The sequence below is a fragment of the Erinaceus europaeus genome, chromosome 17 (assembly GCF_950295315.1).
Source record: "Erinaceus europaeus chromosome 17, mEriEur2.1, whole genome shotgun sequence".
Classification (NCBI taxonomy): domain Eukaryota; kingdom Metazoa; phylum Chordata; class Mammalia; order Eulipotyphla; family Erinaceidae; genus Erinaceus; species Erinaceus europaeus.
Genome location: NC_080178.1, coordinates 5956488 through 6100666, shown reverse-complemented (window position 1 = coordinate 6100666; position 144179 = coordinate 5956488). Strand labels below are relative to the sequence as shown.

The 144179-nt window shown below is 39.0% G+C and overlaps 12 protein-coding genes across 13 annotated transcripts; 1 reads left to right on the top strand and 11 right to left on the bottom strand.

Moving 5' to 3' along the window:
* Positions 1-3320: 3320 nt before the first annotated feature.
* On the bottom strand, positions 3321-4265 carry LOC103110269 (olfactory receptor 8K3-like). Its single transcript, XM_007519444.2, has one exon. It carries the CDS (start codon positions 4260-4262, stop codon positions 3321-3323), a length of 942 nt encoding a protein of 313 aa, XP_007519506.1. The 5' UTR covers positions 4263-4265.
* Positions 4266-16928: 12663 nt separating this feature from the next.
* LOC103110355 (olfactory receptor 8K3-like) lies at positions 16929-18264 on the bottom strand. The gene has a single exon (XM_007519530.2). The coding sequence runs from the start codon at positions 17880-17882 to the stop codon at positions 16929-16931; it is 954 nt and encodes a 317-aa protein (XP_007519592.2). The 5' UTR covers positions 17883-18264.
* Positions 18265-24631: 6367 nt separating this feature from the next.
* LOC103110354 (olfactory receptor 8K3-like) lies at positions 24632-30813 on the bottom strand. 2 transcript variants are annotated; one of them, XM_060177431.1, is made up of 2 exons: positions 29894-30813; positions 24632-24935 (listed from the first exon to the last, which is right to left on the bottom strand). In XM_060177431.1, exons 1-2 carry the CDS (start codon positions 30811-30813, stop codon positions 24788-24790), a joined length of 1068 nt encoding a protein of 355 aa, XP_060033414.1. In that variant the 3' UTR covers positions 24632-24787. The 2 variants fall into 2 exon arrangements, with proteins under 2 accessions (XP_060033414.1, XP_007519591.2); XM_007519529.2 differs by lacking the exon at positions 24632-24935 and having other exon boundaries at positions 29863-30813.
* An 8141-nt stretch (positions 30814-38954) lies between these two features.
* On the bottom strand, positions 38955-39908 carry LOC103110353 (olfactory receptor 8J2-like). The gene has a single exon (XM_007519528.1). It carries the CDS (start codon positions 39906-39908, stop codon positions 38955-38957), a length of 954 nt encoding a protein of 317 aa, XP_007519590.1.
* An 18473-nt stretch (positions 39909-58381) lies between these two features.
* LOC103110351 (olfactory receptor 5T9-like) lies at positions 58382-67472 on the bottom strand (the record flags this gene model as incomplete). The annotated part of the gene is given in 3 exon segments (XM_060177369.1): positions 58382-58406; positions 66509-67451; positions 67454-67472. Coding segments are annotated over 3 exon segments (987 nt in total), but the record flags the coding sequence as incomplete, so codon positions are not given.
* A 15970-nt stretch (positions 67473-83442) lies between these two features.
* On the bottom strand, positions 83443-84456 carry LOC103110350 (olfactory receptor 5T7-like). The gene has a single exon (XM_007519525.2). It carries the CDS (start codon positions 84454-84456, stop codon positions 83443-83445), a length of 1014 nt encoding a protein of 337 aa, XP_007519587.2.
* A 7664-nt stretch (positions 84457-92120) lies between these two features.
* Positions 92121-93065, top strand: LOC103110268 (olfactory receptor 5T9-like). The gene has a single exon (XM_007519443.1). It carries the CDS (start codon positions 92121-92123, stop codon positions 93063-93065), a length of 945 nt encoding a protein of 314 aa, XP_007519505.1.
* A 5514-nt stretch (positions 93066-98579) lies between these two features.
* On the bottom strand, positions 98580-99515 carry LOC103110267 (olfactory receptor 8H1-like). The gene has a single exon (XM_007519442.1). The coding sequence runs from the start codon at positions 99513-99515 to the stop codon at positions 98580-98582; it is 936 nt and encodes a 311-aa protein (XP_007519504.1).
* A 6236-nt stretch (positions 99516-105751) lies between these two features.
* On the bottom strand, positions 105752-106684 carry LOC103110349 (olfactory receptor 8I2). The gene has a single exon (XM_007519524.1). The coding sequence runs from the start codon at positions 106682-106684 to the stop codon at positions 105752-105754; it is 933 nt and encodes a 310-aa protein (XP_007519586.1).
* A 7249-nt stretch (positions 106685-113933) lies between these two features.
* Positions 113934-115061, bottom strand: LOC103110265 (olfactory receptor 5J3-like). Its single transcript, XM_007519441.2, has one exon. It carries the CDS (start codon positions 114870-114872, stop codon positions 113934-113936), a length of 939 nt encoding a protein of 312 aa, XP_007519503.1. The 5' UTR covers positions 114873-115061.
* An 8137-nt stretch (positions 115062-123198) lies between these two features.
* On the bottom strand, positions 123199-124158 carry LOC103110348 (olfactory receptor 5J3-like). The gene has a single exon (XM_007519522.2). It carries the CDS (start codon positions 124135-124137, stop codon positions 123199-123201), a length of 939 nt encoding a protein of 312 aa, XP_007519584.1. The 5' UTR covers positions 124138-124158.
* A 6714-nt stretch (positions 124159-130872) lies between these two features.
* Positions 130873-131811, bottom strand: LOC103110347 (olfactory receptor 5J3-like). The gene has a single exon (XM_007519521.1). It carries the CDS (start codon positions 131809-131811, stop codon positions 130873-130875), a length of 939 nt encoding a protein of 312 aa, XP_007519583.1.
* Positions 131812-144179: the final 12368 nt, after the last annotated feature.

Sequence of the window (144179 nt, the reverse complement as noted above, 5' to 3'; positions counted from 1 at the left end):
CACTTCTGGTGCCTTTCCTCATTTTTTTCCTTTTCATTCAATATGGCAGAGATAAATTGAGAGGCAAGGGGATGGGGGAGAGAGAAAGATAGAGACCTGTAGACCTGCTTCACCACTTCTGAAGCTTCCCCGATGCAGGTGGGGAGAGGAGACTCAAACCCCAGTCCTTGTGTGTAGTATTACATGTACTTAACCAGGTGCCTACTGCCCAGACCCCTAGTAATGATGTTTTATGCATAAATAAAATGCTGTGTCCTTCCTTTATTATCATTTCCTTTATTATCATTTTTGGTGTGTTGTGGGAATGAGTTACTCCTATATCAAATTATTATTTCACAGTGAATTATCACTCCGGTGTGTTTATAATTACCATTTAATATATTTGCTCATAATACATCAAACAACTTATCTTACAACATTGTCCCATATAAATGTTCATTTTCATTGTGCAATTTTTATCATAAACCACACAGTCTATAAATATTATACAAAAACTTGGACCCACCTGCAATCAGATTTCAGGCTCAGGGAAAAAAAAAACTAGGACCTTTGGAATATAACTAAAATATGCCTATTAGCTATCTACAAAAAGGAGGACCCCCCAACTCTTCATCTCCACTATTCCAGCCTTTAGGCTCATGACTGTTCAACAATTTGTCTGGATTTGTGTGTTAACTCTCTTTTCAGCCACCAGGCACCAGATGCTAGCATGATGCCCACCAGACTTCCCTGGACAGACAACCCCACTAATGTTTCCTGGGGCTCCACTTCCCCAGAGCCCCACCTTACTAGGGAAAGAGAGATCTTCCACCTTCTGCACAATGACCTTGGGTCCATACTCCGAGAGGGTTAAAGAACAGGAAAACTATCACGGGAAGGGATGGGATACGGAGATCTGGTGGTGGGAATTGTGTGGAGTTGTGCCCCTCTTATCCTATGGTTTTGTCAATGTTTCCTTTTTATAAATAAAAAAAATTTTTAAAAGCTACAGATCAGTATCTCTGATGATAGGTGCTAAAATACTGAATACAATTCTAGCCAACCTGAAACAACAGTATATTAAAAAGATTGTTCATCATGACAAGTGTAGTTTATCCCAAAAATGCAAGGTCAGTTTAATATATATAAATATAACAATGTGATCCACCACATCAATGAAAGCAAGAATAAAATCTACATGATATAATCAATAGATGCAGAGAAAGCATTTGACAAAATCTCTTCATTATCAAAACACTACAAAAAATAGGAGTAATGGGAAATTCCTTCACAGAATGGAGTCCATATATAGAAAACCTATAGCCAACATCATACTCAATGGTGAAAAACTGGAAGCATTTCCCCTTCAGATCAGATACTAGACAGGGATGTCCATTATCACCAATACTATTCATCATAGTGTTGGAAGTTCTTGCCATAGCAATCAGGCAGGAGTAAGGAATTAAGGGGATACAGATTGAGAGAGAAGATGTCAAACTCTACTATTTGAAGATGATATTATAGTATAATAGAAGAACCTAAAGAATGTAGCTGGACTCTTTTGAAAATTATCAGGCAGTATAGTAAGGTGTCAGGCTACAAAAGTAACATGCATAAGTCAGAAGCATTCCTCTATGCAAACACTATGATAGTTGAGAAAGAAATCCAGAAATCAATCATTTTACTGTAGCAACAACAAAGAACAAAGTATATAGGAATAAACCTAACAAAATATGTGAAAGACTTGAAAAACTGAAATTGAGTCATTATTTGAGGAAACAGGAAAAGATACATGAGTGGAAGAATTAACATCATCACAATGAATATATTACCTAGAGCCATATACAAATTTAATACAATTCTCCTCAAGATGCCACCCAACCTTTTTGGAGAATAGAACAAAAGCTACAAGTGTTTATCTGGAACCAGAGAAGACCTAGAATTAACAAAGAGATCTTGATTAAAAGAACAGAACTGGAGGCATCACACTTCCAGATCTCAAACTGTATTATAGGGCCATTGTAATCAAAACTGCTTGGTACTAGAACACAAATAGATACACTGATCAGTGGAATAGAATTGAAAGCCCAGAAGTAAACCCCCTACACTTATGAACAGCTAATCTTTGACAAGGGTTCCCAGACCATTTAAGGGGAAAGGAGAGTCTCTTCAAGAAAGAGAGAGACACCACAGCACCACCCTACCATTTGCTCCTGATCCCCCACTACTCAGCTCCACTACCCCATCCAAGGCACTACTATTTGGTTAAACCCAGGTCTGTCTATACATGGTGACATCTTCATTCTACCATGTCGTGTAGAGGCTATACAGACTAAACCTCTTGACTTCTTTGATGGAAAATTCTGCCATAATTCAATATATTATATTATAGTACTTCCTTCACTGTCATTGTATTTAATACCTGCAGAGATAGTACAGATTTTTCTCATCATTAAATTTCTCCCCCTCTCTCTACTATCTCTCTCTCCATATATATATATGATAGTAATGGCCAAAACCTGAAAGAAATCCAGGTATCCAACAACAGATGAGTAGCTGAGCTGTTGTGGTCTATATATATATACACTGGAATAGTACTCAGCTTTTAAAAATGGTGAATTCAGGGAGTCAGGCGGTAGTGCAGTAGGTTAAGTGCACGTGGCACGAAGGACAAGGACTGCTGTAGGGATCCCGGTTTGAGTCCCCAGCTACCCACCTGCAGGGGAGTCGCTTCACAGGCAGTGAAAGCAGGTCTGCAGGTGTCTATCTTTCCCCCTCTCTGTCTTTCCCTCCTCTCTGGATTTCTCTCCGTCCTATCCAATGACAGCAACAACAACAACAATAATAATAACCACCACAATAAAAAATGAATTCACCTTCTTCACCTCATCTTGGATGGAGCTTGAAGGAACCATGTTAAGTAAGATACGTCGGAAAGAGAAATATGAATATGGGGTGATCTCATTCATAGACAGTTGAACTATAAGAACAGAAGGGAAAACACAAAGTAGACCTTGGACTGGGTTTTGATATATTGCAACAGTGTAAGAGACTCTTGAGTGGGGCTGGGGATTCAGGTCCTGGAACATGATGTTAAAGGAAGAGGCTGAACTGTTATGTGGAAAACTGAGAAGTGTTATACATGTACAAACTATTGTATTTTGCTGTTGACTTTAAACCATTAATCCCTCTAATAAAGAAAAAATAATAATTACTGGAACATGCATGACATTTTCTAAAAGTAGTACCAGGATTTTTTTTTTAATTTCTCTGTCTTAAGGCAGGTACACAAAGCACAGAAGATTAAAACCTAACACCCAGTAATTGAATTACAGGAAACATTAAGAAAAGGCACTGTATATCTTTTTCCACATCCTTTGTAGAGCATACTTTACATCTTTGTTCCTCAAACTGTAGATTAAGGGATTTAACATGGGAATAATGAGGGTATAAAAAATGGAAGCCATTTTGTCAGTGTCAAAAGAATGACTGGACTTGGGTTTCACATACATAAAGATCAAGGTGCCATAGAACACAGTCACCACAGTCAAGTGGGAGCCGCAGGTAGAAAAAGCTTTGTGTCTCCCCTGGGCAGAGTTCATCCTGAGAATGGCAATGAGGATAAGTGAATAGGACACAAAAACTATGGAAAGAGTGAAAGCCAAATTAAAAGCTGAGAAAATCATTATCAGATATTCAATTTCATAGGTATCTGAGCAGAGCAAAGTTAATAAAGGGAAATTGTCACAGTAGAAATGATTGACCACGTTAAATCCACAGAAGGTCAAGTTAAAAAGCTTTATGGTGATCAGAAGAGAAACACAGGTGCTGTAGAGATAAGAGATGCCTACTATCACTAGGCAAACCCTTTGCGACATGATGACTGTGTAGAGAAGAGGGTTACAGATGGCCACATAGCGGTCATAGGACATGGCTGAGAGGATAAAAAGCTCATTAATAATGAACATGATGAAGACAGCCATCTGTGTGGCACATAAATGATAGGGGATTGTATTTTGATCTGTAACAAAGTTGACTAACATTTTGGGCCCCACAGCTGTTGAGTAACCAAGGTCGGTGAGAGCCAGGTGTCTGAGGAAGAAATACATGGGTGTGTGCAGCTTGGCGTCCATCTTGGTGAGGATGACCAGGCCCAAGTTGCCCACCAGTGAGGTCATATAGATGAGGAGGAACAGAACAAACAATGGAGCTTGGAGCTCTGGGCGACCTGTGATGCCCAGGAGAATGAATTCTTGCAGAATTGTTAGATTGTATTTATCCATCCTAGTGATATAAAAATATATTCAGAATGAAGATATTGTCATAATAAATAGATGTCAAATATTAAAATCTTATTTTGTAGCCAATAAGTCTTTTATAAGTAAAATAAATCTAAATGTGTAATGAATCAATTTGAAATTCATACCAATACATGAATCAGGCAAGTTAGAATTAGAACAGATTTAAGGTTGAAGATGGATTTAGCTTTGCACTTTTCTTTTTTTTTTTTATATTTATTCATTCCTTTTTGTCCTTGTTTTATTATTGTAGTTATTATTGATGTCATTGTTGTTGGATAGGACAGAGAGAAATGGAGAGAGGAGGGGAAAACAGAGAGGGGGAGAGATACACACCTGCAGACCTGCTTCACTGCCTGTGAAGCAACTCCCCTGCAGGTGAGGAGCCTGGGGTTGGAACTGGGATATGTTTGCATAACCATTATGCTATGTCCCCTGCCCGACCCCAAAAGTTCTAATTCTGTGTGAATATGTTTAGAAGCATTTATGTTAAGCATATTCCTGTGGATTTCCTTGTGCCTCCAACTAGTACCAGATGAAGTTTCACCAATAGGACAGCAAGACATGCAGAATTAAGGAGATTCTAATAAAATAAATCAGTACCTATTTACATTTAAATGAGAACTATCCCATAACTTGATGAGTAATGCAAGTAAAAACAGCAGGTAGGCAGCAGCTCACCTCTGAGACCAAGATGTTCTTTCCCAACACCTCACAAGCCAAGGTAGTAACTGTGTCTTTTATTATTTATTCTTGTGAATTGCCACCTGGGTTTAAGATTTGGTATCTTGGAGGTCAGGCGGTAGCACAGTGGGTTAAGCACACATGGTGCGAAACTTGAGGACCTACTTAAGGATCCCGGTTTAAGTCCCTGGCTCCCCACCTGCAGGAGGGTCGTTTCACAGCGGTGAAGCAGGTCTACAGGTGTCTGTTTTTCTCTCCCCCTCTCTGTCTTCCCCTCCTCTCTCCATTTCTCTCTGTCTTATCTGGCAACAACAACATCAATAACAACAATAATAATAACCATAACAATGATAGAAACAACAAGGGTAACAAAAAGGAAAACAAACAAATAAATAATATATATATATATTTGTAATTTTATTTATTTATCTTCCCTTTCGTTGCCCTTGTTGTCTTTGTTGTTGTTGTTGTTGTAGTTGATGTCATCGTTGTTGGATAGGACAGAGAGAAATAGAGAGAGGAGGGGAAGACAGAGAGGAGGAGAGAAAGACAGACACCTGCAGATCTGCTTCACCACCTGTGAAGCGACTCCCCTGCAGGTGGGGAGCCGGGGGCTCGAACCGGGATCCTCATGCTGGTCCTTGTGCTTAGCGCCACCTGCGCTTAACCCGCTGCGCCACCGCCCAGCTCCCAAATAAAATATTTTTAAAAAGAAAAGATTTGGTGCCTGCACAATGAATCCAATGCTGCAGGCAACCATTCCCCCACCTTTTTTTTCCCTTTCTTTTTGATAGAAGCAGAGAACAGTTAAAAGGAAAGATGAAGGACAGAGACATGGGTACTAGGTCAGATAGCTGAGGTTTACAATTAATGGTATTTTTATACTCTTCCATGTTTGGGAGCTACTCTCTGTCCTGATGCAGCTTTCTAGTCCTATTCTCAACTCTGACACATCTCCCCAGACAATATTGTCAGCTGACCTGCATGTTAGCTGTCTGGCTCAGATAAAATTAGTGAAGTCATGGTCCCTTTATAATATACCTAAAATAGAATTCCTAGCTTCTTCCAACATGAAGACCCAAAATTTCATCTGCTATATTCGCAACAATGATGCCAACCTGACTTGGCTGGACAGAAGATCTCACCAATGTGTCCTGGAACCCCGCCTCTCCAGAGCCCCACCCCACTGGGGAAAGACAGAAACAGGTTGGGAGTACAGATTGACCAGCCAATGCCTGCGTCCAGCAGAGAAGCAGTGACAGAAGCCAGACCTCCCACCTTCTATATCCCATAAAGATCTTTGGTCCATACTCCCAGAGACATAATGAATAGGGAAGCTTCCAGTGGAGGGAATGTGATACGGAACTTGGGTGGTGGGGATTGTAAGGAATTGTACTCTTCTTATCCCACAACCTTGTCAAGCATTATCAAACCATTAATAATAATAAAAAAGGAAATATCCGGGAGTAGGGTGGTAGTGGGACTGGTGTAAGGATCCCAGTTTGAGCCCCAGCTCCCCACATGCAGGGGAGTCTCTTTACAAGTGGTGAAGCAGGTCTGCAGGTGTCTCTCTTTCTCTCCCCATCTTTGTCTTCCCCTCTTCTTTCCATGTCTCTCTGTTCTATCCAACAATAAAGATAACAATAGTAACTACAACAATAAAAAGAAACAAGGACAGCTAATTAATGAATTAATTAAATTTAAAAAACTTAAAAAAAGAAATATCCATAGTTTACAGCATCAATATATACATTTTTTTTCCAGTAGCCAGAGGAGGTGGCTCAGTAAGAAGAGTACAGGATTTGACCATGTGGCCTCCAGTTCTTTTTATTTAAAATTTAATGTTTGATTATTATTTTATTATTGCCATGAGAGTTATTGCTGGGTCTTGTTGCCAGCACAATCATCACACTGTTACTGCTCATCAGTTATTTTTCAATTTCTTCCTTTTTTTCTTTGTACTTCCTAATATCATTTACTTTCTTTGGGGATTAAATTCAAAGGGGATTATTTTTACAATTATTTTATTAGGAGAGGAATGACTTACAGGTCCCAAGTCTCATGGATATAATTTCTCTTTTCACAATACACATCACTCCTCTCACCATCATTCAACGGCTCACCACGTCCTTGGCTTAGCTGCGACAGAACATGACTGGCCCTCCGATCACCCTATATTTTGTCTTTCCTTCCTTGCCACTAAAATGATTTTTGCAAGGGGTTTCAAATATATGAGAATGACCAGGATATGTTAATAAGAAGAAAAAAAATAATAAAGACAGAAATGTTAAGTATTGCGACAGAGAACTGAAAGCAATATAAATGATCCATTTATTAAGATCAGGAGTCCTGGAATAATTTTCTTTCTCTTGTGATAGGGAGAGAGAAAGAGGCATATTCGCTTGTGAGTCTTCACCTCTCCCAGGTATTGACGGAATTGAACTTTTCTAGGCCTGCCACTTCCCAGCCCTTCTGCTGCCTTCAGTTCTATTCTTAGGAGCCTATATGTCACAGAAGTGCAATTATCTCTCTTTTTGATAAAAAAAAAAAAAAAGATCTTAAGTGATTATGAGAAAACTACTCTTCTCACAGAAAACATATTCTAAGAATGCAAATTTCTGATAGCTACACCTGTTCTAGGTAACTACCTTTTTTTGAATGAAGTGCTATTGTTGTTGTTGTTATTATTATTATTACTATTTTAATCACTGGAACAAAAGAAGAAAGACGCATCTTAGGAGCAGAACTCAAATGCTAAAGATAAAAATCACATCAGGAAGTACTGGTGTTTGATAAGAAAAACGGAGGTGAAAAGTACTTTATGCCTCCACAAAACCATCAGATTTCAAAAGGCTTTCATACCTGAGGTTCTGAAGTCCTAGATCCAGTCCCTAGTACCACCACAAGCCAGAGCTGAGCAGGGCTTTGGTTGCTCTCTCAGTATCTTTCTCTTGGCATCTATTAATAAAATAAATGAAATATATATATATTTTTTAATTTTTTTAATTTAATTTTATTTATTTATTCCCTTTTGTTGCCCTTGTTGTTTTATTGTTGTAGTTATTATTGATGTCGTTGTTGTTGGATAGGACAGAGAGAAATGGAGAGAGGAGGGGAAGACAGAGAGGGGGAGAGAAAGACAGACACCTGCAGACCTGCTTCACCGCCTGTGAAGGAACCTGCCTGCAGGTGGGGAGCCGGGGGCTCGAACCGGGATCCTGATGCCGGTCCTTGAGCTTAGCGCCACCTGCGCTTAACCCGCTGTGCTACAGCCCGACTCCCCAAATGAAATACATTTTTTAAAAAGCGTAAGATTACTTTTTTCATGATTGAATATGCATGTTGATAATGGGAAAAAATATATATATATATTTTTGCCTCCAGGGTTATTGCTGGGGCTCAGTGCCTGCACGATGAATCCACTGCTCCTGGAGGCCATGTTTTTCCCCCTTTGTTGCCCTTGTTGTTGTAGCCTTATTGTGTTTATTATTGTTGCTGTTGATGTCATTGTTCTATTGTTGTAGTTATTATTGTTGTCATTGTTGGATAGGACAGAGAGAAATGGAGAGAGGAGGGGAAGACAGAGGGGGAGAGAAAGACAGACACCTGCAGACCTGCTTCACCGCGCATGTAGGGACTCCCCTGTAGGTGGGAAGCCAGGGGCTCAAACTGGTATCCTTATGCCGGTCCTTGCACTCTGTGCCATGCTTCCCTTTTTCTTACCTGGGACTTCCTTCCTTCCTTCCTTCCTTCCTTCCTTCCTTCCTTCCTTCCTTCCTTCCTTCTTTCTTTTTTCGTACTTAGTGCCAGAAGGTATTTCCCTAGATTTTAGGAATGAAAGTCATTTTGCAGAATCACTCTGTTATTTTCCACAGTGCCCTCATATTTTTTCTTACATTTTCCCCATTGTGTGGGTGTGAGAGACAGAGAGCTAGCACAGCCCCACCACCCCTGCTTTATTGTTTGCTTTTGCCTGTCTTATTTCCAGGAACCCGGCACTTCAGGTAAGGACGATGTGCACTCTACCTCCACCTTTTCTACTTGGCCTTTCAGTTTTTTTTTTTTTTTTTTTTTTTTAACCAGAGCACTGCTCAGCTCTGGCTTATGGTAGCATAGAGGATTGAATTTAGGACTTGAGAGCCTCAGGCCTGAGTCTGCCTGCATAAGCATTTACCTACCCTGCCCTCTCAGATGTGTTTTTCAGATCAATGAATATATATATTCATTGAATATATATATGTGTATATATATATATATTTGCCGTTTGTTGCCCTTGTTTTTTATTGTTGTTGTAGTTATTATTGTTGTTGTTGTTGATTTCATCATTGTTGGATAGGACAGAGAGAAATGGAAAGAGGAGGGGAAGACGGAGAAGGAGAGAAAAGATAGACACCTGCAGACCTGCTTCTCTGCTTGTGAAGAGACTCCCCATGCAGGAGGGGAGCCGGGGGCTCCAACCGGAATCTTTATGCCGGTTTGCGCTTTGCGCCACCTGTGCTTAACCCGCTGCGCTACCGCCCGACCCCATATATGTATATATTTATCCTTTTGAAGAACGGGTTCTCTGATAAGGCATGATTTTTTCAGCCTATTAGCCGCTTTTTCACTCTGAGAGACACACAGTGAGAAACACAGAGAATAAGAGAGAGAGAATCCACATCCCCAGAGCATCCTCGGGCGCCATGGTACCTCTGAGGCGCTGCCAGGCACAAATCTGAGCCACACTATGGCAAGACACACATACCCTGTCCAGTAGACTAGCTCTCTAGTTCCGAGCATAATTTCTCAGAATAATACACTAAGAAATTGCATGTGATCTGTCAGATTTTACCAGACTCAGCATAGCTTACACTGCATATCCTCATTCACCTTACCTTCTTCAAAACATTGTTTTCATTTCTTTTTCAAATTGGAAATCCCACTTTCCCCCCCAGAGATGAAAAGTCATTCACATTCATACCTTGGATGAGAAGCTTGCTGAGCAGAAACAAATGTTGGTGTTGCTAGGCAACTGGCACCTTAGAAGTGCACTAATAAAGACATCACCAGCTGGGAGGTGGTTGGTAGTGCAGCAGGTTAAGTGCATATGGCTCAAAGAGCAAGGACCAGCAGAAGGATCCGGGTTTGAGCCCCCGACTCTCCACCTGCATGCTTCACAGGCAGAGAAGCAGGTCTGCAGGTATCTGGCTGTCTCTCCCCATCTCTGTCTTCCCCTCATCACTCTATTTCTCTCTGTCCTGTCCAGCAACTGCAATGGCAACAATAACAACAGCAAGGGTAAGAACAGAATGGGAGGAATGTTCTTCAGGAGCAGTGGATTGGAGGCACCGAGCCTCCAAAACACACACACACACACACACACACACACACACACACACACACATATATCTCAGCTGTGTCATAATCCTGGTGATGATATGTGTGTGTTGAAGTTTTTTTAATTTTGTTACATATTTATTTATTTATTTATTCCCTTTTGTTGCCCTTGTTGTTTTATTGTTGTAGTAATTATTATTGATGTCATTGTTGTTGGATAGGACAGAGAAAAATGGAGAGAGGAAGGGAAGACAGAGAGGGGGAGAGAAAGAGAGACACCCGCAGACCTGCTTCACTGCCTGTGAAGCGACTCCCCTGCAGGTGGAGAACCAGCCGCTCCAACCGGGATCCTTATGCTGGTCCTCGCGCTTTGTGCCACCTGCGCTTAGCCTGCTGCGCTAGCGCCCGACTTCCGTGTGTTTAAGATTTATTTTCATGTATATTAATGTAGGCATTGAGCAAGAAATGGGCACTACATTAAACTATTGCTGTGTTTCTGGTAACAACAAGCTTTGTAAAGGAAGGGAAGGTACATACTGTTCTTTATTTTTTTTAATTTCTATGCCACCAGGGTAATGACCTGGTATTTGCACACCACCACCATTCACAGTGGCCTTTTTAATTTTCATGTTGCTAGAGAGTGAGACAGAGAGAGGAAGACAAGGAGAAGGGCAGGGGGGAAGGAGAGACACCTAAAGGACCCGTCACCATTTGTGAATCCCTAGCCCCACTTTCAGCCCAATGGCCACTCCTATTTAGACTGAAGCTGGGAATTGAACCCAGGACTTTTGATTAGGTCATGTGATCGCTCTGCTGAGTGTGCTATCACCTGATCTCCTGAAAGAAATCAATTCTATTCTACTCATTTCCCCTCGAAGAATGGACATAGCCATGAATCAGATATCTTGGCGTTTGCCATGTTACCCACAGATTCATAGTGTTATCCTATAATTGACAGGCAAGCTATCAGGATATCAGTAAAAGACAGCACCGCAGAAATAGTCTAGATGGGAGTCCGGCTGTAGCGCAGCGGGTTAAGTGCAGGTGGCCCAAAGCACAAGGACTGACATAAGGATCCCGGTTCGAACCCTGGCTCCCCACCTGCAGTGGAGTCACTTCACAGGTGGTGAAGCAGGTCTGCAGGTGTCTGTCTTTCTCTCCTCCTCTCTGTCTTCCCCTCCTCTCTCCATTTCTCTCTGTCCTATCCAACAACGACAACAACAATAATAACTACAACAATAAAACAACAAGGGCAACAAAAGGGAATAAATAAATTAAATAAATATATATATATATATATATATATATATATATATATATATATATATAAGAAATAGTCTAGATGTTTACCTGTGAGGACATCTGTGCCTTAGCTGTCTCCATGTGCTTCATGCCATGGCACAGTGAGAGCAATTCATGGAGACTTTAAATCCATTGAGACTTTCCCTGAGGAGATGAGGTAATTCCTTGATTGTCCCTGAACCTTAATTTGAAACCTTAATAGAGGTATGTGTGTGTGTACTTGTTTGTTAATAGTTCAAAATAATTTGTATTCCCCAGTAAGGGGGTTAGATTTGTTTATTTACTTTTTTATTTACATACCTTTTACTATCCACTGGCTTCCTCCATTTTCTTTCCATTTATTATTATTTTTATTTATAAAATAGAATATTGACAAGACTATAGGTTAAGAGGATTACAATTCCCACCACCAGAACTCCATATCCCATCCCCTCCCCTGATAGCTTTCCTATTCTTTAACACTCTGGGAGTGTGGACCCAGGGTCATTATGAGGTGCAGAAGGTGAAAGGTCTGGCTTCTGTCATTGCTTTTCCACTGGATATGGGTGTTGGAAGGTTGATCCATACCCCCGGCATGTCTCTCTCTTTCCCTAGTGGGGCAGTGCTCTGGGGAGGCAGGGCTGCAGGACACACTGATGGGGTCATCTGCTCAGGAAAGTCAAGTTGGCATCATGGTATCATCTGTAACTTGGTAGCTGAAAAAGCATTATATATATTATATATATAAAGCAGAAAAAAAATGTTTAATAATCAGGATTAGATTAAGGATAGATTAGATTAGAGTAGAGTAGATTAGGATAAGATTTGAGGTCTCCATTTTAGAAAAAGCTAGTAGGTCTTTTTGATGACGAATTCTGTGTATCCACTTTTTTATTCTAATGGGCCTAAGGCATTGATAAAAGTTCTGCTCTGAAGAGATCCCTTAGCTTTTATTGTTGTTCTTACATTACAGTGAATCATCATCCCCAGTCTAAGACTGTGTATGTTATCTGTATTCCTGTGTTAAATTCCCATAATTCTTGTCATTCCATAATATATAGTACCAAATACCTACTTTTTTTCTTTGTTTAGAACTATGTTTTCTCTTCATTTTTATTTACATCATCATTTATTTATTAGATAGAGACTGGCAAAAAATGAGAGGGAAGGGAGTGATGGAGAATAATAGAGACAGAGAGAAACCAGCAGCCCTGCTTCACCACTCACAAACCTTTTCCTCTGCAGGTGGAGACTGGGGGGCTTGAACCTGGGTCCTTGTGCATGGTAACTGTCTGCTCAGCCAGATGAGGCACCGCTAGTCCCCCTTTGCTTTATTTTCCAATATTTTTATTTATTTACTTTTGGTTAAAGACAGAGTGAATTAGAAATGGAAGGGGGAGATAAAGAGGAAGAGAGAGAGAGAGAGAGAGAGATCTGCAGCCCTGCTTCACCACTTGTGAAGCTTCCCCCTTCCTGCAGGTAGGAATCAGGGACTTGACCCCAGGTTCTTTCTCACTGTAATATGGGCATGGATTTAAATCTGGTGTGCCACCACTCACATCCCAATTTCCTATTTTTTTCCACTTTTATGCATCATCTTCTGTTTGATATATTTCACATTCTCAAATATATATATATATATATATATATGTGTGTGTGTTATTATTTAGCATATTGTTTTTAATTGTTTTTCTATGAATTATATTGGTGATGGGTCAGGTGGTGTTGCAACTGGTTAAGCACACACATTACAGTGTCCAAGGATCCAGGTTCAAGCCCCTGGTCCCCACCTTCAGGGGGAAGTCTTTACAAGTGGAAAAGCAGTGCTGCAAGTGTCTCTCTGTCTCTCTCCTGATCTATCTTCCCTCCCCTCTCAAATTCTGTTTCTATCCAATAATAAATAAGTAAATAAAACAAACAAGAAATCTAAATTATATTGGTGAATATAATTACCCTGATTTTGGGGCTGTATCTATGTTTATGGATTCCTTATTTTAGTGAATAACGTACAAGTTGTTTTATGCAACCACAGTCTATAGTTAGGTATTTTCTTGATTTGCAGGATCCAATTATCTCTTAAACCACTACAACACAGAGACAATAAATTGTCAGGGTCTCTGGCGGGGTGATCTCCAGGAGAAAGGTAACGGACCGGTTCTTTCTCACTCATGCAAGGGATGACACGAAGTAAAGACACTGGGGAGACTGCTGCGTGCTCAGATCTCATTTATTAGCAGGTGGACATGAGTTAAATAGAAAACCAAACAAAGGAAATTATTGAAATATGTCAGAAATTACAGGTTTCTTAAAGGTCAGCTTGCCCCTATGGTAGGAGGCTGGTATGACAGGAATTGATGAGATACAAGACAGTTATTCTCCATGATGCAAGCAACTTAATTATAGAGAAGCATAGGGGTTAAACCAGTAGGGTGAGACAGAGAGAAAATGGATATCAAAAGGCCATATAATTTCTCTTGTCTGGGGTCTGAGGTGTATGATGGAGTGTGTGATAAGGTGTGTTCTCCTCTGTGATCAGAAGGTAAGGTGAACTTTGAGTAAGTGAATCTTAAAATAGGCGGCCATGTGGCCTGCAGTTAATGGGGAGAAGTATTGGGGTTTCTGTGGGCTTGAGAGTCAAGAAGGAAAGAACTAAGTCTGGGAGACAGTTTCTCCTCTTTGCTCACCTCGGTTGAGAGAGACTCACAAGAGGGTATCTTCTCAGACCTCCATCCAAGGGTGGGGGAGTTCTCCCTAAGCTCTATCAAGCTTACACATAGCCCCGACGATAAATTATAGAGCTTGTCATGCTATTATGTCATTAGCAAATTTAATATGATATACATATCACTTAAAAGATTATATTTATGTGCATATAGATGTAGGTATGTCTCACATGTGCCCACACAGGAAAATAATACATGCATACACTGTTGTGAGATCTCTTGGTTAGAAAAGATAGAAAAAAGTAACTACTATTGATATATGCTATAATCTGTAAAAATTCACTCTTAACCATAAAAATATGAGGTTCCTCATAGTTTCACAACCAATAGAATTGCCTAAATTAATATGCTTCCTTGTTAACTGACATTTCAATAATGTGTCTTTCCAATTTGATTTTTCTCTTATATCTTTGCGTTCTTGGTATGTTTAGTAATTAAAAAACAGATTGTCTAGGTATCATTGAAATAATAACCGTAAAATTCCATAATTTTAATGATGTCTGCATCCATATTGAGTAAGATTCTCAAGAGAGGGAACTAGGTAAGTCCCATGGTTCAATTTCTTTTACACTCTACAATGTCCCAGGAGATTCTGATGAACATTATTATTTTTTTAATCTTTAGATGAATAAATGCAAGTGATTATATAGAAAAAATACTGTTATGTTTGAAGCAAATAGTCCAGTTGATGATGGAAAAAAAATTCTTATAACTGTTCAAAATAATAAGGCAAGTATGAAAAGGGCAGATTGGGCAGAACTTTGCCCATATGACTTCTGTGAATATCAATTATTACATGACACATATCCCATTCTCTAGATAAATGATCATTGGGGCCAGGTAGTGGTGTACCTAGTTAAGCATTCACATTACAGTGAGCAAGGACCTGAGTTCAGGTCCCTGGTCCCTACCTACAGGGAGGATCCTGGTTCAAGCCCCCAGCTTCCCAATGCAGGATGTCGCTTTGCAAGCTATATTCCTCCCGTCTTTCTTCTCATTATTATATCTTTGTTTATTTATTTGTTATTGGATAGAGATAGAGAAAATTGAGAGGAAGGGGGAGATCTACAGGGGGGGAGACAGAGAGAGACAGCCCTGCTTTACCACTCATGAAGTTTCCTTCCTGTAGGTAGGGGGTCGATTTGCAAGCTATCTTCCCCTCCTCTCTCGATTCCTCTCTGTCCTATCCATCGACAACAGCTATGACAACAATAACAACTACATCAAATGCAACAACAAGGGCAACAAAATGGGAAAAATGGCCTCTAGGAGCAGTGGATTCATAGTGATGGCACCAAGCCCCAGTGATAACCCTGGAGGCAAAAAAAAAAAATTAATAAATATCAAGGTACAATAGAACACAGAGACCACTGTTAGGTAGGAGCCACAGGTGGAAAAAGCTCTACATCTCCTCTCAGGGTCCAGGTGGTGGCACACTTGGTTAAGTGCACACACTACAGTGTACAAGGACCTGAGTTAAAGCCCTTGTCCCCACCTGCAGGGGTCAACCTTCACAAGTGGTGAAGTAGTGCTGCAGGTGTCTCCCTGTCTCTCTCCCTATCTTCCCCTCCCCTCTCAGTTTCTCTCTGTGTCTATCCAATCATACATAAAATTAAAAGAAAACATAACATATAATGGATAATGTATTAAAAAAGAAAAAAGTAGGTATGCCATCAATTGTGAATAGTAACTTGAAGATGTGAGAAACATGATCTGGACATCAGTCAGTTGCATGTAGGCTTGAGATTTGAGCACAAATCAAATGTGATATTAAAGTAATAAATGACACATGAACATCTATAAATTGCAAAACTAAAAGGTCATGATAGGACTGGAAAGATATCCCAATGGTTATGCAAGTGATTTTAGCATCAGGTTCTGAGCTCTCAAGTTCAAATCCTCCACACCACCAGAAACCAGAGCTGGGGAGTGCTCTGGTGAAAAAAAAAAAAGTCGTGATAGGGGCTGGGTGTTGGCGCATCTGGCTAAGCACACATGTTACAGTGCACAAGGACGTGTGGTGTGTTTGAGCCCCAGGTCTTCATCTGTAGAGGGAAAGTTTTGCAAGTAGTAAAACAGGGCTTCAGATGTCTCTGTCTCTCATCCTCTCTACCTCCCCCTACCCTTTTGATTTCTGGCTGTCTCTATCAAATAAAGATAATATTTTAAAATAATAATACTAAGAATGACTGACTTTAAAAAGTAGTCACTATAAATGACATACTTTTTGCACAGTTTTTTTTTTTTCCTCTAGGGTTATCGCTAGGGCTTGGTGTCTGCACTATGAATTCACTGCTACTGGAAGCCACTTTTTCCATTTTGTTGTTGTTGTTGTTGTTGTTGTTGTTATTTCTGTTGTTGTTGGGTAGGAGAGAGATAAATTGAAATAAGAGTGGAAGACAGTGAGGGGGAGAGAAAAATAGACACCTGCAGACCTAATTTACCACTTGTGAAGTGACACCCCCACCCCTGCAAGTGGGGAGCTGGGGACTTGACCCTGGATCCTTGGTGTGGGTCCTTGCACTATGTGCGCTAAACCTGGTGCACTACTACCGGCCCCCACACTACTACTTTCAAAGGATCAATTACATGCCAAACATAAGCTTGCAAGCTACTAATTTTCTGTTTTTGAATTCAACACTAGAAATCATATAGGATTCTTGCATAGAGTTTTCCATTTTCTTTGCAAGGCACCTATAACTTCTTTGTTCCTTAAACTGTAGATGAGAGGATTCAGCATGGGTATGACCAACGTGTAGAAGACTGAGGCCATTTTATCATTTTCAAAGGAGTGACTGAACTTTGGCTGCACGTACATAAAGAGTAGAGTCCCATACAGCATGACAACCACTACGAGGTGGGATCCACACGTGAAGAAAGCCTTTTGCCTGCCTTCTGCTGAGTTCATCCTTAAAACAGCAGTGAGGATAAGAACGTAGGACACCAGGACAATCAAAAGAGAGGAAACCAAATTAAATGCTGAAAATATTAGTAATATAAACTCAGTGTCCCGTGTCCTTGAGCATACCATCATTAACAAGGGAAGACTGTCACAGTAGAAATGGCTAATGACATTATGGCCACAAAAAGAGGAAGTGAAAATCTTTGTGGTGATTATCAGAGACAGAATGGCACCATAGAGATAAGTGACAGATACCAGCAGCCAGCACACTCGGTGGGACATGATAACGAGGTAGAGCAAAGGACTGCAGATGGCCACGTAACGGTCAAAAGCCATGGCTGACAAAATGAACAGCTCGCTAACCATGAACAAGATGAACAGAGACAGCTGTGTAGCACACCAGTTATAGGGGATTCTATTCTGATCAGCTATAAAATTCACCAGTGCTTTGGGCCCCACCGCTGTGGAATAACCAAGATCACTGAATGCCAGATGTTTGAGGAAGAAGTACATGGGTGTCTGCAACTTAGAGTCTATGTTGGTGAGGATGATCAGACCCAAGTTTCCCAACAGTGAGATCATGTAGATGATGAGGAATAGCACAAAGAAGGGAGTCTGCAGCTCAGGGCGGTCTGTGATTCCCAGGAGGATAAATTCTTGCAAATGCGTGAGATTGTTATAATTTTCCCAGTCCATCATGGGAAATGACTGTGGGGAGAACCATCACAAGAGTAACTGGACTGCTTGCTTATTATCATTTAAAATATCTGTAAGCAAGTCATTATGGCAAAGTCACATTTTCAGAGGCAGAGATTTAAAGGAAGATTCATCTCCATTATTCAATCTGGCCACAAATTTAGACATCATTTCTACTTATGGGATATAAAAGTTTTCTTACTTTTTTTTTTCTTGCTTCTGTAACACATACTGTTCATTGTGATGCAGCTTATGCAGTTTTTTTTTTTTATTTTTATAAAAGTTACTTATTGAGGGTGGAGCGGTGGCCCAGCAGGTTAAGCGCACCTGGCGCAAAGTGCACGGACCTAAGTAAGGATCCTGGTTCAAGCCCTTGGCTCCCCAGCTGCAGGGGAGTCGCTTCACAGGCAGTGAAGTATATCTGTAGGTGTCTATCTTTCTCTCCTACTTTCTGTCTCCCCTCAACTCTCCATTTCTCTCTGTCCTATCCAAGATCAAGGACAGCAATGACAACAATAACAACAACAATGATAAACAACAAAAATGGGAAAAAAATGGCCTTCAGGAGCAGTGGATTTGTGCTGCAGGCACCGAGCCCCAGAGATAACCGTGGAGGCAAAAATAAATAAATAAATAAAAGTTACTTATTAGTTGTAAGGTAGATTTGTTTTTGATAGTCAATGCAATTTTCTACTTCTGCATAAACAGAAACAGCTTTATAAGGTTAAAGAGGAAAATCATAAATAATTAAAGAAGTGAGAAATTGCAAAGAGCTGTGGATATGTAGGTATCAGGGTTCAAACCCCCCCCCATTGCAGAAGCAATTACAGAAGCCAGACCTTCCACCTTCTGCATCCCACAATGACCTTGGGCCCATACTCCCAGAGGGTTAAAGAATAAGAAAGCTATCAGAGGAGGGGATGGATACAGAGTTCTGGTGGTGGGAATTGTGTGGAGTTGTACCCTTCTGATCCTATGGTTAAGTTTATGTTTCTTTTTTATTAAAAAAAATAAATTAAATAAAACAGTGCTCCACACCATCAGGGAGGAAGCTTTAGGAGGGGTGAAGCAGGTCTGCAGGTGTCTATCTTATGCTCTCCCTCACTATATCCCCTTCCATCTCAATGTCTCTCTGTTCTGTCAAATTACAATAAAGTAGAAACAAGGAAAAAATAGCCACCAGGAGCTGTGGTGTCAGTACTAAGTGTCATTCATAGTGTCAACACTAAGCCCTAGAAATCACCCTGATGGCATATAAATAAGTAAATAAATGAATTATAATAAAATGGAATAATTATTGCAGCAAGTAAAAAACTCCAGGTTGGGGAGATATTCCGATCCTATAGCATGATGGTAAAGGAAGACTTAGAGGAGGTTGAATTTTCATGTGAAAAACTGATTAATGTTACATTTGTACGAACTACTATACCGGTCAACGTCCATGTTCAACGGGGAAGCAATTACAGACACCAGACCTTCCACCTTCTGCAACCCACAATGACCCTGGGTCCATACTCCCAGAGGGATAGAGAATGGGAAAGCTATTGGGGAGGGGATGGGATATGGAGATTGGGTGGTGGGAACTGTGTGGAGTTGTACCCCTCCTATCCTATGGTTTTGTTAAAGTCTCCTTTCTTAAATAAAACATTTTTTAAAAAGAAAAAAAATGAAAGCTCGTTCATCAACAGAAACCAAATTAAAACGGCAAAGACTGACACCTAGATGTACAAAACTCTTTATGAGAAGGAAGGAAGGACCACCCACGGCAATGTTAGACCCCAACTGTTCTCTTCCCAACATCGACATTTGGGCGGATTTTTTTTTCCTTCTACATTTAAAATTTCTTTCAGCTGATATAACAGTTAAATTGACACAAAGAGGCTGATCAGGAGCTGATCAGAAATCTTAGCTGAGAAGGTACCTGCTTTGCCAGGAATGTGACCCCAAAGTTGAAACTGGCCTCCGTGGCACTGGGGACAGCTTCGGTGCAGTGGTCCCTGAAACTCAGATGAAACTTAATGAATATCAGATGAGCTCACTCATGGGCAGAAGTTAAGAAGTAAGAAAAGAAAGGAGAAACATAAGCTAAAACTTGGACTGGTTTTCTGAATTGCACCAAAGCAAGAAATTCTGGGCATGGAGGCCAGGGAGAGGTAGGTGTGTGTGTGTGTGTGTGTGTGTGTGTGTGTGTGTGTGTAAGAATCCCACACACAACAGTACTGAAAATCATTAAGTTCCCACCTAAAAAAATGTTATTTCTGGTAATGACTCCTTCCTTATGAATAAGAGTCCCAGCTGAATTCTAAGTACTGAAGGGGAGAAATCAAAGTTTTTCCATGAAGTCTTGATCATTTTTACACAAAATAATTCACATACAAAATTTATTATTATTATTATTATTATTATTATTTTGCCTCCAGGGTTGTCGCTGAGTCTCTGAGCTAAGACTATGAATCCTCCACTCCCCACAACCCTGTTTTCCTTTTTTATCTAATTTTTATTAGATAGGACAGAAGTTGAAAGAAGATGAGAGAGGGAAAGAAAGAGAGCCACCTGTAGACCTGCTTCACTGCTCCTGAAGCCAATGCCCCTGCAGGTGGGGAATGGGACCTGAACCTGCGTCCTTGTGCTTGGTAATATGTGCACTTAACAGGGTGAGCCACCACTCAGCCCCCACCCCATGGACATTTTTTTTAAAAGCCTAATGTAAATATTTTTGAGAGATGTGTCTTGAATCCTTCATCAATCTTAATATTATTTTATTTAATTTTCTTATTTATTTATTTACAAATCCCTGGAATCTTCAAAAGCTCACTTACTTGATATTTTGCGTAACTTTCCTCAATGTTCCCTTCTTAACCAAGCCTTGACTGGAAAGGAATAAATGAACAACAATCTTGTATTCATGTCCAATAGATACTTTTTTCTTTTATTTTAACAGTCTCCTACTAACAACGAGAATTTCTATCGAGAACAATTCTAGTAGTTCTTGCTATGACTGCAGAAATCCCTCAGCAATAATCATCAGGAAGCTTGAGAAAAGACAAGCCTGGTTCCTGGTAGTAGCACACTGGGTTAAGCGCACAAAGCGGGGAGCATAAAGAGCCGGTCAAGAACCGGGGTTTGATAGGACAGAGAGAAATGGAGAGTAACAATAATAACTACAACAGTAAAACAAGAACAGAAAGGAATAAATAAATGAATATTAAAAAATAAAAAAATTTTAAAAAGTTAAAAAAAATAGAATCGGGGGTTGAACCCCCTTCCCATCTGCGAGGAGTCGGGGGGAGGGTTCACAGGCAGTGAAGCAGGTCTGCATGTGTCTATCTTTCTCCCTATCTCCCGCTCCTCTCTCAGTTTCTCCATCATCCTATCCAATAAAATGGGAAAAATGGCCACCAGAAGCAGCGGATTCATAGTGCCTGCACGGAGCCCCAGCTATAATGCTGGAAGAGGGGGGGGATACAAGCTTTGCAGTTTATGCACAATCTGTCTGTTAAGTCCTAGATAAATGAATTCCGATAAGTTAATAAGTGGCAAGTTTCATGGCCGAATCTTTCTTTCTTTTTTTAAAAATATTTTTTAAATTTATTTACTTATTTTCCCTTTTGTTGCCCTTGCTTTTTTATTGTTGTTGTGGTTATTATTGTTGTTGTTACTGATGCCGTTGTTGGATAGGACAGAGAGAAATGGAGAGAGGAGGGGAAGACAGGGGGAAAGAAAGACAGACACCTGCAGACCTGCTTCACCGCCTGTGAAGTGACCAACCCTGCAGGTGGGGAGCCTGGGGCTCGAACAGGGATCGTTATGCCGGTCCTTGCGCTTTGCGCCACGTGCGCTTAACCCGCTGCACTACTGCCTGACTCCCTGCTGAATATTTCTTACCGAAGTCACATCGCATACCATTTAAAACATGTTAGGTTTGTCTCTTAAATTGTACTTATTTCAAACTCACTTTACCTCACTTAAAAACAATTAGTAGATGATTCCAATCCTTCAGCTTCACTACTCATGTGAAAATATTTGTTTTTCAAATATCTGTGCTGAAAGACAGTATCACTGTGATTATTACTATGGTGAAAGACATGATATTTTGACTTTTCCATCAAGTTACAGTATCACTGTAGCAATCACATCCACCTACCCCATTTATTGTCAGCTCAAGTTTTCCTAGCCTTCTCTGGAAATTTATTACATTAGAGGTCAGGTGATGGCACAGTCAGCTGAACAAATCTATCACCACACTCAGAGGCACAGGTTCTAACCCCCAGTCCCCACCTACAGGGAAGAAGTTTCACAAGTGATGAGACAGTGCTGCAGGCGACCATGTGTCTGTCTCTCTTTACCTACATCTCCAATTTAAATTTCTCTGTCTCTATATAATCATATATTTATATATATATGCATATACATATCAGCATAAAGCCTGATAGTAGTTATCTAATATTTCTTCTTTTAAAAATACTTATTCCTTGATGCATTTATTATATAGAGACAGAGAAGAACTGATACAAAAAGGAGAGGTAGAGAGACAGATAAAGAGAGACACCAGCAACACTGCTTCACCACCTGTGAAGCCTCCCCCCTGCAAGTGGGGGCCAGGGGCTTGGGCATGGTGACATGTACACTCTACTTAGTACCACACACTTCCTCTATTTACTATTCCCATTTGTTAACTTTCTCAAGTCTTGATCCTGGATTCTCTGGAAATTCATTTCTGCTTCTTCAAATCATTTACTAAATAAATGGTATAAACCTATGTTCTTGCCTCAGAAACTTCCTCTCTGCCTGGGGAACTCCCACTTAAGTCACCTGTCTTTGAAACTTTAGTAAAATAAGTACAGATTTCTGGAGTACATGAAACTGTTATCAGTCCCAGCGATAATGAAAGTGTCATACTAGTAACTGAATATTACTACTGAGGTAAGATTCTTGGCATGGTTAACTATAAATGACCATTAAAACTCGACTTGGGGATATTTAAAATGACATATCCAAAAATGCCTACTTCCTCCCACAGAGGTGTTCAAAAATTTCAATATGTACAGAGACGTAATCTCAAATGTAAACATGAATCTTTTGCTATTCTTACAGAGTGTAATGATGGTGACAAAACATATAATTTGTTACTCTAGAGGGCAGGTATAGTAAGAGATTACATATGATGTCTACTGAGTCTCATCTATAATTTCAGTTGAAGACTGGAGTCTGTATAAGTCTGTATAACCGATTGTGCCACTGGAGCTCCGAAGATTGGAGTCTGGATAGAATCGCTAATAGACTATTGTAGTGTAACACCACAATAGATAAAGTGATCTTCTTACCTAAAATAAAGAGTGGTCTCTTCTTCTCGTGTAATGACTGCTAACTGTAGTCAGGAGAATTTATGAGTGTCATTCCCATTTGAGAAAATCCTCTGGGAGCTTGAAGGCATTTTTTTTTTTTTTTTTGGTTATTCCCAAAGTATCTGAGAATGAGGAATGATGTCATGGGTCTTTTTATATTATCTAACTTGCCAGTGAGATTCCCATTGAGGAAGTGAATATTTAATATGCAACTCACTAGTCTTTTCTATTATTTTCACTCCGTGTAGTCAAATATTTTGATGTAAGTATATGACTTGTCTAACACCTGTTTTTTTAATTTTTCTTTTTTATCGTATTTATTTACTGGATAAAGACTATCAGAAATAGAGAGGGAAGGGGGAGATAGAAAAGAGAGACATCTGCAGACCTACTTAACCATTAGCAAAGCTTTTCCCATGCAGGTGGGGTCCAGGGGCTCAAACCTGGATCCTTGTACATGATAATATGTACAACCAGGTGTGCCACCACCTGGACCCTTGACATCTATTTTAGTCATGTGCATTTTTTAAAATTTATTTCCTTTTTGTTGCGTTTGTTTTTATTGTTGTAGTTGTTGTTGATGTTATTGTTGTTGGATAGAACAGAGAGAAATGGAGAGAGGAAGGGAAGACAGAGAGGGGGAGAGAAAGACAAACACCTACAGACCTGCTTCACCACCTGTGAAGAAACTTCCATACAGTTGGGGAGCCAGGGGCTTGAACCGGGATCCTCACGCTGGTCCTTGCGCTTTGCACCACATGCGCGTAACCCTCTGTGCTACCACCCGACTCCCTCATGTGCATTTTTATTGTGCTAATGTCCTTTTGACAGCGTTGTCTTGTTCAGCCAGGTGCATTCCAGAAACAGCACTGTCGACCTGTGTAGGTATTCATTTAATTTTCTCCATGATAATTGTACTAAAGTCTTATTTTATCACTGTCCTCAGCATTTTGAGGACACATTCAGTGGAGGGGTTGTAGAAAATATTATACATCCTATCTTTTCCCAGAGTCACAAGATGGCTGCCACAACGTTCCTTGGGATGTTTCCCTTTACTAACTTACAACCAAGAAACAACCACTTCTTAGAGGTAAAGTGGTCTTGGTCTTCTAAATATTCTTGATTATACCACTGATAAATCTCTCATATAAACTCTAAGGAATAAGGGTGTGAAAGAATCACTGAGGGACTGGGTGATGGCTCACTTCATTGGGCACATGTCGCCACACACAAAAACGTGGGTTCAAGCCCTTTGTCCCCTCCATTGGGGTTTGATGGAGGAAGAGAACTGCTCTTGCTGTAAGCAGTACTGCAGGTGTCTATCTCCTCTGTACCTCTCAAGTTTCACTGTTCTATTAAAAAAAAAAGGGAGGGGGGAGTCGGGCAGTAGTGCAGTGGGTTAAGGGCAGGTAGCAGGAAGCACAAGGACCGGCATAAGGATCCTGGTTCAAGCCTCCAGGTCCCCACCTGCAAGGGAGTCAATTCACAAGTGGTGAAGCCGGTCTGCAGGTGTCTATCTTTCTCTCTCCCTGTCTTTTCCTCCTCTCTCCATTTCTCTCTGTCCTATCCAACAACAACAACAATAATAACAACAACAACAAAGAAAGGTGGAAAAAAAGGCCTCCAGGAGCAGTGAATTCCTAATGAAGGCACTGAGCCCAGGCCCAAGTGATAACCCTGGAGGCAGAAAGGAAAAAAAAAAAAAAAGAAAGAAAGGAGAGACTTGCAACACTGTTCCACCAATTATGAAGCTTATGCAGACGGGGGACTAAAGACTTAAACCTAGTTTCATGCACAAGGTATATTCTACCAGGAGGCGAATCATTGCTCCACCCACCCACCCCCCCCAAATTATTTAGATTAAAACTCATACTAAGGGGAGTCAGGCGGTAACTCAGCAGGTTAAGCACACGTGGTGCTAAGCAAGGGCTGGTGTAAGGATCCCTGTTGGAGCCCGGGCTCCCCACCTGAAGGGGAGTCATTTCACAAGCAGTGAAGCAGGTCTGTAGGTGTCTATCTTTCTCTCCCTTCTCTGTCTTCCCCTCCTCTCTCTATTGCTCTTTGTCCTATCCAACAACAATGACATTAACAACAACAACAATGACATTAACAACAACAACAATAAAACAAGGACAACAAAAGGGAATAAATAAGTTAAAAAAGAATACTAAGGGTTTAGCCTCCAAAGAAAACATGCAAAAAGACAAATAAAAGACCTGTAATGCCATTAATCAATAGAGAAATACAAATCAAAACCACAATAAAATATCAACTTACACTTGTTAGGATGGCTATAAAAAAATATTACCAGTATTTATTCTGCTTCCAGGGTTCTTGCTGACACTTTGTACCTGTATGATTCCAACACTCCCTTTGGCATTTTTTAAAATTTAGATACAGGCTGAGAGGTGGAGAGGAAGAGAGGGAGAAAGTGAAAGATAGACACCCGGTACAACCCTACCACTTATGACGCTTTCCCTGGGAAGTTGCTCCCAGGTACAAAGGGAAACTTAAACCTGGGTCCTTGACTATGGTGAAGTATGGGTTCTACCAGGTGATCTATCTCTCTGACCTTCTGAAATACCGTTCTTATCAAGTTGCATATGTGCAAATTTATAGCAGAGAGCAGAGAGCTTTCAAGAGGAAGGCTCACCTGTATTCACTTAGCTGTTTTATGAAAGAGAGAATTGCCCAAGCTGAGAACAGTAAGTAGCTAAGGTGTGGCATGTTAAATACCTCTAAAAGAAGGGTAAACATAAGGCTTGCTTTCTTAACATGTTATTTAATTTGCTGGTGGTGAATCTTAATAGTCTTAAGGTTTTGATGTTCATTTTAACGATTTATTGTAGCTTATATGATATAGAATTTCACAATAAAGAGAGAGACACCAGATCACCTCTGTGGTATGTATAATTCTGGAGGTCAAACCAAAAGTAATACTGTCTACCAGCTGACATATTTCTTCAGGTTATTTATTTTACTTTTTATATGGAATAAATGTTGCATTGTAAAATTACATAAGTTCCAAGATGACTCCTTCATTGTGCTAATTGTGTCATTTTTTTCCCCATGGGGAAAAAAAAACTAAGATACTTGACAAACTTTCGCCTCATTATCTTTAAAAAATGTGTGTGTGTGTGTGTGTGTGTGTGTGTGTAGTGTGTAGTGTGTAGTGGGGGTGGGGGTGTAACTGGTTGAGCATACAAGTTACAATGCGTAAGGACCCAGGTTCAAGCCCTGGTCCCCAACTGCAGGTGAGAAGCTTTGCACGTGGTGAAGTAGTGCTGCAGGTGTCTCTCTGTTTCTTTTCCTCTCTATCACCTCCTTCCTTCTTGATTTCTGACTGTGTCTATCCAATAAGTAAATAAATATGATACAAAAAAATAATAAGTAAAATAATGGTAGTAGGGGGTACAGGTATCTTATCTCTGTAATTTGGTAGATGTATTAGACCCATTTATAAAAGGTTGAGCTTTTTTGTTTGTTTTACCAGAGCATTAATCTGCTCTGCCTTAATACTTTTGACTTGTCAATATGTTGTTTAGACAATATTCTAATTAGACAGTTTGAAATGATTATTCCTCTTCAGAAGTGTCTAAATCAGGTCCAGGTGGTGGCACACCCGGTTGAGTGAGCATGCTATAGTGCACAAGGACCCAGGTTCAAGCCCTATCCCCCACATGCAAGGGGAAAGCTTCATGAGTGGTAAAGCAGGGCTGCAGGTGTCTCTCTGCCTCTCTCTCTCTCTATCTCTCCACTCCCCTCCTGATATCTCTCTGCCTCTATCCAAACAAATACATTAAATACAAATTTTAAATGTTTTTTTAAGGAACTAAAATAACAATATATAATAGTGAAGTAGTAAGTGCAACAAGGTCCATTTCTTACTCTCAAATTGTTTAAGAGTGACAAAAGATACTGTACATCAATCCAGAAAGAATAACTATGAAGGGATTCTTTATATGTAACTGAGAGTCCTGAATCTTTCATTAGGGGCTGTACTTGTGTCAGTAGTTTAAATGGAAGACAGACATCAAGAATAGTTACTAGGATTAATATGCAGTAACCACAACTGACACGATGGTCGACCACTCATGCAGCAGGGAGGGTTGGTTTCTTTCACCTCAGGTGATTACTAATGGCTGAAGTCAGAAGGATTTCTGAGGGCTGTTTCCCTCTGAGACACTCACTTGGGAGTTTGAATGCCAGGTTTTGGTTAATTCAAAAACATCTGGGAATGAGAAGCAATGATGACACTGGTCTCTATGAACTATTTGGGGTGTTTTAGATTTCCCTATGGAGAAAGTAAACATTCCATATGTAATTCAGTTGTTCTCTTTGTATAAATAGATACTACATCTGCTTAAATATTGTTTGCTACATGTGCTTTTAGTGTCATGGTAAAGAAAAATCACATGTATTCAATTTGTCTGTTTAAAATGTCGTAGAGAAAATTCCAGTTTTTTTTTTTAATTTTAGTTCACCTAACATTTATCATTTATCCACCTATTCCAACCATGCTACGGCTTCTCTTGCAGTAGACATAATTGTTTATTAATGAAATCCGATTATTGTATTACAGAGACAATGCACTCTAAGCTATAGTACCAATAGCATATACGTTTCCAAAATTTTGTGGCAATGATACATTCTCTTATGTAAAGTAAATGAATTCTGGTTTCTCCAAATTAAATGTTCGAATCAATGTTAAACTGTTGAATTTTAGCCATTCTGGAGTGATATCTCAGTAGACTTTTAACCTGAATATTTCTAATCAATGGTTTTAACATATTTATGCATATTATTATTATTACTATTATTATTATTAGCACAGCACTACTCAGCTCTGGCTTATGATGGTGCAGGTGATTGAACCTGGGACTTTGGAGCCTCAGGCATGAGAGTCTATTTGCATAACCATTATGCTATCTACCCCTGCCGCATTTTAACTCTTTTTATATAGAAATTTCTAGTGTTTTTATTAGTGATGACACAGTTACAAAAGGTCACAAGATTATTGAAAGATTTACAAGATTATCATTCATAAGAACATTGTAATACTACAAGGACATGATTTCATATCCATGCACGATGTAAGTTCCTTTGCCCTCTGTTGTTAAGGTTCGGGGGCTCCAGCAGGCCGGGCTAGCATTGCGACGGTAGACAGAGACAGAGACTCGGGGACACACGGCTGAGCTGAGAAGCTGCAGTTTAATCTTTATTCACGAGCCGGTAAATCACCACACCATGTGCTTCTCCATCATTCTTTCTCTCCGGCTGCTGCTGGGACTCTGCACATCCTTAGCATAGGGGGCGGGGAGAAAGAGGGGTGCGAAACTAGCAAGGGCCAAACCAATTCTCTCAGAGTTGGGGGGAAGAGGGACAAACCAAACCAATATGAAACATAGCAGCAGCCCTCCACCAAGGTTATGTCTCCCCCCCACACACACCCTCCACCCCCTACTGAAATCCCAGTCTCCACAGAATTCTCACACAGCCTGAGGTAAAGTGTGGTGATCACTGTCTTAAAAGCTAGTTGATCAAATCATTTCTATTTTAAATACAAGTGAATCCATCTGCTAACTGCCTTTCACTTCTTTCCTCATTTTGCTTAGCATAATCACCTCTGGATTCATTCATTTTTCTCCCAAATGATGTATGATCTCATCCTTTTTGATTTCTGAGTGTTTTTTTTTTATGGTGTTCACATCACATAACTTCTTTGATATTCTTTTCTCTGTAAAGGGTTTTTCATAGACCTTGTGTCTAAAATTGTAATAATCAGTTCTATGGAACTCAAGAATCAAGTGCTTTGTTGATTTTTGAGAACAATTATATTTGTGGTTTTCACACACTCCTGAGATTAGCTCATTATAGGTGTGTGGAATTTCAGTTTATTTTCTTAGTGATCTTTTCAATCTCCCAACCTGTAATTTGACAAATACTATATATATGTAGGGAGGAAGTGATACTTATTTATCATTTAGTATTTAAATTAGCTCCTGTCCAAAAGTTTCACTCATTCAAGTTACAAGTTATTATTTTACTTATTTTATTTTTTTCCTCTGGGGTTATAGCTGGGCCTCGGTGGCAGCACTGCAAATCCACTGCTCCTGGTGGCCATTTTTTCATTTTATTGGATAGAACAGAGAGAAGTTGAGAGAGGAGGAGATAGAGAGGGGGAGAGAAATACAACTGCAAATCTGCTTCACCTCTTATGAAGAGACCCCCCCTGCCAGTGGGGAGCAGGGGCTCAAACCCTCATCCTTGTGTTTCATACTATGTGTTCTTAAGGTGGTACACTACCAACCGTGCCCCTCTTTTTTAATGATTTATTTACTTACTCATGAAAAAGACAGGTGAACAGAGAGAATCAGACATCACTCTGCTACATGTGCTGCCAGGGATTGAACTCAGGACCTCATGGTTGAGAATCCACTGCTTTATCCACCGCACCACCTCCTGGACCACCAGCCCCCTGTTTATAACAGTTTTCCCTCTCAGTTTCTCTTATTCTGTCCCAAATAGATACATACAGATATTTACAAAATAACCCACTATCTTGTTTAAAAAGACTTACCACACATATTAAACACTTCCATGTAATCAAATATACTGTGTGCACCCTACATTGAACTTTATATGGGGAGTTTGCATGGAGTCTTCCAAATCCTTTGCAGGGCTCCTTTGACTTCTTTATTTCTCAAACTGTAGATTAGGGGATTCAGCATGGGTATTATCAGTGTGTAAAATACAGATGCCATTTTATCATCATCAAAGGAGTGGCTGGAGCTGGGCTGCACATACATGAAGAATAGAGTCCCATATAATATAACGACAGCCGTCAGGTGTGATCCGCAGGTGGAGAAAGCTTTGCGCCTGCCCTCTGCTGAGTTCATCCTGAGGACAGCGATAAGAATCAGAACATAGGATACAAGGACGATCAGAAGAGAGGAAACCAAATTAAACACCGAATCCATGAGTATGAATAGCTCAGTGCCCCGTGTCGTTGAACACACCAAGGTTAACAAGGGAAGACTGTCACAGTAGAAATGGATAATGACATTATTGCCACAGAAAGAGGAAGTAAAAATCTTTACAGTGGTTATCAGAGATATAATGGCACTGTAGAGATAAGGAATGGATACCAGCAGCCAGCACACTCGGTGGGACATGATAACTGGGTAGAGCAGAGGGTTGCAGATGGCCACATAGCGGTCAAAAGCCATCGCTGACAAAATGAACAGCTCGCTAATGATGAAAAAGATAAAGAGAGTGAGCTGTGTAGCACACCAGTTATAGGGGATTCTATTCTGATCAGCTATAAAATTCACCAGTGCTTTGGGCCCCACCGCTGTGGAATAACCAAGATCAATAAAAGCCAGGTGTCTGAGGAAGAAATACATGGGTGTCTGCAACTTGGAGTCTATGTTGGTGAGGATGATCAGACCCAAGTTTCCCAACAGTGAGATCATGTAGATGATGAGGAACAGCACAAAGAAGGGAGTCTGCAGCTCAGGGCGGTCTGTGATTCCCAGGAGGATAAATTCTTTCAGTTCAGTCACATTGTGTGTTCCCATCCAGGCCATAAAGAAAGATTACTGTAGGAAGAACCATCAAAACAGTCATTAAATTTTTGGATTTAATGTCAGTTAAAATATATGTGTGCAAAGTCACGATGTCCAGTCAAAGCACAAGTGAATGTAGTAATTTATCTCTATATTTTTTCCCTTTTGGTTGCCCTTGTTGTTTATCATCATTGTTGTTGTAGTTATTGGTGTTGTTGTTGTTGAAGTCATCACTGTTGGATAGGACAGAGAGAAATGGAGAGAGGAGGAGAAGACACAGAGAGGAAGAGAAAGACAGATACTTGAAGACTTGGTCAACCGTGTAGACGGGGAGCTGGGGGCTCGAACCAGGAACCTGATGCTGGTCCAGTGTGCTTTCCACCATGTGTGCTTAACCCACTGCACCACCACTCAGCTCCCTATTTCTATTATAGATGGATTTAAGTGGTGTGAAGACAGAGAGAATGGTAAAGTGGTTAGGAAATATTGGTATCTGCTTTTCGTGCAGTGATTTCAAACAAGACTTAATTCCTGTTACTTGTATAGCGTGCAGACTATATTTGACAATGCTCCTTTTATTTTTGTAAAAGATTCATTTATTTCATTTAAGAGTTTTTCAACATTTTTTCAAGATTTCTTTGGTAATGTAAGAATGAGAGATAGAACTAGAGCATCACTCTGACCATCAATATTCCAGATATCAAACCTGGAGCCTCATGCACTACGACACTTGTGAAAATCAATAGATGTCTTCATCAAGCAAATTAAAAACAGGGAACAGAGGGGCCAGGTGGTGGTGCACCTGGTTGAGTGCACATGTTACAGTGTGAAAGGACCCAGTTTCAAGCCTCGGATCCCCACCTGCAGGGGGAAACCTTCATGAGTGGGGAAGCAGGGCTGCAGGTGTCTGTCTCTCTTTCTCTCTCCCTCTCTATCTTACCCTCCTCTCTCAATTTCTGGCTGTCTCTATACAATAAATAAATAAAGCTAATATAAAAAATTTAAAAAAAAATAAGGAACAGGCCCTATTTAATTCATTGAAAAATACAAATACTCCTCTGAGCCTCAGGGATTATCATCTTTTTGCTGATGGAAGTGTTTGTAAAAAGAGAAGACTAAGAAAGAAGAAAGGGAAAGGGGGAGGAGAGGAAGAAGATGTCTCCTTTACTAGTTATTTTATTTTGCTGGTGATAACACTAATATTTTTTCATTTGATTTATGTTTACCTAAGTAAAGGTACATTATAACGTTACATAAATGTCAAGCTGTTATTTACTTCTATATGTGTTTACTTATTTTACCATAATGCCTCTCCCAATCCATATCAAATAATATTGCATCCACCGATCACAACCTAACCAACACAACGATTGCCACCTCAACATGCTTCACCTCAGACTGTGTCCAGAGACTTCACGTGTGGAATGACAACCCTTCAGCTTCATTACTTGGGTGAGACCTTTCCTTTTATAGTACACTCTAATTTCATCTCAGGTGGTTCACTTTCTAACAAAGTCCCAAAACCTAGATATACACCAGTTTCTGTGAGAGAGAGCTTATGTGCACACGTATCCATAAACTACTGCAAAATATATACCTGAAAGCAGAAGTACACTAGAGTTTGCAGTGAGTACCTCCCTAACACTTCCTCTCCACTATTCCAAGCTTTGGGTCCATGATTGCTCAACAATTTGTTTGGCTTCGTATGTTAACTCTCTTTTCAATCACCAGGTTCCAGATGCCATCAGGATGCTAGCCAGGCTTCCCTGGATTGAAGACCCCACCAATATGTCCTGGAGCTCAGCTTCCCCAGAGACACACCCTACTAGGGAAATAGAGAGGCAGTCTGGGAGTATGGACCTACCAGTCAACGCCCATGTTCAGCGGGGAAGCAATTACAGAAGCCAGACCTTCTACCTTCTGCAACCCTCAATGACCCTGGGTCCATGCTCCCAGAGGGATAGAGAATGGGAAAGCTATTGGGGGAGGGGGTGGGATATGGAGATTGGGTGGTGGGAATTGTGTGGAGTTGCACCTCTCCTACCCTATGGTTTTGTTAATTAATCCTTTCTTAAATAAAAAAAATTTTTAAAAAAGTCTTTTGCAGAACCACTATGCTGACTCCCCAACACAGATTGTATTATTAGTTATTTTTCTCAATAATAAAAAAAAAACTCATTACTTTCAGTTCTTCATCTTCACTATCTTTATGGAAACATTTGTATTATAGAGATATAAAGGGCAACAATATCTTATGACTGTAGCTTTGGTGGGTGTAGTAGACATAATCCAAGAAGTTTACTGAATGTTAGTTTGTTTTGCAATCAATTCACTATTATCAACATAACTGTAGCTGTCACACCTGTCTCACGGTTATCACCATGAGTTCTTCTAATTGCCTTTGAAAAAAGTGACACTTTAAAACACTTAGCAGCTGAGCTTTACAATATTTTATATTGTATTTCAAACTTTAAGTGTTTTCCCTTCTTGGTCTCACATCATATATATATATATATATATATATATATATATATATATATATATATATATATATTTGTTTCAAGAGATATTTTTTAAATAAATGCCATATATCCAACATTTTTAATCAGGACTAATTCTTGGGGGGAATCTAACCTCTGACAATTCCAGTCATCTAAGTGGTTTTAGTAAAGAAAGATAAATCTATAGCAGAAATGACTCTCTATAGATGATAGTAAGAAATAGTAATATTATCACATTAATAAATGATTACTACCAGAGTTAGAGAGACAGGACACTTATCATGCCAACAGAGTTTCATATCAGAGACTCTGAGGTCTCAGTTTCAATCCCCAGAACTAGCATACCATGGAGTTGACTAATGCTTTGGCAAATAAATAAAACACAAAATTAAAAAGGAAAGGAACCAGGCAGTGATGCACCAGGTTAAGCTCACATAGTTCTAAGCACAAGGACGTGAGCAAGGATTTGGGTTTGAGCCCCCAGCTCTCCATCTGCAGGGGGGATGCTTCACAAGTGGCGAAGCAGGTCTGCAGGTGCCTATCTTTCTGTCTCCCCCTCCCTGCTCAATTTGTCTTATTTGTCTTATCAAATAAATAAATAAATGAATAAATAAGGGAAATATGGCCACCAGGAGTTTGTAGTGCTGGTACCAAGCCCCAGTGATCGTTCTGTAGGCAAAAAAAAAAGAAAGAAAGAAAGAAAGAAAGAAAGAAAATGAATAAATATAGGGCCAGGCAGTGGTGAACCTGGTTAAACTGCACATACTACAGTGTGAAAGGTCCCAGGTTCAAGCCCCCAGTCTCCACCTGAGGGGGAAGCTTCACAAGTGGTGAAGCAGGGCTGTAGGTGTCTCTCTCTTCTCCTCTTTATCTCCCTTTTCCCTGTCAGTTTCTCTTTGTCTCTATCCAATAATAAGTAGATAAAATGTTTTAAATCAAAAAATGAAAGAAAAAGAAAAAGAATAAATACTATCAGTAGCTGTGATATGGACTCTCACTTGACATTAAAAATGCTGATCTGACCAATTGGGAGTCAGGCGGTAGCACAGTGGGTTAAGCACAGGTAGCACAAAGCACAAGGACCTGCTTTAAGGATCCCGGTTCGAGCCCCCAGTTCCCCACCTTCAGGGGCGTCACTTCACAGCCGGTGAAGCAGGTCTGCAGGTGTCTATCCTTCTCTCCCCCTCTCTGTCTTCCCCTCTTCTCTCCATTTCTCTCTGTCCTATCCAACAGTGACAACAGTAATAACTACAACAATAGAACCACAAGGGCAACAAAAGGGAATAAATAAATAAATGCTGATTTGGCCACTGATAGCTTTGCTTAAAAATATTCAAGTGGAAGTCTGAAAGTACTTACTCCCTCCTGGAAGTGCCTATAATTCCAACACAGAGAAAAAGAAGAAATAAAAACAGAGTCTCTCTGCTACCCTCAAATAGTATAATAGTGGAAGAAAATATCACTCATGACTCCATTAAACATAGCTACAGGGCCCATTATTTATGATGATTACACTAGTTTAATGCCATCTACTCACCTAAAAAGAGAACCAATTTATTCCTCACCATGTGATTACTATTCAGCACAGTCAGAAAGAATTTATAAGTGTAGTTCCCTTTTGAGAGACTCCCCTGAGAAATTGAGACCAATTTCCTGGCTATTCCCAAATTATCTGAGAATGAGAAATGATGCCACCAGTCTTTGTTAATTATCCAGGGCATCAGTGATTTCCCTACAGAGGAAATAAAAAAACATTATATACCATTCATCTGCTATCTTTCATTATTATTTTCACTGCTTGCACTCAAAGTGTTGTTATATTATTGGCTAGATATGAATTGAAATCACCTATGTGTTATTTCAACATTCAGGTTTCCACGGTGGTTTCATCCACGTTCTACGTCTGAGCATGAATTCTAATTCTTTCAATATGATTTTTGAGTCCTTCAAATGGTTCAGAAGTCATAGTTATGGATACGTGTATAGCTCACTTAATTTTTATAACCTAAGGTATGAAATCAGTGAATGATAATTTGTATGCCATGATCATCATCAATTCTGTGTCTCACACTTCAAAATATCTTTATTTACTTATTATTGGATAGAGACAGAAATTGAGAGGGGAGAGGGAGATAGGGAAAGAGACAGAGAGCCACCTGCAGTCCGGCTTCACTGCTTGTAAAGCTTCCCTCCTGCAAGTAGGGGCCAGGAGGCTTGAACCTGGGTCCTTGCGCACTGTGTCTGGACTTAACTGTGCACCACTGCTTGGCCCCAACCTCAAATCCCCTTCTCTGCATAGCTACCACTTCTACAACAGTTGTAGAAATCTTTTAAAGGGGACAGCAGTCCGAGAAAGTCCATGCACAGATATGTTCTCAGGTAACTCATTTAATATTTTCACTCACCAACATACTTTGATTTAAACTCATTTTATTACATACACACTGATATTTTTATCCTGCATTCTCATGAATAAAATCACTGCTCTCTGGCTCGATGACCCATATAATGTTTATTCCTAAGGTAATAAGATTTAGCAATCAAGATCTGATAAGGACATTTATCCACCACAATTCATTGTGAAGGGGAATCTACTGATCATTGAATATCTCTGTGAACTATTTCCCAAAATATGCCCCTTTATATGGGAAAAAGACACCCATTTTTAGTATGTAAGTAATTTCTTTTAAAAAATATTTATTTCCTATTGTCCTTGTTGTTTTTATTGCTGTAGCTATTATTGTTGTTGTTATTGATGTCGTTTTTGTTAGATAGGACAGAGAAAAATGGAGAGAGGAGGGGGAAGACAGAAGGGGGGGAGAAAGACAGACACCTGCAGATCTGCTTCACCACCTGTGAAGCGACTCCCCTGCAGGCGGGGAGCCAGGGCCTTGAACCGAGATCCTTAGGCCAGTCCTTGCGCTTTGTGCCACGTGCACTCAACCCACTGCGCTACCGCCTAACTCCTGTTAGTAATTTATTTTTAGTGCCAGATTGCAGATCAGTCTGGCTTATGGTGGTGTTTAGGATTAAATCTAGGACCTTGGAGCCTCAGGGATAAAAGTGGATAACAATTATACTATTTCAACTGTCCTTACTTTTAGTTTAATATGAATGTATAAATATTATCTTACCATAACTATATAAAAATTTCACACCATAGATACTGGCTTCTGAAATAGGACTGCTTATAAATAGGAAAAGGAGTAGTTCAGGTCATGGTGCCACCAAGTTGAGCTCACACAGAACCATGCTCAAAGACCTGGGTTTAAGCCCCCATTCCCCCCAGAGGGAAGGAAGCATGTCTTCATTTGTTTAACTTGATCTCTCCCTTTGGAGCTTCCCTTCTCTTTCTCGATTTCTTTCTGTTCTATCAAATAAAATAGAAATAGAAAGGAGGGGAGAAGGGAACAAAAGGTTGCCAAGGATAGTTGGTTCATAGTGCTGGCTCTGGAGTCCCTCCCAGTGGTGACCCCAGTGGTAAATAAAATAAATGAAAGCAATAAAGAATTGCAATCAATAACTAAATCACACAATCACACACACACACACACACACACACACACTAGTAGGGTAATTAGATTACAGTAAAAATGTTGACACGTGGGTACAAGTCCTCCCCTTCCCAAGAAAGGTATCTGAAAAACACCCCCCCCAATTTATCTATTTCCACTACAATGCACCAGGATCCCTAAGTTCTTTCTCAAAGCCCCCTCACGGCCCTCCTTCCCCAAAACCCTTAATTTTGTGGCCAAACTCATGCCAAGTAATTCCATTCCTTGGGATATATCCAAATGAAGCAAGTGCACCCATCCAAACAGATCTTACTATCTGATGCTCATAGAACCATGACGTGCGGTCACTCAGAAATACACCAGGTATCCAAGGAGAAGTGAATGGCTAAGAAAGCCAAGGTGTACACACAACTAAATCTTTGTCATTTTTTTTCTACAAGAGCCCCTAGGTAAGGGTATTGATGGTACGGAAGTGACTTTCTGAATTATATATTTGTTTGACTATAAGCAATCTTTGCTCCATTATATAAGTAATAAAATAACTCTCAGAAATGGTGCTTGGTTCTGATCTCAAATTAAAGACTATAAAGTCTGCATAGCCATTTTTAGTATGATATGCATAAGTATTAAAATGTTTTGTGTCATATATGGATGAACGCAAATATGCTGGTGTGGGAATGTGTTCTCAGTGAAAGGGATAAAAAGTCAGAATTCGGGAGTCGGGCTGTAGCGCAGCGGGTTAAGCGCAGGTGGCGCAAAGCACAAGGACCGACATAAGGATCCCGGTTCGAACCCCGGCTCCCCACCTGCAGGGGAGTCGCTTCACAGGCGGTGAAGCAGGTCTGCAGGTGTCTATCTTTCTCTCCCCCTCTCTGTCTTCCCCTCCTCTCTCCATTTCTCTCTGTCCTATCCAACAACAACAATAATAACTACAACAATAAAACAACAAGGGCAACAAAAGGGAATAAATAAATAAAATAAATATTTTTTAAGAAAAAAGTCAGAATTCTGGAGTCTGGTAGAACACACATATTACAATGCACAAAGATGCAGGTTCAAGCCCTGCCCCCACCTGGGACTCTCTTTCTCTTTGACTCTCTGTGACCTCTTCCTTCTAGATTTCTCTCTGTCTCTTTCTACAATACTACATAAATAAAGTTGAAAAAGACAGAATTATGTATTAAATATGTTTCAATATAGTCTGCCATAGTCTCTACTTCATAAAATGAAATCATTTTATTATATCCTAAGCATTCATTATTCTGTGATACAAACTAATAGTTTATTTAATTACAATTGGACAGAAACAGAGAGAAATTTAGAGGAGATAAGAAGCCAAGAAGGAGAGAGACAGAGAGACACCTGCAGCCCTGCTGCACCACTCGTGAAACTTTCTCCCTGTAGGTGGGGACCAGGGATTTGAACCTGGGTCCTTGCGCACTATAGTGTGTGTGTGTGTGTGTGTGTGTGTGTGTGTGTGTGCGCTTAACCAAGTGTGCCAGCACCTGATTCCCTATAAACTCATTTTAAATTCATGACAAATATACTGAAAAGGATGGGATGTTGTCAGCTAAAACCCTAAAATATATTCATGCATTGAATATTTAAATAAAACTTACTTGTGCAAAAAGTTGACTTGAGTGATCTAGGCAGTGGTGCAATGAATAAAATTGTGGACTCTCAAGTATGAATGAGGTCCCGAGTTTGATCCCTAGCAGCATATGTATCAGAGTGGTATCTGCTTCTTTCTCTCTCCTGCTATCCCTCTCACTGATAAATAAATACAATATTATAAAAAAATAAGTAAGTTGACTTATAATTTGACCACCTAGTAAGAAACAAATATTTTTTATATTTCTACCCAACTAGGATATATTTGCTGTCTGGTTTAGAAACTACAGAATCAATTCAATAAGCCATGTTCTATATGTAAAGTGTCTTTACTTTCAAATAATTGCTTATTCCAAGTATAAGTACCTTTCTTTAGTCAAGGAATGTATGCTTCTCTAGATAAAAATCAGTTAAGGGGGAAATAAAAAGAATGCATTTTAACAATTAAATTACTGAAACATTTTCACCATTGTATCTCCATTACACATGATTGTCATTGATAAACTAAAATGACTGAATTCATACTATTGTACTTTCAGTTTTTTATTAGTTTCAGGGACTGACATGGATTATTCAGCATTCTTTTCAATGCATCCTTGACATCCTTGTTCCTTAGACTATAAATGAGGGGGTTTAGCATTGGTATCACAAGAGTATAGAAGACAGAGGCCATTTTATCCGTATCTAAGGAGTGGTTGGTCCTTGGCTGCAAATACATGAAGAGAAGAGTCCCATAGAACACAGTGACGGCCATCATGTGAGAAGCACATGTAGAAAAGGCTTTTTTCCGCCCCTCTGCATACCGTATCCTCAGAATAGCAAGGACAATGTTGAAATAGGACACAAGGACAACAATCATAGAGAAAAGCAAATTGATCCCGGAAAAGGTAAAAATTGCTGTTTCTGGAATGTAGGTGTCAGAACAGGACAATGTTAACAAAGGGAGATCATCACAGTAAAAATGGTTGATGACATTGGAAGAGCAGAAAGACACAGAGAACACACAAGATGACACAGTCAGGGCTGTGTTCAGACCTTGGAGGTAGGTGAGGGAAACTAGCAGAAGACACACCCGTGGAGACACCACCATCATATAAAGTAGGGGATTGCAAATGGCCACATAGCGGTCATAGGCCATGACAGCCAACATCAAAATCTCACCCGCAACGCAAACCGAGAAGGCACCCAGCTGAACTGCACATCCATAGAAAGATATGGTTTTCTTGGTAGCCAGGAAGTTGACCAGCATCTTCGGGGCAATGGCGGTAGAGTTGCCAAGATTGATGATGGCCAAGTGGCGGAGGAAGAAGTACATGGGGGTCTCAAGTTGAGAGTCGACACTGGTCAGGGTGATGATGCCCACGTTCCCTGTCACAGTCAGTCCATAGATGATCAGGAAAACGAAGAAGAGTGGAATCTGGAGGTCCGGACGGTCTGAAATTCCCATGAGAATGAACTCTGTGACTCTACTCACATTCCCTGGAGCCATTTATTTTGATGCTTTCATCTTTTGATGGAGAGAAGGGAAAGAGGATAATGGATAGTGAAATTGGTTATTTCCCAAGATTCAATGTGTGAAATGAATCATTTAAAATAAATGATTTTGGGAGTCGGGCTGTAGCGCAGCGGGTTAAGCGCAGGTGACGCAAAGCACAAGGACCGGCATAAGGATCCCGGTTCGAACCCCGGCTCCCCAGGGTTCGACTCCTGCAGGGGAGTCGCTTCACAGGCGGTGAAGCAGGTCTGCAGGTGTCTATCTTTCTCTCCTCCTCTCTGTCTTCCCCTCCTCTCTCCATTTCTCTCTGTCCTATCCAACAACGACAACAACAATAATAACTACAACAATAAAACAACAAGGGCAACAAAAGGGAATAAATAAAATAAATATTAAAAAAAAGAAATTCTAAAAAATAAATAAATAAATAAATAAATAAAATAAATGATTTTCGGGGCTGGGTGGTGGTGCCTCTGGTTGAGTGCATGTGCCCAAGGACCTAGGTCCAAGCCCCTAGTCCCCACTTTTAGGGGGAAAGCTTCACAAGTGGTGAAGCAGTACTGCAGCTCTCTACTTCCCCCTCTCCCTCAGTTTCTGGCTGTCTCTATGCATTAATTAAAGATAATTTAAAAATTGTTTAAAATAAATGATCTTCTGTTCTCACTAAACATTTTCAGATATCAATTTATTTCATCATAATTATGACATTTAAAAATGCAGCATCTCCAGAGATAAGTTTTAGGTGTTTACAACAGTTTGAAAAAGCTATTAACTATCAATTGTTGACCCTATTTTATTTTATAAAATTATACTGATTATATAGATATTAATATTCACATATATGTTACTTACATGTATACATGATTCTATATTAATGTATAGTTGTGCAATCTGATCATTCACTTTACTTGCGTAGAAAAATAAAGGATTTCTAACATTATTAAGCAGAAGGGGCGGGCAGTAGCACAGTGGGTTAAGCACACATGATAAGACGCATAAGGACCGGTGCAAGGCATAAGAATCCTTAAGGCATAAGCCCCTGCTCCCTATTCTACAGGTAACAAAGTAGGTCTGAAGGTGTCTCTCTTTTCCCTTCTCTGTCTTCCCTTCCTCTTTCCATTTCTCTCTGTTCTATCTGACAATAATAATAACAACGGCAACACAATGGAAAAAATGGCCTCTAGGAGCAGTGGATTCATAGTGCAGGTACTGAGCCCCAGTGGTAACCCAGGAATCTAAATAAATAAATAAATAAATAAATATAAAATAAACATTACTTAGCAGGGAGTATATCCAGAAGTAGGCTGTTATATTGAAATAATAACCACTTTACGGCAATAGTATCCTAAGAGAAAAAATACATTTGATCAATTTATGAATTTCTTTCTTTACCTCTAGCCTGTATTTCGCATGAATGAATAAACTATTTTTAAATGAATCAGTGTTAGATGCTGTGTGTTAGTTGTGTGTGTAACCTCATTTTTGTTAATAAGCTCTTATTTTACCAGTTACTAGGTGTGTGTTATTTTTGCCAGACATTTAAATACTTGTGTGGTATCAATTAAAAGAGACCACGTCTATATACAATTAGCACAGAATTTGATACCAAGAAACTCCAGTAATCAGTACCTGAATTTATCATTAGCTTGTCTTGGCTGATGTTTAATTAGGTTCCTTAATTCAGCTCTGTTTTCCTCATCCAACTTTATAGTTAAATAGTCAGTGAATTATAATTTCACATTTCCAGAAAACTGAAACTTTTCACAATAAGTTATACATTTGGCAAATCATGCTATTTTCTTTTAAATCAGTAGTGGGGACCAGGGGTTTGAATCCTCATCCTTACACACTGTAATATGTGCACTCACCCAGATGCACCACCAACCAACCCTTAAAATCATATATTTCAAAACCATTTAAACTTACTTTCTATCTAGAGTAGAAGGTTTCTTTCAATTCTTTTGAATGTCAGAAAATAATCTTTTTCTTATGAATGTGGAATATACTCCTAGATTCATTGCTATGTAAAAGGGCTACAACAGTCTGAGAAATCAGTAGGGACAACATACTTACTGCTTAAGTCATTCCACCATAGTTTCCATTTAGCCAGATTAAAATAATAAGGAAAAGAGAGCAGGCAGCATTTCACTTCTGAATCTGAATTCAAAAACCTCCAGACACCCTGATCCTGATATCAAGAGTCATTGATCTGCGGCCAGGTGGTGACACACTTGGCTGAGCGCACCTGTGACGGTGCACGAGGACCTAGGTTCAAGCCCCTGGTTCACACCTGCAGGGGGGAAGCTTTGCAAGTGATGAAGCAGAGTTGCAGGTGCCTCTCTGTTTCTCTCCCTCTCTATCTCCCTTTTCCCTCTTGGCTTCTGGCTGTCTCTATGCAATAAATAAATACAGATAATTGAAAAAAAACTTCAAAGAGGCTCTTCTTGAAACATTTATATATATATATATATATATATATATATATATATATATATATATATATATATATATTTGGTTTAGCTTACCTGTAGACAGAGATATGGTGAAATACACTGCCAAAGTTGCTGCATGATGTATGTGAGGTAAGGTTTTAGAGAGTCTATGAAGTCCCTGAAGATCTTCACACAGATCCATGTTTGTTTATGCCTCCAGTCCCTGGACATAAGAACCAGAATTCCCAGATAAAGTTTGATCCCCCAAGGAGGAGAAGACCAAGCAAATGCCAATTAGTCACATTGCCATCTAAGCTATTACCCCCAAGAGTGAACCCAAGGAGATAATCTAGGAATCCTCTTAGGTGATCCAAATGAATTCCACTCTAAGCTATGATCCTACTCTTGGTTTGTGTGAAATTCTGCATTCACAACGATACAACTGGATTTTTGGGAAATCCATGGTGTGTGTTTGCTCAGAAAAAAAAAAAAAAAGATGTCCTGGATTTTCTGACAGCCCAATATATCAGTAATGTTGTTGTCTGTGAGATGGAGATATTTTCAGAGTTAGCACAAAATCTCCCACCACACTGAGGTAGTTCTCGTTCTGTGGTTTCTCAGAGAAACTTCTACTTTATCTCTGTGGTTCCTCACTCTCTCTGCTTCTTTGATTCTGTCTCTCTATCTGGAATATCAGGCTGGAGTGGTGAAGTCCTGATGACAAGAATAAAAAAATTAAATGGATAAATAAATAAGACAGAAGAAAATAAAGTAGAAAAAAAAAAGCCCAGTGTTTAATGAGTACATCATAGAATTTATGTATAGCCTTGATTCCATGCTAAAAAAAAAGCCCTTCCCCACTAGGGAAAGGTAGAAACAGGCAGGGAGTATGGATCGACCTGCCAATGCTCATATCCGGTGAAGAAACAATTATAGAAGCCAGACATCTCACTTGCTGTACCCCATAATGACCCTGAATCCATACTCCCAGAGAGATAAAGAATAGGAAAGATTCCAGGAAACAAATGAAAATGAAGACACAACCTATCAAAATATTTGGGACACAGCTAATGCAGTACTGAGATGGAAACTTATAGCCATACAATCATATATTAAACACCAAGAAGAAGCTCAAATAAACGACCTTAGTGAACACCTCAAGGACTTAGAGGAAGAGGAACAAAGGAACCCTAAAGCAAGGGTTCCAGAAGGACAGAAATCACTAAATTTAGAGCAGAAATAAACAACATCGAAAATAAAAGAACCATACAAAAGATCAATGAAGCCAAATGTTGGTTCTTTGAAAGATTAAACAAAATTGACAAACCCCTAGCCAGACTCACCAAACAAAAAAGAGAGAAGACTCAAATTAATAGAATTGTAAATGATGGAGGAGATATCACAACTGACACCACAGAAATCCAGAGAATCCTGTGAAACTTCTATGAAGAACTATATGCCACCAAGCTAGAGAATCTGGAAGAAATGGAACAATTCCTAGAAGTATATGCCCTTCCAAAACTGAACCAAGAAGAACTACAAAATCTAAATGCACCAATCACAGACAAAGAAATTGAAACTGTTATTAAGAATCTCCCCAACAACAAAAGTCCTGGACCAGATGGCTTCACAAACGAATTCTACAAAACTTTCAGGAAACAGTTAGTACCCATACTTCTTAAGCTTTTCCATAAGACTGAAGAAACAGGAATACTCCCTTTCACCTTCTATGAAGCCAACATCACCCTCATACCAAAAGCTGATAGGGACAGAACAAAAAAGGAAAACTACAGACCAATATCTCTGATGAACATAGATGCCAAAATATTAAACAAGATCTTGGCCAACCGGATACAGCAACACATCAAAAAGATTGTTCATCATGACCAAGTGGGATTCATCCCCGGAATGCAAGGCTGGTTCAACATCCGTAAGTCAATCAATGTCATTCACCACATCAATAAAAGCAAAGCCAAAAACCACATGATTATCTCAATAGATGCAGAGAAAGCCTTTGACAAAATCCAACACCCATTCATGCTCAAAACTCTACAAAAAATGGGAATAGATGGGAAATTCCTCAAGATAGTGGAGTCTATATATAGCAAACCTACAGCCAACATCATACTCAATGGACAGAAGCTGAAAACATTCCCCCTCAGATCGGGGACTAGACAGGACTGTCCACTGTCACCGTTACTCTTCAACATAGTATTGGAAGTTCTTGCCATAGCAATCAGGCAAGAGAAAGAAATCAAAGGAATACAGATTGGAAGGGAAGAAGTCAAGCTCTCACTATTTGCAGATGATATGATAGAATACATAGAAAGACCTAAAGAATCCAGCAGAAAATTACTGGAAGTTATTAGGCAATATAGCAAGGTATCAGGCTACAAAATCAATGTACAAAAATCAGTGGCATTTCTTTATGCAAACACTAAATCTGAAGAAGAAGACATCCAGAAATCACTCCCATTTACTGTTTCAGTAAAATCAATCAAATACCTAGGAATAAAGTTGACCAAAGAAGTAAAAGACTTGTATGCTGAAAACTATGAGTCGCTACTCAAGGAAATAGAAACTGATACCAAGAAATGGAAAGATATCCCATGCTCATGGATTGGAAGAATAAGTATCATCAAAACGAATATTCTCCCCAGAGCCATATACAAATTGAATGCAATACCCATCAAAGTTCCACCAAGCTTCTTTAAGAGAATAGAACAAACATTACAATCATTTATCTGGAACCTGAAAACACCTAGAATTGCCAAAACCATCTTGAAGAAAAGAAACAGAAATAGAGGCATCACACTCCCAGACCTTAAACTATATTATAAAGCCATCATCATCAAAACAGCATGGTACTGGAATAAATATAGGCACACAGACCAGTGGAACAGAATTGAAAGCCCAGAAATCAATCCCCACACCTATGGACATCTAATCTTTGATAAGGGAGCCCAAAGGATTAAATGGAAATAGGAGGCTCTCTTCAATAAATGGTGCTGGGAAAACTGGGTTGTAACATGCAGAAGAATGAAATTGAACCACTTATCTCACCAGAAACAAAAATCAACTCCAAATGGATCAAAGACCTAGATGTCAGTCCAGAAACAATCGAATACTTAGAGGAAAACATTGGTAAAACACTTTCCCACCTACACCTCAAGGACATCTTTGATGAATCAAACCCAACTGCAAGGAAGACTAAAGCAGAAACAAACCAACGGGACTACATCAAATTGAAAATCTGCACATCCAAAGAAACTATTAAACAAGCGGAGAGACCCCTCACAGAATGGGAGAAGATCTTCACATGCCATACATCAGACAAGAAACTAATCACCAAAATATATAAAGAGCTCAGCAAACTTAGCACCAAAAAAGCAAATGACCCCATCCAAAAATGGGCAGAGGATATCAACAAAACATTCACTACAGAGGAGATCCAAAAGGCTAACAAACATATGAAAAACTGCTCTAGGTCACTGATTGTCAGAGAAATGCAAATTAAGACAACACAAAGATATCACCTCACTCCTGTAAGAATGGCATACATAAAAAAGGACAGCAGCAACAAATGCTGGAGAGGATGTGGGGACAGAGGAACCCTTTTACATTGCTGGTGGGAATGTAAATTGGTATAGCCTCTGTGGAGAGCAGTCTGGAAAACTCTCAGAAGGCTAGACATGGACCTTCCATATGATCCAGTAATTCCTCTCCTGGGGTTATACCCCAAGGACTCCATAACACCCAACCAAAAAGAGGTGTGTACTCCTATGTTCACAGCAGCACAATTCATAATAGCTAAAACCTGGAAGCAACCCAGGTGCCCAACAACAGATGAGTGGCTGAGAAAGCTGTGGTATATATACACAATGGAATAGTATGCAGCTATCAAAAACAATGAACCCACCTTCTCTGACCCATCTTGGACAGAGCTAGAAGGAATTATGTTAAGTGAGCTAAGTCAGAAAGATAAAGATGAGTATGGGATGATCCCACTCATCAACAGAAGTTGACCAAGAAGATCTGAAAGGGAAACTGAAAGCAGAACCTGACCAAATTGTAAGTAGGTCACCAAAGTAAAAGCCCTGTGGTGAGGGGTAGACATGCAGCTTCCTGGGCCAGTGGGGGGTGGAAGTGGGTGGGAGGCATGGGTCACAGTCTTTTGGTGGTGGGAATGGTGTTTATGTACACTCCTAGCAAAATGTAGACATATAAATAAGTAGTTAATTAATATGAGAGGGGGAAAATCAATTGTATGTCTCAAAGTTTTTCAAAACACAAACTGAATCTTTTTAATATATAGGCTGTGTATTTGATATGCGGACTCTCTCAAAAGCCTAGACCAAGTAGATTAGAAGCATCCAATAGCACAGCTATATACAAGATACTGGATACTGTACAGCAAACCATAACAAAAGGACTTTTCAAAGTTAACCCAATTAACAAATAATGTGATGATAACATTAACTATCGATTGTCTTTTTGAACCCTAAGACAGCATGAACCTCACATCTCCACTATAGAGCCCCTTCTTCCCCCAGTCCTGGAACCCTTGGATAGGGCCCACTTTCCCGTATGCTTCTCCCAATCCATACCAAATAATTTTGCATCCGCCGATCACAACCTAACCAACACAACGATTGCCACCTCAACATGCTTCACCTCAGACTGTGTCCAGAGACTTCACGTGTGGAATGACAACCCTTCAGCTTCATTACTCGGGTGAGACCTTTCCTTTTATAGTACACTCTATATTTCATCTCAGGTGGTTCACTTTCTAACAAAGTCCCAAAACCTAGATATACACCAGTTTCTGTGAGAGAGAGCTTATATTCACATGTATCCATAAACTACTGCAAAGTATATACCTGAAAACAGAAATACACTAGAGTTTGCAGTGAGTACCTCCCTAACACTTCCTCTCCACTATTCCAAGCTTTGGGTCCATGATTGCTCAACACTTTATTTGGCTTTGTATGTTAACTCCCTTTTCAATCACCAGGTTCCAGATGCCATCAGGATGCTGGCCAGGCTTCCCTGGATTGAAGACCCCACCAATGTGTCCTGGAGCTCAGCTTCCCCAGAGACCCATCCTACTAGGGAAAGAGAGAGGCAGACTGGGAGTATGGACTGACCAGTCAATGCCCATGTTCAGCGGGGAAGAAATTACAGAAGCCAGACCTTCTACCTTCTGCAACCCTCAATGACCCTAGGTCCATGCTCCCAGAGGGATAGAGAATGGGAAAGCTATCGGGGGAGGGGGTGGGATATGGAGATTGGGTGGTGGGTATTGTGTGGAGTTGTACCCCTCCTACCCTATGGTTTTGTTAATTAATCCTTTCTTAAATAAAAAAAATTTTTTAAAAAGGAAAGATTCCAATGGGGGGGTGAGATATGGAACTGTGGTCATGGGAATTGTGTTTTCAAGCTATGTGTTTACTGTCAGTATTGTTGTTGAAATTTCTGAGGCTCTTGCCGGGCCGGCTAGCTTCACGGTGGTGAACAGAGACGCGGAGACAACGGCTGGGCAGGGAAGCTGTATTTCTTTATTCAGGAACAACGATTCACAAACTAAGACAAACTAATCACCAAACAGAACTCTGCTGTCTCTTTGCGGCGGCGCAAGCACTCTCTCTTTTACTCTGGAACTCAGGAACCCTGTCACTCTGGCACTCTCTCTTACTCTGTAACCCTGAAACTCTCGAACTCAGGAACTCAAGAACTCTCGGACTCAGGAACCCTCTCTTACTCTCGAACTCTGAAACTCTCGCACCCTCGAACTCCGGAACCCTCTCCCAGGGTCCCTTGGGGCGGGGCCAAGCAGGCCCGCGAAATTAACAGGACTCATCCAATTCTCTTGGAGGGGGAGGGCTAGAACAAGCCAATGTAAAGCATACGACAATTCCCCCTTTTCTTTTTAACTAAATGACTATAGTATCAAGGGTGTGGGGTGAACAGAAACATATATAACCTCAACAACAAATGGCGCCCACGTGGACCTGACCTGCGCATCTCTCAGATAAGTAAAGACAATTTGGCTACCTATGCACGATGGCCTTCTCTTCTGCTTGTGAAGAGATCTCCAAAGGCCTCTGCTCTTTCTTCACGAGACTGTTTTGCTGTTTCTGGAACATTTATCTCTGGACCACTCTGTGGTTTCCACTCGCTCGGGCGGACTCAGAACAGCCAGCGGGAAGAGCCAGCGGGCGGGAGGCAAGGCGCGGAGCTGCTGTTTCCACCTGGTTAAACAGTCAGCCAGCCGGCTGCGCCCAGACAACCCCGCGCACCGCGCCCGCAGCCCCGCAGCCCCGCAGCCCGCAGGAGGCCTACGCCACCATGCAAGAGCCCGATGCCAGCACGCTAGAGCCCGATGCCAACATGCTGGAGCCCAATGCCAACATGCTGGAGCCCTATGCCAACACGCAAGAGCCCGAGGCCAGCCCACAGGAGCCGGCTCTCCACCGCGTGGCGCAGGGCACTGGACGCTTGATCCCTCCACGCTGCTTGGCCACTGCGAGCAGGGCAGCAGACATGGCAGGGCCATGGGGCAGGGCCGCGGCGGCCTATCATGGCCACCACCCCTGGGCACCTAGGCTCACGCCTTCTACAAAGATGGCCTGCCTGCCCTCTTTCTATGAATTCTGGAACCATCCCGGGCCTCCCGGACCCCCGGGCTCCCTGCCAAAACTGGGCACACGAGATCTCCAGCCGCCGGTCCGGTCTGAAGACAGACAAGCTGGAGTACGCAGAGATTTGTGCAGAGATCGCAACCTGCAATTCCTAGAAGTGGAGCTGCGCGGGAAGCCACCTCCGGATGGTGAACCCCCCCCCCCCCAACAACTAAGACAGTACAGACTTAAATTCGTGTTTAAAATGACATGTCTTCGTAACAAAGGTTTCTCTCCTTGTGTATTAATGACCATGTTTATGTGTATGTTTAAAGTTCGGTAAACAGTAGCTTTAAGGCTAAATTCTTACTAGTCAAAGTTAAATGAAAAAGGTTTTCAATATAATCCTCATAAAGATAAAAATTAACTTACATTTAAAGTCTGAGGTAAAAATTAGTTAACAATCAATATATTTCAACTAAGTTGGTCTAAACGAAAGGTTAAATAGACTTGTTGATATGTAAAACACTACCTTCTCTATTAGAAATGGTAGATCGCACAATGGCTATGCTAATTATTCTCATGCCTGAGGTTTCCTCTCCGGCCCACACCTAGGGTGTGTCTCCATCTTGAATGGGTGTAACAAAAGGTTAAAAGACGTTGTTGATATGTAAAAGTCTCAAATTCCTTCTCTATTAGAAACGTTGGATCCTGCAGTAGATATGCTAATAACAAGTTTTGTTTCATAGTAAGTAAGTTGCAGCCAGCTGCCTGTGGGACCCTAGGCCGTTCCCCGCCCCCATGCAATTGCCCGTCGAGGCAAGTAGCCCCCCAGAGGCAAGAAATTTTTTTTTTTCAGATATGGCCCCCTCAGGCCTTCCCTTGGCAACATGCTGGTTTTTGTTATATATGTTTCTGTTCACCCCACACCCTTGATACTATAGTCATTTAGTTAAAAAGAAAAGGGGGAATTGTCGTATGCGTTACATTGGTTTGTTCTAGCCCTCCCCAAACCAAGAGAATTGGATCAGTCCAATTAATTTCGCGGGCCTGCTTGGCCCCGCCCCAAGGAACCCTGAGGGAGGGTTCCTGAGTTCATGAGTCCGAGAGTTCATGAGTTCCCCAGTGACAGAGTTCCTGAGTTCCGGAGTTCGAGAGTGCGAGAGTTTCTGAGTTCGAGAGTAAGGGAGAGGGTTCCTGAGTTCCAGAGTAAAAGAGAGAGTGCTTGCGCCGCCGCAAAGAGACAGCAGAGTTCTGTTTGGTGATTAGTTTGTCTTAGTTTGTGAATCGTTGTTCCTGAATAAAGAAATACAGCTGCCCTGCCCAGCCGTTGTCTCCGCGTCTCTGTTCACCACCGTGAAGCTAGCCGGCCCGGCAAGAGCCTCGGAAATTTTAACAACACAGTATGATGATTTTTTTCCTGATTACTGGGCCTAAGGACCAGGTTCCCATAGTGTAAAGGGGGAAGACACCACAGCTGACTTAACTAATTATTTGGAAACAAAGTACAACCATCTGCCCTTAACAAGCCCTGCCATCAGCAGTAACTAGTGAATTCAGACCTGGTCTTTTTGTGTATTATTTGTACCTAAGTTGCCTGAGAGAAATTCCAAATTTAAGTGGGGGTTGGGGTGTGGTGGTTGGAGATGACCTGGAAGCAGCTATGAAAGTGATAGTCCAGTGGTTTGCACTAATGGATTATGGAAAAACTGCACAGCTCACCAGGAAAAATAATAATAACCCATGCCTACCAGTGAAAAGCACTTTTTTTGTTTTGCCTCCAGGGTTATTGCAGGCACCCAGTGTCTGAGCTATGAATCCACTGCTCTAGGAGGCCATTTTTTTTCCATTTTCTTGTTATCGTTGTTGTTATTACATAGGACAGAGAGAAATCAAGAGAGGAGGGGAAGGACAGAGAGGAGAACATGCAAAGCAACTATCAGAAGTATATGATGTGGATTTTTTTTAGCTGATTGATTTTTTTTTCAATAGAGCACTACTCATCTCTGGCTTGTGGTGCTAAGGATGAAACCTTCGAGTCTGGTGCCTTAGGCATTAAGAGTCTCTTCATAACTATTCTGCTGCTGTCTCCCAGCACCCCTTTCTTCTTTTCTCTTTAATTCTTTTTTGAATTTTGAATTTATTTATTATTTGGATAGAGTCATAGAGAAATCAAGGATGGAGAGGGAGATAGAGAGGGAAAGAGACAGAGAGACACCCGCAGCCTTGCTTCACCACTGGTGAAGATTTCCCTCTGGAGGAGGGGGGGGACTTGACCTTGGGCCCTTTTGCACTGTAATGTGTGTAGTAGCTTAACCAGGTGCCTTACCCCCTATAATGTAGACTTTTTGGGCAGAGGAGAGTGTCTCTGCTCCTGAGGATCCACCAAGAGAAATTTTGAAGGGAAACTGGGGCCCTGGTGTCTCTCCTAGGCACCAATTAAGAGAAAATGAGAGTCTGTGCCTATGTGTTAAAGACTATAGTGTAAACTATTAACCTGACAACAAAATTTTTAAAAAGGAAAAAAAAATTTGAAAACAAGAACAGAAAGAGATCAACATTTAAGGAAGCTTATTTATTTAAGAGAGGAATATTAAAGTCTGTAACATGCTGAGAAACGAAAGTCAAAATAAAGTGAAAATTACGGGAGTCGGGCGTTAGCGCAGCAGGTTAAGCGCAGGTGGCACAAAGCACAAGGACCGGCTTAAGGATCCTGGTTCGAGTCCTCAGCTCCCCACCTGCAGGAGGTTTGCTTCACAGGCTGTGAAGCAGGTCTGCAGGTGTCTATCTTTCTCTCTCTCTCTCTCTATCTCTCCCTCCTTTCTCCATTTCTCTCTGTCCTATGCAACAACGACGTCAATAACAACAACAATAATAACTACAATAATTACAACAACAATAATAACTACAACAATAAAACAACAAGGGCAACAAAAGGGAATAAATAAATAAACATTTTTTTTAAAAAAGAAAGCAAACAAACAAAAAAAAAAGAAGAAAGCGAAAATTACAAAATAAAAGGTGAACTAGAAGTTGAGTATTTCACCAAAACAAAGAAAGGGAGGGGCTGAAGAGGTTTGGGGTTTGAGGTCCTAAATTAGGAGTAGGAGTATTACGCAGGCACTTATCACAGAAGATGAGAAACTTTCATGACCACGTGTCAATAGCTGTACTGGAAACCATTAACCACCCAATAACATTTTTAAAAAATAGAAAAAGAATACAGCAAAAACATAGGGAAGGAAATATCAAATTAAGGTAGCATAGCTGTGAGAGATTGAAACTCAGAATGGACTATTTCAGCAACTTGTAATTTCAGAGGTGCGAAAGTGTCATTTTGAAAGCTAAGATCTCTCCATGAACAGTATGGATTCCAGAAGGTACAGGTAGAAATGCTAGTAAATGGGGGGGGCGGGGGGTCGGGGGGTAGCTTAACGGGTTAAGCGCAGGTGGCGCAAAGCGCAAGGACCTGCATAAGAAACCCGGTTCGAGCCACTGGCTCCCCACCTGCAGGGGAGTCACTTCACAGGCGGTGAAGGAGGTCTGCAGGTGTCTCTCTGTCTTCCCCTCTTCTCTCCAATTCTCTCTGTCCTGTCCAACAACAACGACATCAGTAGCAACGATAATAATAACCACAACAACGATAAAAAAACATGGGTAACAAAAAGGAAAAAATGGCCCTCCAGGAGCAGTGGATTCGTGATGCAGGCATAGAGCCCCAGCAATAACCCTGGAGGCAAAAAAAAAAAAATGCTAGTAAATGAGGCTTTTTTTCTATCAGCTATAGTTACCTTGACCTACCTGTATGTAAGATATCACCTGATGTCAAAGTTACATTAAATTTAAACATGATGTGTGTCCGTGCAATGTTGAATAATGGGACAAATCTAACAGAATACATGCAACTTGCAATAATATTAAAGAAAATAGATAAGATACTCTCGAAAAGTACTATAATCATATAAGTTATAGCAGAAAACTGATACGTAAATGGATTATCTTAAGATCATGTTAAAGAAAATTTAAAAATTTAATCTTAAAGCTTATCTGTAAGTGAGAAGTGTGATGGTTAGAAAAACTGAAAGTAGGGGACGGGTGGTGGCACACCTGGTTGAGCGCACATGTGACAGTGTGCCAGGACCCAGGTTCGAGCCCCTGTCCCCCACCTGTAGTGGGACAGCTTCCCAAGTGGTGAAGTAGGGCTACAGGTGTCTCTGTCTCTCTCCTTCTATATCACCCTCTTCCCTCTCAATCTCTGGCTGTGTCTATCCAATAGGTAAATAAAGATAATTTAAAAAAAGAAAAAAAGAAAAGAAAAACAGAAAGTGGAAATAACAGAAAAGTAAATTTGAAATAATGAAATGTAGTTAAAAATAGGAGAAATGACAGAAAACACTAAACTAAAATGTTCAAGTGTTAACATGCGAGTAATTTCAAAATAAATGGCAAATCAGAAAAATATATAAACTATTAATCCCGGGGGGGGCTTTGGAAACACAAGATTTTTAAAACTTTTTTTTAAAAAATGTTACTATTTTGGGGAGTCGGGCTGTAGCGCAGCGGGTTAAGCGCAGGTGGCGCAAAGCACAAGGACCGGCATAAGGATCCCTGTTCGAACCCCGGCTCCCCACCTGCAGGGGAGTCGCTTCACAGGCGGTGAAGCAGGTCTGCAGGTGTCTATCTTTCTCTCCTCCTCTCTGTCTTCCCCTCCTCTCTCCATTTCTCTCTGTCCTATCCAACAATGACAACAACAGTAATAACTACAACAATAAAACAACAAAGGCAACAAAAGGGAATAAATGAATAAAATTTTTAAAAAAGGAAAAAAAAAGTTATTATTTTATCCAGAACATTGCTCAACTCCAGCTTATGGTAACACTGGGGATTGAAGGTGGGACCTCAAATGTTCAGATAGGATATGCATATGGATCCTGGTTCGAGTCCTGGGCTCCCCACCTGCAGGGGAGTCACTTCACAGGCGGTGAAGCAGGTCTGCAGGTGTCTGTCTTTCCCCTTCTCTGTCTTCCCCTCCTCTCTCCATTTCTCTCTGTCCTATCCAACAAAGATGGTATCAGTAACAACAACAATAATAACTACAACAATAAAAAAACAAGGGCAACAAAAGGGAAAATAAATAATAAAAATAAATGTCACAGATAGAAGTCTTTTCCTACCTGTTATGTATCTTCCTAGTCCTGAATCATGATTTTTTAGGAAACCTTTTACTGATGGTTAAACAGTTATTGGCATCTGGTTACCATTTTTCATCTCTCCATGATAGGGATGCTCAGAACACTTTCACTCTCCACCCCAACCTAGATCCCTCTTCACTATTGTCCATCAGGAACCCAAAGCACATTCTGACCTCCCCCACCCAACCACCCAACCAACCAACCCCTCCTTGCCCTTCCTTACATGAGCACTTTGCTTTGGTGTAATACACCAAGTGGACTAAGTATATGTAAATATCAAAATCACATACACCTTGCAGGAAAATAAACATCATTGTGTGTGTAGGAAGGAAATGAACAGATAGAAAAGCACTTGAGTAGGTGGGTGGTAGTGCACCTGATTGAACGCAGGTGTTACAGTGTGCAAGGACTGAGGTTCTACTTATAAGGGATGGGTTGTAGCACCATGCACAAGGACCCAAGTTCAAGCTCCTAGTTTCCACCTCCAGGGGGCAAGCTTCAAAAGTAGTGAAGCAGTGCTGCAGGTGTCTGTCTCTCTTTCTCTTTTCCTCTCTATCTTCCCTTCTCTTCTCAATTTAGCTCTGCCCTATTAAATAAAATGTTTATAACATGGCCAGGAGAAGTAAAGAAAACCATGTGTAGCATAAGTATACGAAGAGGAGAGTTCTCACAATCTGAACATAAATCTGTAAGACCGAGATCTAGAAGTAGAAAATTATCAGCACAGGGGCCAGGTGGTGGCACACCTGGTTGAGTGCACATGTTACAGTGGATGAGGATCTGGGTTCAAGACCCTGTCCCCACTTGTAGGTGGAAAGCTTTGCAAATTGTGAAGCAGGGCAGCAGGTGTCTCTCTGTTTCTCTCCCTATCTTCCCCTTCCTCTCAATTTCTAGCTGTCTCTATCCATTAAACAAATAAAGAAGACAATTTTTTTTTAAAAGAAAAGTATCAGTACTCCAGGTGTCTATCTTGGACATTAATCTAATCACTGTAATCTCTACCAAGAAAACTTCCATTCTGAAGCAATGTTTGACTAATGAAACAGCTAGTTCTTTTTTTTTTTAAGGTTAGGATGATGATTTTTTTAAATTTTTATTTATAAAATTGAAAACACTGATAAGACCATAGGATAAGAGGGGTACAATTCCACACAGTTCCCACCACCAGAACTGTGTATCCCATCCCATTCCCTGATAGCTTTCCTATGCTTCAACCCTCTGGGAGTGTGGACCCAGAGTCATTATACGGTGCAGACGATGTAAGAGCTGAAATTTTAATATAGTTAAAATGCACCATACCTTACCTATTAATTTACAATCTCTAAGTGTAAATAAAGTCTCAACACTCATACATTTGCGAGAATTTTCCAATATATTGTAAGGATGTAGCCTATAACTTAAATTCTATAGTTTGCTTTGAGAATCACAAGAAAGACCTACCTACACAGCACAAAACATTTGCCATTCATCTGTTCCATGTCTCTAACATCCTTCTTCTTCTTCTAGCGTTTGCCCTTCTTTCGTAGCCAGTCAACAGCGTCAGGTTGAGCCTGATGTAAAGTTTCGAGACCTCCTTTGAATCTGGAGAGGTGGCAGTCGTTGACTATGTGGGTCATAGTCTGTCTGTAGCCGCAGGGGCAGTTCGGGTCGTCTCTGGCTCCCCAGCGATGGAACATAGCGGCGCACCGGCCATGGCCTGTTCGATAGCGATTGAGGAGGGCCCAATCATAACGTGCTAGGTCAAAGCCGGGTTGACGCTTGCAGGGGTCTGTGATGAGGTGTTTGTTCTTTACCTCAGCTGACTGCCAACTCTGTTTCCAAGAGTCTGGAACAGAGAAGTTCAGTGTAGGCGTAGGGGACCAGATTGGGTGACGAGACGTCCAACATCCTAATGTTATATAACATGGAAAGATAAAGAATTTTTTTAATACCTCTTCAGGTCTGAATAGTTCTTAGTCATTTGTTCATTGCTGATCACCCTATGAAATTCTCAACCAGTATAAGTCTGTTTCTCATACAATGTATGTATAATACTTAATGTGAGACCAAGACTGAACGTAACATATTGCATCACAGCAAAGGGATCCGGGAAAGGAGTGAATGGGAGAGGATGGAGGGGCATCCTGTTTTGTCTCCTAGACATCAGTCACAGATAGATGAGAGGCTTATCTTATGTGTTAAAGACTACTGCAAACCACTAGCCCCACACACAACACACACACACAAAAAAAAAAAAAATCAAAAGAGAAAAACTATTAACATCTAATAATTTCTATTGAAGGATTAAAATGCTATCATAAAATTTGGTGTCATAGTAGGTTTTATCAAATTCATGTTTACCAGATGTTCAGGGAATTGAAAGGGTCATCTTCCCAGAGAGAGGAAATGGAAACTTTTGAGAATTGAATTTTATATCTTGGTGAGATATTGTTATTAAACATCAAAGCCAGTAAGATGTCCAGATTTATGACATTTCTTTTCCGCTGAGGGATGATATTTAACCAGAGGTTGTTATAGAGTCATGTAGTCATTTTCAACATGTAGTTCATTATCCAAAACCATGTACTGGTTTAACCTGAAAAAAAAAACATTGTGAAACTTTTACATCATAAAGAGACTTAGTGTATATTGCCCTTGGGATATCAGTATTAACTTTTAGAAGATGATATAAGAATTCAACAGTACAATAACATAATGCTTCAAGTGAATGAACAGTTCATTTCCACAGGTAACAGGAAATGCATAATCTAAGTTGAATAATGTATTTTAGAAAATGTAATCATAATCATAAATGCAGTCTACATAGTAAGACTTGTACTTAACTGAAGGACTTACCTAATTCACTGTGATTTTGAAATTTCTGTCGCTTGCTTATTACGAAATAGATTAAAAACTATAAGAAACAGTGTCTATATATTTGACTTATTTTTAAAGTTTTAAGGAAGTTACTAGAGAAAAGTTAACTATCTGTTAGCCAGTAAGTAAATGGCACATTGAAAACAATGTTTTGATGATGGTGAATTGCAAATATATTTTAAATTTATCTCAAATCAATTTATTTTGAATCCGTTTTGTTTGTAGGTGCCACTCTCTTTCATCAAAAGAGCGACACTGTACTTTTTCTCAATGACAATCTTTCCAGAATTACAACAATCATATGGCATCTATAATATTTTGGATTATATTCTTACATTTATCCCCATGTACATTTTTTTAGATAACAAAATATGAAGAAGTTGATAAAAACCTAGCAGGGAAAATGGAGACTAAACCAACAACATTCACAGAACTTTGTAGCATGATACCTTTTTTTTTGTCATCAACCTAACTGAATTAAATTCTTGCTCTTTTGTAGACAACGAAATGTCTCATCTTGGGTACATTAACTTTGTTACTTCTTCTCCTGTCACTATGGAGGGAATGTCTATGGCATACTCAGGAACAGCCATGCGGATAAAATTGTGTGGAGTATTGTTTGCAAGGTACTGATTTTACAAACTAAAAAATAATAATAATAATAAATAAGTTAAAAACTGAAATATCAGGATGCTGTTGGGTTTAGATTTATACAGCTCTCACTTGAAAAATGTCACTGAAGTCACTATGTTTGTATTACTGGGCTTCACCGATGACTATGAGACACAGGTCTTACTATTCTTACTGTTCCTAGCAATCTACCTTTTTACCCTCATGGGAAATTTGGGACTGGTCCTGTTGGTCATTGGGGATCCCCGTCTTCACAACCCCATGTACTTCTTCTTGAGCGTCTTGTCATTCTTGGATGCTTGCTATTCCTCAGTCGTCACTCCCAAGATGTTGGTCAATTTCCTATCAGAGGACAAATCCATTTCCTATGCTGGGTGTGCCACACAGATGCTTCTCTTTGTTACTTTAGGGACCACAGAATGCTTTCTCTTGGCTGCAATGGCGTATGACCGCTATGTCGCAATCTACAACCCCCTCCTGTATTCTGTCAGCATGTCACCCAGGGTCTATGTGTCACTCATCCTTGCTTCTTACTTGTGTGGCATTGTGCATGGTTCTGTACATACAGGGGCAACATTTAGCTTATCCTTCTGTGAATCCAATGAAATTAAACATGTCTTTTGTGATATGCCTCCTCTGCTGGCTATTTCCTGTTCCAATACTCACATAAACCAGCTCCTACTCTTCTACTTTGTGGGAGCCATTGAGATAATTACCATTCTGATAGTCTTGGTCTCCTATGCATTCATCTTGGTGGCAATTCTGAGGATGCGTTCTGCAGAAGGAAGAAGAAAGGTCTTTTCTACATGTGGCTCTCACCTCACCGGAGTGTCTATTTACCACGGCACCATCCTCTTCATATATGTGAGACCGAGTTCCAGCTACACTTCAGATCATGACATGATAGTGTCGATATTTTACACCATTGTGATCCCCATGCTGAATCCCATCATCTACAGCTTAAGGAACAAAGACGTCAAGGAAGCCATGAAAAAAATGGTGAGAGCTATTTGCTCATAGGTTGAGTGAATTTTAGCAATGTATAAAACTCAGAAATGCTGAATGTACCTCATACATATGATCTTATTTGAATGTATCTCTTTTACATAATTTATGTTTTAAATTTCTCTACTGGGTGATTAAAAATTTAAAGCCTACAGTAAAATACAATAGTTGGCACATTTGTAACATATTCGTTTTCCACCAATTCCAACAATTCAACCCCCTCTAGGTCCTCTTCTGTCTTCCTCTTCCAGGACTTGAACCCCACCCACACCCCAGAATCTATTATTCTGGTGCAGTTCACTAACTCCAATCCAAGTTCTGCTTTGTGTTTTTCCTTCTGTCCTTTTTTTTTTCAAGTTCTGTAAGATCATCTCATACTCATCCTTCTCTTTCTGAAATGTCTGTTCCTTTAAGGGCAGCAACTGGAAAACATGAAGCATTAATACAGCCTCCAATTCTGAACTTCCCAAATATAGAATGTGTATTCCATATGCTGTTTAATATGATGAAAATACTTCTATAGCAAACAGCAACCCATGTGGTCTTATTGCTGTGGTCATCACTGGAGAACTTTCTTGCATTTTTCGCTCAGTATGAATTTTGTCCTCAGGATTCTGGCAACCCTGTCTCCTCACGTTGTTTAGTCTTAAGGTATACTATGATGCTACTTTCCCATACTGGGCGTCCTATAAATGACATATGAAATGGCACTTAGTTTGGACTTCAAGTGTTTCTCATGGGATGATCATTGCCTTTTTCACTGGCTTCACATCATAAAATGTTATAGCATCTTTAGTCTTCCTTGGCTGGTTTTCAGTCACAGAGACCCACTAGCTTCATTCCGGAATTCCGTCACTTATCCTGGCCCTAGCTGATGATTATCTATTAAAATATCTCTAAAGCGGGGAAGATAGAATAGCATTAGAGATTATAGAAAAAATAGGGAGCCAGGCAGTAGTGCAGTGGGTTAAGCACAGGTGGCACAAAGCACAAGGACCTGCTTAAGGATCCCAGTTCGAACCCCCAGCTCCCCACCTGCAGGGGAGTTGCTTCATAAGCAGTGAAGCAGGTCTGCAGGTGTCTATCTTTCTCTCCCCATCTTTGTCTTCCCCTCCTCTCTCCATTTCTCTCTGTCCTATCCAACAATAACATTAATAACTATAACAATAAAACAAGGGCAACAAAAGGGAATAAATAAATAAGATATAAAAAAGAAAAAATAACAAATATATTTGTTATTATGATTAATTCTGATATGCATCATATAATACAACTTTATGCATTATATTTCATAGATGCCCCTAACAGTTAATGTAGTTATGTAAGTATATATAGTGTCTATGTGTTTATGACTGTATAAATATATGTATATATAGCTATAAACAACAATAATGAAATTTTGTTCTTAAATCTGAATGTCAGTTGAATTCTTAGAATTTTTTGTGATGCTGGGGGCTGGCCGTGGCACACTCCACTAGTTACACATCACCTTGAAAGAGGATTTGGGTTCAAGCACCCAGTACCTTCCTGCAGGGAAAAGCCTTGACTGGTGTGGAAGCAGGGCAGCAGGTCTCTCTTTATCTCTCCCTTTCTCTATCTTCCCTTCCTCTGTCAATTTTTCCTTGGCTTGTTGAATAAAAAAAGAAAAGAAAAGAAATGTGGCCATTGGAAACAGTGGATACATCCTGCAATGATAACACTATTGGCAATAATAAATAATAATAACAATAATACATTTAAAAAGGAATTCCTGCAATGCTAAGTTCCTGTTTAATTTCTCACTTTAACTTTATTTGGGGGTTCAGGCAGTAGTGCAGTGGATTAAGCGTACTTGGCGTGAAGCACAAGGACTCGCCCAAGGATCCCATTTCAAGCCCCTGGCTCCCCACCTGCAGGGGCGGGGGTGCTTCACAAGTGGTGAAGCAGGTCTGCTGCTGTCTAGAAAGGAAGGAAGGAAGGAAGGAAAGAAGGAAGGAAGGAAGGAAGGAAGGAAGGAAGGAAGGAAGGAAGGAAGGAAGGAAGGAAGGATGGAAGGGAGGGAGGAAGGGAGGGAGGGAGGGAGGGAGGAAGGGAGGGAGGGAGGGAGGGAGGGAGGAAGGGAGGAAGGAGAGAAGGAAGGAGAAAAAAAAGAAAGAAAATTTATTTGTATAGACAATGAGTTTCCATTTCTCCACATACCGAATATGTACAGCAAATAAGCAAAGAGTAGAGAATAAAAAGTCCTAATTCACATCACCTCACACCTGCTCATTTAACTTGTTCGAGCTTATTTCTTTATTTTCCTGTACTTTTATTAGAAGTAATTAAAATTGAAAGTGAAATTTTCTGTCAATAAAACACCCTCTCCCTCCTAGAGTGTTTCTTCTATGATTCCATCAGAACAAGTTTAGGCTATTACAATAAATGCAACAATGATCATGATAAGATTTACATCACAAGTGCCATGTTTGAGATAAGAAAGGCAGCAACTTGCAGATATTAATTGCTAATGTCATCTGATCAATTTGTCAATCAGAATGCCGACTCTACAGTGCAGAGAAATGTTTAGTAGCAAACTATGTACCAAGAAATGAATTTTATTTAGAGACATAAAGTAGTGGTTATTGTAGACAACACAATACAATATCAACTTATTCAAATCCATATCAACTAAAAGTTATTTTCTATACTACTTGATTTGCTTTTAACTGTTTTTATTTAAATCACCAAAATTCTATTTATATATTTATTTATTATTAAAGAGAGGAAAAAATAAAAAGCAGTTTACAGCCCTGCTCAGCAGAGCCAGGAAGTGGTGCCTAGACAGATAGGCTGAGATTTCTCTCTCCTTCTCCATCTCCCCCTTTTCTTTTACCGTCTCTCTGCCTCTACCCAATATATATTAATTACCTACTTAGTTCATGAAACATTTTTAAAGAATATAAAACATCCTAAGTTAGGATAGAATCATCAGTCCTAAAACTATTCATCTATATCTATATCTAGTATATATTCCTATATGCAACTAGATATAGTTAGTGTGTTTCGCTGGGACTCTATTAAAGATCATGCTTTTTAATGAACGTTTGAGTTCCTTCTACAGAAGATTAATCAAAATACTTTTATCTTTAAACACTTTTTTTTTAAAAAAAAGTTATCCTTATTTATTTTCAGGATAGAGGCAGCTAGATATCGAGAGGGAAGGAGGAGATAAAGAGGGGGAAAATCAGAGACACCTGTAGCTGTCTTTGCCACTCACAAAGCTTTCCCCCTGCAGGTGGCGACCCGGGGCTTGAGCCCAGGTCCTCGCACATTTAGCATGTGCATTCAACCAGGTGCACCAGCACCCAGCCCCCAATACTTTGATATTTTTAAGGGATGAAAGTATTGATTTCCAATATCATCTTAGAAGTTTTATCTATATAATTGTAATGAAGCAAGACATCTATCTATCTATCATCTATCTATCTACTTCTGCATATTTATTTATGGATTTATTTATTTTATTGCCAACAGAGCCATCACTATAATGACTCAGTGCCAGCACTATGAATCTACCACTGCTAGTGGCCATTGTTTTCATTTACCCCCTTTCTATTTTATTGGATAAGACACAAAGAAATTGAAAGTGAAGGGGGAGATAAAGAGGGAGATAGAAAGGCATTCACCTGCAGACCTGTTTTACTGCTTGGGAAGTCTGTCCCCTGAAGGTGGGAAGCACGGCCTCCAACTCAGTCCTTGTACTGAGGACAATGTGTGTGCTTAACTGGGTGCACCCCTGTCCGGCCCTTGCAAGTCATATCTTAAAGCAGAGAATTTCTCATACAGGAGATGTAGAACATTCTAACTTTCAGCAAACCTAACATAGCACTAATAAACGCAATCATTTAAAACACTAGGGTAGGAAATATTACATATTCACTGTATTATTGTTTTTTATTTTTATTTATAAAAGGGAAACACTGACAAAAACCATAGGATCAGAGGGGTACAACTCCACACAATTCCCACCACCAAACTCCGAATCCCATCCCCCCCATACCTTTCCTTTTGGACACAAATAAAATGGAGTTGTTTCTTTCCAGGTGTGACATATGACTCATGAAAACGTCTGCATATTAGTGAGAACTATGGGTAATATATATATATTTTTGCAGCTAAAGTTATCACTGAATCTCAGTACTGCTGTTCACAGCAGCCTTCACATATTTCATATATGAGATAAATTAAGAGGGGAGAAAGATATAAAGAGAAAGACAGGCACCTATAAACCTGCTTCACCACTTGTGAAGCATCCCCCTTGCAGGTGGGGGCCAGGGGCTCTCTAGCCCAAGACCTTGCACATGGTAAGATGTTCCCTCAACCAGAGCACCAATGCCCAGCCCAATATTAGATTTCAAACATCTATCCTGAAGAGATTAGAAATGGTATTCATGTGAAAACAACTCTAGTATAAACATTATTTTCTCCAATAAACTGATTAAGGAACTAGTAGACTTTTCCATTTCAGTATTAACAATACATTTTTGGAAAGTTCTGAATTACAAACAAGAAGAAAATCAGAGGGACTGAGAGGTATTTCAGCTGAAGAGAGAGTTTCTTCATATGGGTTTGGTCTCTTACCCCAAATGACAGAAGTCTAGAGAACTCTGCATGGAGCAGTGGTGCTCTGCTATCTCTCTCTCTCTCTCTCTCTCTCTCTCTCTCTCTCTTTCTCTCTCTCTCTCTCCATATATATCCAGAAATGTGGGTCTCTGATAAAAATTCATGGATGAGACCCTGGGCTTTTTAGCTCTGATATTGCATGAATACTAATCATAAATATTTGATTATCAAAGTATGACATAATTAAATATACAGCATTTGGCAGATTGTATATTTATATAGCCAGAGGAAACTCAGAAGCTAGGAAAAAAAATAGTAAAACAACAGAAAAAAAATGAAGGTGGAAAAATTAAATTAGAAAATTTCAAGGATAACTAGTAATTAAAATGATTTTAGCTCAAATTATATGGTCCTTAATCAAATTCACACAATGAATATTTGTTTATAAAATATTTATTTAGGATGCTGGGTTGTGGTGTATTCAGTTCAGTGCACATAACACCTAGCTCATGGACTTGGGTCTGAGCCCCTACTCCCCATCTTTATTTATTTATTTATTTATTTATTTATTTTATTATTATTTTTTATTTAAGAAAGGATTAATTAACAAAACCATAGGGTAGGAGGGGTATAACTCCACACAATTTCCACCACCCAATCTCCATATCCCACCCCCTCCCCTGATAGCTTTCCCATACTCTATCCCTCTGGGAGCATGGACCCAGGGTCATTGAGGGTTGCAGAAGGTAGAAGGTCTGGCTTCTGTCATTGCTTCCCCGCTGAACATGGGCGTTGACTGGTCGGTCCATACTCCCAGTATGCCTCTCTCTTTCCCTAGTAGGGTGGGTCTCTGGGGAAGCTGAGCTCCAGGACACATTGGTGGGGTCTTCAATCCAGGGAAGCCTGGTCAGCATCCTGATGGCATCTGGAACCTGGTGACTGAAAAGAGAGTTAACATACAAAGCCAAACAATTTGTTGAGCAATCATGGACCCAAAGCTTGGAATAGTGGAGAGGAAGTGTTAGGGGGGTACTCACTGCAAACTCTAGTGTACTTCTGCTTTCAGGTATATATTTTGCAGTAGTTTATGGATACATGTGAACATAAGCTCTCTCTCACAGAAACTGGTGTATATCTAGGTTTTGGGACTTTGTTAGAAAGTGAACCACCTGAGATGAAATTAGAGTGTACTATAAAAGGAAAGGTCTCACCCGAGTAATGAAGCTGAAGGGTTGTCATTCCACACGTGAAGTCTCTTACTCCCCATCTTTAAAGGGAATGCTTCATGAGTGGTGAAGCAAATCTGCAGCTATCTGCATTTCTCTCCCTATGTATCTCCCCCTCCTTCTCCCCATCAATTTCTCTATGTCCTACCTAATAAAAATTAGAAAGAAAAGAGAGAAAAAAAAAGAAAAACAGGCAAAAATAGCCACCAGGAGTAGTAGACTCTAGATTCATAGTGCTGACACCAATCTCTTAGTGGCAAAAATAATAATAAAATGATTTATTTATGGCTGAAAGACATACAATATATTTGTATTCTCAGGGGTCAGACGTGTTGGGTTGAATCCTTAAACCACCACAAGCCAGCACTAAGGAGTTCTCAGGTCATCTTTTTCTCTGTCTTTCTCTCAAATAAAGACATTTAAAACCTTTAAAATGAGGTTTTATTTAGTAATTTGTGAGAAAAAGGAAGGATCAGAACATCATTCAGACATATGTGAGGTTGGAAATCTATTAGGACCCTGTGAATACAGTTTCTACACTGCATTTCTGTACTGTTTCCAGGACCACAAACTCATTTAGTCAGTCAGTCAGTCAGATATTTTTATTAGGGACATAGGTACAGTTAATGGTACATAGGTATAACTCTTCTCCACTGTGGTAGGTGTCTAGGTCTCTAGAAGACACTAGCTTCCCCAAGCCTGGGTTCAGAGTCATGATGATGAGGGAAATGCAGCTAAAAGCAACACTAAGGTACCACTTTATACCTGTGAGAACGTCACACGTTAGAAAACACAAACACAGCATCTGTTGGAGAAGCTGTAGTGGAGGAAGAAAACCCCACACTCACATTCTTGGTAGGTGTGTATATTGGTCCAACTCCTATGAAAAATCTGAAGATTCATTAGTTTATTTTTAGTAAGTGACAGAGTGATCAGAGTGTGTATTATTCTTTTTGCTTCACTCAGTTGGAGGGGTGACAGTAAATGGTTTACAGTGAAGTTATTGACACATTGATACAACCACTCATCTCTCCATGATAGGTGTCTGCTACTCCTGGGGGCTGGATAGTGATGCACCTGGTTGAGCGCACATGTTACAACCCGCGTGGACTCAGGAACAAGCTTCCAGTTCCCACTTGCGGGGTGGTGGAGTTTGGGGGAAGCTTCCCAAGTGGTGAGGTAGTGCTGCAGGTGTCTCTCTGCAGACAGATAATGATTACCATATACAAGTATAGATGGTTTAGAAGAACTTAATCTGTCATCACCTTCTAGAACATTATTATTATTGTTGTTGTTACTTTTTTATTATTGGCACCAGGATTACCGCTTGGTCTCATGCAGGCACTATGAATCCACCACCTGCATTTTTCTTTTTTTCCTTTCTTGATAGGACAGAAAGAAGTTGAGAAAAGTGGAGAAGATAAAGAGCTAAACAGAGAGACACCCATAGACCTGCTTCACCCCTTGTAAAGTGCGCCCCCTGTAGGTGAGGAGCAGGGGCTTTAACCCACGTTAGGCTTTAAGCCAGGTACACAGCAATGTGTACACTCAACCAGGTGTGCCAATGGCAGGCCCCAACCTTCATACATTTTTAAATTCTACGAGAAAGATAAATAAATTTCTGTTGTTTAAGTCATCAGTCTGTGGGACTTTGTCATGAAAGCCCTCACTAACAAAGACAGTGTCAAATAGTTAATACTTATATACATATATGATTATTTGTGTGCAGGGAAATATATACACATGTGTATGTACTGCTGTGCATTTCTATCACTAAGAAATAATGAATTGAAAAGCAGAAGAGTAGTGGAAATTTCCTGTAGCCGAAATGATAGGACAGAAATATGTGATATCTACACAAAATACCTAAAATGTTATAAATGCACAAATGTGCACAAAATGATATAAATGCACAATAAGTACAAAAAAAAAAAGCAAAGTGATGTTTTAACATTTTTTTCTTTGAGACAAGAATGTTTCTTTTATTCATTTCATTTGAAGAGTCAGTGTGAAAGTTCCCTTGTGTGGATACACCAAAATTTTCCAAACACTTTCTTCATGGCTTCCTTGACATCTTTGTTCCTTAAGCTGTAGATGATGGGATTCAGCATGGGGATCACGATGGTGTAAAATATTGACACTATCATGTCATGGTCCAAAGCATAGCTGGAACTCGGTCTCACGTACATGAAGAGGATGGTGCCATGGTAAATAGACACTCCGGTGAGGTGAGAGCCACATGTAGAAAAGACCTTTCTTCTTCCTTCTGCAGAACGCATCCTCAGAATTGCCACCAAGATGAATGCATAGGAGACCAAGACTATCAGAATGGTAACTATCTCAATGGCGCCCACACAGTAGAAAAGTAAGAGCTGGTTTATGTGAGTATTGGAACAGGAAATAGCCAGCAGAGGAGGGATATCACAAAATATATGTTTAATTTCATTAGAGGCACAAAAGGATAAGCTAAATGTAGCCAGGGTGTGTGTGGAAGCATGCAGGATTCCACCGATGTAAGAAGCAAGGATGAGTGACACATAGACCCTGGGTGACATGCTGACAGAATACAGGAGGGGGTTGTAGATTGCGACATAGCGGTCATACGCCATTGCAGCCAAGAGAAAGCATTCTGTGGTCCCTAAAGTAACAAAGAGAAGCATCTGTGTGGCACACCCAGCATAGGAAATGGATTTGTCCTCTGATAGGAAATTGACCAACATCTTGGGAGTGACGACTGAGGAATAGCAAGCATCCAAGAATGACAAGACGCTCAAGAAGAAGTACATGGGGTTGTGAAGACGGGGATCCCCAATGACCAACAGGACCAGTCCCAAATTTCCCATGAGGGTAAAAAAGTAGATTGCTAGGAACAGTAAGAATAGTAAGACCTGTGTCTTATAATCATCGGTGAAGCCCAGTAATACAAACATAGTGACTTCAGTGACATTTTTCAAGTGAGAGCTGTATAAATCTAAACCCAACAGCATCCTGATATTTCAGTCTTTATTTGTAGATTTTAAAGACAATAGTTTTTGTTTATTTGTTTGTTTTAACAGTAAGAGATGTTTCTTCCTTGGAAAGGGATTTTGAAATCATTACCACAGAAGGACAGTGTGATGATGAAGTCAGGTCCATGGGAATGTCATACCTTGAATAAATAAGAGAGAAAGGATGTTAAAATCAAGGTTAAATTTACATAGCTAAGATATGTCCAAATAACTGAATTAAGAGTTAGCTCATTTTCTGTTTAGGGTTCATATTGCTCGGTTTGATACTTCATCATCTTAAAATGTCATCAAGGTTAATTAATTCAGAGTTAAAATGTGTGATCTTTTTTGTTTTTAATATTTTAAATTTTATTTTGATGAGAGAATGAGAGAGACAGAGACAGAGAGGCAGGGCTGTGATGCAGCGGGTTAAGCGCACATTGTACTAAGTGCAAACACCCCACTCCCCATCTACAAGGGGTTCGCTTCACAAGCGGTGAAGCAAGTCTGCAGGTGTCTGTCTCTCTCCCCACCCCTGACTATCCCCTCTCAATTTCTCTTTGTACTAGCTAATAAAAAAAGAAAAGGAAAAAAATGGCCTCCAGGAGCAGTGGATTCACAGTGCTGGCACCAAGCCCCAAAGATAACCCTGGAGGTGAGAAGGGTGTGGGGGAGGGATAGGGACAGAGCCCAGAGCACTGCTGGGGATTGAACCTGAGATCCAAGAGCCTCAGGCATGAGAGTCTTTTGCAGAACCATTATGCTGTCTCCCCAGGCCTATTTTAATATTTGTTTATTCATATATTTATTTATTTAATTAAATTTGATTTCCAAGTACAGACATTCATTAGGGATACACCATTATATTTCATTAGACCCTAAAATCTGCAAACATTGCAGTAAAAGTTACATATAATTGCCCTGAATCTTTGTGTTAAATGTTTCAAATCCTTTTCTTTAATCTTAATAATTGTTAAAATATGAGAAAATACACACTTATGGGACCGGGTGCTGGCACACCTATTTGAACACACATGTCACAGTGCTCAAGCCCCCAGACCTCACCTGCAAGGTGGAAAGCTTCACATGGGGTGGAGCAGGTCAGCAGGTGTCTCTCTTTCTCTCTACCTCTCCATCTCCCCTACCTTCTCGATTTCTGGCTGTCTCTATCCAATAAATAAAGATAATAAAAAAAGAAAAATTTTTTAAAAAGAAAATACACACATATGTATATTTGGAAAACCTGTGACTTATAATGTCTGGTTACTTACGGGAAGCAGACATTCTCTGTTTTTCTGTCTCCAGTCTCCAGGGGAGTCTCGGCTGTAACAGGGTAGACACAGATAAAGGACTAAAAGACCTTCAAACTAACAGAGGCTTTTTCTGATACCCATGAACTAAGCTTACTACGTCCTTGGGATAAGGCCAGGAGTTACAGAGTAAACACAGACTCTAACAAGTCTGTTATAAGTGGCCTATATACTAAGAGAAATCATTACATCATGCATGTTTTAACATGTTTATGTACACCTTTAAGATATTTATTCATTTTTTATTTATTTTTTTAAAATTTTTTTTGTTATTTTATTTTATTTATTTATTCCCTTTTGTTGCCCTTGTTGTTTTTTATTGTTGTAGTTATTATTGTTGTTGTCGTTGTTGGATAGGACAGAGAGAAATGGAGAGAGGAGGGGAAGACAGAGAGGAGGAGAGAGAGATAGACACCTGCAGACCTGCTTCACCGCCTGTGAAGCGACTCCCCTGCAGGTGGGGAGCCGGGGTTTGAACCGGGATCCTTATGCCGGTCCTTGTGCTTTGCGCCACCTGCGCTTAACCCGCTGCGCTACAGCCCGACTCCCTCATTTTTTAATTTTTTAAAAATATTTATTTTCCCTTTTGGTGCCCTCTTCCTTATTTTTGTTGTACTTATTATTGTTGTTGTTATTGGTGTCATCGTCAGATAGGACAAAGAGAAATGGAGAGAGGAGGAGAGAAAGACAGACACCTGCAGACCTGCTTCACCGCTTGTGAAGCGACTCCCCTGTAGGTGCGGAGCCAGGGGCTCAAATCGGGATGCTTATGCCGGTCCTTGCACTTTGCACCACATTTACTTAACCCACTGCACTACCGCCCGACTCCCAACTTTAAGATATTTATACTTGAGGGGGCTGAGTGGTGGCACACCTGGTTAAGCTCACATAGTATGAAGCACAAGGATCTGCTCAAGGATGCCAGTTCGAACCCCTGGCTCCCCACCTACAGAGGGCTGCCTCACAAGCTGTGAAGCAGGGCAGCCGGTGTCTATCTTTCTGTCTCCCTCTCTACCTCCGTTCCCCCGTCAATTTCTCTCTTTCCCATCCAATCCAAAATGGGGGGAAATATGTTTATATTTGACATAGCTGTAGGCACACACACCAAGTAAACAGAGGAACAGAGTGGTCCACATAGGATATTCTGCAGAACCTCACTGCAAGATGTGTGCCCTGCTTCCACCATCCCATATTCCTTTCTCACTCTCTCAGTAGTGTAATGACGTTTATTTCTCAGCTATGAGATGTGAACAAAACCCTGCCCACAGGCATCCAGAGAGTCCCCATTATGTTTTTCTATACATTTAAATAAGAAAAACAATGTGATATGAAAACGGAGCATTAATAAAATCTCATCACATCACCATAAAGTAGAATGTAAGAATTTTGTTTCAACTTTTTTTCATTTGCCTCCAGGCTCATCACTATGACTCAGTGATGGCACTACAAATCCAAGGCTCCTGGTGACCTTTTTTTTTTTTAATTTTTCTTTTTGTTTTATTTGATAGGACAGAAATAAATTGAGAGGCAAGAGGAAGACAGAGAGGGAGAGAGAAAGACAGATACCTGCAGACCTGCTTCACTGCTTGTGTAGTGTCCCCTCTGCAGGTGGGGAGTCAGGATTCAAACCAAGGTCTTTGCACAAATCCTTGCACATAGTACTATGTGCACTTAACTGGGTGCACCACCACTGGCTCCAGAATTACAGTTCAATTTATCATATCAGAAAACTTTACCTGACTAAATCATCATATATCTTCATTTTTAGTTATTATTTTAACCCATAAATATTTGTAGATTTATGATGAGATAACAAAGCCAAAAACAGGAGGTTCTTGGCATTTCATCTGCCAGAGTGATGCTCTCATTCTTCAAAATCAATAAGGAAATCTCAAATAAGATCCCTATTTTGATTTCTATACTTTATTATATTGTTCATGTGCTGTTACAATTCTAACTTCATGCCAGTATAAGTCTTTTTTATACTTGTCATCAATTCTGTATCCCTAAAAAGACCTTCATCTAGTTTTTAAGTAAATAAATCCTGGCAGGGCTCTAGAAGATACTCAGTTGGTGGAACACACACTTTACCATTTTGACAAGTGTAAATACCCGGATTCAGATCCCCGACCACCAAATGGGAGCACCTGCTCAGGGGAAGATTTGGGAAAAATAAAGCAGAAAAGGAAAGGTGTAAAGGGGAAAAAAAAAAGAGCAAAATATAATACTATAGTGCAGTACTGTAAATGATGAAATTATGCAGGTATGAAATTTCAGAGATAAACCTGGTAGAGTAAAAATGAAGTAAACAAAGAAGAAGATGATGAGAGAGAGAGAAAGAGAGAGAGAGGAAGGAAAGACTGAAAGAAGGGTGGAAGGAAAGAGTGAGAGAAGGAAAGGAAGAAGGAGGAGGAGGAGGAGGAAGAGGAGGAGGAGGAGGAGGAGGAGGAGGGCAGAGCCAAGATGGCGACTTGGCTGGCTTGAACTCCAATAAGCAGCAGCTTGTGACGTAGGATTCTCTGGATAGGGTAGGATACTGGGCCGAACTTCAGCAGGAGGGTGAATAAGGGGTCCTAGGGGTGAATAAGGGGACCAAGGAGGAGTCCTATAGCTCACTCTTGGGTTAGAAAATGGACAGCAGGGAGACAAAGAAAGGAAAATCTTTTGATTATTTCTGAAGCTCACCCCTCCCCCACGCCCCAGAAACATCCCCCAGGGGCTGGAAAGCTGCTCCTAGCAGGCTTCCCCCTGAGCTATTTTCTTTACCAAGATTCCTGGCTCAGCAGGTGTGTCATTCCAAGCTTTTCCCTTTTTGTTTTTCTTCTCTCTATCTCATTTTGTTAAAGTGGCTGGAGCTCTACTTAAGTGACAAAATACATGACCAATCAGAGCCTCATCCCTGCCTGGGCAAGACTACCTAAAGTTTTTTTTTTTTTTTTGTATAGTACTTACAATTGGCTGTCTTTGCTTGGTTGCCTGCAGCCAATCCAGAGCAGTCCAAGCTGCAGACTGACTATTAGGGCTTTTGCTTTCTTTTATATTATTATTATTATTATTATTATTATTATTATTATTATTATTATTTACGTGTGTCCTTTTTCCCCCTCCTTCTTCACATTGTCCAAAATTAACTGTTGTTGATTTTTCCATTGCTAGGTAAATGGGTATCCTATCCATTGTGAGAGGAACTTGTTTCTCTCTACCTCTTCCCTTCACTCTCCTTTTTCCATCCTCATGGCTAATTCAAAATAAAAAAAATCTCTTTCCTGTCACTTCTCTCTTTTTGTTGTTGTTGTTTTTGTATTCTTTTCTTTCTTCTTCCTTCTTTTAATTTCTGAATTCACTGATACTCGTTTGTGAATTATTTGGGGGAAGAAATCTGACTCAGAGTGGACTCTTTCTGTGTGCATGTCTCTCTTCTCTACTTCCCTTTCTCCTCTTGCTATCCCTAGAATTTACAGTGCACAGTAGATGTGCATAATTGTCTATTCTTCCTTTCCCTTTTTTCCTTTCTCTTTCTTTTTTTTTTTTTTTTTTGGATTTGGTTGTATTTTTTTCATGGACTGGAGGTGTTGTTTGGCTAACTGGTATTGGTTGAACTGCATCAATCCTTGCTTCAATTACTATTGTTGTAATGTCTGAGTTTGGTGACTGCATTTGTCATAAAGGTCTTTAGTATAGTGTGGCTTGTACTCAAAACACAACAAGTGAAGAATGACAGAACAGAAAATTAAAAAACACATCAATAAAAAATGGTTAAATCAAGAGCAAATAAAACTGCTACCACAATGAATCAAGACAGGAGCCCAGAAGAAATTCCAAATCAGTCAGAAGTAACCATAGATAAGAACATTATGCAAGCAATAATAAACCCTAATAATCACAGAATTGAGGACAACTATGGAGGAAAGGGCTATCAGAATTAGGGAAACAACAGATGAGACACTCAAGGAAAAGACAAGCTACCTTGAGGCAATTAGAGAACTGAAAGCTGAAATAGCTGAACTAAAAGGCCAATTAGCAGAATAAGCTAATACTATAACTGAACTGAAGAAAGAAGCTGAAGAAAGGAAAGAAGATTAACAGAAGCAGAAAACAAAATTAGACAAACAGAGGATGAGCTAGACAAAACAAAGAAAGAGGTAAAAAAGCTCAAAAAGAGATTGAGAGACACTGAAAACAACAACAGAGACATATGGGGTGAACTCAAAAGAAGTAACATTTGTATAATTAGCCTACCAGAGGAAGAAAGAGAGGAAGGAGAAGTAAACATTCTAGAGGAAGTAATAGAAGAAAAACTCCCAGACCTAAACAACAGAAAGGACACTAAGATTCAAGAGGCCCAGAAAATCCCAAACAAAATCAACCCAGACCTAAAGACACATCACAGTTCCAATAAAAGGAAGTAAGGCTAAAGAAAGGATTCCAAAGGCTGCAAGAGAAAATAAACAAAAAGTCACATACAGGAGAAAACCAGTAAGATTATCATCAGACTTCTCCACTCAAAGTGTAAAAGCCAGAAGAGAATGGCAAGATATCTGTCAAGCCCTGAATGAAAAAGGGTTTCAACCAAGGATAATATATCCTGCTAGACTTTTATTCAGACTAGATGGAGGAATCAAAACCTTCTTGACAGACAACAGTTAAAGGAGGCAACCTTCAACAAGCCTGCCCTGAAAGAGGTTCTAAAGGACCTCATAAACAAGAAGATCAATATAATACTTGCCATATATCAGAGCAAAAAAAATGTTGAATAATGGCACTACAATACATTAAATCCATAATATCAAAAATGTCAATGGCTTAAACTCACCCATTAAAAGGCACAGAGTGGGAGGATGGATCAGAAAACACATCCCAACCATATGATGCTTGACAGAATCCCACCTTATCCAACAAGACAAACACAGACTTAAAGTGAAAGGATGGAAAACTATCATACAGGCTAATGGGCCACAAAATAAGGGCAGGAACAGCCATTCTCATCTCTGACACCACAGACTTTAAATTAAATAAAGTAATAATACATAGGCAAGGTCATTACATAATGATTAGAGGATCAATCAACCAAAAAGATTTAACAATTATTAACACCTTGCACCCAATGAGGGACCATCTAGATACATCAAACACCTACTGAAAAAACTAAAAAAATACATCAATAGTGATACAATAATAGTGGGAGATTTTAACACTCCACTCTCACACTTAGACACATAAATGAAGCAGAGAATCAACAAAGAAACAATAGAATTAAATGAATAGATGGACAGACTAGACCTCCTGGACATTTTCAGAGTTCTTCACCCCAAAAAACTGAATACACATTCTTTTCAAATACACACAGCACATCCTCAAGGATAGACCACATGTTAAGCCACAAAGACATCATCAACAAATTCACAAGCATTGAAATCATCCCATCTATCTTCTCAGACTACAGTGGAGTAAAGCCAACATTTAAAAACAAACAGAAAATTACTAAAAGTCACAGAATTTGGAAACCCAACAACACACTGCTTAAGAACAGTCTTTTGGTGGTAGGAATGGTGTTTATGTACACTCCTATTAATTTATAGTCATATAAATCACTATTTAACTAATATGAGAGGGTAAAAATTGAATGTCTCAAACTTTTTAAAGCACAGAGTCTTTTAAATATATAGGCTGAATCTTTGATATGTTGACTCTCTTAAAATTTTAGACCAGGGAGAACAGAAGCAACTGGTGGCACAGCTATATACAAATAATATCAAAGGACATAAATTATGGTCATGTTGTATATGATAAAGCAAATCCTAACAAATGTATATTTCAAAGTTAACCCAATTGCCAAGTAATGTGATTATAGCAATAAATATCTATTTTCTTATTAAACCCTAAGACAGCAGGAACCTTCAGCTTCTTCTATAAAGCCTATATTTCCCCCAGTACTGGAACCTCTAGGGTGAGCTTTACTTTTCTTAATACTTCTCTCAATTTATACCAAATGATATTCCATCCGCTGATCCCAACCTGCTGAGGAATACCACCTCTGCATGCTTCACTTCAGACTGTGTGTCCAGAGATGTCAGGCCTGGAATGTCAACCCTTCACCCTCATTACTTGGGTGAAACCTTTCCTTTCATAATATTCTCTAATTCCAGTCCAGGAGGTTCACTTCCTAACAAAATCCCAAAACCTAGATATAGACTAGGTCCCGTAAAATAGAGCAAATGTTCACATGTATCCATAAATTAGGGCAAAATATATATCTGAAAGCAAAAATACACAATATAGTCTGTAGTGAGTCAGTATCAAGTTCATAATGAAATAGTGTCTACTTAGGCTTAGATACCCTCCTCACCTACTTCCTATTACAGTTACTCTATGAGCTAATAAAGGTAACCTTAGCAAAGCAATGACTGCAAAAGATGAATAAGGGAAAGAGACTGGCATACTTTAAGGATAACTCTTTAGTCACTATCAGGCCACCCCATTAGCTGGGGCCCTATTCGGGAGTCCTGAGATTCCCAAACAGGCATGATGGGCCTAGACCTCAAATAAATTCCTCTCTCCATTGCTACCGGTCATTTCTATCAGGAACAACACAATAGATCCCTTTCTGGGCCCCCATAGGACCGTGCCCTCAACTTGGATCAACAATGGTAGATAATGTTCCATCCTCTGAAGAGAGGATGGACAGCATACTCTATGCTATACCTGAGGAAGATGGCTCCTGATATTGGGGAAGCTTGGAATGTTCCTACTCATGACCACAGAATGTGATCTCAGATCTTCAGGGATGCAGAGGTCACAAAGGCTCCTAAGCTGAATATGGGTCTCAGATCAGATCAAATCGATGGGGTTTACAGTCCCCTTTCCCATATTGGGGAGCTGCTCTCTTCCCTGATCCAGCTTTCTGGTCCTTTGTCCATCCATAACATTATCTCCCCAGACAATAACTTGGATCCACCTGCATATCAGATTTTAGGCTTAGCAGAAAAAAAGAAAAAGAAGAAAAAAATTATTATAGTCCCAGGCCCTTTGTAATATAACTAAAATATGCCTACTAGCTATCTACAAAATGGAGGACCCCCCCCCCAACTATTTATCTGCACTATTTCAGCCTTTAGGTCCATGATTGGTAAACAATTTATTTGGCTTTGTATGTTAACTCTCTTTTCAACCACCAGGTTCCAGATGCTAGCATGATGCCAACCAGACTTCCCTGGACAGACAACCCCACCAATGTGTTCTGGAGCTCCACCTCCCCCAGAGCCCTTGCCCACTAGGGAAAGAGAGAGACAGGCTGGGAGTATGGATTAACCTGTCAACGCCCATGTTAAGTAGGAAAGCAATTAAGGAAGCCAGACCTTCCACTTTCTGCATCCCACAATGACCTTGGGCACATACTCCCAGAGAGTTAAAGGATATGAAAACTATCAGTGGAGGGGAGGGGATGGGATACCGAGTTGTAGTGGTTTAGTCAATGTTTCCTTTTTATAAATAATTTTTAAAAAAAATAGAAGAAGGAGGAGGAAGATGAGAGGGAGAATGAAGAAAGAGAGACCATACCAATGCATTTATAGCTCACAGAGTAGAGCCACACACCCCCTGCATAAAAACCTACCTTTGAGAACACACAGAGGAGAGCTTCATGCAGAAGAGAAGCTTCATGAGCAAAGAAACCGTGCTGTGATGTCTGATTTCTCTCTGTCACTCCCATCCTCTATTTCTTACCTTCTTTCTGGATAAGTGTGGATTCCATCAAATGATGAAATTGTACAAATGTGAAGCCTTGGTGCTCCCTCCACAGACGAAATGTATATAGATATAGACAGATATAGTTTATCCCAATCAGATCCAGTTAAAGCATTTATCTATTTTGCTGTATCTATTTATGTATTTTGCTGTAAAGAGAAATTATAGAGGCATCACTCCATCTAATAAGTAAATAACCGTTCTACAAATACACACTTATCAACTTCTTCTTCTAGCGTTTGCCCTTCTTCCGTAGCCAGTCAACAGCGTCAGGTGGAGCCTGATGTCAAGTTTCGAGACCTCCTTTGAATCTGGAGAGGTGGCCGTCGTTGACTATGTGGGTCATAGTCTGTCTGGAGCCGCAGGGGCAGTTCAGGTCGTCTCTGGCTCCCCAGCGATGGAACATAGCGGCGCACCGATATTTAAGATAACATGAACAGAGCTTAATTGTAGCTGATTTTATTTTAAGCAATATATCTGGGGGCCGGGTGGTGACACGCCTGGTTGAGTGCACACATTATAGTGTGCAAGGACCAAGCTTTGAGCCCCTGACCTCCACCTACAGGGGGAAAACTTTGTAAATGGGGAAGCAATGCTTCAGATGCCCCTCTCCTTCCGTCTCTCTCTCTCTGTCTCTCTCTCTCTCTCTCTCTCTCTCTCCCTCTCCCTCTCCCTCTCTTCCCCCCTCTCATTTCCTCCCTCTTGATTCCTGGTTTTCTATATCCAATAAATAAACAAACAAAAGCAAAAAAAAATAATAAATTATGTTTAAAAAAGAGATATCAGAAGGATAATATATATATAATTTTACTTTATTTTATATTCTATTTATTACTGATTTATTTACTAGACAAAGAAAAGTTAAGAGAGAATGTGGAAAGAGAGGAAGAGAGGTACACAGGGCACTGCTTTATCACACATGAATCTCCCCTGAGCCCCTCTTCCCTGGCAGTTGGAGATTGGAAGCTTGAACTTGGGACCTCTTGCATGTGTGCTCAAGAATGTGTGCCACTCACTGCCAGACCCATCAGTGATGCTATTTTAGAGATAGAGAATGTCAGAAAAAATGTTGCACCCCCATCAGGATATTACAGATATTAGGAGAGAAAAGAAAGGATACAATGACTGTTACTAGATGCTAAGGGACTCATAGGAGATTAGAAAATTGTGTGCATCATGTGATATAATCTACATAGCTGTCTTCAAAATAAGAAATAAAATGACATTCTTTTCTAGCTGAGAAAACCGACAAGAAGTCAGCTCAGTAGTAAAGAAAAACAGGTGATTAGTTACTAGGAGAGACAGAATTAAAGACCAAATATTTCTGCTTCAAATGTTAACCTAGTCCCATTTGAATAAAATGCATCGTCATTGATACATGCCTTATCTGGAAATGGTATCCCCTAATACTTTTTTGATGTATTCAAATAGTTAAAAGAATATCAAGAATGAGTTAGCAATGATGGTAACAAAAACTAAGTGACACTTTGATTAGATAGCTATTTATAAAGTATAATTGAAATTAATTTATGTAGCATTGTAAATATCATCCATAAATGGAACATGCTCAGTGATTAATTAATTGATTATATCCTTCCTTTAATATTTTTCCTCAATGCATAATATAAGCCTGTGTCTATTTTGAATGTGATTATTTCCTTTCATCTAAGAAGTTAAAACACATTTCTAACTTGAAAATGTATCAGCATAAATAGCCAGACTTCCCCATTATCACTGCCATGATTTCTGGAATTACATCATTCAAATGTATCCAGTTTTGAGTTAAAAAGGCACTTCTATCTCAGATTAACATACTGAAGCATAGACTGAAATATTTTAAGTGGCAAAAAAAAAAATTTGATCTTACCTGTGAAAATTAACTACTCAGTCAATTAGGATACACTGTGAATAGCAAGCTTCTGCAATGTTATAAGCAGGTTCTTGAGCACTTCTTCAAGTCCACTGGGATACTCCACTAAGAAAAACACACTCATTATCTTCTAGGAATGAAAAAAGAACTAGAAAGGTAATTTTAATTTGCTCACAAAAAAAGCAGAATAGTCTGAAGCAATTAATTCCATGATAAATATGGTTACAGAGTTTATTGACCTTCTTATAAACTGATCTGTAAAATAAAAATAGAAATATAACAGGAAAATTAATTTAAGGACATAAGATTATAGTCCTACTTACGATACAATCTGTGGAAAAGCTTAGAATTTTTGGGGGGTGTATACCCCAAGGACTCCATAACACCCAACCAAAAAGATATGCGCACACCTATGTTCATAGTAGCACAATTCGTAATAGCTAAAACCTGGAAACAACCCAGGTGCCCAACATTTTTTTTTTAACCAGAGCACTGCTTAACTCAGGCTTATGGTGGTGCAGGGGATTGAACCTGAGACTTTGAATCCTCAAGCATGAGAGTCTTGCATGATAATTATGCTATCTACCCATACCTGAAAAACTTAAATTCTCATGAAAAAGGAATTTTATTTTTATGAGATGATGATCAATTTACTTTTATTAAAATCCTGATACATATGGACACAAGAAAGTGTATTGAAAGGACAAGATAGTATAGACTTCGTAATCACTCAATTATCTCTCTACTGAGAAACAAGAAATCAAATCCACAATGAATATTTATCTTCCACCTATCAGGATGCATATTACTAGTAAGATGAGAAGTTCAGGTACTGAAAAGACTATGGAGAAAAGGGAATCTTCATATAAAAACAACAACAAAAAGGAACAAGCCTAAACTCAAATACACAGAAGTATCAAGCCCCCGGCTCCCCACCTGCAGGGGTGTCACTTCACAGGCAGTGAAGCAGGTCTGCAGGTGTCTATCTTTCTCTCCCCATTTCTGTCTTCCCCTCCTCCATTTCTCTCTGTCCTATCCAACAACAACGACATCAATAATAACTACAACAATAAAACAACAAGGGCAACAAAAGAGAACAAATGAATAAAACTTTTTTAAAAAAATACACAAAAGTATACTGGTGATTATCAGAAGAGAAGGGATCTATGCTGTGGGTTATGAGTAAAAGATTCTGCATGGTAACTAGAATCCTGGTAATGAGCTCATTATAGTGTAAAACAGACATTAAATAAGCAAATTATAAACCTAAAATGTGAACATGTTTAAAAACAGTGTTGTCCGAGCCAAGGTGGTGAAATACTAGGAAGAGTTCATACTGCCTTTCATGAGATTCTTCTTCAAACACTGGGCCCCACCTATAGGGCGGAGGAGGCTTCACACGTGGTGTTGAAATGCTGCCAGTGTATTAGCTCTTTGTCTCTATCTCCCTCTCTAACTCTACCTCTCACACACTGTTACAAATAAATAAATAAATCCATCTATGAGATATCCTGGAGTTACTGCAGGTGCCAGTGCCCTCCTCCCCACCCCTAGTGATAAAAAGACAAATGTCTGTGTGGGGAATCCCAGGATTCCCTGACCAGGGCCCCAGGTGATGGGGTGCCTGCTAGTGACTAAAGAGTCATCATTAAAGTATGTCAGTCTCTGGCCCTTACTCAGCTTTTATAGTCCGTCCTTTGTCTGACAAGGTTAGCTTTGGGCTGATTGAGAGACGTGCAATAGGAGGTAGGTGAAGAGCCTATCTAAGTAGAGGTCTATGTAGAAACTATTTCATTAGGTACTTTATGATGTCTTTTTAGGTCTCTCTGCTTGCTTGCTACATTTATTGACTCACTGCAAACTATTGTGCACTTTTGCTCTAAGGTCTATGAAAACAAAAGATAAATGGATACTGTGATAGCATTTAGATAAGATTTCTGGTAACTTTAGGCTTAATGTATAACTCCAGACCTAAACGACTTCATACTCATTAACTTGTGACTCCTCAAACAATAATGGGGCCAACGAGCAAAAGATCCCATGTAGACAAAGTTTCAGACAAAGGTGACTGACTGGATAGCGTTACTGAACACAGCAGTCCTATAGATACCGGAGTGACATCTGCAACATGTAAAGCCTCCTTTCCACTTACCGTTAGCTTAAGCTTTTTACTCCTGCCTCTGCTGTTTGTCCTGCTTTCTACCTGAATAAACCCTTTCAGTATTAAGCTACGTGAATAAGAGAGCGAGACCTCAAAACTTAAGATGTCACTACTTGCTCCGACTTCTCTAGGGCTGGCGCAATAGTGAAGTCCTTCTGAGTTCTTTTAGACAAAAAAAAAAAAAAGGCGTCTTTCAGTAATAATAAAACATGAAATATGTAATTAAGACTTTGCTAAATAAAGGGGAATAAAATAGTAGTACTATTTCATAGTATGTGATACTTACATTACAAATATAAATATGTTATTTATTGTTTATACTAGTCTGTAGCCATGTTGCATAACATTACAATAAACTTAATAGGTCCAGGCTTATTTTTTCAAATGTATTTGTAAGGCTTTGCTGTGAGAAAACATCAGAATTTTAGAGACCTCATTATCAGAATTTTACTTATCTTTGGTTACCTTTAAATTTAAGTATAAACATAAAACTAATGTATAATCCCTAATTATTTATGGAATTATATATATATATATATATATATATATATATATATATATATATATATATATATATATGTAATGGGCCAGGCGGTGCTACAGCTGGGTAAGTGCACACTGCAATGACCAAGAACCCAGGTTTGAGCCCCTGGTCCCCACCTGTGGGAGGAAGCTTCAGGAGTGGTGAAGTAGAACTGCAGAGGTGTCTCTCTGTGTCTCTCTCCCTGTCTATCTCCCTTTCCTCTCTCAATTTCTTTCTGTCTAGATCCAATAATTAAAAAAAATAATTAAAACATCATTTAAAAGAGAATATATAAAATATCCATGCTTTCGAAGACATTTTTAAAAGGCAGGGTAAGTAAACCCTCACGAGTCCGCACTGCACTATGGTGATACCAAGCACCTGGACACATACATAATCTCAAACCACAAGCCATGATGACATTTCTCCAAATCACAGCTCTCAGGGTGGGGCAGGGATTGTTTAACTGGAGTCCGACTCTATGATTTTTCTGTGGATAAGGTGACATTTGCTCAAGCTACACAGATACCATTATAAGTTTACTTGTAGTTGCAACTCTAAGTGGTCTATGTAATTTCAGTCATACAAACAGGACTCTGTATGTAAATACATATGCAAATAATCACCTACACAATAATAAGCAACACAAATATCACTGTTGACATACAGAAGGCCTAAAGCCGAGTATCTCAGAATATGACTATCTTTGGTGATAGGATCTCTTTTCAATTAATTTGCTTTAATTCTTTAGGGGACACATGAATCCTTTGGGAGTGATGTCATGAGAAAAGAAACAATCAACACTCAGATTCGGAAAGAGGAATGATGAAGTGAAGACAAAGAAAGCTTAGTCAAAATGGAGAATTCAAGTTTCAGACAAAATCAACGCTGTCTTCACTTTGCTCTCTGGTTTCCAGATTTTAGAACAGTAAAAGTTAAATTACCACTGCATAAGCAATTTATTTTGGTAGTTCTCATAAAGGAACAAAACTAGAGTCAACATTGTGTCCACTTATGGAGACATGAGTATATACAAAGATAGGCATATTGTGTGTTGCAATGTGTATCTCAGAATGAACTAAGACATGAGCAAATAAAATAAGAGTATTATTGCATGTGTATACACTATGTAGCTATATGTATGTCTATAATACAGTAAAATAGCTGAATTTTGTAAGAATAATGTTGGAGAAAATAATTCAGCATGTGGATGACAGGACTTGCATGCTGCCAGTTCCTAACCAATTACCCCTCGATCACATGGCAATTTAACAGTGTTCAGGATTACATATCATCCTCTCTCTCCCTAAATTTATTTAAAATTAATAAAAAATAAAGCAAACCAAAAAAATGAAGGAGAGAAAGACAAATAAGCCAAAAGATTTATTATCATTTCAAACTGAGATAATAAGCATCATTCTTTCTTCATTTCAATTTAACAGTCAGTGTGAAAAAAGATTTTTCTGAACACTCTTGTTACTGCATCCTTTACATTTTTGTTTCTTAATTGGTAAATAATGGGATTAGTCATGGGGAATCACAATGGTCTAGAAAAATGTATTTGAATAGCATTATGTAACATATATGTCACGATTCATTTATCAATGGCCTAGTTCACAGTATCTTAGAAAGTAGCTGTATTTGATGAAAGAGTATTCTTTTGGGTAGTTAACATTATTTCTTTAGGATTGACCTTAGTCTAATGCAACTGGTGTCATAAATGAGATCACTATGCAGAGTGGAATAATCCTGAGAAGACAGACACATAAGACAGCCAACTACAAGTTAAGGTTAGTGGGTTCATAATAAATAAAACCTATCTTTACATTGTCCTTAGATTCTTAGATTTTAGAACAGGAAGAGAAAAACTTCTGTTGTGTAAGTGAAAAGTTTCTGGGACTTTTTATGACAGTCAGCAAAAACATAAAATGAGAATGAGCCTAGTCATAAATGTCTGTCTATATGTATAGACATGTGTGTATACATGGATATGTGTACATATATGTGTGTTGCAATGTATATATTTCATCATGAAATAGGAGGCAGACAGATAACAGTTTTCCTGCACATACATAGAACATATATGTGGTATTATGGCTAGAACCATTATACAAAATAGTGAATTCTGTGTGAATCACTAAAATAACTGTTCAGCTCCTAGAACTCTGAACTTGTGTACTGGCTTTTTCCAGTTCAGTCACTGTTGCTACATGTACACGTAGTGTTGCTCTGACTCAGTTGACTTCTCTCTCTCTTTCTCATTTCTCACTGGAGTTAGAAATTTAAACAAATAAATACTTAAATAAAAAAATGTAATCAGACTACACAAAATAATATCATTCTGAATTTATATAATGATCATAAGTAATTATTTGGTTCAATATATGGATCAGTGTGGAAAACATATTTTGTTGATACATTGATTTTTCCCAAACACTTTTTTCATAGCCTCTTTGACATCTTTGTTCCTTAAGCTGTAGATGATGGGATTTAGCATGGGGATCACAGTGGTATAAAAGATTGATGCTATCATGTCATACTCCAAAGCATAGTTGGAACTTGGTCTCACGTACATGAAGAGAACTGTTCCATGGAAAACGGACACTCCGGTGAGGTGAGAGCCACATGTAGAGAAGACTTTTCTTCTCCCTTCAGTGGAATGCATCTTCATAATTGCCACCAAGATGCAACCGTAGGAGACCAGGACAATCAGAAAGGTGACTAACTCAATGGAACCCACTAAGTAGAAGAGTAGGAGCTGGTTCATGTGTGTATCAGAACAAGATATCGTAAGTAAAGCAGGAGTGTCACAGAAGACATGTTGAATCTCATTGAATACACAGAAGGAGAGTCTAAATGTAGCCAGCGTGTGTGTAGAAGCATGCAAAAGGCCACAGACAAAGGAACCTATGATAAGGGGTGCATAGACCCTGGGTGACATGTTGACTGAATACAGGAGGGGGTTGTAGATTGCGACGTAGCGGTCATACGCCATTGCAGCCAAGAGAAAGCATTCTGCGGTCCCTAAAGTAATAGCAAGAAACATCTGTGTCGCACATCCAACATAGGAAATGTCTTTCCTCTCTGATAGGAAATTGGCCAACATCTTGGGGGTGATAACTGAAGAGTAACAGGCATCCAAGAATGATAAAGCACTAAGAAAGAAGTACATGGGGGTGTGGAGCCTAGAATCCCCAAGGACCAATACAACCAGTCCTAAATTCCCTACGACAGTAAAAAGATAGATGGTTAGAAAAAGACAGAAAAGGAAGACTTGCAGCTCATAGTCATCTGTGAAGCCCAGTAATATAAACCAAGTGACTTCGGTCACATTTTTCACCTGAATCCTGTGCAAATCTGGTGTCATAGCTGATGTGTCCACCTTAACTTTTAGATCTTTCATAAAGGCAATGATTTCCAAAGCAGAATATCTGATTCTTTTTAGAAAGTAATGTTGAGCTTCTTGGAAGTGAAGACAAAAATAATAATAAAGCTGAAACAAAATGAATGCGTTGCCTACAAAATAAAATAGATACATTTATTAAACTGATGGCTACTTTCATTATTTATTTATTTATTTTTGCACCAAGTTTATTGCTGAGGCTCGGTGCTGCTGTTACAAACCCATTGCCCTGGTAGCCTTCCTTCCTTCCTTCCTTCCTTCCTCTCTTCCTTCCTCTCTTCCTTTTCCCTTTTTTCTTTCTCTCATTCTTCCTCTCTTTTTCTCTTTCTCTCCCTCCTTTTCTATTTTATTTTGGTGGGACAGACAGAAATTGAGAAAGTGGGGGATAAGGGAGATAGAGAGGAAAAACTAGATACCTACACACCTGCTTCACCACTTTTGAAGTGTGAAGTGTCTCCCCTGCAGATGGAGTGAACGCTCAAACCCAGGTTCTTGCACAAGATAATGTGTGCACTCAATCAGGCGTGCCCCTGCCCAGCCCACTCTGTTTTTCTATGTATAAACCATCGCTATGCCAATCTGAGTGAATTGATTGTCAGTTAATATATTCTATTTTTTCCCACCACCCAGAGATTAGTACCTACACAAAGACTCCATTTCTGGTGTCCTTTTTTTTTTTCTTTATATTGTTTTTGCTCTTTATGACAGAAACAGAGAGGGAGAGAGGGAGGAGTAAGGAAGAGAGAGAGAAATAAAGAGACACCTGCAACAGTGCGCCCCCACTCATGAAACTTGCCCTCTGCAGGTGGGGGCAAAGAGATTAAACAAGTAATGTGTACACCACCTTCCAGGCCCTCCTACTTATTTTCAAAATTTCTCAATTTTTTAAGAGGTTAAAATGTCTTCCCCTTACCTGTAAAATAGAGCTGGTCACTCAGCTAAAGGAAACCATGAACATTTTTAGCCATTTGCACTTTCATAACAGCTTATAGCTCATGTGAAGAAAACATAACAGCTCTCCTCTGGGAAGGTAAAATATCATGAGAATTCCATTGTTCCCCAAGTAAACAAATTAATGATTTGGAGCAATGAATTGCATAGTAAAAGGGATTACATGGTTGTGCTTGATTTCTGGTCTAAAGAGGTGCTCAGTGGAAAATCATTACACATTATGCAGGAATATCACTGTAATGATATGGAACACTGATGATAGTTTGTTTCCACTGGTTTATAATTTATATTCTCTGAAATCCTGGATTTTCTCTCCTTGAGCATATAGTCGACTTGTTTTGTTTTCCTTAAAATTCAGTAAATATTTCTACTATGTTCACCTATGGATTCAAATATGAAAAAGAAATAAAGGAAAAAGGAGGGGAAGGTAGATGAGATTGGTAGGCAGTTCAACTTTAACAGAGAATTTAAATGACATATGTGTTTCTAGATCTATGTACACTTTAACAATGTATCATTCAGAGAAATAACTCACTCTGACAGGGTGAAGGACTCTTGCCTTTCCCAGGCTCCTGGAGCTTTCTCTGGCACTAGAATTACTTGATAGGTGCTCTGGTTTTTCTCCCATTAGAAACTCTGTCTGTGTCTCATATATTTAAGTAAAATTCATATTTTTAAAATAAAAATTCATGGAACTGCACACTCATGATGTTTTTCCATTTCTCCATGTATTCTTTAGATAATTGCATTAAAGAAAACAGAGAAAATACCTCCAAATAGGAAAGGAATTAGTGAAATTATTACAGCTTGTTGGAAATATGTTATATGTTGAAAACTCCAAATATCCCCCCAATTATTAGAATAATAATCAAATAACAATAGATTTAAGGTATAAAATCAATATATGTTAACCTTTAATTATAATATACTAATAAAATGATAAAGTGGAAAAATGAAGAAATGATTAAGAAAACATTCATACTAATAGTCACAAAAGACTTAAAATACTCAACCCCCCCAGTGAACAATATGGGAGTACTATGACTGAGGAAATCTTAGGTAGTAAGATTCTCTCTTTTTTTGTGTTTCTTTTTACCTGTCTCTTTATGCATGAAAATGGAGGTCTGGAAAGGTGAAGCCCTGGCAAGGATAAAAAAAGAAATAATAATAGTATACCTAGAACTAAGCATAACTAAGAAAATGAAATATTACTTACATTTAACTGATCATGCTATGTTGTTTATATTTCATATATGTATATATATATGCAATAACATAGTAATACTATGTATTAAAATATAATTTATGGACTCACCTTTCTTAAAATATATTTGCGGGGGAGTGGCTTAAGTGTAGGTGGCACAGAGCACAAGACCAGCATAAGAATCCCGGTTCTAGCCTCTGGCTCCCCACCTGCAGGGCAGTCACTTCACAGACTGTGAAGTGGGTCTGCAGGTGTCTATCTTTCTCTCCCCCCTCTGTCTTCCCCTCCTCTCTCCATTTTGCTCTGTTCTATCTAGCAACAACGACAGCAATAACAATAACTTCGAGTCCCGATCTCATGCAAAGAAGACCAGAATCACATGCAATAGCAAGAGCCTTTATTAGGAAGCTTAAGCTTAAGCTTGAGCCGCAGAAACCCTTCCAAGCAAGGGGAGAGTCTGCGACCCCGATTACTTCCCATCTCACCTTTTCATAGTTATCACAGGGTGGGCACAGGTGGAAATATCCACAGGGAACAAAGGAACAATTGGCTTTGGGTCAACAGCTGCTCTCAATATTCGGGGCCCCTCTCCAACTCCACAATAAATAACTACAACAATGAAAAACAAGGGCAACAAAAGGGAAATAAATAAATATAAAAATATTTTAAAAAGATCTTTGCATTGGTTTATCAGTACTCTCATGCACACATTAATCATAAATCACATTTGGATCATCTATACAATTACAACTTACACTGTCTACGTCTGTTGGTTTCTTTTCAAATTCAACAATCCTTTTTTTTTTTTTTTGCCTCCAGGGTTATCGCTGGGGATCGGTGCCTGCACTACAAATCCACTGCTCCTGGAGGCCTTTTCTTTTTTTTTTTTTACATTTTTGTTGTTGACTAGAACAGAGAGAAATTGAGAGCTAGAGAGGGGTAGAGCTGGTCAGTCCTTGTGCCTTGCATTATATGCACTTAAACCAGAGCCCTACTGCCCAGCTCCCAACATTATGCCTTTTCTTTATAGTTTCATCCACTTTTCACATTCTTCTTACGTTTTGCCATGCAACTTCTAGATATACTGTCTTGATTTGTTTGTCATAGTTTTTGTCTCTATTATTCTTAAGACTACATAGTATGGTAGTCATCTGGTCAATTTATGATCTGATTTAAGTGCTCCAACTTTAGTAACTTTTGGGGAAAAATATCTGGTTATTGTATATATCATTTAATGATAAGCTGTTGTTTCTGTAATGTGTAACTGTGTAACTAGGACTATATATGAATTAGGAGATGACATTACCAGTAAAAAAAAAAAAAAGTGATTTACAAGATAGTTGTATTTTGACCCTATCACTGACCTCTGTATCCCACAACTGCCAACTGACTTCTCCCTCAATCATCCCGCATGGGGGCTCCTACTCTTCTTCCTCCATCCTTCCTGGTCTTTATTCCCCAGTTGTTGCAACCTGTGTTTTTTCTTTCTTTCTCTCTTTCTTTCTTTCTTAAATTGCTCTTTTTAAAATTTATTTATTGATAAAATGGAAATACTGACAAGGCCATAGGATAAGAGGGGCATAATTCCCACCACCAGAGCTCCATATCCCATTCCCTCCTAATAGCTTTCCTATTCTTTAACCTCGTGAGAGTATGGACCCAGGGTCATGAGTGAAGTCGTCTCTGGTATTCATCCTTCTCCCTTTGCCTCGTCTTACTTAAAATGCTACTTCCAATTTCCACCCAGAATGTAACAAAGGACTCCTATCTTAATATATCTTATCTATTGTGTAATTTTTCTTTAGTATGTATTTAAACAAAGGCTAGCCAAAGAAGCCAATTCACTATGTAAACATGTTTGACATATCAGTATGTTTGACACTATTTCAGGGACTTTTTTTTTTTTTACTGTAAAGTAAATCATCACGCTGCTATTTTTAACCTGAAGGTAATTGAGTATATTCTCTTTGGAGCATCTCCTGTGGGTTCTATTAAGGTGGGATAAAGCTATTTAAGTGATCTAAATGAGCCATATTCATATTATACCTAACTTTATCGGCTGTTTGACAGGTAAAAATTATTTCCTGCTACTCTCAGGTAAAGGAGGATAAAATGTCAAGTTTAAGTTTATTATTATTTCTCTGTAGCAAGCATCTTAAAGAGTAGAACATAAATAAATAGAATGTACTCACCATGGTCTGATAATACCAACTCTCACTATTTTTTTTTTAATATTTAGGAAGAAACAATGAAAAATATTGCCTATGGAATTAAATCCTGTTTAATTTTCCTGATGGAAGAAGACAGACTGGATCAAAATAAAACAACCAGGAAATCAAGTAATGGAAGGGAGGAGAACTTACTTGGGGCCTATATTGTGATATAATGAGAATAATAAGTATAATTTCCTTTATCTACTTATTGAGTAGGGTTAAGGCTTTACTGTACAAAATTCTTTTGGGGAATGCAGAATGTGTGAGGTCCGGCTTCTGTAATTGCTTCTCTACTGGACATGGGCATTGGAACCATACCCCCAGTCTGTTTCTGTTGCCTTTGCTGTTTTATTATTGTAGTTATTATTGTTGTCATCACTGTTGGATAGGACAGAGAGAAATAGAGAGAGGAGGAGAAGACAGAGACGAGGAGAGAAAGCTAGACACCAGCAGACCTGCTTCACGGTTTGTGAAGCAACCCCCCCTCCCCTGCTGCAAGTTGGGGAGCCAGGCTAGAACGGGGATCCTTATGCCGGTCCTTGCACTTTGGAGCACTTAACCCGCTGTGCTACCACCTGGCCCCACATAATCAATTTTTAATTGACTATAATACTCTGAAAGAAAATTCATATATCTGAAGTTATCTTGAAATTCTCCAATTGTACTATAATACTGGAGAGTAGAAAACAGAGATTACCAATATCTTGTAATTTGAAACACAATACAAAAGACAAAATATACAAATGTAATATGATATAATGGTAAATATTTTCAAAAATAGACAGAATGAAAGATAAACTGTAACGCAATGTGATATAAAATTTTGAGGAACAACATTTTGAAAAATAGTAATATAGTAAATCATAGAATTATATATAAAATTACAGTCTGTATTTAAATTTGCCTTTTAAAATATTTTATTTATTTGGTATTGAATAAAGACAAAGAGAAACTGAGAGGGAAGAGAGAGATAGAGAGGGAAAGAGCCAGAAAGACACCTGCAACACTGCTTTACCACTCCTGAAGCTTTCCCCCTGCAGATAGGGAGCGGGCTTGAACCTGGGTCCTTGTGCACTGTAAGTGAGCATTTAACCAGGTGCCACTAAAATGGTTTTAAATGATAATTAAATATTATACATATTATATATAATATTATATATAACAAATATTATGTATATTTTATTTAAATGAGAAATACACAGAGGGGAGAGAGACCATAGCATTGTTCTCTGGCTTATTCTGGTGCTGGGGATTGAATGTGGGACCTTATAGCCTCAGGCATGAAAGTCTCTTTGTATATCCATTATGCTGTCTTCCCAGCACCTCAACAAATGTTTTATAGAGAGACTTATATATTTTTAATATTGTTTTTATTTTAATGAGAGGAGAGAACAAGAAACAGAGACAGAGACCAGAGCACTTCTTAGCACTGACTTATGGTGATGCTGGGGATTGAACATGGGAACTCAAAGCTTCAGGCATGAGAGTCTTTTGCAGAACCATTAGGTGCCCCAGCCCCAAGATTTATTATTAATTTTTTTTTAATTTTTTATTTAAGAAAGGATTAGTGAACAAAAGCATAAGGTAGGAGGGGTACAACTCCACACAATTCCCAACACCCAATCCCCATAACCCACCCCCTCCCCTGATAGCTTTCCCATTCTCTATCCCTCTGGGAGCATGGACCCAGGGTCGTTGAGGGATGCAGAAGGCCCACTTTCCCGTATGCATCTCCCAATCCAAACCAAATAACATTGCATCTGCCGATCACAACCTAACCAAGGCAACGATTGCTACCTCAACATGCTTCACCTCAGAATGTATCCAGAGACTTCACGTGTGGAATGACAACCCTTCAGCTTCATTACTCGGGTGAGACCTTTCCTTTAATAGTACACTCTAATTTCATCTCAGGTAGTTCACTTTCTAACAAAGTCCCATAACCTAGATATACACCAGTTTCTGTGAGAGAGAGCTTATGTGCACACGTATCCATAAACTACTGCAAAATATATACCTGAAAGCAGGACTACACTAGAGTTTGCAGTGAGTACCTCCCTAACACTTCCTCTCCACTATTCCAAGCTTGGGATCCATGATTGCTCAACAAATTGTTTGGCTTCATATGTTAACTCTGTTTTCAATCACCAGGTTCCAGATGCCACCAGGATGCTGGCTAGGCTTCCCTGGATTGAAGACCCCACCAATGTGTCCTGGAGCTCAGCTTCCCCAGAGTCACACCCTACTAGGGAAAGAGAGAGGCAGACTGGGGGTATGGACCGACCAGTCAACGCCCATGTTCAGCGGGGAAGCAATTACAGAAGCCAGACCTTCTACCTTCTGCATCCCTCAACGACCCTGGGTCTATTATTAATTTTTTAGAGAATTTTATTTATAAAAAGGAAACATTGATGAAACCATAGGATAAGAGGGTTAAAACTCTACGAAGTTCCCACCACCAGAACTCTGTATCCCATCCCCTCCCCTGATAGCTTTCCTATTCTTTATCCCTCTGGGAGTATGGACCCAGGGTCATTATGGGATGCAGAAGGTGGAAGGTCTGGCTTCTGTCATTGCTAACCAGCTGAACATGGGTGTTGGCAGGTGGATCCATACTCCCAGCCTCTCTCTCTCTTTCCCTAGTAAGGGTAGAGCTCTGGGGAAGCAGGGGTTCCAGGACACATTGGTGGAGTCCTCTGCCCAGGGAAGTCTGGTTAGCATGATAGTGTCTGAAATCTTGTGGCTGAAAAAAAAAAAGAGTTAACATTATTATATTTTTATCCACTTACATTCATTGTCATTGTTTTTTAGAGAAGATTTTTTTTCTTATAAAACTTTTGTTAGTATTTAACAGGGATGAGCACAGATTTTAAAGCTAGAAAGTTCTGGTGTTTAAGTCCCATCTATGTGCCACTAGACTTTCTCATGTGTTTATTTACAATACGAACATCATTTTACCAAGTCTTTCTTATGTGGCTTAAGAAAATATACAGTGGAAATGACAGAAAATTAAATGTTTCATATGACCATCTTAGAAGTGGTATGAGCTGATACAGTGAGTAAAAATATAAATCTTTCTTTTTTTTAATCTTATAGTGAGAGGTTTCCACAGTTAAGTCACCATTTTGTCATTGCCACCTGAGAGGTTACCAGCGTTGTCAAGAAATGAATATGGTGAAGACGGGGTTTGATTACCCTATACTACAGGTTTGCTCATTTTGCCATTGTAATCTGAATTATAATTTCCAGGATATGTTTCAGGTAGCTCTCTATCTTTAACACTGTCCCATACCAGCATGAAAAATATCACTGAAGTGACCATATTTGTGCTGAATGGGCTGACAAACATATTTCACCTTCAAATCATCTTATTCTCTCTGTTTCTAGGAATTTATCTGTTTACTATGGTGGGAAATTTGGGATTGATTTTATTGGTGATTGGGGATTTCCGGCTTCACACCCCTATGTACTATTTTCTGAGTGTTTTATCTTCTATAGATGCCTGTTTTTCCTCCGTCATCACACCAAATATGTTAGTGGACTTCATGTCAGAAAATAAATCCATTTCATTCCTTGGGTGTGCAACACAGATGTTTCTTGCTGTGACTTTTGGGACCACAGAATGCTTTCTCTTGGCGGCAATGGCGTATGACCGCTATGTAGCAATCCACAACCCTCTTCTGTATACGGTCAGCATGTCACCCAGGGTCTATGTGCCCCTCATCATTGCTTCCTATGCTGGAGGCCTTCTGAATGCTTCTATACACACAGTCGCTACGTTTAGACTCTCCTTCTGTGCATCCAATGAAATCAGACATATCTTCTGTGACATTCCCCCGTTAATCTCCATTTCCTGTTCTGATACCCATATAAATGAGATTCTACTTTTCTACTTTGTGGGTTCCATTGAATTATTCACAATCTTCATTGTCCTGGTCTCTTATGCATTCATCTTGGTGGCAATTCTGAGGATGCATTCTGCAGAAGGGAGAAGAAAGGTCATTTCCACATGTGGCTCTCACCTCACTGGAGTGTCTATTTACCACGGCACTATCCTCTTCATGTACGTGAGACCGAGTTCCACCTACGCTTTGGACCATGACATGATAGTGTCGATATTTTACACCATCGTGATCCCCATGCTGAATCCCATCATCTACAGCTTAAGGAACAAAGATGTCCAAAAGGCCATGAAAAAAGTGTTTGTGAGAAATTGGTTTATCAATGTAGTGCATTTTTGACACAGGCTATAAAACAGAGAATGATGTACATTGTCGCCATCTTAAAATTTATGGTTGGGAGTCCAGCGGTAGTGCAGCGGGTTAAGTCACTCGTGCAAAGCGTAAAGACGGGCTTAAACATCCCAGTTCGAGCCCTGCTCCCCACCTGCGGGGGAGTCGCTTCACAGGTAGTAAAGTCAGTCTGCAGGAGTCTGTCTTTCTCTCTCCTTCTCTGTCTTCCTCTCCTCTCTCCATTTCTCTCTGACCTATCCTACAACAATGACATCAATAATAACTACAACAATAAAACAACAAGGGCAACAAAAGGGAATACATTTTTAAAAAATCATTTTAAAAAGTTATGGTTAAATATTTTGTTTAATGTTTTTAGAGTCTACTTGTAGACATATTTATCCATAATTTAGCCTGCACAGTTTCCACATGTGCAGTAAAACATCTGTTTCTTACCAAATTCATTCAGAGACACCTGTGCAATATATACCTATTAATATACATATGTGTAGCTATATAATTACAGTATTTATAGTTCACAAGGGCTATCAGCAGTGTCACAGACTTGATTTATACAATAAAAATTATTTATATTTCTCACTGTTTTAAAATCTGAAATTTTGAGAGCAAAGTGAAAGCAAAATTCATATCTTCTGAGGTCTTTCACCTCTGCTTAATAATGGAGGGAACCCCTGGGACTTAAGTATCCCTTGCTCTCTAAGTTTCTGTGTTCTAATATTTTCTTCTTAAAGAGATATTAGTTGTGTTGAATTAGATTTAAATGTAAAAGTCTCATTTTAAGTTACTGGTTTTCAGAAGGCCTTACATGCAAATGCATTACGTTCAGAGACTTGAGTCTGAATATATATTATAAGCATCTGAATGTTTACAATATATATTATGAACACAGTTACATATAAATAGAGTCTCAATGCATAAATATAGGTTAAAAAACTGTCAGAAACATTTTGTCTAATTCATTGAAGAGATACTTCCTAAATAGAAACAATATTTTATGCAAGTATTTTTATTTTAGATTTTCTGGTTTTTCCTTTCTTTTCTTTTATGTTTTCTTTCTTTTTTCTTTTTTTTTTTTTTTTTGTCTCCAGAGTTATAGCTAGGGCTGGGTGCCTGCATAATGAATCCACTGATCCTGGCAGACATTTTTTTTCCATTACTGTTGCTGTTGTTATTGCTGCTACTGTTGTTGTTGGCTAGGACAGAGAGAAATTGAGTAGGGAGGGGATGATAGAGAGGAAAAGAGAAAGAGACATTTGTAGACTTGCTTCACCACTTGTGAAGTGACCCCCCCCATGGGTGGAGAGCCATAGGCTCAAACCAGGATCATTGAATGGGTCCTTGCACTTTGTATTATATACCCTTCACCCAGTGAACCACCTCCTGGCCCCTCTTTTTTCCTTTCTATTAGCTCCCTCTTCCCTTCCTCAGGTAGAGACCAAGAGTTTGAACCCAGGTCCTTGTACATAGTAATATGAGTGCTCTAGCAAGTAAGTCACCACCAAGCCCCATTCTTTTTCCCTAATTTGAAAACAAACATCCATTACCAGGGCTTTACCACTCTGGACTGTTATTTATAGATAGATAGATAGATAGATAGATAGATAGTCAGACAGACAGAAACTACAGCCAGAAATCTTCCTCAGTGCACTGGGATGGGGTGTTACCTGGATCTAACACACAGCTGAGCAATGCACTAACTGAACTATTTTCTGACCCTTAATTTGTTTATTTTTTTTCCTCTTTAAATAGCCCTTCTCCCTTTCAGTCGTCTACTGTTTTACTCTGTTCACGTGTTCTGCAATTGATTTCAGTTTTCCAATGAGCCCTGTGCCACATGCAGCCCATACTTACATCATCTTGGCATCACCCACACATTTTTTTTTAAATGATTTATTTCTTTATTGGGGAATTAATGCTTTACATTCAACAGTAAATACAATAGTTTGTACATGCATAACATTCCCCAGATTCCCATTTAACAATACAACCCCCACTATTTCATTCATCATTTTTCATGGACCTGGATTCTCCCCACCCACCCACCCACCCACCCCAGAGTCTTTTACTTTGGTGTAATACTCCAATTTCATTTCCGGTTCACCCACACATCTATTGCTTCCTATTCCTCTCTGACTTGATTCATTAATGAATAGTTCAGTTCTTAGCTGTAATAGTTTGAGAGGGTTTAGTTTCTTCCTTAAAGTGTTTTTTTAATTTTTAGAAGAAAAGTTTCACTTGATAAGATTCAAAAGAAGAAAAGTTTCATTTGATAAGATTCATCTTTGATTCATGGATTTACTTTCAGAAGGGAGCAGAACATCTTTCAGCTCTGTCATTTATAGTGTCTGTAGTGCCAGTGGCCCAAACCTCAGACTCAGGCATGCAATCTATGCTCTGCCACAGAGATGAGATATCTCCCTGGACTCTCTTCTTCTTCCTTCCTCCCTTTCTTTCTTTCTTTCTTTCTTTCTATCTTCCTTCCTTTATATCATAGAAAACATTCACCCTCTGAGTAACTGTCAGATAGCTGACATGTGTAAAATTCAGATTTTGAAATGGGGATAATTTTAAAGCAATGGGAAGTTCAGTACTGTAACTATACAGATATTCCAATAAAATCAGGAATATATTCTCAATTGTTGAATTTTCAGACTCTGTTATTAAAATTGTAAATGTGAATGAATCAGTTAATTCGATAGTTTATTATTAAAGATCATAAATCCTAACAACCAACACAAAGGCAGGAGAACTTACTAAAGATGTATAATGTTACAGTCTTTAAATGTTTAACCCAAGTGGATATATTACATGCAGAATGATGGTATGAGGAGTTAGCAATACTTCCTATCACAAACACTACAAAAATCAAACAAATAACTTTTTCCATATGCCAATAAATATGTTCATATCATGTATTTCAGTAACAAAGGAATTATCAAAGTTTAAACGTACAAAAATTTGCAAAGCAGTTTCTAAGGAATGACAGAAATTTTGTTTATGTACGTTTTGTTTATACACCCTTCATACATGAGTATTGATCTCTACAACAGACGCTAGAGTGGCAATAATTGTTGGGGCTTTCTTTTTTCTTTATTCTTCTTAAACGTTCACTATTTTTAAATAATTTTGCCTTTATTTATTTATTGTATACAGATAGTCAGAAATTGAAAGGGAAGAGGGAAGTAGAGAGGAAGAAGAGGCAGAGAGACAACTGCAGCACTGCTTCACCATTCTCAAAGCTTCCCCTGCATGTGAGGACCGGGGAAAATGAACCTGGGTCTATGTGCATTAGAATATATTCTCTCAACCAGCTGTGCCAACACCTGGCCTCAATGTTTTCCAATATTAAACCATAACATTTCAAATACAAATTTGTGAAGTGTTGAGATTCTCCCTTCTTAGTTGTTTGTGTGCTTATCAATAAGATTAACAATATGTAATCTATCAATCAGGTGAATAGGATATTCTTTAAAAACAAATAACACACTAAGAGTTTCTCTTGGTATATGCCCCTCCAGTTCTGCCCATATAAATAGAAAAGACATGATTTATCTGCAGAACCCTGACTACTGATGAGAGAGGAAGAAGCAGTTAAAAATTGGGCGGAGAATAATGAACGACTATGGAAGCAGAAGAGAGCTTTGTTAGAAGCTGAGGTGTACAAATGCATCTTTTAGGGACACTAAGAAAAATGATTAATGTATCCATGAGAATGCTTAGTCTTGTAAAACAGTATTTTGTCAATAGAGAAGAAAAATTATATTAATACCAGGACATATAAGAAACCAGATGTGTTCACACTATATCTGCTGACTTTCTAGTTAAAATAATAATAAACTCACGTGTTTACTTCAAAATGTATGCATTGGCAGATTACAGGAATGTTAATTATCTAATGATAATGATTAGCATTGACAAGAAGTGTCTAAAATATACCTACTAGCTATCTACAAAATCGAGGACCCCTCAACTCTTCATCTGCACTACTCCTGCCTTTCCGTTCATAATTAGTCAACAACTTGTTTGGCTTTATATGTTACTACACTTGATCTTAGCCAAAAGGCTGAGAAGCAATGGCTTTATATGTTAACTCTATTTTTAGCCACTAGCAGATGCTAGCATGATGCCAACCAGACTTCCCTGGACAGAAAACGTCACCACTATGTCCTGGAGCTCCGATTCCCCAGAAACTCTGCCCCATTAGGAAAAGAGATAAGCAGGTTGGGAGTATGGATGGATCTGTCAATGCCCATGTTCAGCAGAGAAGCAATTACAGAAGCCAGACCTTTCACCTTCTGCATCCCACAATGACCTTGGGTCCATACTCCCAGAGGATTAAGGAGTGGGAGAGCTATCAAGGGAGGGGATGAGATACAAAGTTCTGGTGGTGGGAATTGTGTTGGGTTGTACCTCTCTTATCCTATGGTTTTGTCAATGTTTCCTTTTTATAAATAAAAAGCTATAAGAAAACTGTTGTAGATATATATACATAAATATATATAATGTAACTGAAGCATTACCATAGCTCTATGAAATTAGAATCATTACTTATCTTGTGCTCTTGAAACTGAGGCTTAAGATTACTGTGAATTATTAGGAGATAAACAGCTAGAAATGACGTAGGTCTGAATCTTTTTAAATTTTTTTATTATCGTTATTTATGTATTGGATTGACAGCCATAAATAATTGAGGGGGTGGTGGGAGGGAGAGAGAGAGAGATAGATACATGCAGTACTGCTTCACCATTCGTGAAACATTCCCCCTGCAAGTCAGAACCGGGGGCTTGAACCCTAGTCCTCGCCCATTGTAATACATGAGATCAGGTGCACCACTGGCCCCAGATCTGAATCTTATGATGATTTGTTCCATCGCAAGTTCTTATAGCCATTGTGCCAAATTTCTTCTCAATACATAATGTTTGAATTGCAAGTTCAAGATAATATCACATCTGTGGAGGTCACTACATAGGCCCTGTATACTAGCACATCATAGTTGGAATATAAAAGCAGCTTAGTACATATTTATGAAATAAATGAAAATAAAACATACACTTAGCATCTGGCAGCGATGTACCTGGTTAAGTGAATAAGTTACCATATGCAAGGACCCAGGTTTAAACTCCTGCTTTTTTTTCCCAGTTATCTCTTTAGGTCTTTCTCTCTCTGTCTCCCCCACCCTTAACTTTCTCCCTGTCCTATAACATTAAAAAAAAGAAAGAAAGAGAAAAAAATGGCCATCAGGAGTAGTGGGTTCATATATAGTCACTAAATCTGAGCAAAACCCTTTGTAGAAATAAAAAATAAAAAAAAAATAAACCAAAGATATAGTTTTGTTATGATAAATATTTCTAATGCATCACCCTAGCTAGATTATATTTGACCAACTACAGCATTAATCAAGGAGAATACAGATTAATCAGGATAAAATAATGGGAGGCCATGGGGATTTCTTGTAGGTATGAAAGAAATGGCCTTCAAAACTTATCACCATTGTCATTATAATTACCTGATACTCTCTTTCTTCTTCATGATTCTAATGAAAGCATTTTTCACTTCTTTATTTCTAAGACTATAAATGAGTGGATTCAGCATGGGGATCACAATCGTATAGAACACAGAAGCCACCTGGTCCTTTACTGAGTAAGATTCACTTGGTTTTAAGTAAATAAAAATCATAGTCCCATAAAAGACGGTGACCCCCAAGAGATGGGATGCACATGTGGAAAAGGCTTTTTGCTTCCCTGAAACAGAACTGATTTTCAGAATAGTTGATAGAATGGACACATAGGATAGAAATATTGTGATAAGAGACAGCATCAGAGTGGAGCCAGCAAAAATGAATATCATGATTTGTGTATCGTGTGTGTCAGAGCATGACAGGGCTAAAATTGGGGCCGTGTCACAGAAAAAGTGAGGGATGACATTGGAGTCGCAGAAACGCAATCTGTGCATGCACAGCACATTGACTGAAGAGTCTGTGAAGCCAATCAAATAGGACCCACAGACAAGGGAGCAACAGCGTCTTGTGGACATCACAGATGGGTAGTGAAGAGGATTGCTGATAGCTACATAGCGATCGTAGGCCATGGAGGCAAGAAGAAAACATTCAGCGGCTGCTAAGAAGACAAAGAAGTACATTTGGGTGAAACAACTCAGGTAGGAAATATAGCTTGTGGATGTGAGTAAGTTCTCTAATGTTCTAGGGGTGATGACCGTTGAGTAACTAAGGTCAAGAAATGACAGATGACAGAGGAAAAAATACATGGGAGTGTGTAGCTGGAGGTCCAAGCGGATGAGTAATATCAAGCCTGCATTTCCCAGCACAGTTACAAGGTATACCAGGAGGAACAGCATGAAAAGGACCAGCTGGATCTCTTCGGAATCTGTTAATCCCATCAGGATAAAGCCAGGTGTATCCGTGTGATTCCTTCTAGCCATTGACTTCTACTGCTTTCAGCTGTTGGAAAGCATAGCTGATACTTAGCAGGCGGAGCGTCAAAGAAAAAACAAAAGTTCTGTGTTTTTATGAATAACATGGCCTATCTATAGCAGCATAAAGATGCCAGGTTTTTATACTAATGAGTCATTAATAGGACATAATGGGGTAATAGAATATGATAAGCAAAAGAAAGGTAAGTACGAAATGACTATTTGTTATGCTCTACTAGAAGCTAGCATGTTGTAAACTTAAAGGGAACATAACACTGTGCTCAGTGCTTCAATTGATCACTGTGTTGAATTCATATGTTATGCCTTAGGTGTTTTTTTATATTTATTTATTTATTTCCTTTTGTTGCCCTTGTTGTTTTATTATTGTAGTTACTATTGTTGTTGTTGTTGTCACTGTTGGGTAGGACAGAGAGAAATGGAGAGAGGAGGGGAAGACAAAGAGGGGGAGAGAAAGATAGACACCTGCAGACCTACTTCAATGCCTGTGAAGGGACTCCCCTGAAGGTGAGGAGCCGGGGGCTCGAACCAGGATCCTTATGCTGGTCTTTGCACTTTGTGCCACTGCCTGACTCCCTTTAGGTGCTTTAAGAAATGTGCCAGGAGTCGGGCTGTAGAGCAGAGGGTTAAGCGCAGGTGACACAAAGCACAAGGACCGGCATAAGAATCCCGGTTCGAGCCCCGGCTCCCCACCTGCAGGGGAGTTGCTTCACAGGTGGTGAAGCAGGTCTGCAGGTGTCTGTCTTTCTCTCCTTCCTCCTCTCTGTCTTCCCCTCCTCTCTCCATTTCTCTCTGTCCTATCCAACAACAACAACAACAATAATAACTTCAACAATAAAACAACAAGGGCAACAAAGGGAATAAATAAATAAAATAAATATTTAAAAAAATTAAAAAAAAAAAAGAAATGTGCCACATTTCACAGTTTGAACAGTTAGAGTGTTAAATGATGGCTCTTTGATTCTACCGAGATAAACTTTGTAAAGCATAGTATTAATATCATGTTCCTTTGATAAATAATTTCAATAAGTTTGAGAATAAAATACTATGTATAACATGAATGACAAGAATGTTTCATGAATTCTTTAATTCTACGAGTATAGAAAATTTGCTTCTAATGATTTAATATAGAGGGAAAACTTCAATCTGTGAGACATTGTGTAAGCTGTAACTAACTACTAGTAATTAAAAATGGTATAGATGAGGTGGCCAAATGGTTAAGGCAATAGACTGCTAAAATTGGTATAAATTTTTAGAAGATAGAATTTTCTAACTTGATTCGAAAAGGAGTGCAAGCTTTTACTGTTACTGTCATAGTACTGGCATTGCTTATAGACTAGAATCCCATCAGTTCTCTATTTCTGCACCCACAGATACTATTATCATTCAAGATAGGGTCTAAATGATAGATGTATCCATACTTTGCTGACACTGCACCCATACTCATTGCATTTGATTTTAACTAAAACCCTCTAGTTTTCACAGTATTACTTACCATGGGCCAAAGTTGAAGTGAAAAAAAAAAAAAAGGTCCAATTTCCCTTTAGGGAGTTGTTAATTTAAACTTGTTCTCATAAATAAAATGGAAATCCTTTTCAAGTTGATAACCTCTGTGGCATAATGTAAGTTTTCTTTCAGACAGATTCTTGGATTTGGAGCCATTCTTTTTTTTTTTTTATCCTGAGGTAACAATAAACCAACCTAGAAATATTAAGATCCTAGTCAAAAGGAAAATTTAGTGGTAAGTTCTAACTAGAATACAAGGAACTTTCATGAATATAAGCTGAAGAGGATATACTTGATCTCATCCTCATGATTGCCAGCCACCTCATATACTGTGAACTGATAATCACATATGGTTTGGCCATCCCTAAGGGGCCAATTTCCATGGTAGATTGCTTGGCATTTTCCCAAAGACAGTGGGTAACATCTAAATGAAGTTATGTGAGGTTTTGAGGAAATTGGTTGTCTTTTCCCATAGAATTTGGCTTGAGTCTGATTAGTGGTTTTGACTTGGGTGGAGGGAGGAGCTTGATGGTGGCACACCAGGTAAAGGGCAGACTGTTATGTCTTCATTCTGATGAATTCTTATGAGGTCTCCATTCTTATCTCACCTGTATACAGCTGCATGGGGAACAACTAAACTATTAAAACATAAACCCCATGAGTATCTATTGTTAAGTATTTTGCTTCTGACTGTACTCACTACAAACTGAGACAGTCTGAGGCTGACACAAGAAATAGGGGAAGTTGAAGTATTTATTCACACAGACACAGAGAATAGCCATTATTACTAACTTACATATGTACAGACACAGAACAGACATAGAACACTGGGACCTCAGGAAACCTGAGGGATCCCCCCCCCAAAGCCAGAGTGCCAATCAGTGACCCTGTTGTTTGGAAGAGAGACACAGATTCTGGGAGCTTATCTCCTTTTAAAGGGAATGGGAGTGGGGGGCTTCAAGGGGGTCACATGAGTACATTCAGAAACTACCATCCAGCGCCAGGAAGCAAGTGGGCAGGTTAGTGATAACCATCATGGCACAAAGGTTACAAGACAGACAAGGTTCCGTTAATGTTCTTAGTTAGTCAGAAATTCTCTGCTGTCCAAAGGTAGGGAAAGGGGGAAATTCCTTATCTCCTCCTCTAAAGGTTTTCTCTTAATCTCTAAAATCACCTAGCTTTTTATAAGGGGGATTTTAATTGAATCAACTTGGGGGACTTATTCCCTCACACTATGACCTACATAGTTTAATTAAAAGGCCCATGTTGTATTTTTCTGTTTTCAATGTGTTGTTTCATTTGTTGATAAACACATTCTTCTATAAAAATATTGCCACTGCAGTCTTTGTGTTGTTTCTTTTAACGGATGGATTAATGGCTTACTGTAAGAAAGTTTGTTGGAGCTTCCATGCCTCCTCCATGTAAACCATTATCCCAAGCATCCATGTAATGGATACCCTGAACTCTTCAGATCCTTTCCTTTTGGGTTTTCTGCAGTGACATGAATGATTAATTCACTGATTGCTATCACAGAGTAGTGATTGCTCTGTCCTTTGATTCCTTTCCCTTCTCAAGAGGTCCAGGAGGTAGAAGTGACCTTTTCAACCCTATAAACTACTTGGTTAACTCTCCCACCATTACCTATTCTCGAATGCAATGCAAAGTCTCTCTATTAACATCACAAAACACTTCCTTGACTGCAAACCCTTAGGAAATTCTAATCCTTTTAGGACCCCTGTCATTAGGGTTAAAGAAATATCTGTAATATTTCTTACTATAAAAAGATTTAACACAAATTCATTAAGAGTCTTAGAGAATAAGATGTTCAAAGCACAAATGAACAATGTTCTATTATTAGTTACTTCTAACTAATTTTGTGGTGGGTTAGTTACTTTAGTCTAATAAGTTTTATCGCTTCATTTTAGGAAAATGTGCTAGTAATATTGGTATTGTTGCTTCTATATTGTTTTACTTTGAAAAGTGTTTTCTTATCATATTAGAATTGGTAAATATATATTTTTATATTTCCTCTGGTATATTCGTATTTTATATGACTAGAATTTCTATATTTTCTGTCACTGAAATCACTATTTATTATTTCTGACCTTAGCTATTTTTGCATGCCTTCTCTACAGATTTATAGTCCTGCCACATTTTGCAAAGCAAATATCATTCCTGTGTCAAATGCTAACAGTTTACTTTAAATTCTCCAGTCATATGAGGAGTGGGGCTGTAGCACAGCAGGTTAAGCACACAAGGTGCTAAGCACAAGGACCAGCATAAGGATCCCCATTTGAGCCCCAGGCTCCACACCTGCAGGTAGTGAAGCTGGTCTGCAGATGTCTATATTTCTCTCCCCCTCTGTCTTCCCCTCCTCTCTCCATTTCTCTCTGTCCTATCCAACAATGATGACATCAATAACAACAACAATAATGACTACAACAATAAAAAACAAGAAGGGCAATGAAAGGGAAAATAAATAAATATTTAAAAGAAAAATTCTCCAGTCATCATGAAATAAAGTTATAGGGGGAGTCAAGCAGTAGCGCAGCAGGTTAAGCGCAGATGGCACAAAGCGCAAGGGCTGGCTTAAGGATCCTAGTTCAAGCCCCTGGGCTCCCCACCTGCAGGTAAGTTGCTTCACAGGCAGTGAAGCAGGTATGCAGGTGTCTATCTTTCTCTCCCCCTCTCTGTCTTCCCCATCTCTCTCCATTTCTCTCTGTCCTATCTAACAACAATGGCATCAATAACAACAACAATAATAACTACAACAACAATATAAAACAAGAGCAACAAAAGGGAAAATAAATGAATACATATAAAAAAGAAATAAAAGTTATAGGATCTCTGCATATTATGTTTATGAATATGTACATTTATGCCCAAATGGTATTAGGTTCACAAGAAGTAAAATATTTTTTTATAAAAAAATAGTTTAGATTTTCTGTTAAATTAGTACCTGCAAGTCTTTAGAGTTATCACATTAAATATGAGGTTTTGGGGAGTTGGGCGGTAGTGCAGTGAGTTAAGCGCACTTGGCGCAAAGCGTAAGGATCGCGGTTCAAGCCCCCAGCTCCCCGCCTGCAGGGGCGTTGCTTTACAAGCGGTGAAGCAGGTCTGCAGGTGTCTGTCTTTTTCTCCCTTCTCTGTCTTCCCTTCCTCTCTCCATTTCTTTCTGTCCTATCCGACAATGACGACATCAATAATAACTACAAAAATAAAACAAGGACAACAAAAGGGAATAAGTAAATAAATATTAAAAAAATAAAATAAATAAATATGAGTTTTTTTATTCCAACTAAGATTATTGGAATAAGCTTGTGTTAGGTTCATCCCCAAATTGGTTTACAATAAAGTTAGTTTGGGATGATGTGTGTTAAACCAGTTGACTTATCTGATGTGTTTAATGGCATGAGAAGTGTTGTGAAGTGACACTGAAGTTTCCTCTTGCATATTTTAGGTACATATGTTCCTAATTGGTATGTGTTCATGTATAATACCCTGCAATATCAGATAGGCTCTGGTCTCAATCAAAATTTCTGTTTTTATCTTGAAATGGTTACTGATACAAAATAATGAAACACCCTTGTCAAATACATTTTCATGAATTTTAATAAATGTATAGCCATGTCCATTTTCCTGGAAAGGAATGAAAAAAAAATGCATCTCAGATAATGTGCAGATGGCAACGTGAAACTTGTTAAGAATTTTCAGAATTTTAATAAAGCAAAAGAAACAGCTTTGTGAGTCCTAACAAGATAAAGATAACAATTTAAATGCATAGGTTTGGAAGAAATGAAAAAGTTATTATCATTTTGTGACTTTTATTCAAGATGATGGCTTCATTTTTTTTTTCCTTTTCTTTACAGACATTACAGTTTGGTGAAATGCAGCCTGGTGAACAGAAATGAAACATTTATCTTTTTTTTTTTACTTGACGCCTTGGGATTTGAAAAATTGGTATGTTTTTATTTCCATAACATTATAGTTATAAGCTGAAAAGGATTCTTTTCCATTTAAACCATAGCAAGCATTTTGTTAGATTACCAATACTTTAGTTGGACTGTATCTCTGGGATAAATACTTATTTTGAACACATTTATATAACATGTTTCATAGATAAATGATAAGCATGTTAAAAAAAATCAAGGGAGTCAGTAGCAAAGTGGGTTAAGCACACATGGCTCAAAGTGCAAGGACTGGCAAGGATCCTGGTTCTAGGCCCTGGCTCCCCACCTGTGAAGGAGTCGCTTCACAGGCCGTGAAGCAGGTCTGCAGGTGTCTTTCTCTCCCCCTCTGTCTTCTCCTCCTCTCTCCATTTCTCTCTGTCCTATCCAACAGCAAGGATATCAAAAATAACTACAACAACAAAACAACAAGGGCAGCAAAAGGGAATAAATAAATATTAAAAAAATAATAAAAAATCAAGTGTCAAAATTAATTCACATAATCAACTACCTCCAATGTGTGACCCAATGTTTCTTGTTCTTTTTCATGTTGTAACCCCCCTGGAATTACTGAAAACCTCCCAAACATAATAAATTCTTTATCTTTTGACTAGTTATCACATATTAGTGAACAAAAAACAAGTTACTTTTCCAACGTAAAATTTCTCAAGCATCATTTCATACCCTTGTGCAATGTAATGTTACTCTAATATTCGAGTGATTGAATGAATAAAAAGCAACCTATATGTTTTACTTGTGAGACCCACTGATCGGTCATAGAGAAAAGTTTCTGTGTAGGAGTCTCAGGAGAGCATTTTTCACGTCTTTGTTCCTCAGACTGTAGATCAGAGGGTTCAGCATTGGAATGACAATGGTATAGAACACGGACGCCACCTGTGCCTGTGTCAAGGATGATGTGTTATCCGGCTGCAGATAAGTGAAAATCAGAGACCCGTAGAAGATTGTCACACCCATGAGGTGGGATGCACAAGTAGAAAAGGCTTTCTGTCTGCCCGCAGCCGACCGTATCTTCAGAATGGCTGAGATGATGGCAACGTAAGTGACTGTGATGATGAGAAGCGAGCTAAGAAGGGTGAAGCCAGCTAAGATAAAGATCACCATCTCTGTGTTGAATGCATCTACACAGGACAGAGCTAAGAGAGCTGTGGTGTCACAGAAGAAATGGTTAATGATAGAGTCACAGAATGGCAAACTGCGAATAACACAAATAGAGGTGAGAGAATTTGTGAATCCTATTGCGTATGGCGTGATTGCCAACCAGCTGCACACCTTCTGGGACATGACTACTGAGTACAGTAAAGGGTTGCAGATTGCTACGTAGCGGTCATAGGCCATTGAGCCCAGAAGGAAGCACTCACTGCAAACCAAACCCACGAAGAAATACATTTGGACAAAGCAGCCAACGAAGGAGATGCTTTTCTGGTTAGACTGGAAATTTATCAATGCCTTGGGCGTTACAGTAGAGGAATAAAATATGTCAATAAATGCTAAGTTGCTGAGGAAAAAGTACATTGGTGTGTGGAGCTGAGAGTCAATTCTGATTAATAGGATTAAGCCAAGATTCCCCAAAACAGTAAATAGATAAATGAAGAGAAATGTCAAGAAAAGACAGACTTGTAGTTCAGGGTGATTTGCAAATCCAGAGACAATGAAGACAGTCACCTCCGAGAAATTCTTCCCAGACATTTTTTTTTTTTTGACTGCTTGTTCAAGCCTTGCTATACCTGCTGGGCAGCAAAAATAATTGTCAGAGAAAGACAAATTCATAGACCTAATAATTAGAGTTGATTTAGAGATGGACAGATGTAAAGCAAAGGTTTAATGACTTCAGATTTGTTGAGAATTGTATGTGGAATTTTTCCCCACAGAATAACCAGAACAAATAATTCCAAAGTCATGGTTTTGACTATCATTCTAAAAGATATCTAAAGGGAGTCGGATGGTAGCTCAGTGGGTTAAGTGCAGGTGACACAAAGCGCAAGGATCAGCATAAGGATCTGATTCAAGCCCCCGGATCCCCAACTGCAGGGGAGTCTTTTTACAAGTGGTGAAGCAGGTCTGCAGGTGTCTTTCTCTCCCCCTCTGTCTTCCCCTCCTCTCTCTATTTCTCTCTGTCCTATCCAACAATGATAACACCAATAATAACTACAATAATAAAACAACAAGGGCAACAAGAAGGAATAAATATATCAATAAAACTTTAAAAAATATAATATATCTGAATGGGTAATTAAAATAATCATTCTGCAAACGCACAATAATTATTTCTGTTATTGGGTCCCAAATCACATGCTTTGCAAATTGTCAACTGGACTGAATTAAACTATCATTTTTTGATAATGTATTGGTTATTTCAGAAAGTAGCCTCAACAATCTGTTACTGTAATGATGCCTTTGCTTTTTATTTCTTTTAATTTAAAAAAAATTATTAATGACTTATCTTTGACTTACAAAATTAGAAGATAACGGATACAACTGCACCATTCCCACCACCAGAGTTCTGTACTCCCATTCCTTCCATGGTAAGCTATAGCAGTTCTCCAAGATCACAGATATGGGCTAATAATTATTTCGACCTATGTCTATATTTGTATTTATTTGCCTTTTTTTTTTCCCAATGGTCCCATCTTCTCTTCTTTCACTGTGGTTGTGGCCAGGATCAGCCAAGTCTGATGGCCAGGTATCATTCTATCCAAGTAAGCTATTTCAAGACTCCTAAAAATTGTTTCTCAAGGCACAGATGAAGTCAGTTTCCCATGAACAAAAACACAGGTCTGCACACACTCAACCACACACACACAAAACTGCAAAATTATGAAGAGAATGATCAAAGGATACTTACTTGAGACTGTAAAAACCAAAACAAACAAAAAAAAAGAAGCCTCTTTTTTGTTGTTGTTCAGCTATTTTCCAGCTAATAATCAAACAAAGGAGAAAGTATCATTTAGTTTTGGCTAAAAACAATAATAATTTGCCATATTATCTGAGTTTTAAAAAAAGGCAAATAAATACAAATATAGACATAGGTTGAAATAATCATTTGCCTTATCTAAAAATCTAAATACCCTGAACTGACATTGTAAGGATCTAATCTCTTAGTATTGCTAGTGTTAAAGGCACTGATGGGAATGTTTAGCATCGAACTCACCTTCCTATATATTTAGCCCCTATGAATATAATGTTCTTGAAGAAATATTGGTAGCTTGGGTTACAACTCTGGATAATGTATACAGTTGCTTCCATTGATAAGATAGAAATAGGAAGCAAATTAACACAGATAATTATTTTCTGTGCCTTATTGAGAAGTAGAATCTGAATTTTAGCTTAATTCTAGATTTCTATTCACAATTATATTTGCTTTTAGTGTTCTTCTAAAGCAGTTCTATGACTCTCCCCCACACACAAAAAAACAGTCTTCTGAAACCTAGTCTGTTAAACTATCTTATATCAGCATGTCTTCCTTAGGGTCTCAAACATATATCATGAAGGATTTAATCTCTTAGCATCATTGATCTCTTGAGATTCCTATTTAATTGTACCCTAAGGTCCATTTGAAATTTTCCTGGAATCTATCTGCAAAGGAAATACCAAAAATAAATAAATAAGGTGTATTCTTTAATTTTGTATTAGTTTAAATGATAATACACTTAGTGAAATTATGATTGATGCGGTTTTGAAAATACTGTTTTTGTCTACATTTATGTCAATAAAACACTAACAACAAAATAATAAACATGACGTTAAAAAATACGAATTAACCATAAACTGGTTTTCCCAGGTAATGCTTCCAGAAAACAGAAATAAGATCTATTAATTTATCCTTGTTAAAGTATATTGACACTGTTCCTATCTATGGTGAAAAATTGTGTTTGAGATTATTATTTTTTAAATTTATTTATTGTTTTATAAAATTGAAACACTGACAAGACCATAGGATAAGAGGAAAATTCTATAAAAATAAAGATGCTTGTCATCTTATTAAACTTCCTGAGTTGGTAAAAGTCAAAGTTATGATGGATATCCCTTTTTTTTTTAATGTAGATACTCAGTGATTTCAATTCATATACACACAATCTTTGAAAAAAAGTAAGACACATAGAAACAGAAACAAGAAACCGGCAGTACATTCCAAACTCAAGCTCTCAGTTTGACATCTGTCAAGTGATAGTCCTCTACTTCTGACAAGGAAATCCACATGACTGTGTTTGTGCTTGCTGATTTATTTGTTTTTATTTTCTTCTGTGGAGTCTGTCTGTTCTAGGAATCACTTCAGAATACCATGCTAAAGTTTGTTTCCTGCCACATATGGTTCCATACTCTCTCTACTTCTTCATTGCCATGCTCATTTGCATCTTCCTGACCAGGTATTCTGTAGAATTCCTGATAGTTTCTCATTAGTAAAGAGAGGTTGTTATGGGGGGTAGGGGGGAGCACTAAAAGTAATGCTTATATCTTTTTTGTTGTTGATGTTAACTTCTCCACAGTTAATTGTGATTTTTTATTTGTGTGTGTGTGTGTGTGTGTGTGTGTAAGTAAGTAAGTAAGTAAGTATGTGTGTTTTCTTTTGTCTCTGCCATTATGACTGTGGAATTTGTAGTTTTATTTATTTATTTAATTATTTTGCCCAGGACAAATCTAGCACATTATGCAAGTGGGCTATCTTGGTGATGTTACTTTCATTTTGATGTTGATTTAATTTTAATTTAAGTAATTAGGGTGGAAGATAATTTAGATTTGAGAACTAAGTTATGGTGTTACACAGAGAAAAAGCAATAATTTATTTTAGGCTACATGAAAAAAATTAACTCAGTACAAATGCCATTGTCAGTTGCAAAGTAGCAATAATAGTCACTGCCTCTTGATTTTGTCAAGATGAAATGATAACTATATAAGCAATATAACATGATACTACGGACATGCTAGTATGCTTTTGACATTGTTTCACATCCTGAATATGAATGACTCAATAGTGATCAATCGTACCTACATATCACTTTATTAAGTTGTTTTTGCCACCATTATGCATTCACATTAATTATGGTTTGTTTTTTTTTTTTGGTGTATGTGGTCACTGGAACTTCAGTACAAAAAAAAAAAAAAAGTTCCAAGAACTTGAGATAACCCTAGTGACAATTAATAGAAAACAGTAAGATGAAGTGATAAAATAGAAAGACTATTTTATGAGGATGTCTACTGTCATCTTGACATACAAACTTGGCCTATTAGGAACCAAAAGTCTAGACTTACAAAAGAAAAGTCAGGTCTCACAATCCCTGTGGTTCATAGGAAAGTGTTCAGTCACTTCCCCAAATGGAAGTGTACTCCTACACTTGAGTCAACTTCGCAATTAACCCTTCCAAGAACAGCACTTACATCACCACAAGACTGATATGTGACACAGAACACAATCTGTGGTGAAATATATGATTAAAGCAACAGGTACTGAGGCAGTAAGTAGCTTCCTATTAGTTTAGATCAGGATTTGCTACCCAAATCAAATCATATCAGATTAAGTCTGCCTGCTGTATGTGTCTTGACAATAGTCCAGTTCTAAGAAATTCTAGATTTATGGAATTGCAGACAAGAGATTCTAATTCTATCTGTAATCAGTTTGTTCTCTATCTCGTTCTCTTCTCTTTTTTCTCCTTCCTTTTCTTCCTTTGAATCTTTGCTCAGAGTTAGTATATTTTATGAACTTAGAAAAGCACAAAATTCAAGGATGAGTTATCCATCTCTATGTATATAAAAACCAGCTAGACCCCAAACCAACATTCTAATCTCTTCCCAGCAGTGACCTTTCTGCCTGTTTCTCCCACTTCCTTCCCTTCCCACTTTGGTAGACACTAAATTTTTCACCAAGTCTGGCTTAGTTTTCTATTTACTTTTTATCAATTTCTATTACACACACATGTGAATCTATAAGGCCATCACCTGTCACTTTCTTGTTTATTTCATTTAGCATAAACCCTTCAAGCTTCATACATTTTGACCCCTCAAAAATGTCCATTAGTTTTGTAATAAAAATCGAATTATGGGGAGTCGGGCAGTAGCGCAGAGGGTTAAGCGCATGGGGCACAAAGGATCCCGGTTCGAGCCCCCAGCTCCCCACCTGTAGGGGAGTCGCTTCACAGGCGGTGAAGCAGGTCTGCAGGTGTCTGTCTTTCTCTCCACCCTCTCTGTCTTCCCCTCCTCTCTCCATGTCTCTCTGTCTTAGCCAACAACAGCGACATCAATAATAACTATACCAATAAAACAGTGATATTAATAATAACAACAACAATAAAACAACAAGGGCAACAAAAGGAAATAAATAAATAAATATTTTTAAAAATCTAATTATGGAGGCAGCTAGTGGTGCACCTGGTTAAGCGTGCACATTATTGTACACAAGGACACAGGTTCAAAACCTTAGTCCCCACCTGCAAGGGGAAACTTCACAAGTGGTGAAGCAGGGCTGGAGCTCTCTCTCTCTCTCTCTCTCTCTCTCTCTGTCCATCTTCCCCTCTCTACTTCCATCTCCCCTCTCAATCTCTCTCTGTCTCTATCCAATAATAAAATAAAAACTAAATAAGTAAACCATTTTTAAAAACTTCATTTCAGTAACTGGAATATTTTTACTAGAATAATAGCTCAATGACAAACTACATTTTTTGCATTATTGTCAAAGCAGTCAAGATGTAGTTAAAGGTCTGTTTCTTTCATTTTCAAACACATTTATTTCAGAAACTTATTTTTATTGTTGTATTATTTTGAAGTCTACAAAAGAAGTCCAGAAACTGCTTTTCGTGACTTTTATTTTAATACTGAGACCATTACAGTATGACCCTTTCAATTCAGCATTTTTCCACGTGACCTAATAGTTGGTGTTGTTCTTTCCTACAAAAGAAAGTTAACGATATGGAGTGTAATATATATGTTGCGTCATACTTAATTAATTATGTGCATTAATTCTGCCATTGCGAATTGAAGTAGGACTAAATGATTTAACTTTTTTCATAAAGTTGTTAAATGATTGACACACAGATGGACAGATCAGCTTAATTCATTGTCAATCTAAATAGACACCTCATTCACTCCTGTGCTGTGATGTTATCTTAAATCACTGGCTGAAATTTAATAACCATGAAAGTTTTGTCAGAAACAAGGTTATCATGAAGTGTATTGACAAATGAAGTGAACTTTAGGATATTTTTTAAAACTATGGTCCATGTGTCTGTGTTTGACGTCTACATCTTAAATATAGATGTCTTCCCTCCTGGACTCTTGGATCTTTTAATTCTTCCTCTGTACATTAACTGAGTTCTAGAAATAAAAAATGAGTGCTGTTCTCTTTTTGTAACTATTCCTCTGTGAGTGTGTCTGTGAGTTCAGATATGATTCTGAATGTATATTTTTTGAGATATCACCTCTATTTATTACCAATACTCAAGAGCATAGCTTATAACTAACCAATTTTGGACAATGGTCCTAATTTGCTATGTAGGAAGCTAGTAGAAATTCCAAATACCTATCTGGGGGGCTAATTGAGTCTAAATTGCACAGTGTCAACAAATTCTTTAAAACTCAAAACACTTGTATTCATCAGACCCAGAAAGAGACTTTTTCAAGGCATCCCTTATTTTATTAAAGTCATAAAATTCTAAGAGTGAAGCTACTGTCAATCCTTTCTCCCCAGAAGAGTTTTCCTTCTCTGGAAGAAAGCAGAGACTGCTGTCTGCACCTGAATGCCTGCATTAACACATAGTATTAGAAAAATACCCTATCTGCCCTCATTTTCTTCCTATAAAAATGTGTTCCCCATTTATAAAACCTATAATCTATTATTTTTAAAAAGCTCTATTTGGGGATTGGTGGTTGTGTACTGAGTAGGGAACACATATTACCATGCACAAGGATCTGAATTCAAGCCCCAGATCCCCACCTGCAGAGAGGGAGCTTCATGAGTGGTGAAGGTGAAAGAGTGCTGCAGGTGTATCTGATTCTCACTCTCTCTATGCCCCTTCTCTTTCAATATCTCTTTGTCCTATCAAATAAAGAAAGAAGAAGAAAAGGAAATTATGTCAACCTGGAGTGGTGTATTCATCATGCAAGCAGTGAGCTGAGCTAAGCAATAGCCCTGGTGAATTTAGACAATTATTCTTGTTAATATATTTTCTGCTTCTCCTTCTCCTTCCTCTCCCTTTTCTCCTTCTTCTTCCCCTCTCCCTCCCCTCCCCCTCCTCTCCCTTTCCCCTTCCCCTTCCCCTTTCCCTCCCCTCCCCCTTCCCCTCCCCTTCCCCTCCCCCTCCCCTCCCCCTTCTCTTTCTCCTTCTGCTTCTGTTTCTTCTGCTTCTTTTTCTTTTTGTCTTCACGGTTATCACTGGGGCTCAGCACCTGCACTATGAATCCACTGCTCCCAGAGGTCATTTTCCCCACTTTGTTGCCATTGATATTATTGTTGTTGTTATTGAATAGGACAGAAATGGATAAAGGAGGGAAAGGCGTGGAGAGAAAAATGAACACCTGCAGACCCACTTCACCATCTGTTAAGCGATCCCCCTGCAGATGAGGAGCCAAGGGCTCCAACCAAGAACCTTATGCGGGTCCCTGCACTTCCTGCCATTTTTACTTAAGCTGCTGCACTGCTGCCCTGCCCTGCCCTGCCCTGCCCTGCCCTGGCCCCTTTATTTTCTTTCTAGTTTGATTTTTATGCCCTATAAAACTAAAAATTGTTTTAGAAAAGGTTTCTTCCTGACAGTCACATGTAAGCATTTGTATATTCCTACATTACTGGACATGTGTACTTTTAAAAACAATTACAATCATTTGTTGCACCTCAGACACATTGAAAACATAAACTTTCTCTTCACCACCAAGTCCTGCAGTTACTTAACCACGAAGCTGACCATAATCATTAGGGAGCCTCCCTGCAGTGCTTCTGCTTGAAACGTCATGGTCACTGAGCAAATATTTTTCTCATGATAATCCTTTTCATTGCTTCCTTGACCTCTGTGTTTCTCACACTGTATATCAGAAGATTTAGCATTGGCAATAAAAGAGTGTAAAATACAGACAGGATTTTGGCTGTCTCCTGTGGGTAGCTAGAGCTCGTTCCCAGATAGGTAAAGATCATAGTTCCATAGAAGAGTGTCACCACGGTGAGGTGGGAGGCACATGTGGAAAAGGCTTTGTACCTCCCTCTCCTCGAGTGTGTCTTCAGGACAGCAAGAATGATTCCCAGATAGGAGCTAACCACTATGAGAAAGGTACTGACGGATGTCGTTCCAGAGAGAACCATAAATAAAACCTTACTGTACTGGCTGTCTGAACAGGAAAGCTGGAAGAGTAATGGGATGTCACAGAAATAATGATTAATGACATTGGGGCCACAGAAGGACAGACTGAGCAAGCTACTTAGGTGGGTGAAGGAGTTGGCACAGCCTGTAAAGTAGGAAGCAGCCGCCAAGTGGATGCAGAAAGTGGGGGTCATGTGACCTCTGTAGTGAAGTGGATGGCATATGGCCACATAGCGGTCATAGGCCATTGCAGCCAGGAGGAAGCATTCTGCGGTCAGGAACATACTGACAAAGGAATACTGCAGGAGGCAACCCTGATAAGAGATGACCTTGTGTCCTGCAAGATAGTTTACCAGCATTTTAGGAATAAAGACGGAAGAATAGCAGAAATCCAAGAAAGCCAACTGGCTAAGGAAAAAATACTTGGGTGAATGGAGCTGAGCGCTGACCAGAATTAGGTAGATGATCCAGAGATTGCCCACGATGGTCACCAGATATAGCAGGAGGAGCAGGACAAAAAGGACAGTGTCCACTTTGGGGTTGTCAGTCAGCCCCAGGAGAATGAATTCTGTTATCACACTGATGTTTCCCTTCTCCATTTATGTGTCTCCTCTATCCTCTATAGTTGATCTGCAGGGAGTAGGAAGACAAAGGGAAAATAACAAGAGTGGAATATTTATATTTATAGGAATTCAGTTTACTGGTGTTTTTTTTTTTTTAGAAAATTTCATGGTTTGACTATCAATAAGGACTATCTATTTTAAATTCGTTCTCACACAAGTTTTCAGATTAGTTCCATGTAACTTTAATTTGCCTGAAGTCTCACCATTCTATTCCACCTAGAAATCCCTTGAGGGGTCTGGGTGGTACCACAGTGGGTTAAGCTCAGAAGTGCAAGGACAGGTTCAAGGATACAGGCTCAAGCCCCTACTCCCCACCTGCGGGGGGGGGGGGGCGGTCACTTCATAGGCAGTGAAGCAGGTCTGCAAGTATCTATCTTTCTCTCCCCTTCTCTATCTCCCCTCTTCTCTCAATTTCTCTCTGTCCTACCCAACAACAACGACAGCAATAACAACACCAATAATAACAACAACAACAATAGACAAGGGCAACAAAAGGGAAAAATAGCCTCCAGGAGCAGTGGATTTGTAGTGCAGGCATGGAGTCCTAGCGATAACCCTGGAGGCAAAAAAAAAAAAAAAAAAAGAGAAAGTAAAAAAGAAATCCCTTGACTATCTTAGTAGGAATTTTTTTTTAACAGTGAGTTGGACACAGATACCAGATAACAGTGTTTTCTGACTTCAAAATGCAAGGGATGGATTTTATATAATAAAGAAGACTGTCAGGGGTCAGGTGGTGGTGCACCTGGTTGAGCGCAAATGTTACAATGCACAGGAATCCAGGTTTGAGCCTCTGGTCCCCACCTGCAGGGGTAAGATTTGCAAGTGGTAAACCAGGCCTGCAGGTATCTTTGTCTCTCGGTTTCTCCTCTTCTCTATCTCTCTCCCTCCTTTCAATTTCTGACTGTCTCTATCCAATAAATAAATGAATAATACATTTTTTAAAAGAAGACTATCCCTTAACAAGGCACAATGTTTTACAAGTAAATATTTTTAAATTTTTGTTTATTTATGACTGAATAGAGACAGAGAGAAAATGAGAGGGACACCTGCAGACCTGCTCCATCACCTGTGAAGCTTTTCCCCCTGCAGGTGGGGACCAGGGGCTTGAACCCAGGTCCTTGTGCACTGTAGTGTGTGCACTTAAGCAGATGCGCCACCACCTGGCCCTAGTAAATTTTGACTGATGTATAAATACTCTCCACTACTCTTACATCTGGAAATAATTATTTTTAACACAGAGACTAATTTTTCAACTTCAGTATATTTGATTATGGAAATGCTGGCTCACAGAATCATTTTCACAGGATACACTGACATATTTTTCCAGGAAAGCTGTCTGTGGAATTCACCCTCTAATAAACTATCAGTGTCCTTCCCCAAAGGGCATTAGATCCCAACCCCTGGAGGAGTTAAACCTTATTCTCATGTTTTGGGCACATTTGATCACAGATGGGTCTGATTATTGATCCAGCAGAATTAACTTAATTTTAAGCTTTAGCATAAAATCCAAAAGGCTTGAAGATAGGCCTTTTTTTTTTGTCTAAAAATTAGCACTGGTCATGAGTCCAATCTATAATACCTTGCTCTTTCTCTTACAGTTAGTAATCTTCAACATTTTGTAATAATAAACCTCAGATTTTAAGTATATTTAAAATTCCTCTTGTGATTTAGTTAAGTCTGCACATAGGATTGTTGCGTTGTTAAATACAACCACGTTGGTTCAGAATAAGCTCATTGAATTTTCAAGAGAGCCCTCTGAGGTAGCTATGCTCTTAATCTACTTAACTCACCTCAGTAACTGGAGTGAGAGAGTTTACATTTGCTCCTTCACATTCTGTTCTCAGCAGGCACTGGAAGTTGCTGTTTTAAATACTAAACAGGGATTTATAATTCCTCTTTCAGGACACATAAGCACAACCACTTACCTGTCTTAGAGAAGAAGACTGGCTCTTGCCACTTCCTGACTCCTGTTTATAATTGGCCCAGGGTCTTTGGAGAATGAAATCTCCAGTGATTCTGTGAACTCCACTTTCATTAAACTAGTTAAAGAGAAGCCTAGGGAAAGTAAGGTCCCAGTACTATCTTTCTAGATTGTAGCAATCCTCCTACCAGAACATTAGTTCATTTTTGAAGTTATTGCATATATTATTTTCCCCAGCCGTGATTTATTTATTTTGATTAGTGATTTATTAGAGAGTAATAAGATTGTAAGATAACAGTGATATGATTCCATACAGTTCCCACCACCAGTTCCCATCCCCTCCATTGGAAGCATTCCAATTCTATTATATATTTTTTTCAATTAGTAATTTTTTAAAATTTGTTTTAAATTTTTATTTTTACCTTTAATTATCTATTGGATAAAAAGTCCGAAATAGAAAGGGAAAGGGGAGATAGAGGAGAAGAGATGCAGCCCTTCTTCAACTCTTGAAAAGCTTTCCCCCAGCAGATGGGGTCTGGGAGCTCAAACCCAGGTGGTTTTACATTGAAACATGTGCCCTCAACCAGATGCACCATCACCCAGACTCTTTTATTAGTGATTTAATAATTACTAATAAGATTGTGGGGACAAGAAGTGTATAATTCTGTGTAATTCCCACCACCAGAGTTCTGTGTCCCATCCCCTCCACTAGCAACTTCTATATTCTTTATCCCTCTGGGAGCATGGATCAAAATTCTATTTCGGGTGCAGAAGGTGGAAGGTCTGGTTTCTGTAATGTTTTCTCCAGTGGACGTGGGTGTTGGCAGTTCGACCCATACCCCCAGCTTGCTTCTATCTTTCCCCCAGTGGAGCGGGTCTCTGGAAAGATGAGACTTGTGGACACATTAGTGAGGTCCTCATTCTTATCTCACTTGTGTACAGTGCCCGAGGAAAACTGTACTATTACAAAGTCAACCCCTCGAGTACCTATGAGTCACATGATTTAATTAAAATACACGTGTTATATCTTTTCTGTTTTCTTGCACTTTGCGTCACCTGCGTTTACCCTGATGCGCTACTGCCCACTCCCGTATTTTTTTCTGTTTTCAATATGTTGTTTCATTTGTAGATAAACAGATGCTTCTATAAAAATATCCTCACTGTAGTCGGTATGTTTTTTTATACTGAGGGATTAATGGTTTACAGTAAACACAATTGTTGGTGCATATGGAAAGTTTCTCAGTACTGTGCAAAATGCTCTAGGCTCCAAGCCTAGGTGCTCCTCCCCCATAGGACACCAGGACATGAACGCCCCTCACTCTCCCAGAGTCCTTCACTTTGGGGCAATACACCACAGCCAGTCCATGTTCTGCTTTGTGTTTTCCCTTTCTGTCCTTATTTCTTTCTCAACTTCTGTCTACCAGTGCGATCATTCTGTATTCACCCTTCTCTTTCTGGCTTATCTCACTTCACATGATTCAGTCATTGTATTTTTTAAAGAGACTAATTAATCAGGGAAAGAGATTATAGCACTGATTAGGCTTATCGTGTCACTGGAATTGAATCTGGGATCTGCTGTGCTATTTCCCCCACTCCTTAAAAAAAAATAAGAGTTTGAATGATTTTAGAAAAGCATATATGTTTTAGAGTGATACAATATAGAGGAAATGGATGCAATTACCAAATACAGTCTAGCTGCGTGCCTGTGTGTGTGTGCATTACATGTACTGCTCTGTCTTCATGCTTGATTGGCTGTTACCACTTGGGGTAACTTAGCCAATGGAGCGGTTACATTTAGCATCAGTTTCAATGTATTTTTCATATGTTTGCTGGGTGTAAAATAACATTTAAAAATAATGAAGGGGACCTGGGGTGATCTCATGATGATTATGCAAAGAGACTTTCCCTCCTGAAGAACCAAAGGTCTCAAGTTCAATCCCCAGCACCATTATAAGCCAAAACTGAGCAGTGCTTTGGTGATATATAAATAAAATAAAATAAAATAAAAATAAAAATAGAGTCAGGCAGTAGTGCAGCGGGTTAAGCACAGGTGGCACAAAGTGCAAGGACCCAAGTAAGGATCCCTGTTGGAGACCCTGGCTCCCCACCGGCAGGAGAGTCACTACACAGCCAGTGAAGAAGGTCTGCAGGTGTGCTGGCACTCACATGGAGTGGTTCCAGCCAGGCAGTCTCTGATCCTCCCTCACCAGTTCTAGTGACTGTGTAATACAGAAAGGAGGACTTGGGAGTATTCTGGTACAAACACTAATTTATTTGGAGATGGGTACAGGTTTATATAGAGAGTTAAACAAAGAACATTTTTCACATATGTCAGAAATCACAGGTTTCTTAAAGGTCAGCTTGCCCCTACGGTAGGGGGCTGGTATGACAAGAATTGATGCGTTACTTAAAGGTCAAAATGATTAGTCTCCATGATGCAGCAAGTTAATTATCCAAAGGCATTTGAGAGAAGCATAGGGGTTAAACCAGTAAGGTGAGGAAGAGGAGAAAAACAAAACTTGATGTAAATCATAGATATTAAAAAACACAAGGAAATAGAATTTGGGGTTTTTCACTGCCTGGTGTTGGGGGTATATGATAGTGTGTTCTCCTTTATGATCAAAAAGTGAAGTGGATGTGTGAACTTTGAGTGAACCCTAAAGCAGGCAGCCATTTGGCCTGCTACTAGCAGGGGAAACTAAGTGTGAGAAGCTTGTAGGCCTTCTGTGAGCTTGAGATACTAACAAGGAGAAACTGAGTCTGGGAGACTTTTCCCTCTTGGCTCATCTCAGTAAGGAGAGAGGCTAACAAGTGGGATGTCTTTCCAGACCTCCATTCAAGGATGGGAGAGCTCCCCTAAGCTCTACCAAGATTTCACATAGTCCCACACAGGCGTCTATCTGTCTCTTCCCCTCTCTGTCTTCCCCTCCTCTCTCAATTTCTCTCTGTCCTATCCAACAACAATGACATCAATAAGAACAACAATAATAATTAAACAATAAAACAATAAGGGTAACAAAAGGGAATTAAAATAGAAATAATGAAGGGGGTAGGTGTTGGCATACCTGTTTAAGTCCACATTCACCATGCAAAAGGGCACGAGTTCAAGCTCTAGTGCAGACTCTTCAGGAGCTGTGAAGCAATGCTGCAAGCATGTCTCTCTCTCCCTCATTACCTTTCCACCCCTTTCAATTTATTTCACTTGTAGCAAATAAAAGAAAAAAAAAGTCCATCAGGAGCAGAGGATTTATCACTCAGATACTGAGGGCTAGTGACTACCCTGATGAAACAGTGGAAATTTAGAAATATAAAAAGGAAATAATGAGTCTAGTGATGGTTGGGGAAAAAATGAAGTGGAATGGAATTTGATGGGCTAATATAAAAAGAGGTAAATAGCAGGTGAGTTGATAAATGAATGTAGAAAAGGGAGGAAAATGAGAATAGGATGAAGTTCTACTGTAAACAAACCAACAAGAGCAAAGTGGTGATATTTTGTAATGCTTTGAAAATGAAGCAGGGATCAAAGCAGACGACATACAAAATGGCTGCTAATTTTATTAAAAATGGTATGTATTTCCGGTGATAGTCACATTTTAAGTGGGGGAAACAGTTTAAATGATTTATGAAACAGTTATTGGGATCTAGGCACTTAACAGTATTGAAGATGATCGTGATATTTTATTGAATTAAATATTCAGATCAATATCACTGGTGACTCAGGATAAAGATGTTTACAAGTTTGCCACTTATGAAATAGAAAGATAATTTTAAAACAACCATTGCCTGATCTAAAATTTTAGTACATTTTTGTACATTTTACTTGATGCCATCTTTTGTTATTTTTTTAAAATTTTTTGCCTCCAGGGTTATTACTGGACCTACACTACAAAACCAATGCTCCTGGAGGCTATTTTTCCCCTTTTGTTGCCCTTGTTGTTAATCATCGTTATTATTGCTATTGTTATTGCTGTTGTTGATGTTGGACAGAGAGAAATAGAGAGAGGAGGGGAAGACAGAGAGGGGGAGAGAAAGACAGACACCTGCAGACCTGCTTCACTGCCTGTGAAACGACTCCCCTGAAGGTGGGAAGCCGAGGGCTTGAATGGGGATCCTTGCGCTGGTCCTTGCACTTCACACCATGTACACTCAACCTGCTAGGCTATGCCCAGCTCCCTTGATGTAGTCTTTAAATAATAACAAAGATTGAATATATAATAATGGAATTGGAAGTGATATTACATGAAAAGAAGGGTCAGGATATGTCCAATCAGAAAAATGTATTATCAGGGCATCCTTTAATAACAAGGAAAAAAAAAAAAGGAAACTGTGTTTCCTAATAATAAATAAATGTGTGTGTGTGTGTGTGTGTGTGTGTGTGTGTGTGTATTATATTCACCAACTTTATGGCTAAGTTGAAGATTTCATAATAACTCCATTACTCCTTTTTGATCATTTTTTTCTTTTTTTATTACACAGGTAAGAGACAGAGAGATTTAGAGAGAGAAAAGGAGAGTGAGAAAGAAGATAAGTCACCAGCAGCTCTGGAATCATAAGTTGTTACTACTTTGATAGTTCCTTAATCATTTTAAAGAATGACTAGATAGAAATGATATAAGCTTATTTCAAGAACATGTAACTATCAGGTTATCAAATCATTCAATACTGTGTCTTTTGTTTTTAAAAGCATTTTATGTTTTCCTGTGCACACAAAGAGAGCTAATTGGTGATCTTCAATTGTTTAACCCATTGTATTTTCATTTATTTGGTCCATCCAAATGGAAGAATGAATGTTTCACTTACCAAGAAATCATTAGCCTATCCTCTATTACTATATTTATATTAGTGTAAAGCAAATAGGTATAACTATATATGGTGTTCTACTGTGAAGCATAAGGTTCCAGTTATAGAAATTCTAAGAACATTCCCAGCTCAAATTTAAATGGATAAATATACATAGAGGAATTTAAAGAGGAAAATATCTTCTTTCCAAATACCTTTTCACAACATCTTTCAACTCTTTTCTCTTTAGACTATAAATAAATGGATTTACAGAGGATTAAATGGTGTTTTAGACACCATGGTATAAAACACCGACACTGCATTTTCTTATTCTGAGGACCAGCTGGAAGACGTTTAATCTACCCACAAACGGTGTAGGACTTTGTCAGGATCATGTACATACTGGTTTCACAACTAATTTAGAGTTCCAATATTATTTACTTTAAAAGCATTTTATATCAGGAGTCGGGCGGTTGTGCAATGGGTTAAGCGCAAGTGGCACAAAGCACAAGGACCAGTGTAAGGATCCGGGTTTCGAGCCTCTGGCTCCCCACCTGCAGGGGAGTCACTTCACAGGCAGTGAAGCAGGTCTGCATGTGTCTGTCTTTCTCTCCCTCTTTCTGTCTTCCTCTCCTCTCTCCATTTCTCTCTGTCCTATCCAACAACAATGACATCAGTAACAACAATAATAGTAACTACAACAATAAAAACAAGGGCAACAAAAGGGAATAAATAAATTTTTAAAAAGCATTTTATGTCATTCTGTATAAAATATAGACACCGGGGCAGGGGTAGATAGCATAATGATTATGCAAAGAGACTCTCATACCTGAGGCTCCGAAGTCCCAGATTCAATCCCCAGCACTACCATAAGTTAGAGCTGTGCAGTGCTCTGGTCTTTCTCTCTGTGTCTTTCTCTCTCTGAATCTCTCTCAAAAATAAAAGAAATTAAAAAAGACTTAAAAAAAGAAAAAAATAATAAAATAAAATATAGAGACCTACTTAGACTGGCTTTTACTTTTATCAGTTGTATGTTTTCATGTTTGTTTCTACCCATGTGAAGGCATGAACTTATCAATTACATAGGAATAACAGACCAGTTAGGATTTCATACATGTAAAAATAGAGACCCTGTAACATGCTGTTTTCCTGTACTTTTCCCCTTCTACTAAGAAGCAAAAGTTTCTTTTTTTTTTTTTTCATTGATTTAATAATGATCAACAAGACCTTAGGATGAGAGGGGTACAATTCCACATAACTCCCACCCCCAGAATTCCATATCCCATCCCCTCCATTGGAAGCGTTGCTATTCTTTATCCCTTTGGGAGTATGGACCCAAGGTCATTATGGGATGCAGAAGGTGGAAGGTCTGGCTTCTGTAATTGCTTCCCTGCTGAACATGGGCGTGGCAGGTGGATCCATACTCCCAGCCTGTCTCTCTCCCTAGTGGAGCAGAGCTATGGGGAGGCAGGTTTCCAGGACACATTGGTGAAGTTGTCAAAGCAGAAGTTTCTAATGACATAAGCATTAAGACATTTTTTCAGTCTCAAAATCTTAATATATGCAAATACTGTAACTCAAAGCACTTGACATAATATGAAGTTAACAAGGGAAATACTTCATCTCCACAGCCCTTTTCACAGCATCCTTCACTTCTTTGTTCCTTAAGCTGTAGATTAATGGGTTTAACATGGGGATCACCAGCGTATAAAACACAGACACCACCTTTTCTTGTTCTAAGGAATATTGAGAGCTTGGTTGAATGTAACTAAAGCTCACAGAACCATAGAGTAATGTCACAGCCGTTAGATGTGAAGCACATGTGGAAAAGGCTTTGTGTCTACCAGCCGCTGACCTGATTCTCAGAATAGCAGCGACAATGAAGACATAGGAGACCATCACAATCAGGAAAGTAAGCAGGGCAATGACACCAGAGAAGATCAAAAGCAGCAGTTCGTTCAAGGAGGTGTCAGAACAGGACAGTTTCAGCAGTGGAGGAATGTCACAGAAAAAGTGACTGATGACATTGGGCCCACAGAAAGACAACTTCAGTAAACCAATCGTGTGTGTCAATGAGTTGATGACACCGCCTACAAGTGATCCAACAACGAGAACAACACAGATTACTTTGTTCATGGTTACAGTATAAAGTAGAGGGTTTGCAATGGCCACATAGCGGTCATAAGCCATCGCTGCCAGTAGGAAGCCCTCGGTGGTAATGAATAAAGCAAAGAAAAAATACTGTGCAATGCATGCAGAAAACGAGATGGTCTCCCTTTCAACCACAAAATTCAACAGCATGTTGGGTGCAAAGACTGAGGAATAGCAGGCATCCACAAATGACAGACAGCTAAGGAAATGATACATGGGTGTATGAAGTTTTGGAGTGATTTGAATTAATAAAATCATTCCTAGATTTCCCACCAAGGCAATAGTATAAATCAGCAGGAACAGCATGAAGAGAAACACTTTCAGATCATCCTGGTCAGTCAGACCCAAAAGGACAAATTCAGTAGCCAGTGTAAAGTTAACACCAGTCATGTGTTGTTATTTCTTGGCACCTGTTAACCATAAAAAGCATGAAATAGTAGAGGATAATGTCACTACACACTCGAGATCATTTGGAATACATAACTCCCTCTATGGTTTGAATTGTTGACTTTTTTTGGTTGCTTTAGTATAATACCAGAAAAAAAAAAAAAGCTAAGAAGATTGGTGTTTAGCAGCTTCATAAGGAGATCTTATGAGTGGGGAAAAAAAAAGTCATGGTCTTAGCTTCAGAATACTTTATATGTTGATCTTAAGGGTAAGGGTGTGATGTTTGCATCAAAACAAAGGGTGTTTGAGGAAGAGGGGAATTGGATGGGGATAGAGAGCCTCTGGCCTCCTCGTCTATGAAGGAGGAAAATGACCTCAGCTTGGAGGCAGAGCGTCTTTCAGACACCTCTATGGGAAGATGAGAGTTTGCACCTACGTATCAACAGCTATATTGAAAACCATTTTCTCCCCCAAAAAGTGGAAAAAACAAACAAAAAAATTAAATGCATAAAACAGGAATAGCAAGTTAAAAGAGTTTACAGACAAAAAAAAAAATAAACAAACAACAAAAAAACCACCTAACTTGAATATCAATCTAATTAGGTAATTCCAGGTTTATAAGAATCATAAATGGGAGTTAGGTGGTAGTGTAGAGGGTTAAGTGCAGGGGGTGCAAAGCAGAAGGACCGGCTTAAGGATCTGGGTGCTAGCCCCTGGATCCCCACCTGCAGGGAAGTCGCTTCACAAGCAGTGAAGCAGGTCTGCAGGTTTCTGTCTTTCTCTCCCCCTCTCTGTCTTCCCCTCCTCTCTCCATTTCTCTCTGCCCTATCCAACAACGATGATGACATCATCAACAACTACAACAATAAAAACAAGGGCAACAAAAGGGAATAAATAAATATTTTTTAAAAGAATCATAAATGGCATTAGAAGTATAATGTGTTGGGGTGTGCATCCAGTAATGCACACACTTTACCATTTACTGAGACCTGGGTTCAAGTCCAAGGTGTTTACCTGCTGACGGTTGTAGCCTGATGACTGGTGGAGCAGTGGAGCAATGTAGTGGGTGTCAATCCTTATCTCTCTCTTCCTTTGTCTATGTCTCCTTGTCTCAACCTCTAAGAAAAGAAGAAAAAAAAAAAAGATGGCCTAGACCAGTGAGGTTGCAGTGCAGTTCCTACTAACCCCCCAACCTCCTCCGTGGGAAACAAACAAACAAAAAAAACTACAATATATGTCACCACTGAATTTGTATTTGAAACTCTTTGCTTTGTACTTAGCAGTTGCTAATGTAAATTAGACCTACTAGCTTATTCCAAAATGGATGCTCCAAATCTTATCTGTGACACTCTTACCTTTAGGTTCCTGATTATTCAACAATTGGTTCTGCTTTATATCTTAATGCTTTTTTAGCCACCAAGATGCAGATTCTATCATGACATCAAGCTAACCTCCCTGGGCAGAAGATCTTACCAGTGTGTCCTGGAACCCCACCTCTCCAGAGCCCTGCCCCATTAGAGAAAGATAGAAATAGGCTGGGAGCATGGATCAAGCTGCCAATGCCCATGCTCAGTTGGGAAGCAATTATAGAAGACAGACCTTCCACCTTCTGCACCCCTTAATGATCCTGGGTCCATGCTCCAAAAGGGATAAACAACAGGAAAACTTCCAATGGAGGGGATGGGATTATGGAGTTCTGGTGGCAAAAATTGTGTAGAATTGTACCCCCTTTATCCTATGGACTTAAATATTATTTTATCAATTCTTTTAAAAAATGGCACAGTAGCATTTAGACTTATGATATTCCACTTATGCTTTCCTATTTAGCTTCTGATCACATTTTTAATACTTGAATGTAATAAGAGTCAGAGACATGCAGGGAAAAAGTCATGGGCATTGACTATATACTATAGTTTCCATGGAGACAGAATAATAGAGGTACAGGGATGGTGCTCAGCTAAAATGCAAATATGGTGAATTCCACCTTCTAATCTGTATTTCATGTCCAGTGGGGGTAGCTCTAAGAAACTTAGAAAACCATCCTGATGGACTAAGCAGAATGGCTCAGGGTAAGAAGCACTTTTGCTGAGTGAGTGACCTAGCCCCAGCTCCGGTTTCCTGCAAACCTCCCACCACATTGAAGAAAGTAAAAGAATTCCAGACTTTCTAGGTCTCTTTTCTTTATCTGAATAAACACACAAATAAGAAAGCAGTCTTTACACCTTTTCTTTTTCCCGAGAAAAAATTAAGCAAACCCATGAAGTTCAACAAACCTATACAATATACAGATATTTCTTCTCAATATTTTAATTTATTCTGTTTTTTTTTTTTTTTTTTTTTTTTTTACCAGAGCACTGCTCAACTCTGATTTATGGCAGTGTGGGGGATTGAACCTGGGACTTCAAAGTCTCAGGCATTGATGTCTCTTTGCATAACCATTATGCTGTTTCCCCCTCCCTATTTCATGATTTTTTTTTATGCCATCCTTTATTCCCAGCCACTCTAAAGCAAACTCAATGACAAGTCAAGATAGCTTGTCAACTATCAATCAATTTACCTCTTTTGAATAATTAATGGTATTTTTAGTGGATTCCTCTTTTTTTTTTTCCCACTGGAAGATTCTTTTCCTTTTGTATAATAATGAAGAACTCAAGAAAACAGCATTGCAAGAACTCTGATAGAGCATGAAGTAAGAAATTATAGTAGCAGCCATAGATGTTAGATCCTCAGTGATAAGTGAACAGATCTCTGTTTAATCCACCTTTGCATATGCCATGTGGGAGTACTTGCCCCTGGAGAATGCTTCAGGGCTCTGCTGTCTCTCCTTTCCCCACTCTCTATCAGAAAAGTACAGTCCAGGGTAATGAAGCCGCAGTGCCAATATCAAAACTGTGACTCTCTGTCTCTCTCTCTCTCTTTCCCTTTGTATTAATTCAGTTGAAAAAAAAACTGTATGTATCCTATGTGAATAGTGTATACTTCATACCAATGGAAATGAAATACTTCGGCTCATTTAGGAACCATGTGACCACTACTTTCCACCTCCCCCTCCCATATTAAATATAAAGAAACACGAAAAAGTAACAAGCATGCACAGAGGTCCACAGATTAAGTAAATTATTTGAGCTAAAAATTACAAAATTGAAATTCAGACTCCTCCATTGACACATACTGACCAAAGCTTTGCACAGTCTTTACACTGTGTAGGTCAGCACAAAATGATCAAAAGACAATCACCTCAGAATGACAGGTTGAGACAAAAAGTTCAGTTATATGTTTACCTTATTCAAGTGGGAATGCAAGTCCCTGGAGCTTCCCTTCTAATCAAGGAAATATAGCGAGTGTATTATTAAAAGTTCTGCATCCTTGAGGGATTTAGGAAACTCTCCAAGATGTTATGACTCCAGTCAGATATGTAATTACTTAAATATACCTCACTGGAAGGAAATACAGGACAAGTGAAGGGAGAAATTGAATGTACCATCCCTGGGAAGCGTAACTGAATTGATAGTGAAGTCTGACTGTCCCTACATTGACAAGGGCTGATTGAGAAGGCACACTATTTGGGTTCAGTTGTGAGGATACACATTAGGAGACTCCACACCAGTCGGCAAAAATTTGCTGAAACAACGTATTGACTGCTTAGCATTATTAGACTAAAGCAAAGAAAATTATTAGCAAAGAAAATTAAAGTAGTATTTCTTTTATTTTTATTTATGTATTTATGTGCGTATTTATTTATTTATTTATTGCCTCCAGGGTTATCTCTTGGAGCCTGAACTACGAATCCACTGCTACTAGAGGCCTTTTTTTTTTTTTTAATTGAATAAGACAGAGAGAAATTGAGAGAGAAGAGAGGGGATAGAGAGGGAGAGAAAAAGGACAGGACACCTACTGTCCTTCACTGCTTGTGAGGCAGCCCTCCTGCAGGTGTGGTGCCTTGCACTTAGCCAGATGTGATACCAGATGTGATACCACTCAGCCCCCCCCCCAAGTATTATTTCTCAAATTCTCCCTTGAAATGAATCATATCCCAGCCTCATCTATCTCTCTCTCTCTCTCTCTCTCTCTCTCTCTCTCCACACATACACACACACACACATTGATAGGGAATGTAGGAGTCTTGTGAACAGTCTTTTCCCCTCCAATCAAATACATTAGCTGATAAAGAAAAAAAAATAGTGTAAGAAAAATAAAGGGACAGAAAGACAACTTCAGTTCTTTCAAACCAACATTAGTTTTTTTTTTCTCCTAGGAAATAATTGTTGAAGCACACAATGCTCCATAAAAGGCTTTGTGAATGTCAATATTTGCAAGCCTTTGATTGCACTGAAGCAATAAGTATATCATAATACCCAAAGTCCTTCCCAGGTTCATTTTGCTCAGTGGATCTACCAAAATAATGCTATTACTTGAGAAAATAATCCAAAAAACCCATGAGATCATTCATTAGGCAAATATCTATTCTTAGAATATTCATTTGATTGAGTAAATATGAGGTTCTTGAAGTCTTTTATAATATGGATCACCACTTGGGAGAGTACCTGCAAGACGTGAAATAATAAAGAATAATGAAAGAGGGTCCTGACCTCTAATTCCATTGGGAACTCAGAGAGAGAAGAAAAAAGTGAGAAAAAAGAAAAAAGAGAAGTAGTAATAGGTGTAGATATGACTTGGAAAAGAAGAGACGATGAAACCATGGGGGAAAAATGGGCAAATATAGACAGATAGTTATAGGAATACATAGTTAACCCACATCTGCAACCTTAGGAGAACTGCTGTAGCTTACAATGGAGGGAAAGGGGGCCCAGAACTCTGATGGTGGGAATGGTGTGTAATTATACCCCTGTAACCTCATAATCTTATAAATCAATATTAAATCACTAATAAAAAAGAATAATGAAATTGAGTGAGGTTCTTAAGTATTCAAAACAAACTGAATGCTCAAGGATCAAATTTCATTATATTTTCTGTTACTTTGTGTTTATATCTGGGATACAACATTTTATTTTATTTATTTATTTCTAGTTGGTTTTTTTGTTTGTTTGTTTGTTTTTTTCAGAGCACTGCTCAGCTCTGGCTTATAGTGGTGCGAGGGATTGAACCTGGGACTTTGGAGTCTCATACATGAGTGTCTTTTGGCATAACCATTGTGCTGTCTACCCCCCTGCAGATGGTTATAACATCAAGATCAATCCTGAGTCTGGTGTGGAATCTTTTCTGACATACAGCCCTTTAAGCTTCATCTTTTACATCCTTATTTCTCAGCCAGTAACTCAGTGAATTTATCATGGGGATCAAAATTATATATTAAAAAAAGCAACAAGGCACATCAAAATAGATCACTTAAAGAGTGTGTCATGTGTGTAAGCTAAATCTGAGCCTGGGGATGTGAGGGCAATCTGGCTGAGACATCTGTCACCTCAGTGATCACCAGGGTTGATTCCGCAGATCTGGTTGGCTAGGCGGGTGTCCCCTTCCTCCCTCACCACTCCATGTGTGCCCCTCCTGAAGCTGAGAGCTTGGTCTAAGAGGACGGCCTTCCCTGAATAGAGACTGACCAGTCTTCAGTTGAGTGTATAAGAGTAGCTGCACTCCCCTGCTAGAACCTCCAAACAAGCTCTCAAGGTCCTAAATTTGAGCCTTGGCTCCACCATGTTGAAGCAAATTCAGTGCTGAGGTTGCTTTCAATTTCCCTCTGCCTCTATTAAAAAAAAAAAAAAATCAAAACAGACACACACAAAACAGCAGAGGAATCCAATAGGATGCCGCACGTGCTTGAGTCCATATGCTACGACACAAGGATTGGGTGCAGTCCATGGCCGCCACTTCTAGGGAAGGGAGTTTCACAGGCTGTGAGGTTGGTGGTAATGCTTATATATCTTTCTCTTCCCCTCTCTAGTCCCACTTTCCTTTCAATTTCTATCTGCACTAGCAAATAAAAAGAAAAAAAAATAGAAAGTGAGGCCACAGGAAGGAGTGGTGGATTTCATAGTACAAGCAACAAGCCCTAAAGTATCATCAGCCTTTGGTATGTTTTGTTCACTGAACAAATTTCCAGAAGTCCTTAAGCAGAAGAAGAAAATGAATTTGATTATTAAGCATTCACTAATTACTTTGGAGGTATTCTTTCTAACTATGAAGCAAACATGTTGAGAGAAATCCCTCTCTGAGGATTAGTATTTTTTTCCAGGTAGAAGGTGATAAAAACAGTTTAATTTCATATGAATTAATAGAAATCCTGTCGAGGAAGAGTAAAACAGTTTAAATAACTGACATAACTTGAAAATTAATCCAAAACTATATTCTCTATTTTGTCTGTTCTTTAGTAATGTTGAAGAACTTTTGGTTAATTACAAAAGATATAAGTTATTTTCATGACATGTATCTACCAGCTTTCTAAATAATTCAAGTTTAAAATGCCTTTCCTGTTTTTCTGTTCAACATATAGAATCTGACTTCGGGATGTTTCAGTTTTTATAATTTTTATATTTTCATATATTTGTTTCCATATGGAGCAGTGAAATTATCAATTACCTAAACATAACTGACCTGTTAGCATAATTTTTAGATTAATTTATGAAATAGGTAGTCTTAAAATAGGGTGCTTTTCTAGGCTTTTTTTTCTTGTCCTATGAAACAGAAGAATCTAAGTAACAAATTCTAATAATCTCTGGCTCAAAATTTGAATGAATATAAACAAATATCATTACGCAAAGCACTTGACATAATATGAAGTTAACAAGGGAAATACTTCATCTCCACAGCCCTTTTCACAGCATCCTTCACTTCTTTGTTCCTTAAGCTGTAGATTAATGGGTTTAACATGGGGATCACCAGCGTATAAAACACAGACACCACCTTTTCTTGTTCTAAGGAATATTGAGAGCTTGGTTGAATGTAACTAAAGCTTATAGAGCCATAGAACAAAGTCACAGCTGTTAGATGTGAAGCACATGTGGAAAAGGCTTTGTGTCTACCAGCCGCTGACCTGATTCTCAGAATAGCAGCGACAATGAAGACATAGGAGACCATCACAATCAGGAAAGTAAGCAGGGCAATGACACCAGAGAAGATCAAAAGCAGCAGTTCGTTCAAGGAGGTGTCAGAACAGGATAGCTTCAGCAGTGGGGGAAGATCACAGAAAAAGTGACTGATGACATTGGGCCCACAGAAAGACAACTTCAGTAAACCAATTGTGTGTGTCAATGAGTTGATGACACCGCCTACAAGTGATCCAACAACGAGAACAATACAGACTGTGTTAGTCATGGCTACTGTATAAAGTAGAGGGTTTGCAATGGCCACATAGCGGTCATAAGCCATCGCTGCCAGTAGGAAGCCCTCGGTGGTAAGAAGTGCCACAAAGAAAAAATACTGTGCAATGCACGCAGAGAACGAGATGGTCTCCCTCTCAGCAAAAAAGTTCAGCAGCATTTTGGGTGCAAAGACTGAGGAATAGCAGGCATCCACAAATGACAGACAGCTAAGAAAATGATACATGGGTGTTTGGAGTTTAGGAGTGATCTGGATGAGCAAGAGCATTCCTAGATTCCCCACTAAGGAAACGGCATACATTAGCAGGAACAGCATGAAGAGAAACACTTTGAGTTCATCGTGATCAGTCAGGCCCAAAAGAATGAACTCCGTAACCAATGTAAAGTTAACACCAGCCATATGGGTTTTCCTCAGTACCTGTTAAAAGGGAAAATGACGGGAAACATTAAGAATAATACATCAAGAGCATTTGTGACATATAACTTCCGGTGTGGCATGAAATATTGGCTTTTTTTAAAAGGAGATTTTTTCCTTTTAAAATTTATTTATTTATTCATTATTGAGTAGACACAGAGAGAAATTGAGAAAGGAAGGGGAGATAGAGAAAGAGATCGACACCTGAAACCCTGCTTCACCACTCACAAAGCTTTCTCCCTGCAGTTGGGGACCAGGGGCTTGAACCTGTGTCCTTGCCTATTGTACTGTGTGCACTTAACCAAGTGTGCCACTACCTAGCCCCAATTATTGGCTTTTCTAGTTCAACTGTAAATATACAAATATGTAGCTAGAAATATTCTCTTCAGTAAGTACTTATTGAGGAAGTCAGGCAGTAACGGGTTAAGCAAACGTGGCACAAAGTACAAGGACCAGCTTAAGGATTCCGGTTCATGTCCCTTGCTCACAAGTGGAAGCAGGTCTGCAGGTGTCTGTATTTCTCTCTCCCTCTCTGTGTTCCCCTCCTCTCTCCATTTCTCTCTTTCCTATCCAACAACAACAACAACAAGGGCAACAAAAGGGAATACATAAATAAATAAATATTTTTAAAATAACTACTTATTTTCCAGATCCACAAGGAGATTATGTAAGTCAAAAAGGAAAGAAAGGAAGGAAGGAAGGAAGGAAGGAAGGAAGGAAGGAAGGATGGAAGGAAGGAAGAAAGAATAACTATGGTCTTCACTTTAGGATGCATTCAAAATTCTGATCTCAATAATACAGGAATAACAACTATATTGGATTTTTCCTAAAGTAAGTACATTCAACCTTTAAAAATAATATATGACATTAGAAATGTTTCGCCATTGAAACTTCTTTTTAAGCTCCTCACTTTGTTTTTAATGGTTGATATTATTTTAAAAAATTCAAAATCCAATTGTAAGTAGCACTATAGCATTGAACATGTGCTTTAACACTTAGTGTGTTCTCCAGATTTTTAAAAACTTGAATGTAATGAAAGAACATACTATCCAAGAACTCTGAAGACATTCTTAAAAGGGTGGGGGTAGATAGCATAATCGTTTTGCCAAAAGACTCTCGTGACTGAGGCTCCAAATTCCCAGGCTCAGTCCCCTGCACTACCATAAACCAGAGCCGAGCAGTGCTCTGGTAAAAAAAAAAAAAATCATTAAAAAAAAAATTAAAGACATTGACTATTGAGAAAAGCAACCATGAAAATTAGCTGAATTCTGGGATGACATTCAGTTGAATGAACTGAAACTTGTAACATCTAACCTGTAATCTTTTTAAATACTATTTATTTATATTTATTTATTGGCGAGAGACAGAGATGGAGAAGGTTGGGAGAGAAAGAGAAACACCTGCAACACTGCTTTGCTACTTGTGAAGCTTCCCTGTTGCAGGGAGGTATGAGGGGCTTGAACCAGGGTCTTAGCACATTGTAATATGTGCTCTCAGTTGAATGTGCCACCACCTGACTCCTCTAAAATTTAACTTATCTTTTTTCTTTACTGGGAAGATTAATGGTTTACAATCAACAGTAAAATACAGTAGTTTGTACATGTATAACATTTCTGTTTTCCACATAACAATTGAAGACTCCTCTAGGTCCTTCTCTGCCATCATAAACTTCTACCAATCTCATTTCTGACACCAAGGTTGGACTTTTCCAATAGGGACACCTACGAAAAGACTCAAGAAGCAGTCTTCATACTTTGAGGGAAAGATAACCAAACCTATAAAGGAAATAAAGTCTATCAAATATGGAGATATTCCTTCTCAAAATTTTATATTTAGGAAGAAGCTACAAACTTACTTCTTAGACTGTATGTAGCCTTTCCTATAAATCACATGTTATATGCACACATGTTATTGCTACAAACTACCTGGAAATTCTCATTTCAACTCTACATAAGACATAAAAACGGATATTTTAGTTTGTATTTATTCTGATTGAAGACACAAAAGCTTCATCCATTTGCCCATATACATGGGCATGGGATAACAAAATCTAAAAAAAAAAGTCTCCTTAAATCTTAAATACTAGCTACTAATAACTTTATTATTAGTAAAGAATTATAGCTTAGGTTCCTTTATTTTTCTTCTTTCATTTAGGAGATTCTAACCTTTGTGTATGGTAGTAAAAAATCAGAAAAAAAGGACAAAGTAAGAAATTGGAGAGAACTGTGCTAGACACAGATTCTAGAAGCACGGTGAGAGGCAAATGATCTTATGAGAATTTGTAGTTATGTCTTAAGTAGATTTCTATCCTCTAGGAGAAAATATTCAAGCCACATAAAAGTATTTGCTATTCAGAACATCAATAAAAAGTGCAGAACCTGATGTAACATAGGAAAAGAATATGAAATACCAGAAAATAGGTGGAAATATATAGCCAAACGCAAATTGTTCTAACTTCCTTAATTTGAAAATGTGGACATCTAGGGGACCAGTGAGACAGCTCACCTTGGAGGGTATCGGGTCTGTTTTGCAATACATGTGGGACCAAGTTCAAACCCTCAAACACCATTACTGCACTGGGGGGTGCCCAGGAGGTGCTGTGCTATTTCTTCATCTCTCTCTCTCTCTTTCTCTTTCTCCCTCTCCCTCTCTCTCCCTCTCTCTCTCTCTCCCCCCCCTCTCTCCCCCATCTGAAAAATGTATCCCTTAGAAGCTAAGCTGTGGTGGCAATAGCAAAAGTATGAATTTCTATTTTTCTCTGTGCCTTTTTAATTGTCTAAACTGAGTTAAAAATGTAGGTTATGGACAATGAAAGTAAATGAATATAACTTACCAACTGAAGAAAAATGCTTAATAACTCATTCAGGACGTATATGACCACTAGTTCCTATGACTTATTTCTCTATACCCCTACCCTCAATGGAAAAAAAATAAACAAACAAACAAACAAAAAGTTAGATTTGGTTTTCATTCAGGGTAGCAGATAGTACAGGTACAAGTAGGGAAACCAGAACTCAAACCATTCCTTTCACAGATGAAAGTCAAAGACACAACCTCCAGACTGTGAAAATAAGGGCCAAATGTTCAGAAAGTAGGCATGCCCAAGGGCGGGTTCAGATAAAAAGTTCAATTATATATTAGCCTTGCTTCAAACGGCAATAGACTCCCTGGAGTGTCTCTTCTAATAAAAAATGTAATGAACATATTATTAAAAGTTATTCTGTGTTCCTTGAGAGATTTAGGAGACTCTCAAGAATTTAATGATTCCCTTAAGGTGTCTCCTAAATGCTGCAATGGCTGGAAGGAGATAGGGAGGTAGTGAAAACAGAATAGATGAATCTTGATAAAAGCAGTTGAATTTATAGTGATATAGGCACTGCTTAGACTTAACAAAAGACACAGCAGGAGACACATTTGTGTTCACTTGTCGAACACACATAGAGGGACTCAAACATTAGTAGGCAACATTCATTTTTCTGTGTCTTTTTAAATTTCTTAGACTATGAAAATGTGTCAACAAAGAAAAATGTGAAAATGTGTCAATAAAGAAAACTAAAACTTGAAAAGACCCCTTGAAACAAACTGGGTCCCCTTCAGACCCCCAACTATTGGGCATCTTTAACCTCTAATATAACATGTGTTTGCTTACATGAAAATTTGGGAGTTTGCCTTTACTATAAACTGAACCATGAGAAATTCTAGTTCCGTTATAAATGGATCAAAAGAGAATTTTTCTTTTCTTTTTAAAAAATATTTTATTTGTTTATTATTGGATAAAGACAGCAAGAAATTGAACAGGAAGGAGGAGATAGAGAGGGAGAGAGATAGAGACACCTGCAGCCTTGCTTCACCACTTGTGAAACTTTCCCCCTAAGGGTGGGGACCAGGGGCTTGAACCTAGGTCCTTGTGCACTATAATGTGTGCCCTTACCCAGGTGCATCACCACCTGGCCCTGAGAATTTTCCTTATTCTAGAACACAATCTATCCTAAGTCTAGTGTGAATGTGGTAAGTAATAATAATGGGGGATTGGATAACAGTCTAGCTGGATAGAGGCCAGGAGTTTATTCATTATTTGAGAAGTCCCAGAACTATGTATCTGATTCATTCTCAAATATTTAATATTTATTTTTTCCAAACACAGACTATAGTCCAAATCCATGTGTTATGTATTATATAAAATATGAGATCTAATTTGTTGCAGCATGGATGGAATCAGTAAGACTCATGCTAAATTAAATAAATCAGAAACAGAAGGATGGATACTAGATGGTTTCACTTCAAGGTGAGGTCTTAGAAACATGGTAGGAAAATTGCAGGATAAAACAAAATGAATAAACTTTAGCATATTTTGGTGGGTCCAAGAACTCAAAGGAGAGAACTTAATGGTGCTGAGAACCCTGTGTTCTTTCTTGGAGGGAGATGACAATTAGGTTTTGGGTGAGATGTGCTGACCTTAGCTTGGTGAGATATGAAACAGTATCCCTGTGACAGCAAGTGTCTTACAAATCAACACTTGCTCAGGCAAATTACTTGCTTGGGAATAAAAACACCTATATAGGCAAAACATTTTTAAAAATCATCTTTTAGCAAACTAGTATCTCTTTCTCCCAGATAATAATTGATGAAGGCAATAAACCATAAAAGAAGGCTTTATAAATGTATAAATCTGTAGCTACTCCCTTTGACAAATAAAAAATAACATGACATTCAAAAAAAATTCTTCTCAGGTTAATTATCTTCTGTGGACCTAAAAGTTACACATAACACTATATTTAAAAACACATTTAAAAAAGAGAAGAAAACGGTCACATTATAAGAACGAGATATTCAAATGGATCCACAACTAGACCTAGAGATATTCACTCAAAGTAAAGTCTAGTATTTATTTGATTGAATTGACTTTGACACTATTTTTATTAGATATCATATTTCATAAACTGATGTCATAAAAAACAAACTGATGTCATAAAGAACAAAAGCCAAACAAAAACACAAACTTGGAAGCAACTCAGGTGCCCAGTGGCAGATGAGTCTCGGAGAAGGTGGTTTATACAAACTGTAGCTGCCTACTCACCTGTAAGAAGTGATGTAGTCTCCTTTGCCAAACCATGGATGGAACATGAAGGAACCGTATTAAGTGAGAAAAACTAGAAGAGGACACGAATGATCTCTTTTATAGGTTATATTTAAGAAACAAGGAAATAAAGGGAAAGTTCAGGGTAATGCTTAGACTAAGGGTGGTCAGAGGCAGCAAAATCATGACTTATTAGGATGGAGAGGTGAAGGGGTTGACAGATCACTGAACAGAATGATGGAACAAAGACTTGAGTTGGTGGTAAGTGTGATGTCCATACAACTATGTGCAGAGAAGAAATCGTACTCATGTGACAACTGCCTTGAAAATCGTTATTTCCCAAATAAAATGGTTAAAAAAATGAAAAATGTTTTATAATATAATATATTGAACTATGATATTTATAAAATTTTATTTTTCCAAATAAACATTTTTGAGGGCAATCATGATTACAATACTAAAGTCGACATAAACACAGAGTTGAAATGTTGGCAAATGTGTATTCTAGCGCTATTACTAGCATAATAAAAACTAGAGAATACTTCCATCATCCTCTAAGATTCAAATGTTCTCTTTTCTTAAAAATCATTTTTATTACCTTTATATACAGACAGAAATCGAGAGGGTAGAGGGAGACAGATTGGGGGAGAGACAGAGAGACACATGCAGCACTGCCTCATCACTCACAAAGCTTTCCCCCTGGAAACAGAGACTTGTAGCTCCAACCTAGGCCCTTGCACATTGTAACATGTGCACTCAACCAAGTGTTCCACCACCTGGCCCCAGACCCAAATATTCTCTTTCTAGAAACTTCCACTGCTTACTCCAAGCTGAGGATCTCCTTAGTACTGAGCTTTATCTCTATATGTACTTGTTTTGGCAAAATTTCATAATTTAGATTATATGGTGTATATTTTTTGGTCTGACTTTGCTACCTTTACTGTTTATAAAGTCATGAGTGGCAGAGATGGGAGTCAAGCCTGCTGTCTGACAAGGTCCAGACAGGAAGGGACTACCTGCAAACTAGGAAATCCTAAGACCAAACCAAAGCTATCCCTCCTTTTGTTTTCAATGACATTGGTAATTTGAGGGCCTATTGGCTATTTTGAACATACACAAATATTACCTGAGGACAATAAAAAGAGATCCTCAGGGGGAAGGACATAGCTACAACAATTATGGCAGTGAGAGTAACAAGATTAAAAATGACCTAAGAGCAGAAGAAACTTAAGAGGCTTTCAGAAAAAGAGCTGTTTGTCACCACTACAGCTTCCTTGTTAGCTGGACTCAGACTGAAGGCCAGCACTATGGATGGCTGATAGAATGAGTGGCAGCAGACTGTGCTCTTCACCAACATATAAAGAGGCCCTATTGCCTACCCTCACCCACAGAGACACCCACTTCCACTTACAGGTATCTGTGATGAATCTAGAGGTTGTGTAGTTAAATAGCTAATGTTAGGTTATATGGGTAGAAGTTAGTTAACTTTCATATATGCAAAGGTCAGCCAGAAGAGAGGCCCCATGGTGTGTGCTTACTTTACAGCAGAGGATTTCTTTAGGTATACAGCTTACTAGATATTACAAAAGACTTAGTTTATATGATCTAGTTAGATCAATCCAAGAATGGGTTCAGAAGAAAAGCTATTAGATTGAATTCCAGGAAGGAATATTGATTCATACAGAAGGTCAAAACAGGAAGATGGTCAAAACACAGATGGCCATTCCAAGGGAACTTTCAAGGGAAGATTAGGATGCTCCAAACCAAGGGAACTTTCTAAAGAAAACATACCTAGAATAATAATAATGTTGTTTAAGGTTATTCTTGATGTTAATAAAGACAACCATGCATGATGTCAACTGTATCCTTGATGTTAATGAAAACAATCTTGCATGATGTCAACTATATCTGGGTAAAATTGTTTAAGAATAAAGCACTGCAGAGAGAAAAACAGAGAAGCGTCTCTCTCCTGCACTTGAAGCAGCTGACGTGTCTCTCACTTCATTCATTCGCTGACGCCCCTTTCTTTCATGAAGTACCCTAATTACATTGCCGGGGCTTGCCAGTCCCTGTTCAGGGCGCCATTATGCCAGGCTGGCTAGCTTCGTGGGCAGGAGAGAGAGACAACCAGAGACTCGTGGCTGAGCTGGGAAGGAGTATCTCTTTATTCATGTGGAATGAAGCACAATCTAAGCTATCTCTCATCACAATCTTGTCCTTATACATCCTGGGGCTGCCAGTGCAGATCAGTTTATAGGCTCTCTCCAGAGCCTGTTAGAGACGGAAGTCCTGGTGAAGTGCTTCTGATGATTCTGGTAACAGAGCAGCTGTATATATACTCGCCAAGTAGGGTGGAAACAGGATGTGATGTAGAGAGGGTGGTGCAAAAAAAGGTTGATGGAAATCAGGGTGTGACAAGGAGAGGGGGCGGAGCAAAAAGTGAGTATGAACCACCGGATTAAACCAATGCCCTGCCTTGGTGCTTAGTTAACAGTGGTTTATGTAAATAGAATACAGTGTTAAACAGGGGGGATTAAACCAATGAAACAGAAGGGGTCTTAGAAGCAGAATTTAGAAGCATACCAACAGGGGCTGGCCCCCAGCACATGAGAAATAAGCACATTGCTACGTGAATTATTAGCCCTTTTTGCTTTTGATTAATAATCAAACCATATGATGCTTACACCCTTTTTACTCATGCACTTGACTTGTTTGCAATATTCAGTGATTCTGAATAAATAAACTATAGACACTTAGTTATCATTTTATATGGACACAAATTTTAGTTTTACTGTGTAAGTACCTAAGTAGAGGCTTCCGGCCCTTTCACATAATATACAATTTGCTTAGATGATCTCTAACTCCTCCTAATAATCTATAGCTATCAGTTCTAAGTTGTCTTTATTTCTTTTGCAAAATTTATTCCCAAATATTGTATTCACTTCATAATAAATTAACTTATGAAGATATTTTGATTTCACTTTTACATTGTTGCTATTAACACTGACATAGTTGACTGTGAGCATCGATTAATGCCTTTTTCATAAAGAAGAATGTAGCATTCACCTCCTTCTAATTAGTTCACTTCTTCATTTAGGACTACTTCTGGTCTGAATTGGTTTTGCCTATCTCAGGCCATGTAGCTTCCTAGGAAAATTCTGAGTAGATTTTTATACACTAAATGCAACGTAGGTTTAAGTTGTTATCCCTGGTTTTTAAATTTTGCCTGTTTTTTTACTTCTTTAACTTCTCCTCCACAGCCCCCCGAAATGTATCTATTGATATTCACTATTTCTGAGGGTCTATTATTCTCTATGCTTTTCATTTCTGTTTCTAGAATAGAATATTTACTTTTACACTGTGCCCTGGTTCATTTATTCTGTTATCTCATAGATGTTCTCTGATGCTTCTGAGAACATTTTCTGAAATTTCTCATTTCAGTTATTATATATATTTTTTAGTTCTGATGCTTCCATTTAGTGTTTTTCTTATTTATGTATCTAGTCAATTCATTTATTTGTTTTTTCCACCATAGTTAGCACTAAGGATCTGTGCCTGCATGGCTCTATCACTCACAAAAGTCATTTGTTTTCTTTATGATAGAGGGTAAGAGACAGAGAGAGAGAGAGAGAGAGAGAGAGAGAGAGAAGAGAAGAGAAGAGAAGAGAAGAGAAGAGAAGAGAAGAGAAGAGAAGAGAAGAGAAGAAAAGAGGAGGCCAAAACTAATCCAAAGCTTATGAGGCCTCTTCAATTTCAGCTAGTCCTCTGCTCTGACCAAGGACCCAAATCTGGGTTCCTTATATGTGGTGACATGTACACTCTGGTGAGCCACCAAGTAGCCCCTAAATTATTGCCTTTTATTCATATTCTCTAGTTGACAAATCAAAGTCCTCAGGTTTTTTCTTTGCCATTTATATACTTCTTGTCTACTTCCTTGACTGTATTACTTCTAAGTGACTCCACACTCTTTTTCTGCTTGATACCATTGAACTCATTAAAACAAAGTGTATACTAATTTTTTGTTTTTGCCTTGTATTTTTAAATATTTTTATTTATTATCAGACAGAGACAGAAATTGAGAGGGGAGGGGGAGGTAGAAAGGGAGGGGAAGCAGAGAGACACTTGCAGCCCTGCTTCACCACTCATGAAGCTTTCCCCCTGCAGGTAGGGGGCCAGGGGCTTGAACCTGGGTCCTTGTGCACAATAATGTGAGTGCTTAACCAGGTTGTTCCACCGCTTGGCCCCTATAATGTTTGTTAAACATTAAATATGGATTAGATGTTTCTGCTGCTTTGCAATATTTGAAAAATGTTGAAAGTATATTTTAGATTTTGCAGGGATTCTCAAATTTATTATTACTGATACCATGTTCATCACTGGGACTGTGTGCCTGCAGGACAAGACCCACCACTCCCAGTGGTCACTTTTGACTTTTTAAAAATCATTTTATTTTGTATTTTATAGGAGAGCGAGAAATTGAGAGGGGAAGGGGAGAAAGTGAGGAAAAGAGACAGAGAGACACTGTCAGTACTTATTTTACTGCTTGTTAACTTACCACTCTGCTGGTAGGAAATTGGGGCTTGAACCCAGGTCCATGGCAACATGCTTAATAAGGTGATCCACCCACCATCCAGCCCCTGAGATTCTGTGAGTTTTTAATATGCAGCTTCATTAGGTGGCTACAATTCTTTCCCTTAAATTCAAGTTCTAAGTAAAATTATCATCTGTGAGGGTGGGGGTAGACAGCAGAATGGTTATGCAAAGAGATTCTCAGGCCTGAGGCTCCAACATCCCAGGTTCAGTCTCGCATATCAACATAAGCCAGAGCATTTTCTCTCTGTGTCTTCTCTGTGTCTTCTCTCTCTTCATCTCTCTCAAAAATAAAAGAAATAATAAAAATAAGTAAAAAAAAAAAAAAACTATCATCAGGAGTCGGGTGGTGGCGCAGCAGGCTAAGCGCACATGGTGCAAAGCACAAAGATGAGTAAGAATCCCAGTTCGAGCCCCCGGCTCCCCACCAGCAGGGGAGTCGCTTCACAGGCAGTGAGCAGATCTGCAGGTGTCTGTCTTTCTCTCCCCCTCTGTCTTCCCCTCCTCTTTTCATTTCTCTCTGTCCTATCCAACAACAGTGGCATCAATAACCACAAGGGCAGCAAAAGGGAAAACAAATAAATACTAAAAAAAAAAATTTAATTTTTTTTAATTATCATCTATATTTTAAGAGATGTTAAGTCGCTCCATGACTTCCACACTTGAACAAAGGCATTTTTTTTATTTTAGTTTATCTTTTTATAGTCTAATTTTATTATAGTTAGATAATACCAGCTCTTGTATTTTGAATTTTCTTTTCCAAGATTAACCATAAAGAAGACTCACTCATCATTTTCTCTCACAGGCTAAAAACATTCCAGTCATGTAAAATTATATGTGTCAACCATTGCTCTGGTAGGAGCAATAGGTTAGTAGTTATGCAATAGATTTTTATACCTGAAGCTCTGAGGTTCCAGGTTCAAATTCTGATATATTAGTAAGCCAGAGCTGAGAACTGTTTCCAGAAAAAAAATAGTAACAATTAAAAGTATTACTATTATTTAACCTTTTCTTACCCCATCGTGGTAATTTTCATGAACCATCTCTTGGCTATGTCCCTTTCTTTTCCCTACAACTTCTCTAATCATTTTTCTCTACAGTATAGTGTTTCCAAAAATCTGAATCTTTTTATTTTTTTGGCCTCCAGGGTTATCACTGGGGCTCTGTGCCTGCACTAAGAATCCACTGCTCCTGGAGGCCATTTTTTCCCCTTTTATTGCCCTTGTCGTTTATTTTATCCTTATTGTTATTATTGTTGTTGTTGCCATTATTGTTGTCTTTGTTGTTGGATAAGACAGAGAGAAATTGAGAGAGGAGGGGAGAGAAAGATAAACACCTGCAGACCTGCTTCACCTCTTATGAAGCAACCCCCCTGTAGGTGGGGAGCCAGAGGCTTGAACCAGGATCCTTACGCCAGTCCCTGTGCTTTGTGCCATCTGCATTTAACCCACTGAGCTACTGCCTGGCCCCCAACTGTGAATATGTTGCTATGTTTAATATCTTGCTAACACTGGCATTATGAAAAATTCCTAAAATGTACTATTAACACTTCTTTTAGATTATTTTACTTTTTATCTATGAAGACTGCCTATAAAATGTGTAATGCATGTATTGAAGGTTCTCTAAAAAATAAAAACTTAAAAGGACTTACCATATGTATCCTGTTGATATTGATCTGTTTACTTGCCTTGAAATAGTTCTCTCCACTGAGAGAACTATTGCCTATTCCTGAATAACTTTTTCCTAGCCTATGTCTCAAAGCAATTGGTGCAATAAAGATAATCATAGAACTGTACTGATTGGATAAAAACAACAAATAACTATGTTTTTCCCAAAGAAATTTAGGGGAAAAGTAAAGACTCACTGAGGAGAACATAACTATAAACTTGAAGCTTTGGGTCTCAACTTTGATATGGGGGTGGGGGGAAGTGCAGGCATTCTAGGGAGTTGCATGGAAGGTGGTACAGTAGTGGAATGTCTCTCTCCTCAAACTATTTCTTACTCTTTCATTCCCTGTCAATTTATTTTTTGTATATACATATATATGAAAATTGTACCACAATCAGCCTGTGAACAATGTATTCACAAATGTACTAGGTACCAATACTGACAGAAACAAAAAGGGTATGCAATTTAAATACAAAACTGAAAATATTCCTTTTGCTTAAAAAAAAAAAGTGATGCTCTGTGAAGACAAAACTAACAACATCATCTTAGAAAACAATCCCAGGGTCTGTTACAATTATTTCTAAAATAATATATTTTATAAACATATGTAGTTCCAATATTCCTTTGATTGAGCAAATCTGAGATTCTCTAAATCCATGGAAAGATATTTAGGAGTCAGTTCCTTTTTAGAATATGCACAATCTATTGAGAGATTAAACAATCATGAAAAAAAAAGATGGTGAGAATAGTAAGTTTAAATTATCAGGTCAAACTCCACACTCAGTCCCAAATTTCACTAAAGTCTCTTTATGTTTTGCTTTGTGTTTCTATCGGCAATACAGTTTTGCTAATGCTATTGTTGTTTTTCCCCAGTGCACTGCTCAGCTCTGGTTTTTGGTGGTGCAGGGAAATTGAATCTGGGCCTTCAAAGCCTCCGGCATGAGATTCTCTTCACACAGCCATTATGCTAACCCCCCCCCCTTCTGTGCTCCGGTTTTAAAGACAGTCTATTGCAGAT

Excerpts from the sequence above, each read along its gene's own strand:
- LOC103110354 (XM_060177431.1), bottom strand. The coding sequence starts at position 30,813 with ATGGCCTGGATGGGAACACACAATGTGACTGAACTGAAAGAATTTATC. Across the intron at positions 24,936-29,893 it reads AAAGGAGCCCTGCAAAGGAT|TTTCTTTTTTTTTTTTTTTC; the intron begins TTGGAAGACTCC and ends GTCTCTCCTTTC.
- LOC103110355 (XM_007519530.2), bottom strand. The coding sequence starts at position 17,882 with ATGATGGACTGGGAAAATTATAACAATCTCACGCATTTGCAAGAATTT.
- LOC103110268 (XM_007519443.1), top strand. The coding sequence starts at position 92,121 with ATGAAAAATATCACTGAAGTGACCATATTTGTGCTGAATGGGCTGACA.
- LOC103110265 (XM_007519441.2), bottom strand. The coding sequence starts at position 114,872 with ATGGAGAAGGGAAACATCAGTGTGATAACAGAATTCATTCTCCTGGGG.
- LOC103110267 (XM_007519442.1), bottom strand. The coding sequence starts at position 99,515 with ATGGCTAGAAGGAATCACACGGATACACCTGGCTTTATCCTGATGGGA.
- LOC103110353 (XM_007519528.1), bottom strand. The coding sequence starts at position 39,908 with ATGGCTCCAGGGAATGTGAGTAGAGTCACAGAGTTCATTCTCATGGGA.
- LOC103110350 (XM_007519525.2), bottom strand. The coding sequence starts at position 84,456 with ATGAAAGATCTAAAAGTTAAGGTGGACACATCAGCTATGACACCAGAT.
- LOC103110349 (XM_007519524.1), bottom strand. The coding sequence starts at position 106,684 with ATGTCTGGGAAGAATTTCTCGGAGGTGACTGTCTTCATTGTCTCTGGA.
- LOC103110348 (XM_007519522.2), bottom strand. The coding sequence starts at position 124,137 with ATGACTGGTGTTAACTTTACACTGGCTACTGAATTTGTCCTTTTGGGT.
- LOC103110347 (XM_007519521.1), bottom strand. The coding sequence starts at position 131,811 with ATGGCTGGTGTTAACTTTACATTGGTTACGGAGTTCATTCTTTTGGGC.
- LOC103110269 (XM_007519444.2), bottom strand. The coding sequence starts at position 4,262 with ATGGATAAATACAATCTAACAATTCTGCAAGAATTCATTCTCCTGGGC.